The sequence below is a fragment of the Salmo salar genome, chromosome ssa15, assembly GCF_905237065.1.
Source record: "Salmo salar chromosome ssa15, Ssal_v3.1, whole genome shotgun sequence".
Lineage (NCBI taxonomy): Eukaryota > Metazoa > Chordata > Actinopteri > Salmoniformes > Salmonidae > Salmo > Salmo salar.
Window position 1 is genome coordinate 75,736,532 of NC_059456.1, and position 109,082 is coordinate 75,845,613.

At 42.4% G+C, this 109,082-nt stretch overlaps 1 protein-coding gene across 1 annotated transcript; it reads left to right on the forward strand.

Moving 5' to 3' along the window:
• The first annotated feature begins 23,303 nt into the window (after window positions 1-23,303).
• On the forward strand, window positions 23,304-79,877 carry LOC106572121 (neurotensin receptor type 1). The gene is made up of 4 exons (XM_014145977.2): window positions 23,304-24,134; window positions 63,348-63,549; window positions 77,235-77,316; window positions 78,562-79,877. The coding sequence occupies exons 1-4, from the start codon at window positions 23,442-23,444 to the stop codon at window positions 78,809-78,811; spliced, it is 1,227 nt and encodes a 408-aa protein (XP_014001452.1). The 5' UTR covers window positions 23,304-23,441; the 3' UTR covers window positions 78,812-79,877.
• The last annotated feature ends 29,205 nt before the right edge of the window (window positions 79,878-109,082 follow it).

Below are 109,082 nucleotides of genomic sequence, written 5' to 3' on the forward strand. Positions count from 1 at the left end.
TTGCTATCTCTCTCAGAATGACCTTCTTGATCCAAATCAGTCAGGTTTCAAGACTGGTCATTCAACTGAGACTGCTCTTCTCTGTGTCACGGAGGCTCTCCGCACTGCTAAAGCTCTCTCTCTCCTCTGCTCTCATCCTTCTAGACCTATCTGCTGCCTTTGATACTGTGAACCATCAGATCCTCCTCTCCACCCTCTCCGAGTTGGGCATCTCCGGCGCGGCTCACTCTTGGATTGCGTCCTACCTGACAGGTCGCTCCTACCAGGTGGCGTGGCGGGAATCCGTCTCCGCACCACGTGCTCTCACCACTGGTGTCCCCCAGGGCTCTGTTCTAGGCCCTCTCCTATTCTCGCTATACACCAAGTCACTTGGCTCTGTCATATCCTCACATGGTCTCTCCTATCATTGCTACGCAGACGACACACAATTAATCTTCTCCTATCCCCCTTCTGATAACCAGGTGGCGAATCGTATCTCTGCATGTCTGACAGACATATCAGTGTGGATGACGGATCACCACCTCAAGCTAAACCTCGGCAAGACGGATCTGCTCTTCCTCCCGGGGAAGGACTGCCCGTTCCATGATCTCACCATCACAGTTGACAACTCAATTGTGTCCTCCTCCCAGAGTGATAAGAGCCTTGGCGGGACCCTAGACAACACCCTGTCGTTCTCCGCTAACATCAAGGCGGTGACCCGATCCTGTAGGTTCATGCTCTACAACATTTGCAGAGTAGGACCCTGCCTTACACAGGAAGCGGCACAGGTCCTAATCCAGGCACTTGTCATCTCCCGTCTGGATTACTGCAACTCGCTGTTGGCGGGGCTCCCTGCCTGTGCCATTAAACCCCTACAACTCATCCAGAATGCTGCAGCCCGTCTGGTGTTCAACCTTCCCAAGTTCTTTCATGTCACCTCGCTCCTCCGCGCACTCCACTGGCTTCCAGTTGAAGCTCACATCTGCTACAAGACCATGGTGCTTGCCTACGGAGCTGTGAGGGGAACAGCACCTCCATACCTTCAGGCTCTGATCAGTCCCTACACCCAAAGAAGGGCACTGCGTTCATCCACCTCTGGCCTGCTCGCCTCCCTACCTCTGCGGAAGCACAGTTCCCGCACAGCCCAGTCAAAACTGTTCACTGCTCTGGCACCCCAATGGTGGAACAAGCTCCCTCACGACGCCAGGACAGCGGAGTCAATCACCACCTTCCGGAGACACCTGAAACCCCACCTCTTTAAGGAACACCTGGGATAGGATAAAGTAATCCTTCTAACCCACCCACCCCCCCACCCTCCCCCCAAAAAATATATAGATGTACTATTGTAAAGTGGTTGTTCCACTGGATATCATAAGGTGAATGCACCAATTTGTAAGTCGCTCTGGATAAGAGCGTCTGATAAATGACGTAAATGTAAGGTGGTCTATAACAAGCGGCAATGGTGAGAGACTTGTTCCTGGAAAGGTGGATTTTTAGAAGTAGAAGCTTGAATTGTTTGGCCACAGACCTGGATAGTATGACAGAACTCTGCTGGCTATCTCTGCAGTAGATTGCAACTCTGCCCCCTTTGGCAGTTCTATCTTGTCGGAAAGTGTTATAGTTAGGGATGGAAATTTCAGGATTTTTGGTGGCCTTCCTATGCCAGGATTCAGACATGGCTAGGACATCCGGGTTGGCAGAGTGTGCTAAAGCAATGAGTAAAACAAACTTAGGGAGGAGGCTTCTAATATTATGCATGAAATGTATGCATGAAACCAAGGCTTTTACGGTTACAGAATTCAACAAATGAGAGCGCCTGGGGAATGGGAGTGGAGCTAGGCACTGCAGGGCCTGGATTAACCTCTACATCACCAGAGGAATAGAGGAGGAGTAGAATAAGGGTGCGGCTAAAGGCTATAAGGACTGGTCGTCTAGTGCATTCGGAACAGAGAGTAAAAGGAACAGGTTTCTGGGCGTGGAAGAATAAATTCAAGGCATAATGTACAGACAAGGGTATGGTAGGATGTGAATACAATGGAGGTAAACCTAGGCATTGCGTGACGATGAGAGAGGTTTTGTCTCTAGAGACATCATTTAGACCAGATGCGGTCACCGCATGTGTGGGAGGTGAAACAAAAGGGCTAGCTAAGGCATAATGAGCAGGGCTGGAGTCTCTACAGGGAAAAAAGACAATCACAAACCAAAATAGCAATGGACCAGACATATTTACATTAGGGAGAGGCATGCGTAGCCGAGTGATCATAAGGACCAGTGGGAGGCTAGGCGAGCTGGAGACACGGCGATTCAGACAGCTAGCAGGCCGGTGCTAGCAGAAGGGGCTTAGGAGGGACATCGCGATGGAAGAAAGTCTGTTGTAGCTCCCTCGGACAGATACGTCGGCAGACCAGTCGTGTTGGATTGGCAGGGCTCTGTGTAGGCAGTAAAAGGGTCCAGGCCAATTGGCAAAATAGGTATTGTAGCCCAAGAAATTGGCTGATGGTCCTCTTCAGCTAGCAGTCCGATATGCTCTAGACAGCTAGCGGGCCGTGGCTAGCAGGCTAGCGGATGGGCTTTCAGGGGACGTCGTGACGGAGGAGCCTGTTGACACCCATCAGGTGGATTACCTCGGTAGACCAGTTGTGGTGGAATCGGCAGGGCTCCATGTCGGCAGTAAAAGGGGTCCAGGCCAATTGGCAAAATATGTACTGTACCCCAAGGAGTGGCTGCTGGAGCTCTTAAGCTAGCCGAGGGCTGGGCCTAGCACAAGGCTAGTTCCAGGCTCACTGGTGCTTGCTTCAGGACAGAGACGTTTGCCAGTGGGGTAGCCACTCGGATAGCAGCTAGCTAGCTGCGATGATCCAGGTGAAAAGGTTCAGAGCTTGTGGTAGGAAACCGGAGATGGAGAAAGAGCAGTTCAATAAGCTCTGGGTAGAAACGCGTTGTGCAGACTGGCAGGAGATGACCAAGGTTAGCTGATGACCGCTAGCTGTGGCTAACTGACTATTAGCTAGAAGCTAGTTAGCTGGCTAGCTTCTGTTGGGGGTTCCGGTTCTAAAGTATAGAAAATAGCAGATCCATACCACATTGGGTGAGGTGGGTTGCAGGAGAGTATGTTGAAACTGAGGTTAAAATATAAAAAAATATATATGAAGGAAAAAAAGAAACACACAGGACACGACAAGACAAAGACAAAGACGTCTGAACTGCTTCGCCATCTTGGTTCAACTAAATAACTGTTTCTACCGCAGTTTTTTTAAAGATATCATGAAGAACTGAAAAAGTGTTGCTACTGCTCTCAACTTTGCTGCCCTGAAGTTAACAAGTGCTATTGACAAAGATCAGTGGGAAAAATTGTGATGGACTACTTTCTGGATGATGATGTACACACACTCATGAATTCATATAGAAACTTTCCCTCACACGTTACAATATTACATGCTGACGACATCGCCCATGTCACGTGCGCGAGCATTGCAAAATAAATGTCTGAAGGAGGAGCGATTATTTGAAACAAACTCGGTTTACCCTTTTATCTGTGGATTAATTGTCAGAGTAGAGGACCTTGTGCATTTCCGGTAAAATAACAACCCAATGTTTATATCCCAGGACGAATTACATAGCAATAGCTAGCTAGCTAAATTGTCGCAAATGTTTAATGCTTTTCGACCTGTCCGGAAATTAATATAGTTTGTTTTGATATTTCAACCTGCGTGTCCTGATCGCGTCTTGTGTGGGTGGACAAAATCAATGGCGCACGCACGGTGTGGTCAGCATGTTATGCCCCTCATGCGTCATTATTGTCACCTCACCATTGGCCTTCCTCCTCTCTACCCATACCCGTTCCTGGACTCTGGATCTAAGTCTGACTGGATCAGTAGGCTTTGATCCAATTATCTGATCAAGCAGATAATCAATCTCATCTGTTCCCGTCTGGGTAAATCAAAGCCAGCGTGAAAGGGATCTTTCCTGAGCCACAGCGTACACACACATATGCACACTCACACATGCACACACACTCACTCACACATGCACACACACACACACACACACACACACACACATACACACACACACACAAATAAATGTTCATTGTTCTGTATCAAAATATGTCTGACAATGTCTACAACCCTGATCAGAATATACATTTTAAGATTACATTTTTGTGAATCAGCACTCACTATGTATCTGATATGAGATAATGAATGGGAAGCAGTTCTGGCTGCTCATGTAACCACAGGCAAATAAAGGCAGCCTTCACTCAACTGAACAATGAATGGCTCTAATAAACAGTGCAAATGATGTATGATTGTGAAGAGCTTTAGTTAGACCTGGACTGCAGTGAAGTTGATTACAATCAGTGAATTTCAAATGAATTTCTGTCAGAATGTATGCTATACATCGTTATTTATAGCACACTTCCTGACAGACCTTTTTGTGAATACATGTAAAACTCTAGCATTAAAGGGGCAATATGCAGTTGCTACATCAATTTTTTTTTACTTATAAATTAATGATGTACCCATTGATTCTTGAAGAACAGAACTTATAAATCCCTCATGAGCTTAGTTCAACTCTTGTACCCTGTCAAAACCCAAAATATAAGCTTGTTTTACACCAATGTTTGTAAACAAAGTAAATGTAAACAAACACTACACAGCCTCAAAACATGGTTAAAACTATACTTTTTATATCATGGATGGTCAGCTCTTTCTTTGAATTTGAGAGCGGTTGCATTTCTTCAGCCCCATCCCTCAGCTTTTTACCAAAACAAGAAGCTTTGTTATTGTTTCAACTGCTGATTGCTGGTTTAATGATCATAAGAATGTACAGGCTATTTTACATCATGTATTTTACTTGCTGTACATGTACAGCGTGTTTATTACTTACTTGATTCGATTTATATTGCACTTATCCAGCTGCTTATCCAACTGCTTAAAGCTCTTTCCATTGTAAGTGCATCTGTATGTCTACTTAGCCTATGTGTGACCATGTGTGCAGACAGCAGAAAGAGTCAACCCATGTGCCAAATCAGCTCAGTCATGACTCACGCCCCTGCGGCTACTAAAGGAGGGCCTTCGGACCGATGTAATGGATCCAGTGCCAAGCGGTGTGTGTTGTGGCTATCCCCTTGCCTGCTTGGTCTTGTCATACACTGCACACAGAGAGATAATGGAAGGCATGCAGTGAGTACCTTATTCAGCCGGACATAGTTCACTGTCTTGTTAGAACAGTATCGATCAAGCCTGAAATGCTAACACTGGCCTGGCCGTCGGCTATGGAAGTATGCAGCTTACTGAATGATCTGTAATATATCATTACATTCAGGGCTTTGATCAATCAGACATGCACTGCAGTGTTCACATGGTAGGAACCAAACCTTTTATCCTGTAGTCAAATCAATGCTTCAGGGTACTGTAAAGGGCAGGTTGGCTCATAGCATCTATGGGTTGACTTCTCTCACTGGTGCAGGTTCTAGTTTTCATATTAAGATACTCTATGTGTATGGACACCGGGCAGTCTGTGTAACAGTCTGTACACCAGCTCACCTGTACGTGACGTGGTTTCCTGGACATGAGTGGCATGGCCCCTTACTGCCATGGACAATGGATCATATCAGAACCGATAAACCACTAAACCCTGCCAGTCAACACATGGTCCATATTGTCCATAACAACTTTTCCTGCTCCTGACCTGAATCCTTTTCCATCATGCATTCAGCACTAAAGAAAGATGAACTGCATGTTCTTTACATATTTGAGAGAATACTATTCAGTATGTATGGTGTAAGTACTCATTTCCCAGTATATTGTCTTTGTACCTCTGGTTCATTGCCAAAGGTTGGGAAAACCTTTAAAGACAATGTATGAGCTATTCAGAGCATCCATCAAAATAATATACACTGAGTACAAAACATCATAATATTGAGTTGCACTCCCTTTTTCCCTGAGAACAGCCTCAATTTGTCAGAGCATGGACTCTACAAGGTGTCGAAAGTGTTCCACAGGGATGCTGCCCCATGTTGACTCCAATGCTTCCCACAGTTGTGTCAAGTTGTCTGGATGTCCTTTGGGTGGTGGTACATTATTGATACACACAGTAAACTGTTGAGCGTGAAAAACTCAGCAGCATTTCACAAACCGGTGCGCCTGGCTGCTACTACCATACCCCTTTCTAAGGCACTTAAATATTTTGTCTTGCCCAGTCACCCACTGAATGGCACACATACACAATTCATGTCTCAAGGCTTAAAAATCCTTCTTTAACCTGTCTCCTCCCCTTCATCTACACTGATTGAAGTGGATTTAACAAGTGACATCAATAAGGGATCATAGCTTTCATCTGGATTCACCTGGTCAGTCATGGAAAGAGCAGGTGTTCCTAATGTTTTGTGCAGTGACATGCGGTCAGGGTAGGCAGGGAAGGCAGTGCCTACCCTGTGAAAATGAATGAAAAAATAACTGCAATGAAAAATACTGCATGATCAAATCGATTTCTGAACTAGTACTTCCCAAATGTGCAGGAATCTGGTAGAAAATGTGCAAGGAGGCCAAGGGAAAGGCAGTCTGGCTGAGTACCTTTCTCCTGCTCTTCAAACTCCAAACTCAAGGCATTGACATGACTAGCACATGTGTGTTTCTACCTTATACTGCCAGCTAACAAAGGCAGAGCTATCTTTCATGTGTCAATATGTCCCATTAATTTCCATTGCATTCAAATAATAAAAGTTTGTGCGTATTGGCATGAAACAAATTATGGGATAGGCAGGAGCATAGACAGAGCCTGCCTATGGACATTACACATTTGTTTTACTGCTAGCTAAAGTAAGCTGATCAGCATGACTAACATATTGAGTCTGAAATAGTTTTAGAAGTTGGATTTTTTAGCAAAACAGAGGGTGATAAGGGATGGAAGACCCACACCTGAGCTTAAGGACCTACAGTACACCAAATGAAGATACAGAAAATAACACGATCATTTCACTCTGAGTGGTATCGTCGGAAAGACTGGCTCTGCGGCTGCGCTGCTAGCAGCCGACTCTACTGCTTCCCCTGCCTGCTGTTCTGCACCAGTGACAGTGTGTGGACAAGAGCCGGTTACTGCAACTTGAATAACTTGCCTATAGCACTCAACAAGCATGAGAAATCTGTGTCTCACATCCAATGCTTACGGATAGATCTGGCATTGAATGAACAACGGAGATTGCACATCAGCATGCACAATGCAAAGGTAAAAGAGAACTGTGAGATTTTGAAAGATCTAGCTACATCATGCATTTTGTTGGCATTTCATGGTAACAATGAGATTACCAGCTCAACAAACAGGCCCAAGGGCAACTATGTGGAACTATTACAGCCTTGCTGTAATTTTGGTGAACTTGACAAATCACATGGACAGCTCTTCAGCTTTTTGTTCCAGCATGACCTGACACAGACTGTCCCCAAGGCGACAAAGTTACTGCACCTGGTCCTCACTAAACCAGCCACAACAGTATCTGAAACAGATAAAGACATACTGTCGAATCGGGACTGATCAAGAACGACCCTCATCCCTTGCCAACATCTCCATCACATCGAAACCAAGAGACTTTTAAAACTGAGAGCCAACAGGGAAAGTGCTTACCCGGCCTCAGACCTCACCACACTTCACTGAGCCCTACCATGCTCTGATCTATAGGGATGTCTTCAGAGATCATGTCAGGAAGTAACTCCTTGTTAGTAACTCCGGTAATAACTCCGACATATGTCTGGGTTGATTAATTAACACTTGGCTCTATGTAAACACATTAGACTTGACTCCTTCAGTTCAGCTGTGGTAGTCCCCAGACATTCTCATTCCAGGAGCGAAAAACAGGTTAAATGTATCTTTCTTGTCTCTCGTGTCTCTGCATCCTCCCCTCCCACCTTCAGCATCATTGAGGACACGCTCTTCCCATATGCACCTGATGATAGATCATCTGTGCTAACGATGATCTATGTGCTAACTACCCTGCAGACGGGTGATAATTTGCAGAGCGCTACACTTGAACACCATCCACCACCTGCACATGGGCCACAAGTCACACGGATTAATGCCGGCACTGATGAAGGCACGGTGGAACAAATCCCAACGCAGAACACGACAAATGAAGCGTAAATCTAATTAACACACTGCCAGCAAACAAGAGAGAGAGACACAGGCAAACCACATGTGGAGCTACACAGTGACATGTCCACAGGTGGGTAGAGGACTGGGATATAATTCACCAATAATGTTTGTGGAAGGAGTAAGAGGGAGGGGTTGTTTTCCTACATTGATGAACATTAACTCAGCCTGATGAGGCTGCTGGGGTGGATGTTATGCTTATATACAATAATAATGAACAAAAAAAGCAAGGGTAAAATACTTTTTTTTTTAAATCAAGGGTTCAGTACAAGATCAATTATGATGTCAGATTTCAGATGCTGACAATCTACACATATTATACTCTAATTACTATCCAAGACCAAGTGACATCAATTTTCCAAATATAAAAGATGAACGTACCGAACTACAAATTATCTGTATTATTGAAAGTCTAAAGTGCTAAACCAGAAAATCCTGGATGGAGGATGGAAGAGTATCTTGATAAAAACAGTGTCATGACGTTGGCCTGTGGGTAAGGTTATTGACCCATCCATAAATACCTTTCTCCCTTCCCTCTCTCTCTGACTCTACTGAAGGACTCTTGAATAGCCTTTGTTAAACATAGAGAGTCTGGGAACATCAAACAAGTGGGGGGAAAGGAACCATATTTCGGTAATAGAACCAGTTGAAAATATGCGTTGGTACTTAATGAATATGATATCAGTTCGGTTGTCATCTGAGACATTATGACTGATGACAGGATGACATAAACTGTATCTGGGAAAGTCTACACATTCTAGTTATCAGATTCACATGGAATTGTTGTGCAATTTAAATGTTTGCATATGAAACTATTTGTGAAAAGATTAAATGTAATTTTAGCTTCCAAATGAGAGAATTGTGAAGAGACATTGGTTATGAAACACACCCTTCTCTCCCTCAACTATATAAGCCCTTGACGAAAATATAACTTTCGGTTCCGAGTACGCGAGACCTGCAGCCTCTGCGTTAAAAGGGCGAATAACTTTCTGTTCCGAGTACGCGAGGCCTGCAGCCTCTGCGTTAAAAGGGCGAATAACTTTCTGTTCCGAGTACGCGAGGCCTGCAGCCTCTGCGTTAAAAGGGCAAATAACTTTCTGTTCCGAGTACGCGAGGCCTGCAGCCTCTGCGTTAAAAGGGCAAATAACTTTCTGTTCCGGGTACATTAGGGCGACGGTCAGATGTCAGAAGGATTCAGATAACTACAGAACTAAGCCAACCTCAGCGTGAGCTTTGGTTGCGAATGGTATGAACTTTGAACTCTTATTCACTACAGAAATGATACCTCCTAGCCGTTGAGTTAGCAGCAGCCGCTGTAAACGTGGGCTAGGAAAGGACAGACGACGTATCCAGTCTAACACACAATGACGATACTACAACGTATACCATTTACCACTAGAGACATTCTTCCGAGGACAGCAAGAGCTCTGTTGGGTAACACAGCCAGCATCTACCGAAGCGCAGCTCAGAGTAAATATTTATTGCATTTCCCTTCTCCAAATGGGCGGTAATTTAGAATGCATAAGATACTGTATTTACGATAGCATAGCTTATCCCTTTGTTCTTCAGTCTTCCCGCTCTTTCACTCAAACCCAACCCCCTTTCCTTTGTGTAACCAACCGTCATGTCGGCTCCGTCCATCAGGGACATTTTCTGTATGACATCATTTGCATTCTGTGTATATCACAGAACATGGCCAAGATGTTCAAATGTTCATAGATGACCAGCAGGGTCAAATAATATTCATCGACCTGGCCAAGGCTTTCGACTCCGTCAATCCTCACATTCTTATCGGCAGACTCAACAGCCTTGGTTTCTCAAATGATTGCCTTGCCTGGTTCACCAACTACTTCTCTGACAGAGTTCAGTGTGTCAAATAGGAGGGCCTGTTGTCCGGACCTCTGGCAGTCTCTATGGGGGTGCCACAGGGTTCAATCCTCGGGCCGACTCTCTTCTCTGTATGCATCAATGATGTCGCTCTTGCTGCTGGTGATTCTCAGCCAGAAGAGGACTGGCCACCCCTCATAGCCTGGTTCCTCTCTAGGTTTCTCCCTAGGTTCTCGCCTTTCTAGGGAGTTTTTCCTAGCCACCGTGCTTCTACACCTGCATTGCTTGCTGTTTAGGGTTTTATGTGATATCAGCTGATGTAGGAAGGGCTTTATTGGCATTGATTAATTAATTAGCAGCACCCACCCGCAGCACGAGCTCCTGCAGGTATATTTTACTGGTCACCCCCAAAGCCAATTCCTCCTTCGGCCGCTTTTCCTTCCAGTTTTCTGCTGCCAATGACTGGAACGAACTGCAAAAATCACTGAAGCTGGAGACTCATATCTTCCTCACTAGCTTTAAGCACCAGCTGTCAGAGCAGCTCACAGATCACTGCACCTGTACATAGCCAATCTGTAAATAGCCCATCCAACTACCTCATCACCATATGCTACCCTCCAGTCCCTCAACTTCTTGGCGCTGACGGAAACATGGATTACCACAGATAACACTGCTGCTCCTACTGCTCTCTCCTCGTCTGACCACGTGTTCTCGCATACCCCGAGAGCATCTGGCCAGCGGGGTGGTGGCACTGGAAATCTCATCTCTCCCAAGTGGACATTCTCTCTTTCTCCCCTGACCCATCTGTTATCTCCTCCTTTGAATTCCATGCTGTCACAGTTACCAGCCCATTCAAGCTTAACATCCTTATCATTTATCGCCCTCCAGATTCCTTGGAGAGTTCATCAATGAGCTTGACGCCTTGATAAGTTCCTTTCCTGAGGATGGCTCACCTCTCACAGTTCTGGGTGACTTTAACCTCCCCACGTCTACCTTTGACTCATTCCTCTCTGCCTCCTTCTTTCCACTCCTCTCCTCTTTTGACCTCACCCTCTCACCTTCCCCCCCCTACTCAAAAGGCAGGCAATACGCTTGACCTCATCTTTACTAGATGCTGTTCTTCCACTAATCTCATTGCAACTCCCCTCCAAGTCTCCGACCACTACCTTGTATCCTTTTCCCTCTCGCTCTCCTCCAACACTTCTCACTCTGCCCCTACTCGGATGGTATTGCGCCGTCGCAACCTTCGCTCTCTCTCTCCCGCTACTCTCTCCTCTTCCATCCTATCATCTCTTCCCTCTGCTCAAACCTTCTCCAACTTATCTCCTGATTCTGCCTCCTCAACCCTCCTCTCCTCCCTTTCTGCATCCTTTGACTCTCTATGTCCCCTATCCTCCAGGTCGGCTCGGTCCTCCCCTCCTGCTCCGTGGCTCGACGACTCATTGCGAGCTCACAGAACAGGGCTCTGGGCAGCCGAGCGGAAATGGAGGAAAACTCGCCTCCCTGCAGACCTGGCATCCTTTCACTCCCTCCTCTCTACATTTTCCTCTTCTGTTTCTGCTGCTAAAGCCACTTTCTACCACTCTAAATTCCAAGCATCTGCCTCTAACCCTAGGAAGCTCTTTGCCACCTTCTCCTCCCTCCTGAATCCTCCTCCACCCCCCCCTCCTCCCTCTCTGCGGATGACTTCGTCAACCATTTTGAAAAGAAGGTTGACGACATCCGCTCCTCGTTTGTTAAGTCAAACGACACCGCTGGTCCACTTTCTACCACTGGTCCTGCTCACATTGCCCTACCCTATGCTTTGACCTCTTTCTCCCCTCTCTCTCCAGATGAAATCTTGCGACTTGTGACGGCCGGCCGCCCAACAACCTACCCGCTTGACCCTATCCCCTCCTCTCTCCTCCGGACCATTTCCGGAGACCTTCTCCCTTATCTCACCTCGTTCATCAACTCATCCTTGACCACTGGATATGTCCCTTCAATCCTCAAGAGAGCGAGAGTTGCACCCCTTCTCAAAAAACCTACACTCGATCCCTCCGATGTCAACAACTCCAGACCAGTTTCCCTTCTTTCTTTTCTCTCCAAAACTCTTGAGCGTGCCTTCCTTGGCCAGCTCTCTTGCTATCTCTCTCAGAATGACTTTCTTGATCCAAATCAGTCAGGTTTCAAGACTGGTCATTCAACTGAGACTGCTCTTCTGTGTCACGGAGGCTCTCCCCACTGCTAAAGCTAACTCTCTCTCCTCTGCTCTCATCCTTTTAGACCTATCTGCTGCCTTTGATACTGTGAACCACCAGATCCTCCTCTCCACCCTCTCCGAGTTGGGCATCTCCGGCGCGGCCCACGCTTGGATTGCGTCCTACCTGACAGGTCGCTCCTACCAGGTGGCGTGGCGAGAATCTGTCTCCGCACCACGTGCTCTCACCACTGGTGTCCCCCAGGGCTCTGTTCTAGGCCCTCTCCTATTCTCGCTATACACCAAGTCACTTGGCTCTGTCATATCCTCACATGGTCTCTCCTATCATTGCTATGTAGACGACACACAATTAATCTTCTCCTTTCCCCCTTCTGATAACCAGGTGGCGAATCGCATCTCTGCATGTCTGGCAGACATATCAGTGTGGATGACGGATCACCACCTCAAGCTGAACCTCGGCAAGACGGAGCTGCTTTTCCTCCCAGGGAAGGACTGCCCGTTCCATGATCTCGCCATCACGGTTGACAACTCCATTGTGTCCTCCTCCCAGAGTGCTAAGAACCTTGGCGTGACCCTGGACAACACCCTGTCGTTCTCCACTAACATCAAGGCGGTGACCCGATCCTGTAGGTTCATGCTCTACAACATTCGCAGAGTACGACCCTGCCTCACACAGAAGCGGCGCAGGTCCTAATCCAGGCACTTGTCATCTCCCGTCTGGATTACTGCAACTCGCTGTTGGCTGGGCTCCCTGCCTGTGCCATTAAACCCCTACAACTCATCCAGAACGCCGCAGCCCGTCTGGTGTTCAACCTTCCCAAGTTCTCTCACGTCACCCCGCTCCTCCGCTCTCTCCACTGGCTTCCAGTTGAAGCTCGCATCCGCTACAAGACCATGGTGCTTGCCTACGGAGCCGTGAGGGGAACGGCACTTCCGTACCTTCAGGCTCTGATCAGTCCCTACACCCAAACGAGGGCACTGCGCTCATCCACCTCTGGCCTGCTGGCCCCCCTACCTCTGAGGAAGCACAGTTCCCGCTCAGCCCAGTCAAAACTGTTCGCTGCTCTGGCACCCCAATGGTGGAACAAGCTCCCTCACGACGCCAGGACAGCGGAGTCAATCACCACCTTCCGGAGACACCTGAAACCCCCCTAAAAGATTTAGATGCACTATTGTAAAGTGGTTTTTCACTGGATATCATAAGGTGAATGCACCAATTTCTAAGTCGCTCTGGATAAGAGCGTCTGCTAAATGACTTAAATGTAAATGTAAATATTGTTATTATTTATTTATTTTGCTCCTTTGCACCCCAGTACCGCTACTTGTACACTCATCTTCTGCACATCTATCACCCAAGTGTTTAATTTGCCATAATGTAATAATTTCGCACCACTATGGTCTTTTTATTGCCTCACCCCACTTATCCTACCTCATTTGCACACACTGTATATAGACTTTCTCTATTGTTTTATTGACTGTATTTTTGTTTTTTCCATGTGTAACTGTGTTGTTTTTTGTGTCGCACTGCTTTGCTTTATCTTGGCCAGGTCGCAGTTGTAAATGAGAACTTGTTCTCAACTAGCCTACCTGGTTAAATAAAGGTGAAATAAAAATAAAATAAATCAAATGTTAGCTAGCTAACATTAGGCTATATCTAGCAAGGCAAATGGCTCTGAGATACGAATAATATTACTACACAGGTCATACACGTAATGTTAGCTAGCTAGCCAGCCAGCTAACATTAGCTAGATAGCTAACAGTACTCTTTAACTTGGGGCTCCGGGCGCAGCGGTCTAAAGCACTGCATCTCTTTGCTAGAGGCGTCACTACAGACCTGATTCGATTCCAGGCTTTAACGCCACCCGTGATTGGGAGTCCCATAGGGTGGCGCACAATTGGCCGAGCGTTGTCCAGATTAGGGCTTGGCCGGGGTAGGCAGTCATTGTAAATAAGAATTTGTTCTTAACTGGCTTGCCTAGTGAAATAAAGGTTCAATTAAAATAAAAAACTTGAAACTTTCTGACAAAAATTAGAAACGTGTAATATCTAAAAATTTAACTAGCTAGACTATCTTACCCATATACATGGATGGATGCATCTCCCTCTCTGTCACGGGTGCCAAGGTTACCCTTAGTTTGAAGATGTAATCCGGAGCCTTCTATCTGTTCTCTTTTCGACTCTGTCTGCATATTTGCAATCAAACGCTATAATTTTTTCCATCTCCTTAGCTATCATACTCTAATTCCACTGATTTCAAAACTCAGTCCTCCAGAAAGTGGAGAGCAACACTTACACAGTTCTACTATGTGATGTCTTTCAAAAAAGCATCATTAGAAAAGATTACCTACACATACTGACCAGCATATAGACAGAAAAGTGTTGCATGGTAGACCAATCCGAACTCACCTCTCGGCATCCATTATCTCAGCCAATCATGGCTAGCAGGATGGTTGCTGACTTTTTCCATGGCTAAACCAACTAGGCTCGTAATTTAACAATTGTATTCATATTTACAGATGGCATACAAGTTTGTTATTAAGGAACATGAAAGTTCACAGGCATTTCTGGCAAAAAAACACGTTTTAATTATTTTTTAAGTTTACATTCAAATGGCGCTCCTGTGAAGTACTGACGTGTGACATACGCCTAGTTTCCTGAAACGAGTCACAATTGTCATTGTTTTTGGTAAGAATTTTGTGAAGTTTTATGTGTTGTTATTGGAGGTGTGTCTTGGTCAGTTTAGCTCAGAAAATGCCCCCCTCGTCAATCTGGCGCCATAGGCGGCCGCCTAATCCTGCTTAATGAGCAGGCCGCCCGTGGATGGGACCATGTCAGGTCCTTGGTGATGTTTATGGCAAGGAACTTGAAGCTTTTTACCCTCCCTACTGCAGTCCTGTCAATATCGATGGGTGCGTGCTCTCCCTTCTGTCTCCTGTAGTCCATCATCAGCTCCTTGGTTTTGTTGACATTGAAGGAGAGGTTATTATCCTGGCACCACTCCGCCAGGGCACTAACCTCCTCCCTGTAGGCTGTCTCGTCATTGATGGTGATCAGGCCTACCACTAGCACGTCGTCAGCAAACTTGATGATTGAGTTGGAGTCATGCGTGGCCCACTGGATCGCTAAAACCCACCTACCGTACAATAATGCCTATCTGAATTATGAAAGACCTCATTCAGACCACACACCACAGGCTAAGGAAAATTCATCACAAAAGGAAAGGGCGCTTTGTGAAGACATATTTCCTTGAAGTGGGAACTGTGAAGGCATTCTCTAAAGAATCAGTTGTTTCTCTGCTAGTTACTTATTTAGACTCCTGGACGGTCAGCGTGGCTGTGGTTAATCATTGATGCTGCCTTGATGCCTTTGAGAAGGTGAAATGCCATGTAGCCATTGTTGGCTCCTATACAAAGAGTGTCAGACCACAGGCTCCAGTTGGTGTCCCACTGAGACGAGCAGACACAGGTCTTCAGACGAGACAACAGGCCTCCCCCTTTGCATCGCTCTCTTTCAGACTCCTGATACAGACAATGAAGAAGAATTGACTTATTAATAGTCCTGTTTCCTGGCATTTAGGAAAGAATGACAGTGAAAGACCAATGCTGAAAGAACCAGCTCAATATTGAAGCTTATGCAAACAAACACACTTAGTGTGTCCACAAACAAATAAATAGGGCCGGGACGATACCAGTATCACAAAACTCATTAGTATCGTGGCAAGGAAACAAAACACAAAGCAGATTAAACTTCTTTAGGAAAACAGCCCTATTGTTGGAAACAAACATCATTGTGTTGCCTAGTTAAATAAAGGTGAAATATATTTTTTTTAAATTAAATGTCATCCAGAGTTACATTTATTTATTTTACAATCTATAGCACACATTATTTTACAAACAGCATGTTTTTAAAGGATCAAAGAGTTTGGTCTGCTTTGGGGTTTCATTTTTGCCATGGAAAAAAAAGTGTAATATTGGTATTGTCCCGGCCCTACAAATAAGTGCAACGAAAGCTATTTAAATTACATGGAAAACAAAGTGAATGACCCTGAGGGTCAGAGTCCAATTTTGGTGGGGATCTCCTCACTGACACGATAGGAGAGACAAACTGGGGCAATGGATAAAAAAAATAAAAAACATAAAATATACGAATATGAAATGCCAAACAGAAATAGCATTCTCGTTGACTGATCAGATCAAATGATTGACATAAAGAGACGTTGTGTTGAACACTGTGCAATGTTTAACAGTGATAATGGCAGAATGGTGAACTTACTAAATGACTGAGAGGTTGACTGTGTGATATTAAGTTGCTTCTTGTGTAAATATTTTCTGTCTGGATTTTAATGATCATCTCTTAAATAATTATGAATAGATCCACCATTGAGCATAAAAACAACACTTGTTACAGAATCATTTTACATAGAAATAACATCAGTCAGACAAACCATGCCTGACAACATGAGGCACCAATACATGAAATTGTAGAGCATTTTAAGATTAGTCCACAAGTGAGGTGTACAAAAATGAAAAGCTTTTTTGGCTAACTCCGCAGCGACCAAAGGAATTCCTTGTGACCAGGTAATATGGACGTTTTTGTAAGAGCTTTATAAATTAAAAGAATACAATGTTTCGACCTATGCGACATCAGAGAGGGCCTACCTACTTTATGGTAGAGAATGCAGTGATGAGTACTAAACCTGTCACCCGTAATAAAAGTGTCCTATAAACTGCATCTAACGGCTTTAATAAAGTGGCAGTTGCATTCATATAGATGATGTCACCATAGTCTAGTACCGGTAGGAACGTCGACTGAATGATCTGCTTTCTACTATTCTACTATTATCATGTGGTGGATATGGTGGAGATCATGTGTTCAACTGCAAATCTCAAAAGTTTGAGTAAAGACTCTAGAGAAGGTTGATGGGATGGTGAGAGAAAACGGATGGCGGATATGGCCATGAAAATAACAAGATATTCCAGAAGGCTGAACACAATCAGAGAGGAGCAAAATAAAACATTGAAGCAACAGACAGATATAGATGAGGCCAGAGAATAGGCAGAGCAGATGCTCACAGGAGATTTTCTACAGGCTGTGGCGAGAAGAACATATACAAGGGGAGCAATTTCCTCTGTCCGTGTGTATGGTGGAAAGAGTGAGGGGCTGCGCGCAGATAGGTCAGGGAGGTGCAGCTCTACAATCAAACATAACCTAAATGTTAAAAGTGACTGCTCGAAGTGCCGTAATAGGAGCAGCGACATATGGGTGTGCTATCCTGACAAAACACAGAGAGACTTTGGTCAGACAGTTACTACCATCAGCAGTGATCAATTGTAGTAATTGTTAACCCTTTTCTTGTTACACTTTATGGTAGCTTCTTTGATCTGGCAAATCTGATCACCATAACTGTGTTCTCAAAATATGAAAACATGGGCTAAGATTGTAGTGGTGGAGTGTATAAAGCAAACATTTTACCCTATCAATGGCTCACTTTATGCAAGTTCTAGGCACATGTATTTCTGCACATATTTAAACTTATGTTATTTTCAACAAAATAAAATCTAAATCATGACCTTTTGGTGTTACTTCATTCTACAATAAAGTAAAACATTAAAGTGGCAATATGTAACTTTTTGGCCGACCTGACTAAATTCACATAGAAATGTGAGTTATAGATATATCATTCTAGTCTAAGAAGGAGTAGATCTGTTCTATATGCACTATTTCTATGCTTACCATGCTTAAGTTATGTTTTTGCATGTTTTACTTTTGGAAAAAAATATTTCACAGCGGTTTTGACAGTACAGTAATTCTCTACTATACTGAAGCCACTGTATGTAAGGGTGGGTGAGTGAGTGGGAGTCAGTGCAAAAAGTTTCTTCAGAGCAGATGTGAAGAGTCAGATGTGAAAATAGTCTCTAATGGGCAGGTGACTGTCTGTGTTCTATTGAACAATCAGATGTTCTGGGTAGAGCTGCAGTGGAGGTAGATGATTGCTCCGGTTTTTGTTCTGACTGCGCTTTTTCTGCCCATAAGCGTGCTTGGCCCTTCTGACCTAGTCAGGTCCTCAAACTCAGGGGAACACCAGGGTGGGGAGGTTATAAAAAATGCATCAGGGTCCTCTGGGTCATGACACCATGCCTTCAGTTGCTTCTCTTCAGCAGAGAGTTCTTTTGACCAACTGGCCAGAGCTTGTGAAATTAATCAACAAACTTGAATATCAAAGCTGAAAAAGCACACTCTAAAATCTGTGGAACAAGTGTCAACTTGGTACTTGTACAGTATTTAAAATGTATGGATTGGTTTACATTTATAAACATACCTGTCTCTGGTGAAGCTGCTTTCGTTTCTTTGCTGTCTGAGGTTTCTGATGACTTATGCCTCTGTCTATCAGTCCAATACCAATTTGTAGCTGCATTTGAGGAGTCAGTGTAGTTTATTAGCAGGGGCTATATGTATCAAAATCCTTGTGAAAATTGTAAGATGTAGAACTGTTAGTCAGTCCATGTCTTTATTGGACTACTCCCCTTCATAATATGCCATGCTCCACTCTCCATCTGTGTATCGTAATCTCAGTTGACTGACCAGCAGACCCAGTACACAGGTGTTGTGTGGACTCTTCTTCCTGAAACATGACATTCAGTTCATGCATGATATTCGCACCACTATTTCATGTAACATTTGAGAATGCTAAGATAACCATCATACTATAACATACCCTGATGGATAAAAAAAAATATATATATATATATATATACATACATACATACATACATACATACATACATACATGGGTATGGATGTATATGTACTGTATACAGTACCAGTCAAAGGTTTGGCCACACCTACTCATTCTGTCTCGCCTGCTCCCGCTCTCCCTAACTGGCACTCGAGGGCACCAGGCTGCCCAGCACTACGCACTCCTGCCACCATCATTATACGCACCTGTTTCCCTCGTCACGCACATCAGCGATTCATTGGACTCACCTGGACTCAATCACCTGCTTTCATTTCCTCCCCTATATCTGTCTGTTCCCGAGGTTGTACCGCTTCAACATAATTGCCGTTTGTCATTGTGTTATCCAGTTCTAACGCTGTTCTTGTCCTGTTCCTTGTCTGTGCAATATTAAATGTTCACTCTCCGTACCTGCTTCTCTACTCCAGCGTCGGTTCTTACACATTCCAAATATGTCATCAAGGCTCATCAACACTTTTTTGGTTACTACATGATTTTATGTGTTATTTCATAGTTTTGATGTCTTCACTATTACGCTACAATGTAGAAAATAGTAAAAATAAAGAAAAACCCTTGAATGAGTAGGTGTGTCCAAACTTTTGACTGGTAATGTAGATCAAATAGATATGCAATCAAGACATGTTACATTTTCACTTTGACTTAGACTGTATGATCTGTAATCCTAATTCTGTATATCTTGTTCTGCTTCTCCTTACAACAGAAATTCATTATTAGCCGTTAGCATTTGCCTTTCCACATGTAATTTGTCAGCTTTCCTTCATTTTTTTATGGAAAAGATAGAGAAAATATATGTTTTAATATCATCAACACCACCTTTCTCAGATATTAAAATGGAAGGCACTTCGGATTTTTAATCTTTCTCTGTTATTCGAGTGTCACTGTTGACAAATGCATGGAATTTCTTAAATATCTCCTGAGATCTCACCTATGGGATAATTCTAATATTTCAACCGCCCTTTTTGCAAGTAAACTAGCAAACGGATCGTGCCTCCATCTGGTGACCATTTAGGTAATAGAGTTCTCAGCTGAGGTACCAAATTTCATTCAGGAATATGAAGTATTGAATGAGAAAAGAGGTGGGGAAAAACTCACTTTAGCAAGCACTGGCCAATCAAAACCTAATATAGATGTGACTAACCATACAATTATTACATCTAGGCTAATTAGATCAAGTTCATCTGATGTGTCTTTCTCAAGCACAAAAGCCTTGAGCCATGGATAACTGCTAAGCAGGGCTCTTCTGGCTCTGAGGAGAGGCTATTCTGTAGATAAGTACACTGGTAAATATTAATATAGGTGGTTGTGTGACAGACTGGGACTGGAGCCTGCAGACAGAGCAGAGCAGCCCTCCAGCATTGCCAGGCCCTTTGATTAGCCTGGCCTGAGGACAGCAAGTGAGTCAGACAGACAAACAGAAAGACAGCCAGACCCCCATCTCCCTCAGCAGACAAATGTCAGTTTACAGGGGTGCCCTCAGGCACACAGAAAATAAGAATCCCTCATTGACAGATAGTGAGAACTTCTTTGTTAGACAAATGTGTCAATGTTAAAATTACGCCAAGCATCCATCCAGCTGAGAGCTAGCGCACAATGAATGCTACAGTGTTGAATGCTCACTTTGGCTGCTGAGAGCGTTGTCACAAACCGGCTCGAAGTCCGTAACAAAAAGGGAGACTGTGGACATAAGGAATAACCAAAATATATTTATTAACTGAAGTAACCTAAATACAATTAACAATGGTGTGTGTGTAGTCAGTAATCAGCAGTGTAAGTGAATGGTTGCGTGCATAGATGTGATAGTGAGGGGTGTGGAAAGGTGTCAAAGCAAACAAACAAACAAAAGGGCCACAACCAAACTCTAACAGTGTGTCTGCATGGAGAGAGTCTCCTCAATGAATGGGGAAGAGGTGTATTTATCCCGGGACACACCCGAGCCCAGGTGTGTCCCATTTTGCTGACGACCCTCCCGGCTCCGCCCACCGACATCCTATTAAGGAAAACAACAGCAAAGAGAGAGAATTCGGCAGATAGAGTGCGAGGGTCGTCACAGCGTGATCACACAGTCTTCTGGAACAGCTGGTGCTCTCATGCATGTTTCAGTGTTATTTGCCTCGAAGCGAGCATAGAAGTAGTTAGCTCTCGGCTGTGCTTCCCTTTGTAGTCTGTAATGGTTTGCAAGCCCTGCCACATCCAACGAGCGTCAGAGCCGGTGTAGTACGATTCGATCTTAGTCCTGTATTGATGCTTTGCCTGTTTGATGGTTCGCCGGAGGGCATAGCGGGATTTCTTATAAGTGTCTGGGTTAGTGTCCCGCTCCTTGAAAACGGCAGCTCTAGCCTTTAGCTCAGTGCAGATGTTGCCTGTAATCCATGGCTTCTGGTTGGGGTGTGTACGTACGGTCACTGTGGGGGGGCGTCATCGATGCACTTATTGTTGAAACCAATGACTGATGTGGTGTACTCCTCAATGCCATCGGAGGAATCCCGGAACATATTCCAGACTGTGCTAGCAAAACAGTCCTGTAGCTTAGCATCTGCTTCATCTGACCACTTTTTTTATTGATCTTGTCACTGGTGCATCCTGCTTTAATTTTTGCTTGTAAGCAGGAATCAGGAGGATGGAATTATGGTCAGATTTGCCAAATGGAGTGCGAGGGAGAGCTTTGTATGCGTCTCTGTGTGTGGAGTAATGGTGGTCCAGAGTTATTTTTCCTCTGGTTGTACATTTAACATGCTGATAGAAAATTGGTTAAAAGGATTTAAGTTTCCCTGCATTGAAGTCCCCGGCTACTAGGACCGCTGCCTCTGGGTGAGCATTTCTTGTTTGCCTATGGCGGAATACAGCTCATTCAATTCTGTCTTAGTGCCAGCCTCTGTCTGTGGTGGTATGTAAACAGCTATGAAAAATACAGATAAACTCTCTAGGTAGATAGTGTGGTCTACAGCTTATCATGAGATACTCTACCTCAGGCGAGCAATAGCTCAAGACTTCCTTGGATATCGTGCACCAGCTGTAATTTACAAAAATACATTGTACGCCGCCCCTTGTCTTGCCAGACGCCACTGTTCTATCTTGCCGGTACAGCAGTATGTTGTACCAGCCAGCTGTATGTTGATCGTGTCGTCGTTCAGCCACGATGCCGTGAAGCATAAGATATTACAGTTTTGAATGTCCCATTGGTAGTTTAATCTTCTGCGTAGGTCATCTATTTATTCTCCAAAGATTGCACGTTTGATAGCAGAATAGAAGGGAGGTTTATTTGATCGCCGACGAATTCTCAGAAGGTAGCCCGCCCTCTGGACCCTTTTGCTCCACCTCCTCTTCATGCAAATCACGGGGATCTGGGCCTGTTCCCGAGAAAGCAGTATATCATTCGCGTCGGGCTTGTCAGACTTGTTAAAGGAAAACAAGGATTCTGCCAGTCCGTGGGGAGTAATCGCAGTCCTGATGTCCAGAAGTTATTTTCAGTCATAAGAGACAGTAGCGGCAACATTATGTACAAAATAAGTAAAGAAATATGTTGCAAATAAACAAACAGAAAATACAGTCGGTTGGGGACACGTAAAAAGTCAGCCTTCTTCTCTGGCGCCATTGTTACCATAGACACTAAATTGACATCTGTCCCCAGTGGAAAGCTTCTAAGGATGTGGTAGCTTAAATCTTCTCCATGGGGCCCTGTGTAGAAAGATTTGGGAGGAGAGGGAGTCGGCACCTTCTCCAACACAAAATCCATAAAAAAAGATTTAGGGGCTTCTATATCCCATTAGCAATAAGGCTGTACAAACATCCCTCTATAAACTAATGTATGTAATCATTGTCTGCTTATTTGATTACATTTTTGTAAACATTTTTTTTTTGCTGCTGTATATTTCATATTGATTAGGCATTATCCTCTGCTCTGCTGCTCTCCATACAGATGTGAGTTACAGTAACCATTCATCATGAATCTTTCTCTTGGGTGTGCACACACAGTCTGGCTGTCTCTGATACAAAGAGTAGTTAAGCACACCCAAGCACTCTAGTTTTCTAGGCTAAGTGGTTCACAAATGACAGTAAAACTATTACATATCAAAATCCAGAGATCACTTCTTATTTTCATTCAGTCATTTCAATGTCCATTTTTTCCCCAAAAATATATTAGTCCAATAGCCAATACTATTTCAGTCAACATTTATAGACATAGATGTAGGCTATCTACTTTCTAAAGCCATTAAATGGCAAGATTCCGTTTCTAATGATCAAGTCTACTTTAGGTATTCAAGGTGAAATATCAATGCATATATCAACAACAATTTTTTTTTTTTACTGAATGCCACTGCGTCATCGTACAAGGTTTCGAGTCAAAGCACGCCTCCTCCTGTGCCAGATATAAAATCATCACAACTTGCCTCTTGGGCTCAAATCGGTACTCTCCATTTGCTGCTTTTACGCGCAAACTCACTTCCCTCACTAACGCTACATGTGTTTTCTCAACAGGATTTTTATATTTTGCAGTCTTTAACAAGTGATTCTAAGAGTCAATTATTTACATTACACAATATGGAGGTTAATTTTACGCTGACGGGGCGCGACTTTCTAGATTTACGCGCGTTGGCGCAGAAACTTCTGACTCAGGGAAACAACTACTCTCTGCGTCTGGTGAACTACTCTCTGTTTGACAACGGATCGGGGTTCGATGAGGAGGACTCATTGGACGTGAACACTAACATCTACTCGAAAGTCCTGGTCACTGTGATCTATATCGCGCTCTTTGCGGTCGGTTGCTTAGGAAACTCCGTCACGCTGTACACCCTGCTGACCAAGAAGTCACTACAAAATCTCCAAAGCACTGTCCACTACCACCTAGCGAGTCTCGCCGTCTCCGACCTGCTCATACTTGTCCTTAGTATGCCCGTCGAACTCTATAACTTCATCTGGGTCCATCACCCCTGGGCGTTCGGAGGTGTCGTTTGTAAAGGTTACTATTTCATTCGGGATGCTTGCTCTTATGCCACAGCATTCAACATCGCCAGCCTCAGCGTGGAGCGTTATATGGCAATTTGCCACCCTTTCAAGGCAAAGAGCATCATGTCGCGCAGCCGCACCAAGAAGCTGATCAGCGGGATGTGGGTGGCTTCGTTCCTCCTGGCCTCTCCGATGCTCTTCACCATGGGCCAGAAGTACCATGGGCCCCAAAGGGAGAAGATATGCACCACAATCGTGTCACCTGTCTTGTTGAAGATAGTGATTCAGGTGGGTTTGAAACTCCTCCTTATTTACATTTTACCAGATGCTCTTATCCAGACTTACAGTAGTGAATGCATACATTTCATACATTTTCTTTTTTTCGTACTGGCCCCCCGTGGGAATCAAACCCACAACCTTGGCATTGCAAACACCATGCTCTACCAACTGAGCCACACAATCAGTTGTGTAGTGCACAGGAGGTTGGTGGTACCTTAATTGGGGAGGACAGGCTTGTGGTAATGGCTGGAGTAGAATGAGTGGATAGGTATAAAATACATCAAACACATGGAAACCATGTGTTTGATGCCATTCCATTCACGCCGTTCCAGCCATTATAATGAGCCATCCTCCCCTCAGCAGCCTCCACTGGAGTAGTGGTATTTTACGCACCAGTTTAGTCACTGCACAGCACACACACACACACACACACACACACACACACACACACACACACACACACACAGAGAGAGAGGAGGAGAGAAATGGTGCAGGAGAGTAGGATGAGAGAGATACAGAAACAGAGATGAATACCCAATAATCAGAACATTTGAATTAATTTCCCCACTCATGAGAGACAACCTGGTGGTATATCTTGGAGATGCAATACGTAATACTGTTGAGGGGTCCTTGGATGGAAGTGGTCTGGTTGTCATGGTGATGGGCTGCCGCAGTTGTTTGTGGAAGTGTGTGACTGGTGATATTGTGGCATCAAGTAGCCTAGTGATTAAAAAAGCAGGCCAGCAACTGGAGGGTTGCTGGTTAGAATCCTAGCTCAGAAGATTTATTGCAGAGGGTTGCTGGCATTATCCTAAATACTATCGCCTGCTGTTGTGCACCTGAACTAGGCACTTAACCACCTGTAATTGCTGCACTGTGATTGATTCCCACCACTTGGCATATGTGTGTGTCTCGGGATGTTGGGTTGTGCATAAAGATATCTTTCCAATCTCTGTACATTAATGGACTATAAAGTACATATAATCTTATCTTGTCCCTCATTGCAATGTCCCCACACCCTCCACTTCCATCCTCACATATCATTGTCATATACAAAAACTGAGAGAACAGCAAGCAAATACAGGAAATCCTGTCTTCTAAGGGTGCTGTTGTTGCGCAACATATTTCTTCAGAATGTATGGTATAGCAAGGTCGAGCTCGGAGCTTGATGGAATGGCACCATAAATTGTATGAATTTTGCGCTTCCACGGAATTTACCATAATCTCCAAAATCATAAGAATTGCATTGCCAGAGCTGTCAGTTTTTTCTTTCCACTTCTCTTTTCCCTACAGACAACATGACCATTTCTTACATCATGTAATTTCACTTCTTCTCCTCCTCCTACGCATAGGGATGTCATTACACACGCTGCAGGAACACACACTCTCCTCCGCAACAAATCATGTGTAGCCTAGGATACCTGGAGGGAAGCCACAAATGTCTTCGCTTATTTTATTTTGTTGGGCATAAATACTGACATTGTCAAGCATCAGGACACGGGAGGCAGTTTATCAACCTAAGGCATGGTGATAAAAGGGGGGTCACCACTACTACACTAGTTGTGTGTGCATGTGGCAGAGATCTATTAGTGACTCCCATTTCAGAAGCAACTGAACTAATAAGTCTGTTTACCTTTCAGTTTAGTTTCCTGCTGTTTGGCAGTGCAGGGCCCTATAACACTTCATCCACCAGTTTGATCACTACAGAGAGAGAAAGAGAGTCAGATAGATGCTCCACTAGCTGCCCACAGATGTTTTTGGGTGTGGAGGAAACGTAGCCCTCTACGTTGATGTGGGTAGAGTGTGTGTGTCCGTTTGTGTTTGTCAGTGCGTACGTGTTTGTGTGGAGTGTGTGCGTGCACGTTTGTGTGTGTGTGTCAGTGTTTGTGTGTGTTTGTGTGCGTGTATCTGGGCGTGTGCAGTATTACTTAGTTTTTGGCATAGAGCACCACAGAATAATAGGGGAACTCCGGGATTAACATGAGTGGTGTCCCTCTGTGCAGGGAACTCTCTGGTTGTATTTCTGGAGAGTCCATGCTGTGTGAAACACTTGGGATTGTGGTCTTTCTCATTCCAACCACCTCAGCCTGCTGTGACACCACTGGGAAACAAACCAAACTTTAGCACTCATGACTGATGACAGAACCGTGGCACAGCTTTCTGTGCCTTCCAGGTAACACCTCACAAACTCAGCCAAGGCTTGACTTGAGTCCAAAAGTGTCTTGCTGCGTTTAGGCAGCCCAATTCTGATCTTTTGCCCAATTATTGGCAAAAGATCTGATCTGATAGCTCAAAAGACCAATTAGTGAAATTGGGCTGCCTGTGCACTGTATCAAAGTTATTGAGATTCAGTCAAAATGACTCGTTTAATCAAGCCAAGTCAACAAAATTAGGAAAATGTTAAGTTGACAAAAACAATGTGTTTACTCAACTTAGAAATACACAACCATGAAGTCAAAGAAAGTGCAGCAACATACATTTTGTTGACAAAAAATGTGACCGACTGGCTCAAATCAGTTTTATGTAGCAAAAATTGAAATTGTGTTTTTTACATTGGATAAAGTAGAGACTCAGAGCTACAAAATGGTATATCATACACTACAGTTGAGGAACAATGGGAAAGTGATTCTGCTTTGAAAGTTGATAAACCTGTGAACTCACTTTTGAGAAAATGGCCTTTGAATGTTTTGGTACTACTACTGGAGCGCCGTTCTTTATCTACACCCATTCAGCATCGTTCACACCCTCTTAAGCTTTAACCCCACCCATCTCTTTAAGGGTTGATCCGAGCATTCTGTACTAACAGCAGTCAAGCACCCAAGCTAACTTGCTAGCTACTTCCAAACACAAACGAGAGAACATCTCACTGAACATTACTCGCCCTAGCAGAGCTGGTTAGGCTGTTATATTATCCAGAGCGTTGGTTACTACAACTGTGCTGTCAGATTGTCCGTTTGTAAATTCAGAGCGCTTCGCTCTCGGAGCATTCAGAGCGCACACTGGATGCTCTGGTCGATGAGAAGGGCTGATCCGAACGGTTTGACCTCACAATCAATGAAATGTATTTATGAAGCCCTTTTTACATCAGCCAATGTCACAAAGTGCTATACAGAAACCCAGCCTAAAACCCCAAACATCATGCAATGCAGATGTAGAAGCACGGTGGCTAGGAAAAACTCCCTGGAAAGGCAGAAACCTAGGAAGAACTAGAGAGTGGCAGTCAAACACCCAAGCTAACTGGATAACATTGGCTGGCTAGCTTGCTAGCTACTTCCAGACACAAATGAGAAAACACCCCACTCTGACCATTTAATCACCCTAGCAGCGCTGGTTAGGCTGTTTTCATGTTATCCAGAGTGTTGGTGACTAACTGTGCTGCTGGCAACAATTTCATTATACTTTTTTGCCGACGTTTACTGACACCGGGCATATTAAACAGGTGCTGAGCGTTCGTAAATTCATCAGTTATTCTGCACTCTGGCACACTCAGACAAGAGTGCTCTGAAATTGGAGTAGCTGGCCAGACTGAATTTACAAACACACCCGAAATGGTTACTTGCATAGTGGAGTCTTTTGTTAACCTCTTGGGGCTATGTGGGACGCTAGCGTGCCACCCGTGGTGCACCCTATCAACAGCAGGTGCATTTCAAGAGCGGCAAATTTGAAACCAAATAAATGTCAAAATTCACATTTTTCAAACATACAACGATCTTACACCCTTTGAAAGATAAACATCTCCTTAATCTAACCACGTTGTCCGATTTCAAAAAGGTTTTACGGCGAAAGCATAAAGTTAGATTATGTTAGGAGAGTACATTGACAATAGCTGTGTGTAATGTTTTGTCAATTCAAAGACAGGTATCACCAAAACCATAAAACCAGCTAAAATGATGCACTAACCTTTGACAATCTCCATCAGATGACACTCCTAGGACATTATGTTAGACAATGCATGCATTTTTTGTTCTATCAAGTTCATATTTATATCCAAAAACAGCGTTTTACTATGGCGTTGATGTTCAGGAAATCGTTTCCCTTCAATAACCGGCAGTCAAGTCAGCACCACAAATTAAATAATTAAAATTAGAAAACATTGGTAAAATATTATTTTGTCATTTAATGAAAAATAAAAAACGGGTTTTTCGAAATGTTTGCATATATATATATATATATATATATATATATATACTGCTCAAAAAAATAAATGGAACACTTAAACAACACAATGTAACTCCAAGTCAATCACACTTCTGTGAAATCAAACTGTCCACTTAGGAAGCAACACTGATTGACAATACATGTCACATGCTGTTGTGCAAATGGAATAGACAACAGGTGGAAATTATAGGCAATTAGCAAGACACCCCCAATAAAGGAGTGGTTCTGCAGGTGGTGACCACAGACCACTTCTCAGTTCCTATGCTTCCTGGCTGATGTTTTGGTCACTTTTGAATGCTGGTGGTGCTTTCACTCTAGTGGTAGCATGAGACGGAGTCTACAACCCACACAAGTGGCTCAGGTAGTGCAGCTCATCCAGGATGGCACATCAATGCGAGCTGTGGCAAGAAGGTTTGCTGTGTCTGTTAGCGTAGTGTCCAGAGCGTGGAGGCGCTACCAGGAGACAGGCCAGTACATCAGGAGACGTGGAGGAGGCCGTAGGAGGGCAACAACCCAGCAGCAGGACCGCTACCTCCGCCTTTGTGCAAGGAGGAGCAGGAGGAGCACTGCCAGAGCCCTGCAAAATGACCTCCAGCAGGCCACAAATGTGCATGTCTGCTCAAACGGTCAGAAACAGACTCCATGAGGGTGGTATGAGGGCCCGACGTCCACAGGTGGGTGTTGTGCTTACAGCCCAACACCGTGCAGGACGTTTGGCATTTGCCAGAGAACACCAAGATTGGCAAATTCGCCACTGGCGCCCTGTGCTCTTCACAGATGAAAGCAGCTTCACACTGAGCACATGTGACAGACGTGACAGAGTCTGGAGACGCCGTGGAGAACGTTCTGCTGCCTGCAACATCCTCCAGCATGACCCGTTTGGCGGTGGGTCAGTCAGGGTGTGGGGTGGCATTTCTTTGGGGGGCCGCACAGCCCTCCATGTGCTCGCCAGACGTAGCCTGACTGCCATTAGGTACCGAGATGAGATCCTCAGACCCCTTGTGAGACCATATGCTGGTGCGGTTGGCCCTGGGTTCCTCCTAATGCAAGACAATGCTAGACCTCATGTGGCTGGAGTGTGTCAGCAGTTCCTGCAAGAGGAAGGCATTGATGCTATGGACTGGCCCACCCGTTCCCCAGACCTGAATCCAATTGAGCACATCTGGGACATCATGTCCCGCTCCATCCACCAACGCCACGTTGCACCACAGACTGTCCAGGAGTTGGCGGATGCTTTAGTCCAGGTCTGGGAGGAGATCCCTTAGGAGACCATCCGCCACCTCATCAGGAGCATGCCCAGGCATTGTAGGGAGGTCATACAGGCACGTGGAGGCCACACACACTACTGAGCCTCATTTTGACTTGTTTTAAGGACATTACATCAAAGTTGGATCAGCCTGTAGTGTGGTTTTCCACTTTAATTTTGAGTGTGACTCCAAATCCAGACCTCCATGGGTTGATAAATTGGATTTCCATTGATTATTTTTGTGTGATTTTGTGGTCAGCACATTCAACTATGTAAAGAAAAAAGTATTTAATAAGATTATTTCATTCATTCAGATCTAGGAAGTGTTATTTTAGTGTTCCCTTTATTTTTCTGAGCAGTGTATATATATATATATATATAACATTTACATACACTACCAGTCAAAAGTTTGGACAGACCTACTCATTCAAGGGATTTTCTTTATTTTTACTATGTTCTACACTGTAGAATAACAGTGAAGTCATCACAACAATAAAATAACGCATCTGCACTTGAAGAAACTTTCAAAGTTCTTGACATTTTCCGGATTGACTAAGCTCCATGTCTTACAGTAATGATGGACTGTCATTTCTCTTACTTGAGCTGGTCTTGCCATAAAATGGACTTGGTCTTTTACCAAATAAGGATATCTTCTGTATACCACCCCTACCTTGTCACAACATAACTAATTGGCTCAAACGGATTAAGAGGGAAAGAAGTTCAACAAATTAACTTTTAACCTGTTAGGGCTAGGGGGCATTATTGACACGGCCGGATAAAAAACGTACCCGATTTAATCTGGTTACTACTCCTGCCCAGTAACTAGAATATGCATATAATTATTGGCTTTGGATAGAAAACACCCTAAAGTTTCTAAAAGTGTTTGAATGGTGTCTGTGAGTATAACAGAACTCAAATGGCAGGCCAAAACCTGAGAAGATTCCATGCAGGAAGTGGCCTGTCTGACAAGTTGTGTTTCATCTTGGCTCTTTTTATTGAAGACTGAGGATCTTTGCTCTAACGTGACACTTCCTACGGCTCCCATAGGCTCTCAGAGCCCGGGAAAAAGCTGAACGATATCGAGGCAGCCTCTGGCTGAAACACATTATCGCTTTTGGAAAGTGGCCGATCAGAGTACTATGGGCTTAGGCGCGTGCCCAAGTCGACCCCATGCTTTATTTTCTTTCGTCTGTTTACCTAAACGCAGATTCCCGGTCGGAATATTATCGCTTTTTTATGAGAAAAATGGCATAAAAATTGATTTTAAACAGCGGTTGACATGCTTCGAAGTACGGTAATGGAATATTTCGAATTTTTTTGTCACGAATTGCGCCATGCTCGTCACCCTTATTTACCCTTTCGGATAGTGTCTTGAACGCACGAACAAAACGCCGCTGTTTGGATATAACTATGGATTATTTTGAACCAAACCAACATTTGTTATTGAAGTAGAAGTCCTGTGAGTGCATTTTGACGAAGACAGCAAAGGTAATAACATTTTTCTTATAGTAAATCTGACTTTGGTGAGTGCTAAACTTGCTGGGTGTCTAAATAGCTAGCCCTGTGATGCCGGGCTATCTACTGAGAATATTGCAAAATGTGCTTTCACCGAAAAGCTATTTTAAAATCGGACATATCGAGTGCATAGAGGAGTTCTGTATCTATAATTCTTAAAATAATTGTTATGCTTTTTGTGAACGTTTATCGTGAGTAATTTAGTAAATTCACCGGCAGTGTTCGGTGGAAATGCTAGTCACATGCTAGTCACATGCTAATGTAAAAAGCTGTTTTTTGATATAAATATGAACTTGATTGAACAAAACATGCATGTATTGTATAACATAATGTCCTAGGGTTGTCATCTGATGAAGATCATCAAAGGTTAGTGCTGCATTTAGCTGTGGTTTGGGTTTATGTGACATTATATGCTAGCTTGAAAAATGGGTGTCTGATTATATGTTTTGCTTTCGTTGTAAAGCCTTTTTGAAATCGGACAGTGTGGTTAGATTAACGAGAGTCTAGTCTTTAAAATGGTGTAAAATAGTCATATGTTTGAGAAATTGAAGTAATAGCATTTCTAAGGTATTTGAATAACGCGCCACGGGATTCCACTGGCTGTTACGTAGGTGGGACGAAATCGTCCCACTGGCCCTAGAGAAGTTAAACTGTGAAACTATGCAATACATACAAATAAGCAGGAATTTGTTCTGTTATACTCACAGACACCATTCAAACACTTTTAGAAACTTTAGGGTGTTTTCTATCCAAAGCCAATAATTATATGCATATTCTAGTTACTGGGCAGGAGTGGTAACCAGATTAAATCGGGTACGTTTTTTATCCGGCCGTGTCAATACTGCCCCCTAGCCCTAACAGGTTTTAATAAAGAAAATGTGGAACGATACACACGCTGCGCTTTGGTCCGCTCCATCATCCTACGACAACCGTGACAGTTTTGATGTTTCACTGTTATTCTACAATGTAAAAAAATACAAAAAATAAAGAAAAATCCTTAAATGAGTAGGTGTGTCCAAACTATTGACTGGTACTGTCAGCCTGACTAGCCGGTGTCTGTATGTAGCCTCACTGCTTTTATAGCCTCGCTACTGTATATAGCCTGCCTTTTTACTGTTTTATTTCTTTACCTACCTATTGTTCACCTAATACCTTTTTTGCACTATTGGTTAGAGCCTGTAAGTAAGCATTTCACTGTAAGGTCTACACCTGTTGTATTCGGCGCACGTGACAAATAAACTTTGATTTGATATAGTCTATTTACATTGATAGTAAATCAGATTAATTGAAAATGTGAAGTTCTCTACCAAAACTTTAATTGATTTTCAACTATAAATAGCAGGTTGTACTGAAACTGTAAAGTTGACTTGACTTTCTTTTATTAGTCAACGTAAATTTGGTGTTAGTTTGGAAAACTCTACATTTTAAAGTTATAACTAAAGTTGAAATTGATTCAACTAGGAAAAGTAGGTTATACTGACAAAAGGAACCAACAGACATGGTCGCCCTGCTTCTAGCTCCTAGCCAACTTTGCAGTATTATATTTTTTTTGTGTTATTTCTTACATTATTTGCTCAGAACATTTCTAGTACTATTACCTAAAGCTGAAAATAACTTTTGGATATTAGATCAACGGTCACTTACCTACATAAGGGATGCCGATGACAGCTCCCGTATGGTTGATGAGCAATTTTATAAGGCATGACTTCCCTTACTAGAAATTTCCCTTCCCGGACCTGGATCCTTTGTTTGAACTGCCCGAGGATACTCCAAAACGTCACCACCGGAGAAGTGGGGTCTTCGTCAGACTCGGGAAGCAGGCATACCACTCACCGCTTCTGAGTATATAACTCTCTAACGTTCAGTCCCTGGAAAATAAAAGAGATGAACTCAGGGTGAGGATCTCCTTCTAGAGCAACATAAAGGACTAACATACTCTGTTTTACGGAATTGTGTCGCTCTCTGGATATATTGTCCCATCCATACAACCAGCGGGGTTCTCCATTCATTGCGCGGCCAGGAACAAAGAACTCTCCGGGAAACACAGAGGTGGAGCAGTATGTCTCATGATAACTCATGGTGTGATTGGGGTAACGTACAGAAACTCATCCTTTTATTGTCCCGATCTGGAATACCTCACCATCAAATGCAGACCACATTACCCCTCTAGATAATTTTTTCCCGTTACAGTCACTGCCGTGCACATTCCCCCACAAGCCGACAGTGACCCGGCTCTCAGGGAACAACACTGTACTGGGCGGCAGGTAGCCTAATGGTTAACAGTGTTGGGCCAGTAACTGAAAGGTTGCTGGTATGAATGTCAAGCTGATGAAGGTGAAAAATCGGTCAATGTTCCCTTGAACAAGGCACTTAACCCTAATTGCTCACGTAAATCGCTCTGGATAAGAGCGTCTGCTAAATAACTGAAATGTAAAATGACTAGAAACCGCACTTATTGTAGCTAGGGACTTTTAATTAAGGAAACGCTCCCGAAATTCAACATATCTCCCTTGCTACACGACGCAAAAATTATTGACTAATATTACTCTCCATTCCAGGATGGCTACAATGGCCTCCCCCACTCTCCCTTTGGGAAATCTTACCACACCTCCATCCTGCTTATCCCTGCCAATCCCCGCCTTACCATGGGCCTTACCACGGGTGCAGGAAGCACCTATGGTAAGGACTGTTCAATGTTGGTCTGACCAATCAGAATCTATGCTTCAAAATTGTTTGATTACGAGGACTGGGATATGTTCCAGGCCACCTCTGGAAAACATTTACATTACATTTAAGTCATTTAGCAGACGCTCTTATCCAGAGCGACTTACAAATTGGTGCATTCACCTTATGATATCCAGTGGAACAACCACTTTACAATAGGTCATCTAAATCTTTTAAGGGGGGGGGTTAGAGGTATTACTTTATCCTATAGGATTACTTTATCCTATACATTTATACTGACTCGGTGACGAACGTGCAAAGGGGACGCTGTTCCTACTGTGACGATTAGAACTTATCCAAACCAGAAACCATGGATAGGTGGCAGAAAACCACCTCATTTAACCACTGCAAGGTGACTGGGAACATGGACGCATACAAACAGACCAACTAAACACCAAGCCGCCGACGTAGGCCCCTGCCGCTCACAAGGACTGTGTGCTCCCAACTGGTTAAGAACTCCTGACACCCTAGACCCACTACAATTTGCATAGCGCACCAACAGATCCACAGACGACACACTGCCCTATCCCACCTGGACAAGAGGAACACCTATGTAAGAATGCTGTTCATCGAGTACAGCTTAGCCTTCAACATCATAGTGCCGACAAATCGCATAACAAGCTCAGGGTGCTGGTTCTGAACCCCTCCCTGTGCAACTGGGTCCTGAACATTTCTGCCAAGCTGATCCTCAACACGGGGTCCCCGCAGAGGTGTGTGCTCAGCCCCCTCCTGTATTCCCATGCACATCTCCAACTCAAATATCAAGTTTGCTGACGACACAGTAGTGGGATGACTGATTACTATCAACGACGAGGCAGCCTACAGGGAGGAGGTGAGTGCCTTGGTGGAGTGGTGCCAGGGAAAATAACCTCTTCATCAACGTCAACAAAACAGAGGAGCTGATTGTGGACTACAGAAGACAGCAGAGGGAGCACGCCACCAGCATCCACATTGACGGGCTGCAGTGGAAAGGGTCAAAAGCTTCAAGTTGCTCGGCGTGCACATCATTGACGACCTGAAATGGTCCCTTCACACCGACAGTGTGGTGAAGAAGGCGCAACAGCGCCTCTTCAACCTCAGGATTTGGCTTGGCCCCTAAGGCCCTCACAAACATCTACAGATTGAGAGCAACCCGTCAGGTTGAGAGCAACCATTGAGAGCAACCTGTCAGGCTGTATCACCACCTGGTACAGCAATTTCACCGTCCGCAACCGCAGGCCTCCAGGACATCTACAGCAGCTGGTGTCACAGGAAGGCCAAGAAGATCATCAAGGACCTAAGCCACCTAAGCCACGGCCTGTTGACCCCCACTACCATCTAGAAGACGGAGACAGTACAGGTGCATCAAAGCTGGGACCGAGTGACCGATAAACAGCTTCTATCCCCAGGCCATCACACTGTTAAACAGCCACCACTAGACGGCCTCCGCCTATTACCCTGCCCTCTGCCCAGTACGCTGCTCCTCAGTCACTGTCACTAGCCGGCTACCACCGGGTACTCTACCCTGCACCTTAGGGACTGCTGTCCTACAGTATGTACATAGCCATTGGACACTAGTCATTTTAATATTGTTTACATACTATTGATATATCTGCTGCTGTACTAAACTTTTGATAATTTTTTTATTTTGTATTATTGTGTGCTTGTTGACATTTACTTTTTCACTTTATTGATTGATAGGAACTAGGAGCATAAGCATTTCGCTGCAGCCGCCACAACACCTGCTAAACTGTGTACGGGACCAATAAATATAATTATTTAATATTTTATTAGTACATTTTGTGTAAGCTTGGAATTTTAAGTTGATAGAGCTTGAAAGAGGCCATGCAACTTTATGACTGGAAATAATAAGTTGAAACAACAAATACTTTTTTTACAGTGGTCTAAACACAGCCTATTAGTGTGACTATTGCTGTGACTTGCAAACATACTCCATCTGCTTTATCACCAAAGCTTACATTCGGCAAACATATCCCTTACAATTTGGGTAAGATTCAGGGGTAAATTACCACTTAATAACATTTTAAAGCTAGCTGTGTCTCTTCACCCGCCGAACATATTAGACACACAAAGTGACACACAAACATTCAGAACCTAGCATTAGGGTTGGCCAATGCCTGTGCGATATTGACATGTTGCACAGAAACACTCTCACAGTTGGGAGGATGGACACTAACGCCTGTTTGGCTCTCTGGCCTGCTGGCATGTGCTCCTGGCACCACTCCCCTTGGAAAGAGAGCCTGTGCTGGGGTCTGGACACTGGTTGCTGGCCCGTCTGGTCCACTTAGTTGCTGGCTAGCTGGTGGTTGGATGACTCCTCTATCCCCACTCCTTCCCTCCTACACCCCCCCTCTCGCCCAACACTCAGGCTCAGAAAGAAGAAGATAATTGCTCATGGTTTGAGAATTTGAAAACCTACAATATAGCCAACAGGAACTAGTCCAAGCCTTGTGTAAAAAGTAGATACACTTTCTCAATGCAACCTAATCAACTTTTATGTTTTGTGATTATTCAGACCAAAGCATATTTTCTCCTGTGTGTCTGTACTGTAGGCTTCTGGCCTCAAACTCAGATACAATAACACATGATAGAAGTTAACAACACCGCAGGGAAGGCAGTACCCAGACTCCTGTTTCCACTGTTCCATCTCTGAGGCTGGAATTCAGCACAAACTTGGCTGACAGGCAAACATTGTTTTCAACCAAAGCAATTGAGAATAAACACAATAAACTGAGTTTAAACTGAGAGTAGTTTGGGTCTCATGTTGGTGATGCCTGTGGTTTTGTTTTGTTCATGCCAGTTTGGCGGTGCCAACAAGTTTATTTGGGTGTCTTTTCCAAACTAGCCAAAGCAAAATATGCCATTGTGGTAAGGTTGGCATGCTCATTTGTGAGGGGGAGGATATTTGGAAGGGTTGTGCAACCCGATGTATGGTCATCTCTGACTCTAGAATTACTTCAACAATGGATGATCAGTGAACTGCTGTTCAATGTGCCCTCCTAGGAGAGGGAGAGGACGCAATGTGATGTAAATGATAATATGGATTGAACCTTCGGGCTAAGAGTTCATTTCTTTATTACAAAGGTATTACATTTTTTGGAGTCCCATACCCAGGGCATAGGTATCAAAAACATTCATCATTTGTAATTTGCTCTCCATCACCCAGAGAGCTTCTAGACACCAGGTGAATTGAATCTCATTTCAGCTCCAGACTAAAAGCTATGTCAATAGCATGAGTTACACCATTCAGAGAACTGCTCAGCTTAGTGTGCCTACGTGACCCAGGGACCCAAGAGTGTTTTAGCACACTAAGGGCTATGCTGGCCATAAGATTAACAATACGGTAGTACCAAATAATCACAACCTACAGTAAATTAATATATTGATCTTCCATAGTGCAAACAGTAAGAGTTATTGCTTTTTTGGCATGTGTGTAATAGCCTGCTAAATCCTTGAATAAATATTCAATCTATCCTGGTGCCATTCTAGTGATTTAGTTTCAGATTAAAATAAGAAAATCTAACAGAATAGCAAATGACAGTTTTCTTGGCTCATCTATGTACAGTGTTATGGCTCAGAGAGCTGTCCAGTTGATTCCCTTGCTCTGTCCATCCACCAGGAAGAGACAGAGATCGTGAGCAAAGTATGTGAGCGGAGCATGCCCAATTTGACTTGAGTGCGGAGCGAGTTTCCCAAAGGCTGGAGCGTCGGCCTTCTCGCCCTCTCCAATTTCACTCCAGTAGTGCTCACTTCACTTTATGAGTTCAGGGCATGCCCAGCCCAGCATGTATTTGTAGGCTATGGTCCCGTGTGGCTCAGTTGGTAGAGCATGGTGTTTGCAACGCCAGGGTTGTGGGTTCGATTCCCACGGGGGACCAGTACGGAAAAAAATATATATTAAATGTATGCATTCACTTCTGTAAGTTGCTCTGGATAAGAGTGTCTGCTAAATGACTAAAATGTACTTGTGTGCTGCTGTAACCCCTTGCTTTAGCTACTGTCATGGAGTTCGCTAAATATTTCAATAAATAAACTGATAAAACACACAGGTGCAAAATCAAGGTGACTTACAAAGATGAGGTGGACCAAGAGCAAGAGAGGGAGTGCAATGATGTAGTGTCCACAACTAAAGAATCATTGTGGAATCTAGACGCGTATTCCTGAAAGCGTGATGCTATACTACATGTACGTGCTAACAGAAGGAACGAGATGGGTAGCCAACTAAGTGTGCCATTTGACACAAGTATTTTATAAGCAAACAATCAGATCTCTTAAAAGTTTTGTTAATTTTCGTTCTATTATCTATACAATAGGTTATCATTGATTTTGGCCCAATAGGTGTCACGCTCTGACCTAAGAGAGCTGTTTTTTCTCTGTTTAGTTAGGTCAGGGATGTGATATGGGTGGGCATTCTATGTTTTTTGTTTCTATGTTTAGTTCTATTATTCTGTTTCTATGTTGGAGATTTTTGGGATGATCTCCAATTAGAGGTAGCTGGTTCGCGTTGTCTCTAATTGGAGATCATATTTAAGTTGGGTTTTTTTCTATTGTGTTTTGTGGGTAGTTGTTTTCTGTTTCGTTCACGTAACCTGACAGAACTGTTGACTGTCGTTTTGTTTCTTTTGTATAAGTGTTCGTTTTCATTAAAATATAATTATGAGCACGAAACACGCTGCGCCTTGGTCCCCTCTCTATGACAGCCGTGACAATAGGCCTGACATATTACCTCTTTCAAGGAGCTTTCCGTTTCTATAGGGTTATTTTGCCTAAAAACCTTTAGGCCTACCTATATATAAAAAAAAAATCTGCATCCCTGCCCATCCTGGCAAGAGTGACCTGAAGGGTGTTAAGCATCTCCAGTGGCTCTGCAAGCGTGGAGAGGGTATTCTCTGCTGCTGGCCTGCTTTCCAGGCACCATCGCATGAGCCTGAAGCCACAGACTCTGGCCAAACTCCTCTTTCTAAAAGTTAATTCAAAGGAATTTTTATTTAATTGAGTCTAATATGGCATTTTTCGTTAAAAAAAAGTACATTCTAAGTCACAACCTATTTGCGCGATTTATAGACTCTAATAATTTAATACCACTAAATGTTGTTTAAATGCTGAGTGCTTAATGTTCCTGCCAGCCTAGTGTGTTGCACTCGCTTCACAATGTATTTCTTTGTAGGCTATAGCCTTGAAATATTAATAATATAGCCTAAATAATATATTTTTGTTCCTTCTTCTGATCTATTTAGTGTTTATATACTGTTTTAATATACGACATGTAGCCTATTTGAAATGATGAGCGCTTCTAACAGTCACCTTTTCATGTTGTTTATTGAAATGCTTTTTATTCAGATCATATGGTTTGGTTTCAGTACTTCAAAACCAAATGGTAGGTCCAGGTAATCACAAAAATAGATGGGTGTTGGTTAAATTGTGATTTTAATGAATGAAGCGAATTTGGATGAGCAGTGTTTTTTTCCTGTGAGCCAGGAGTGGTTTTTAATGGAGCGGTTGAAAAATAAGTAGAGCGCTGGAACGGTGGACTAGGATTGCTGACTGCTCAAGTCAGCTCACATACTCTGATCGTGAGAGATGAAAGAGGACCATCAAGATCTCCTTAGGTTGGGAATAAAGTGCTTTAGAGAGACGAGTCTAGACCTTAAAGGGATACTTTGTGATTTTGGCAGTGAGGTCCTTTATCTACTTCCCCATAGTCAGATGAACCTGTGGATGCTATTTTTACGTCTCTGTGTCCAGTATGAAGGAAGTTGGAGGTAGTTTTGCGAGCCAATGCTAACTAGCGTCAGCGCAATGGCTGGAAGTCTATGGGTATCTGCTAGCATGCTCATTTCCACAATCCTGAAGTATCCCTTTAAATGTATTTCAACCCTGAAAGACGAGGCAGAAAAGGAAAGATGAAGGAGAGTTCTGTGTTTGAAGATATATTGTCATTATCTGAGAGAAAGAAGGAAGAGGAAAAATAGAGACCTTTACAGCATGGCTGCAGGAAGATGTTTTGGTTTGGGGGTGCTGTCGACAGGGGATGCTGAGGAAAAATAGAAACCTTTACAGCATGGCTGCAGGAAGATGTTTTGGGGTGGGGGTGCTGTCAACGGGGGGTTCTAAGGAAAAATCTAGACCTTTACGAGTGGATCTAGACCTTTACGAGTGGAGGGAGATTTAATTTCACCCAATTTTCTTTCATTCCAGTGAAATTTGTTCAACATTTGCCCCTACTGTTTCTGAAAAGTGTAAATAAATTCCTGTGCATATTCAAGGTCCTTTTCATTATTACATCAACAGTAATATCAAATGCTTTCATTGCATGTACAAGTGGGTAACCTGAAAAAATGTGAGGTGTGTAATGGAAATGTATTTCTTGCTTATCCCAACTAGGGCTGTGGCGGTCGTGAAATTTCGTCAGCTGGTGACTGTCAAGCAAATAACTGTTAGTCTCATGGTAATTGACCGTTAATTAACATAAACACATTTAGCATCTCCTGATGCAGACCTTTGGAACATCTACATTTTAAAAGTCTAATAAATCCATGTAATATAGTATACACCTTCACAATAAATCCCTTATTTATTTTAGACAGGTCTAAAGAAGCATGATCTGAAGAAAATGTAGTCTATTTCAGAAGGACAGAATATCATACTCTGAGTGTCCTTATGTTAGGTCCTGATATGGCTATGCCAAATGGCTGTGGGCTACACTAGTTAATTTAGCAGACAAGATTTGCTTAGAATTCCTTGGCATTATTTTATATTATTTTATAGTATGAAGAATACAATTGAACTGTATAAAATACACTGGATATTTTCTCCAAACGATTTGAGGGAGTGCGCACATGCGGCTATTCTGTATTGAGCGGTTAACAAAGAAATAGGTACTCCTATATGCTTCATTTAGAGTTGTTAATGTAACTTTAGTTGTTCTACAAACGTTGGGCTATATGTTTTGATTTTAATACATTGTAAGGCTGCATGATGGGACACTAATGATGATTTGAAAAAACTTGCATGAAAGGCATGTGCTCTGCTTAGTTTTTTTGCACAGGCTGTACACACTTCAGTCTCTCATTCAACATTTGACAAGCACTTGATAATGCCTCAAATTTCACGGCGGCATCCCTTTTGGGTGGCCCTAATGCACCCCCAAAAAATCCATGCGTTTTGTGGCCATTGTGCCCCTGGCCCTGAGTGCTGCGTGCTCCGAAGCACCTCTCACTCACATGGCTCTCTGTCACGTGATCGGGTCTTTCTCACAGGCTACAAGTGAAGACAGACACATCGGGGAGGCAACTGCGTGCGTCCTTATCCAATTCCGAACTATTCACCAGCCAACAAGATGAGGAGGCCTAAAGAACAGCAAAAGCACTAGCCTATGTCAATCTAAGCTTTAGCCCACCCATCTCATTTCACTCTCGGAGCATTCAATGCGCACACTTGATGCTCTGGCCGATGACTTGTTTACCTCTGGATAACATGAAAACAGCCTAATCAGCTCTGCTGGCAACAATTTCATTAGCCTTTTTTGCCGAATTTTACTGACACTGAACATATTCAACAGGTGTTGTGCATTCGGAAATTCATCAGTTATTCTGCGCCCTGGCATACTCAAACTGAATTTACGAACGCACCCGAAATGGTTACTTGCATAGCGGAGTCTTTTGTTAAGACATGTAGCTAGCCAGCTAGGTAAACAATGAACCTAGCTAGGTAATGTGTAAGATCATCACTGGGGCCAAGCTTCCTGCCATACAGGACCTATATAATAGGCGGTGTCAGAGGAAAGCCCACACAATTATAGACTCCAGTCACCCAAGTTATAGACTGTTTTCTCTGCTACCGCACGCCATGCAATACCGGAGCGCCAAGTCTAGGACCAAAAGGCTCCTCAACAGCTTCTACCCCCAAGCCATTAGACTGCTGAACAATTCCTCAAAATGCACTGTTGGTTAAGGGCTTGTAAGTAAGCATTTCACGGTAAAGTCTACACTTGTATTCGGCGCATGTGGCAAATAAAGTTTGATTTGATTTCAACAACAAAAAATTCTATGTGATGACGTTGAATCAACGTGGAAAACTGACTTGGATTAGCAAAAATTCATCAACCTGAGGGAATTTAGTTTTGTTTTCTCTCAACTTTTAACCTAAATCCAATTACATGGTGACATTTTCTGTTGAATTCATGTTAGTTGACAACTCAACCAAACGTAAATCAAAACTAGATGTTGAAATTGGGTCACATCAACTTATGGTCACAGTAAGCAATCTGTATACCCTCCAATCTGTATGGTTGAAGTGTTACAGATTGCACACTAGAAATGTAAAGGTAATTTCCGATTGAGCCAACATATGCAGCGTTTACCGTGAAGCATTGTCTGCTAACGCCGGAACATTGCCTTAAATTTCAATCACGCTGTAACCCTGAACTTCTGTTTATGGATTGAATAGAGCCCAAGTCATAGTGACCAATAGGGCAGGAGGACCCCCTGTTTCTGTAGCGAGAGACAGCTTGGTGTACAAGTACACCCCCTGGATAGGACCCTAGACAGGATGCTAGTCTGTCACAGGGCTTTAACCCTAAAAAGTCAGACCCCCCCACTTACTGAGAACTGAATAATCACACATTTCATTAGGATCTTCAATAGACAAGTCTTCAAGACTTCAATAGACACATTTGATTATTTAATGAGTCAATTGGCAAAGAACATTTTTTTAATTAGTCAAGACATTGTCAAATGCAATGTACCTGGCTGTTACGAACACACATGTTTATAGAACACTGCTGAACTATAAATCAAATAAAATCCCCCAAAAATTATCACATACACATGGTTAGCAGATGTTAATGAGAGTGTATCGAAATGCTATAGATATATGGTTTACTGGTATTCATATCATAATTACATTATAGTATAGAGTGAGGATTTCAAGGGAATTCATAATTAATATTTTCTTATCATGAAGCCTTTATTCAGGTCTGTGGGCACAGAAAATCCAAATTGGCCTGGTCATAAAAGGGTGGTCAAAGCAGCCAAACTAAGAAAGGTTCACACAACACCCACAATAAGGGAATGGATGGAGAACAAAAGGGTAAAGAACTGTGAAATTATTTGCTACAGAAATTACGAAAAGAGTCTTACAAAAAACATCTGTTAATTAAAGAGAAACGCGGTCAGCAACGTTTGAGTTTGGATCAGGAGCAGGAGGGCTGACACAAAGGGACAGAATATGGCTACCCAGGACCAGTCATCATCAGAGCAACAGCCAATACTGCTGTTGGTAATCATGCAATTTCCCCACTTTGTATTTCCAAACAGAGCCAAAGTGTGTTTGATTAGTCCTGCTGGGTCCCTGTATGCGTAATGCCACAGAGCCAATAACCTGAAATTATTTTTCATTGAACTTAATGAGAATGGAGAGGAAAGAAACATGCCAGTACACATCAAGACACTTTCATCTACTTCTAAAAAAGCAATATCCTCTCCCCATCTGTACCTGCATAATTATATATATATATATATATATATACACTGCTCAAAAAAATAAAGGGAACACTAAAATAACACATCCTAGATCTGAATGAATGAAATGATCTTATTGGATTCAGGTCTGGGGAACGGGTGGGCCAGTCCATAGCATCAATGCCTTCCTCTTGCAGGAACTGCTGACACACTCCAGCCACATGAGGTCTAGCATTGTCTTGCATTAGGAGGAACCCAGGGCCAACCGCACCAGCATATGGTCTCACAAGGGATCTGAGGATCTCATCTCGGTACCTAATGGCAGTCAGGCTACTTCTGGCGAGCACATGGAGGGCTGTGCGGCCCCCAAAGAAATGCCAACCCACACCATGACTGACCCACCGCCAAACCGGTCATGCTGGAGGATGTTGCAGGCAGCAGAACGTTCTCCACGGCGTCTCCAGACTGTCACGTCTGTCACATGTGCTCAGTATGAACCTGCTTTCATCTGTGAAGAGCACAGGGCGCCAGTGGCGAATTTGCCAATCTTGGTGTTCTCTGGCAAATGCCAAATGTCCTGCACGGTGTTGGGCTGTAAGCACAACCCCCACCTGTGGACGTCGGGCCCTCATACCACCCTCATGGAGTCTGTTTCTGACCGTTTGAGCAGACACATGCACATTTGTGGCCTGCTGGAGGTCATTTTGCAGGGCTCTGGCAGTGCTCCTCCTGCTCCTCCTTGCACAAAGGCGGAGGTAGCGGTCCTGCTGCTGGGTTGTTGCCCTCCTACGGCCTCCTCCACGTCTCCTGATGCACTGGCCTGTCTCCTGGTAGCGCCTCCATGCTCTGGACACTACGCTGACAGACACAGCAAACCTTCTTGCCACAGCTCGCATTGATGTGCCATCCTGGATGAGCTGCACTACCTGAGCCACTTGTGTGGGTTGTAGACTCCGTCTCATGCTACCACTAGAGTGAAAGCACCGCCAGCATTCAAAAGTGACCAAAACATCAGCCAGGAAGCATAGGAACTGAGAAGTCGTCTGTGGTCACCACCTGCAGAACCACTCCTTTATTGGGGGTGTCTTGCTAATTGCCTATAATTTCCACCAGTTGTCTATTCCATTTGCACAACAGCATGTGAAATGTATTGTCAATCAGTGTTGCTTCCTAAGTGGACAGTTTGATTTCACAGAAGTGTGATTGACTTGGAGTTACACTGTGTTGTTTAAGTGTTCCCTTTATTTTTTTGAGCAGTATATATATATATATGAGAGCGAGAGAATTGAATGGAATGCCTGGGCATTCCCGGGAGGAGTGTTTTCATGGTGCTGAGGTTTCTGGGCAGGTATTCTTTGTTTTGTGTGTGAGACTGGCCTTGAGCCCAGAGCAGACAGCTCTCCCTGGGACAAAGTCAGAGACAGCACCGGGGTTAAACCCAGGGGCAAACCCAGAGCCAGCCTGCCAGATGTTCAATGGACTCGCACATTCCACAGACTGCTATACAAACAAAAAATGTGTGTGTGTGCGCATGAAAAGCTACAATCATCGCCCAGCATTGACAATACAATCTAACTCAACTGTATACCCACAAATGACAATTGGACGCCCACAGAGGAAGTTTCTGAAAGGTAGTGTTCATGACATTGCATTAAACAGTTAACATGGCACCAAAATAAAGCTGTTTTGGCCTTTCATCTTTTACTGGAGTCTAGGAGCTGCTGTGGCTGGAACATACTGTGTTGATCTTGGGGACAGACAGAGACACACAGTATGATTTAGAGGTGTTTTATAGTCTAGACGGGTGTCCTCAGATTCATGATCCTTCCCTTAATCCTGTCAGTTCCACTGAACAAATTGGGAATGCTTAACGAGTGATACAGTGTATGCTCTGAAGTTCAAAGGTCTGCTAAAGCTACGGAGTGCTAATAACATGGCATTCTCAAAGCATGCAACAGAGCATGCGAGCAAATTGTTAAAATCCTTATATAGCCTATTTTTCTCTCGCATAAAGTACAAGTTCACAGCAAAAAATATATAATTAGAAAGCTCTAATCATTGAAAGCTGTCATTGAAAGTGGCTCAGACTGGCTGCAGCTCGTTAGGGTTTTGTCTCTTCTAATTGCCTGTCCCAGCTTAGCCTCGTTAGGGCCATGCAATCAGACAGTTCATGTTTTCCCAAAGCATATTCTGCCCTGCCGTTTCTGACCTTGTTCATTACGCACACTAAGTCCTCTCAGGTTTTCAGAAGGGGGAGCTTTTACACCAATTTTCCTGGCAGACAGACCAACCACCTAATTTCCAGTCATCTGTCTAAAAGCAGGAGGGCAGAACAGGGCAAAGGGAAACCCCAAACTCCTAGGGACCAGTGCCAAGAAAACAAACAGACTTAGGCCATGTCCGAATACTTGCATTCTAAATAGTAGGCAGTTTGGGTACGCGAAAAAATGGTTTCATGAGAAATTTAGATTTATTTTTATCTTTTAAATGCCAAGATGTCATACTCATTTTGTCTTTTAATCTATCAGAATTCGCTGCACACTTGAGGAAGATAATCATCTTCAGAGACTCATGTGTGTCTGACAACATCTAATAATCAGCTGAGGAGACGCACTGTACCAAAATGAATGAATGGCGGGAATCAACGCAATCGCGCATTAGATGAGGCATTTTTACTAAACTGTACGTTCTAAACAGTTTGCAGTTTAAGGAAGTAGTAGTCAAGCCAGATTTTGGACACAACCTTTGGAGTGTAGGGGTAAAAAGAAATCTATCTACTGGCTGTTCCTTCTTTCAGTCATGTTAAATAGAAGTCACAGGCTCTCTGATTTGAAAGGTCACAGGTGTTTTGAGGGCCCATACTGCAGATAGTATTCTGTGTTTTCCAGTAAACATTACTTGGTCACATTTATCTGTTTAATTCGGTGGAGATACAGGAAACGATGCTAAAGTATGTTAGCTAAAACTAGATCCAGGAAGAAAAAAAATCCTCTTCTTATGGATATAGAATGAGTATGGGACCAAAGATTAGGGTTTGTTGGATCCACAGAGACACTCAGAAATCTTGTTACTGTAGCATCTCTTGACATGGCTGAATACTGTAATTCTGAAAGATGACTGTGATGAGGATAAGGGTAGGGAGTGGTGGGTGGAGAGGACTTCTGTCAAAGATTCAAGGCCTATCCAAGGCTCAAGGCATACAGTATACAGTACTTAAAAAGTTTAAACGAGCACTATAAACTCTCTCTTGAATTTGTTGGCCCAGTGCAGACCCATTGTGTCAGGGGTAGTAACGTAAGCAGATATTGAGTAGCTTCCATTCCTCATGTCTTTGTTGGATCATAAAGGGCACATGTAAATGGACAGTGTCAGTGCTTCGCACAGTCAGAGAGGCAAATGAATGGCTGTGAATGGCTTGCGTCATAAGTAAAGTAATTATATAACCTTCATTCATACCATGCTTTTGTTGTGCTCAACGCTCTAAATCGGCAGTATTCCTATGAATCATAATAATGTGACATGCTATACTTAGTCTGTATCAACAGGAACAGTACTGCTCATTCTTAATATAATTTGAGTAATTTAACATCTTATCCAGAGTGACTTACGGAAGCAATTAGGGTTATGTGCCTTGCTAGGGCACATCAACAGATTTTATACTTTGTCGGCTCGGGGATTGGAACAAGCAACCTTTTAATTACTGGCCCAACACTATAACCGCCAGGCTACCTGCCGCCCTATATCAGATAGCACTATGCATACCAGGCCCTGCGATAGACTAGCATCCTGCCCAAGGGGTGTACTTGTACATCAAGCTGCCTCACATTAGGGTGGACAGCACTCAAACGACAGCACTCAATTGTTGATCAATAAGGCTTTTTTCAATTCAGGTGCACTATCAAACATGTCAATAAAATTTTACGCACGGTCTTGACCCAGAAAATGCATTTATTTAAAAAAGCTTAAAAGTGGTCAAGTACTAAACAGTACATTATGAGTCGAGACGGCAGACTTTTATTGAAGTCTACACGGGACATTGTTTGTCTGAGAACGATGTAAGAGTGCTGTATTGATAACTATGATTCTAATATATCAAAGCGTAATAATCACTTTGTTCTCAGTCAGACATAATACCTGAAATATTGCATTTATAGCAAAATTATAGTTCATATACAATTATGTTTAGATATGAGACTATTGCTTTGGGTAGGAAATAGATACGGTCAAACCGTTAGCACAGGACGATAGCCTAGCTCCTTCTGTTTCAATAGAGCTATTGATTGAGCCAATAGACTGCTCCGTTCATGGCAGGCGAACAGGATTGTGTCCCACGTCACAGTTTACAGGAAACGTCACTGATGACTCGAGGGACCCGGACTATTTCTAATGTATTAATATACCAAGCCATGATTGACGTGTCTGAAACGTGAATCTGAACTGATCGTTTGGTTGGTTTTGTGTTGTTGTGGCTGCCAGTGTTTCTTTATTTTGTTGTAAGACTTTATTTGATATTTTATAAACAATACAAAACATACACATACAAGTGACCACATCATACAAACATCACTACATCACACCTGCCCAGACCCACTAGCACACACCTCTATCTCCAGCGGCCGTATTACTGTCCACCACATGGCCTCAAACTGCACCATTTTGTTTCTCTTTTAGATAGTAAGGAATTTGACCTTTCCATTGCATTAACGACAGAGGACTGGTTGATTTCCAGTTTTTAAGTATACCTTTAAGATGATTGACAGGGAAAGTATTGTCCAACCCATCGGGTATCTTACTGCTCATATGCCATGTCTTGAAATATACCGACAGACAGATTAAAAGTACATTTACATTGTAATACTTCTGACAGCCAACTTTTGAACTACACTCGTAACTTTTGGACTTCATAACATTCCCAGAAGGCATGGAATATTAAATCATTATTAGTTTTACACACAAATTCTACAGCCGTAGAATTTTGTCTCTTATATAATAAATACTATATATTAATTTATACTGGATTAAGCATCGATTCTCGTAACTGTAATCTCATTAGATATTGTATGTCCCAACATTCCCTAGATCTTGTGCCAATATCAGTTATTTTTAAGTCTTGGTTCCTATAGTTTATATATTTCTTTAGGAAAAGGCCATTCAAGACGGTCGAAAGCCTTTTCGGGATCAACAGCCATTATTGATAAATCTATATCTTTTTTTTTTGCGTATTGTATTAAACTGAACATGTTCTTGTATTTGTTTGTGTCTATTTTTAATAAACCCCGTGATTAATTTGTATTAAGTCTGGTAAGCTGTCCAACAGTTGTTTTATTTCTGATTCATATATATAAACGCAACATGCAACAATTTAAAAGTTTTTACTGAGTTACAGTTCATATAAGAAAATCAGTCAATTAAAATAAATTAATTAGGCCCTAATCTATGGATTTCACATGATGCGGTGATCAGTGGGCCTGGGAGGGTATACTGTAGGCCCACCCACTTGGGAGCCAGTCCCACCCACTGGGGAGCCAGGCCTAGTCAACCAGAATGAGTTTTTCCCCACAAAAGGGCTTTATTACAGACAGAAATACTCCTCAGTTTCATCAGCTGTCCAGGTGGCTGGTCTCAGACGATCCCGCAGGTGAAGAAGCCAGATGTGGAGGTCTTGGGCTGGCGTGGTTTCATGTGGTCTGCGGTTGTGAGGCTGGTTGGACGTACTACCAAACTCAAATTCTCAAAAACAACGTTGGAGGAGGCTTATGATAGAGAAATTATCTGGCAACAGCTCTGGTGGACATTCCTGCAGTCAGCATGCCAATTGCACACTCCCTCAAAACTTGTGTCATTGTGTTGTGTGACATAATTGCACATTTTAGAGTGGCCTTTTATTGTCTCCAGCACAAGGTCTGCCTCAGAGAACAACATCGACCTATACACTGACTCGGTGAGTGTGTTTATAAAGAAGTGCATTGGAGATGTTGTACCCACTGTGACTATTAAAACCTTCCCAAACCATGGCGGCATTCGTGCACAATTGAAAGTGCGAACCACCGCATTTAACCATGGAAAGAGGTCTGGGAATATGTCTGAATGTAAACAGTGTAGCTATTCCCTCCACAAGGAAATCAAATAAGCGAAATGCCAGTACAGGGACAAGGTGGAGTCGCAATTCAACGTCTCAGACACGAGACGTATGTGGCAGGGTCAACAGGAAATCACGGACTACAAAAAGAAATCCAGCCACATCACGGACACCGACGTCACACTTCCAGACAAACTAAACAACTTCTTTGCCCACTTTGAGGATAATGCAGTGCCACCATCGCGGCCCGCTAACAAGGACTGCGCCCCCCCTTTTCCATGGCTGATGTGAGTAAAACATTTTAACGTTTTAACCCTCGCAAGGCTGCTGGCCCAGACGGCATCCCAAGCCGCATCCTCAAAGCATGCGCAGACCAGCTGGCTAGTGTGTTTACAGACATATTCAATCACTCCCTATCCCAGTCTGTTGTCCCCACATGCTTCAAGATGGCTACCATTGTTCCTGTACCCAAGAAGGCAAAGATAACTGAATTAAATGACTATCACCCCGTAGCACTCACTTCTGTCATCATGAAGTGCTTTGAGAGACTAGTCAAGGATCATATCACCTCCACCTTACCTGCCACCCTAGACCAACTTCAGTTTGTATACCGCCCCAACAGGTCCAAAGACGATACAATCGCCAGCACACTGCACACTGCCCTATCCCATCTGGACAAAAGGAATACCTATGTAAGAATGCTGTTCATTGACTACAGCTCAGCATTCAACACCATAGTACCCTCTAAGCTCGTCATCAAGCTGGAGGCCCTGGGTCTCAACTCCGCCCTGTGCAATTGGGTCCTGGACTTTCTGACGGGCCGCCCCCAGGTGGTGAAGGTAGGAAACAACATCTCCACTTCGCTGACCCTCAACACTGGGGCCCCACAAGGGTGCGTGCTCAGTCCTCTCCTGTACTCCCTGTTCAGCCACGCCATGCACACCTCCAACTCAATCATCAAGTTTGCAGACGACACAACATAGTGGTCTTGATTACCAACAACAACGAGACACCCTACAGTGAAAAGGTGAAGGCACTCGGAGTGTGGTGTCAGGAAAACAACCTCTCACTCAGCATCAACAAAACAAAGGAGATGATCGTGGACTCCAGCAGAGGGAGCACCGCCCTATCCATATCGAAGGGACAGCAGTGGGTCTGGGTTAGGGGAGGGTTTGGCCAGCCAGGATGTCTTTGTCCCATCGCACTCTAGTGACTCCTCGTGGCGGGCCGGGTGCATGCACACTGCTCGTGGCGGGCCGGGTGCATGTACACTGACTTCGGTCACCAGTTGTATGGTGTTTCCTCCAACACATTGGTGCGGCTGGCTTCTGGGTTAAGCGAGCAGTGTGTCAAGAAGCAGTGCGGCTTGGCAGGGTTGTGTTTCGGAGGTCACGTGGCTCTTGATCTTCGCCTCACCCGAATCCATACGGAAGTTGCAGCGATGGGACAAGACTGTAACTACCAATTGGATATCACGAAATTGCAGTGAGAAAGGGGTAAAAAGTGTTTTTTAAATAATAAGAAATATATTATAACTGGTTTTAGCATGCACTTGTTTGTGAGGGCTGTGAGATATTTACCAGGTTTATTTGCCATTAAATAATATGCTTTATTTGAGTACGTTGTAATTTTGGGCTCTCTTCAAAAGTAAAAGATCGCATTCCTGTCACGTCCTGACCCTAGTAAGATGTCATTTTCTATAGTAGAGTAGGTCAGGGCGTGTTTGGTTGGTTTTCTTGTTTTCTATTTCTACGTTTTGTGTTCTAGGTTTTCTATTTCTATGTTGTTTTTTGGGGTTGATCTCCAATTGGAGGCAGCTGGTCCTCGTTGCCTCTGATTGGAGATCATATTTAAGTAGGAGGTTTTTCCTTCCTGGGTTTTGTGGGTAGTTGTTTTCTGTTTTGTCTATGTACCTGACAGAACTGTTGGCTGTTGTTTTTGTTATTTTGTTTAAGCGTTATCATTAAAAAGGAAATATGAGCACTTTACACGCTGTGCCTTGGTCCCCTTTATACGACCCACGTTACAGAACTACCCACCATGATTGGATCAAGCGGCGTGCCCAGGCAGAAATGGACACCTGGTCTCATAAGGAGTGGACGGACAGGAGAAACTGGACTTGGGGACAGGTAATCGAGCGATATCGGAGCCTACCTGGGAAGAACGAGAGGCAGCCCCAAAACATTTTTGGGGGGCACACGGGTAGTTTGGCTGGGCCAGGGGTGAGGCCTGAGTCAACTCCCCGTGCTTTTTGTGGTGAGCATGTGCCTGCCTCTCGCACTCTCTCTCCAGTGCGCCTCCATAGCACAGTACGTCCTGTGCCTGCTCCTCGCACTCTCTCTCCAGTGCGCCTCCATAGCACAGTACGTCCTGTGCCTGCTCCTCGCACTCTCTCTCCAGTGCGCCTCCATAGCACAGTACGTCCTGTGCCTGCTCCTCGCACTCTCTCTCCAGTGTGCTTCCATAGCACATGTCCTGTGCCTGCTCCTCGCACTCTCTCTCCAGTGCGCTTCCATAGCACAGTACGTCCTGTGCCTGCTCCTCGCACTCTCTCTCCAGTGTGCTTCCATAGCACAGTATGTCCTGTGCCTGCTCCTCGCACTCTCTCTCCAGTGCGCTTCCACAGCACAGTACGTCCTGTGCCTGCTCCTCGCGCTCTCCCTCCAGTGCGCCTCCAGAATCCAGTATGTCCTGTGCTTGTTCTTCGCACTCTCCCTCCAGTGCGCATCCATAACCCAGTACGGCCGGTGCATGCTTTGAGCACTCGGTCCTCAGTGCGTCTCCCCAGTCCGGTGAGACCGGTTCCTGCTCCACGTACAAAGTCTCCAGTGATAATCGATGGTCCGACGCCTGTAGCAGTGATCCATGGCACTAAGTCTCTAGTGATGATCCATGGCCCGGAGCCTGTAGGGATATTCCATGGCACGAAGCCTGAAGAGGTAATCCATGGCCCGGAACCTGAAGAAATAATCCTTGGCAAAAAGCCTGGAGGGATTATACATGGTCCAGAGCCTGTAGGGATAAACCATGGCATGAAGCCTGTAGAGATAATCCATGGTAAGAAGCCTCCAGTGATGATCCTTGGTGCGGAACCTGTAGAGATGATCCATGGCATGGAGCCAGCAGCAACGGTCATTAGTCTGGAACCTATGATGACGCCTCCCAGTCCGGAGCCAGCCTCCGGCGACGCACCCCGGTCCGGAGCCAGCCTCTGGCGACGCTCCCCGGTCCGGAGCCAGCCTCCGGCGACGCTCCCCGGTCCGGAGCCTCCTGCGGCGGTCCGCGGCCCGGAGCCTCCTGCGGCGGTCCGCGGCCCGGAGCCTCCTGCGGCGGTCCGCGGCCCGGAGCCTCCTGCGGCGGTCCGCGGCCCGGAGCCTCCAGCGGCGGTTTGCAGCCCGGAGTCTTCAGCGGCGGTCCGCAGCCCAGAGTCTTCAGCGGCGGTCCACAGCCCGTAGGGGGTCCGCAGCCCGTAGGGGGTTTTTCCTTTTGGTGTTTGTGGGTTGTTAATTTTGAGTAGTGTGTTTTCCTCTCTGCTTCACGGTTTGCTGTTTTTTGTATTTTCTAGTATTTGGTGTATTGCAACGTTTCACTATAAATAAAAAGATGTGGAACTACAACCATGCTGCGCGTTGGTCCGATCATTCTGACAGCCGTTAAAATGTCTGAACTTAAGGAGGAATTGGATCTTCTTCCTTACCTTGTAAAGATTTTTTTATGGGCTTTTTCTAAGATAATAATTTAAGAAAAATAAATCACTATTTCTAAATCAGATTTAGCTTTTTTTTATGAGATGATCTGTCACTAATGTATGCCTTAAACGCATCCCAGATTATATTGGGGGTTGGCTTTTCTCTGTCCTCTAAGCTTACATTTGTAATAAAGGTTTTTAGTTTATGTATTTAATGCATTTCGGGTCCAGATGTGTTCTGTTTATTGTCCAAATTCTATCACTAAGTGTATTTTCTATTGGTGTAATTAAGCTGATACTAGAGTACGATCCAATAGCACTATATCATGATTTTTTTAAATCCAGTACTTTGTTGAGTGCATTTTTGGAAATGTAGTCAATTTTTTAATAGCTTTTCTTACTTTAAGAGAAAAACGTATATTATTTTGTAATTGGGAGTAATCTCCAGGTGTCCTGTAAATTATTTGTAGAGATTAACATTTTCAGTCTCTTTGGAGGCTCCCTAAATGTGCCTTTTTTTATTACTACGTCTGTCAATCTTTTCTAATGCATGCCTTTGGTCACCTACCAAAATAATAGTTCCTATCTGGATTCGATCTAATATAGCTTGAATTATATCTAAGGACTCCAGATTTGCCCCTGATAGGACATACAATCAAATCAATGTGTAAGGTAAAATTCAACAGTAGAAAACACCCTTCCTGGTCCATGTGCTGGGATATGGGTAAATTGTGTATTCACACTTATCAGGATGCCAACACTGCTGTTATTACAGTAGGTGACAACATAGGCCTCTACAACCCAGATTCTCTTTAAATATTAAATGTAACCTTTTTTAATGTAACGCTTGCAAGAAAACCACAGCTGCTGACAATCTCTTTAAGTGTTCGAGAACCATGTTTTTTTCCCACAATGGAGCCTGTGCACATTCCATGTGATGAGTTGGATTTTGTTGGTCTTTACCTGTATAGAATCAAAGTAAACCTTCTGTGTCACGGTTGTCGTTGGGAAAGGAGGACCAAAATGCAGCAGGTATGTGGTTGCTCATCTTGAACTTTTATTAAACTCAAAATGAACACCAAAATAACAAAACGAACTCACGCTCAACGAACAGTCTTCTCAGGCTCACACACGCTAGACAAGAAACAATCTCCCACAAAACCTACACCAAACAATTACCCATATATAGGACTCTCAATCAGAGGCAACGAGGAAGCACCTGCCTCCAATTGAGAGTCCCAAACCCCCATTAACCTAACATAGAAATACACTCACTAGACTAAACATAGAAATACATAAACATAGAACATAAACCAAAACCCGGAAATAATAAATCAAACGCCCTTCTGCAAAAACATCACCCCGAACCACATAAAACAAATACCCTCTGCCACGTCCTAACCAAACTACCATAACAATTAACCCTTATACTGGTCAGGACGTGACATTCTGTTCCATCTATCATTGAAGAACCAAATAAAATATTTTAGTTGACATGATCTATGAGGGCAGTGGCATTACATAGAACGGGAGGATCATAGTATAAATGCATATTTATTGTGTACAATTGTATACAATGCATTCGGAAAGTATTCACACCCCTTGACTCATTTCACTACGTTACAGACTCATTCTAAAATGTATTTTTTTTTTAATCTCATCAAGCTACACACAATAACCCATAATGACAACGTGAAAACAAAAATGCCTTATTTACATAAGTATTCAGACCCTTTGCTATGAGACTCGAAATTGAGCTCAGGTGCATCCTGTTTCTATTGATCCTCCTTGAGATGTTTCTACAATTTGATTGGAGTCCAGCTGTGGTACATTCAATGAATTGGACATGATTTGGAAAGGCACACACCTGTCTATATAAGGTCACAAAGTTGACAGTGCATGTCAGAGCAAACACAAAAGGAAGTGTCCGTAGAGCTCCAAGACAGGATTGTGTCGAGGCACAGATCTGGGGAAGGGTATTAAAACATTATTGCAGCATTGAAGGTCCCCAAGAACACAGTGGCCTCCATTCTTAAATAGAAAGAGTTTGGAACTGCCTAGAGCTGGCCGCCCGGCCAAACTGAGCAATCGGGGGAGAAGGGCCTTGGTCAGGGAGGTCATCAAGAACCCAATTGTCATTCTGACAGAGCTACAGAGTTCCTCTGTGAAGATGGGGGAAGCTTCCAGAAAGACAACCATCTCTGTAGCACTCCACCAATCAGGCCTTTATGGTAGAGTGGCCTGACGAAAGCCACTCCTCAGTAAAAGGCACATGACAGCCCACTTGGAGTTTGCTAAAAAGCACCAAAAGTACTCTTGGGCCATGAGAAACAAAATTCTCTGGTCTGATGAAACCAAGATTGAACTCCTTGGCCTGAATGCCAAGCGTCACGTCTGGAAGAAACCTGGCACCATCCCTACGGTGAAGCATGGTGGTGACAGCATCATGCTGTGGGGATGTTTTTCAGTGGCAGGGACTGGGAGACTAGTCAGGATTGAGGGAAAGATGAACAGAGCCAGGTACAGAGAAATCCTTGATGAAAACCTGCTCCAGAGCGCTCAGGACCTCAGATTCACCTTCCAACAGGACAACGACCCTAAACACACAGCCAAGACAATACAAGAGTGGCTTCGGGACAATTCTCTGAATGTCCTTGAGTGGCCCAGCCAGAGCCCGGAATTGAACCCTATCGAATATCTCTGGAGAGACCTGAAAATAGCTGTGCAGCGACGCTCCCCATCCAATCTGATAGAGCTTGAGAGAATCTGCAGAGAAGAATGGGAGAAACTCACCAAATACAGGTGTGCCAAGCTCAAGATGACTTGAGGTTGTAATCGGTGCCAAAGGTGCTTCAACAAAGTATTGAGTAAAGGGTCTGAATATTTATGTAAATGTGGCTCGTTTCAGGAAACTAGGCGTAAGTCGCACGTCACTACTTCACAGGAGAGGCATTTGAAAGTAAAATATTTTTTGGATCAAAATGCATTTTTTGGCAGAAATGCCTTCTTGAACATGTGAACTTTCATATGCCTTAATAAAACTTGTATGCCATCTGTAAATACGAATACAATTGTTAAATTGCGAGCCTAGTTGGTTTAGCCATGGAAAAAGTCAGGAACCTTCCCGCTAGCCATGATTGGCTGAAAAAATTGATGGGCTGGACATGCCGAGAGATGAGTTCGGATTGGTCTGCCATGTAGCATGCTTCGGTCAATAACATAAACTGGTCAGAATGTGTAGGTAATCCTTTCTAACACAGCTTTTTTAAGATATCATGTAGTAGAACTGCAAAAGTGTTGTTGAAATCAGTGGAATGCCCGGTGGAATTAGAGTATGATAGCTAAGGAGATTTTGCCGTTTGATTGCAATTATGCAGAGGGATCAAAAAGAGAACACACAGAAGGCTGTTATAAAACACCCGTCTCTGGATTACATCTTCAAACTAAGGGTAACCATTGCATCTGTGACAGAGCGGGAGAAGTGTCCATCCATGTATATGGGTAAGAGTGTCAAGCTAGCTACATTTTCAGATATTATATGTTTCTAATTTTGTTAGAAAGTCGCTTTCATCTCAAGTTAAAGTGTACTGTTAGCTAGCTAACATTAGCTGGCTGGCTCGCTAACCAACGTTACGTGTATGATCTGTAGTAATATTACTTGATCTGTAGTAATATTACTTATCTCAAAGCCATTTGATTGCTAGCTATAGCCTAATGTTAGCTAGCTAGCTAACATTGAATCTGGTTGGTTAGCTACCTGCATATTCATGCAGGGTAGTAACATTATGAGTTTGGATTATGGTTCATTGTTTAGCTAGCTAGCTAACTACATGTCTGAATAAAAGACTCCACATTTTTATTTCATCTTTATTTAACTAGGAAAGTCAGTTAAGAACCAATTCTTATTTACAATGAAGGCCTACACCGGCCAAACCCGGACTACGCTGGGCCAATTGCGCGCTGCCCTATGAGACTCCCAATCACAGCCAGTTGTGATACAGCCTGAAATCTAACCAGGGTTTCTGTAGATGCAGTACCTTAGACTGCTGTGCCACTCGGGAGCCCCCAAACATTGATTTTAGTTGATATAGTGTGTGTTTACCAGAGACGGTAATGTGAAAAACAACATGACCTGCACCAAAGTCAAATTAGGATATAACGTTAGGCCAATGAGACAGTGTCCGAGTTGTAAAATTATCCGGTAGATTGCCCTGCTTTTATTTCGTCACACTCAAAACCGTAAGCTATTTTCTGTAATTGGCTCGCCATTCACTTGTAAACAATGATCTTGTTTTGAGTTTATTTCCTGTAATAATGAGTAGAAATGAGCTAAAGTAAAAACACTATATGTCAGCTATATGATATGGTAATTATTTGAAATGAATAATGTAACATTAGCTAGCTACCTAGCTAACAAGCTAGAAACGAACCAAAACAATGTTTAGAAAGTTGCTTTTAGTTGCCTGGTTTTCTAGAGTGACGGGTGGGTTTATTGGTGTTACAATATACCAGTTAACCTCTTGGCGTTCCCCTAGGATAGGGGGCGCTAAAAGCGATTTTTGAAAAAAAAATCGTGCCCATTTTAAACGGCCTCCTACTCAAACTCAGAAGCTAGGATATGCATATAATTAATACTTATGGATAGAAAACACCCTAAAGGTTCTAAAACTGTTTGAATGGTGTCTGTGAGTATAACAGAACTCATATGGCAGTCAAAACCCCGAGACAGATCGAAACAGGAAGTGGAATTCTGAATTGCGAACTCAACTTCATCACGTTGCCTATTAATCACACCGTGAGCTATGGTTCATTGAGCACGTCCTATTGCTTCCACTAGATGTCCCCAGTCTTTACAAAGTGATTTGAGACTCCTACTGTGAAAACTGAATGAATGAGACGCTGTGGAACGTGGTCACACGGAGAGGGCCATCACCATTATGACGCCGGCGCCCCTGGTTACCCTCCCCTTTCGAAACGTTTTGAAACACAATGCAATCGTCCCCCTCGAATCTTATTGGCTCTCTTGTTGAAAAACGCCCTGAAGATTTATGTTATACAACGTTTGACATGTTTGAACGAACCTAAATGGGAAAAAAATGCTTTTTGTCGAAATGGCTGTCCCGTGGCCGACGGAGGATTTGGATCAGCCTTCAGACGCGCTAACATGAACAAGCTAATGGAACATAATGGATGAACTTTTTCGAACGAAAATACATTTGTTGTGGACCTGGGATTCCTGGAAGTGCTTTCTGATGAAGACAACCAAAGGTAAGTGATTATTGACAATAGTATACAAGACTAGATGTGATATGCGATTGTTCCAAGATGGCGCTGACCTGTAACGTCAGCCAATTTTTCAGAGCATCGCATCCCCTTTCATTGCAAAGTATGATTACCCAGTAAAGTTAATTTTAAATATGGCATTACAGGTGCTTTCAAGAGATATTCATCTATAAATCTTAGAATGACAATATTACATTTTAAAAATGTTTTCGAATAGTAATTTAGTAAATTGTTGCTCTGTTTCATCGGATGCATTTGAGGGAAAATAGTTAGTCAACGTTACGCACCGATGTAAAATGCTGTTTTTATATATAAAAATGAACTTTATCGAACAAAAGAATGCATGTATTGTGTAACATGATGTCCTAGGTGTGTCATCTGATGAAGATTGTCAAAGGTTAGTGCTGCATTTAGCTGTTTTTTGGTTATTTGTGATGCATGTGGTTGGTCGGAAAATGGCTATGTGGCTACTTTTACGATATACTCCTCTAACATAATCTAATGTTTTGCTTTTGCTGTAAAGCCTTTTTGAAATCGGACAACGTGGTTCGATTCAGGAGAGGTGTATCTATAAAACGATATAATTTGAATTGTTTTTTGTTTTTTTTAATTATTACATTTTGTTATGCTAATGGCGATATGATTTTTCGCTGGATGTCCGCACAGGGGTTAAGCTATTTTGGACCACCAGGCTGTTGATGTCATGTAGCCTGTAGTTTTTGTATTTACACTTTTTCATAACGACAACGACAAGTTTGAAATCGGAAAACAATAGAATGTTTATGATGTTACTGGTTTATACTACTAGACGTAGTATAAACCAACTTTTGGTCTTGAAATCTTTGGTTGTGAATCCTTAAAGAGATTGGTGGGGTTTAAGAGGGTGTGAACGATGCTGAATGGGTGTGGACAAAGAAGAGCTATCCAGTAGGTTTACCAAAATTATTCAAGCCATTTTCTCAAAAGTGGGGTTACAAGTTTATCTATTTTCAAAGCAGAATTACTTTCCCATTTTTTTTCAACTTTAGTGTATAATATACCATTTTCTAGCTCTGAGTCCCTACTTTTACCCAATGTAAAAAACACAATTTCAAATGTTGCTACTTTAATCCGAATTGAGCTGGTCGGTCACATGATATCAGGGTTTTTCTTTCAATAAATTTGCAAACATTTCTAAAAACCTTTTTTTTGCTTTGCCATTATGGGGTATTGTGTGTAGCTTGATGAGGGGGAAAACAACACTTTTAATCCATTTTAGCATGAGGCAGTTACATAACAAAATGTGGAAAAAGTGAAGGGGTCTAAATGTATTTTTATTTAACCTTTCTTTAACTAGGCAAGTCAGTTAAGAACAAATTCATATTTACAATGACGGCCTACCCCGGCCAAACCCGGGACGACGCTGGGCCTATTGTGCGCCGCCCTATGGGACTCCCAATCATGGCCGAATGTGATGCAGCCTGGATTCGAACCAGGCACTGCAGTGACGCCTCTTGCACTGAGATGCAGTGTCTTACGAATGGCGCAGTAAATACTTTCCGATGCACTGTAAATTAGATTTTTCTGTATTTAATCTTCAATCAATTTGCAAACATTTCTAAAAACATGTTTTCCCTTTGTCATTATGTGTTATTGTGTGTAGATGGGTGAGCTGTTTTATTTATTTAATTAATTTGGAATTCAGACTGTAACACAACAAACTGTAGAATAAGTCAAGGGGTATGAATACTTTCTGAAGGCACTGTAAGAGCGAGGAGTGTAATTCGACCATATAAAATTCTCTGGGCCTGCTCTACCTAGCATTTTTCATTTCCTTTATAACTATTATTTTAATTGGGCAAGTTAATCACCACCTCCCATACATGTCCTCTCTTACCCACCCAGGGCAAGTTAATCACCCACTCCCATACATGTCCTCTCTTACCCACCCAGGGCAAGTTAATCACCACCTCCCATACATGTCCTCTCTTACCCACCCAGGGCAAGTTAATCACCACCTCCCTTACCCACCCAGGGCAAGTTAATCACCACCTCCCATATATGTCCTCTCTTACCGACCCAGGGCAAGTTAATCAAAAACCTCCATCTTTTCCACCCTCCCTTCTTCTCAGACACGTCTACACCCCTCTCTACAAGTCTAAATATTTAAGTTCCTTTGAACAGGGTTTGGTAGTAGGTGCCAGGCATACCGGTTTGTGTACAGAACTGCAACGCTGCTGGGTTTTTCATGTTCAACAGTTTCCCGTGTGTATCAAGAATGGTCCATCACCCAAACAACATCTAGCCAACTTGAAACAACGGTGGAAGCATTGGAGTCAACATGGGCCAACATGGGAATGCTTTTGACACCTTGTAGAGTCCATGCCCTGATGAATTGAGGCTATTCTGAGGGCAAAAGTGGGGGATGGGGGGGACTCAATATTCCTAATGTTTGGTATACTCAGTGTATACCCGTATGCACATACACACACACACCCACTCACACCCTCTCTCCCACACATCCACAGAACAATTATTGACAATTACTAACATACATTCTATATTTCCCATTTATATTGTGTTTCAGTGTCCATGTATCTCATTGGCCTAATTCCATCCCTACTTCCTAAAGAAGAACAGTTACTTGGGGACAATAGAGTCTAGATCGTATTGGGGGGAGGGGGAAAGAATATTGTCTGAACTTACAATATACTGGTCTTGGGCATCACTGTATGTAGCCTAGTATGCTTATCACTTTTTTCAGCTTCTTCCTTTCCTTAGGGCATTGGGCTCTCAACTGGAAAGGTTTCCTGCAACCTGTTCAGGGCTTCATTGGCGCTTGTGAACTCCATCCTCTGTGTTCCCTTCCATACCCACAGCACTGCCGGGAATCGGAATTGAGTCTTGATTCCTTTTTCCTCCAGTGACTGTTTGAGCGGAAGGAATTGCTTACATTTTTCCCTCAGTTTAGCAGACAGATCCTGGATGAATCAAATGGACTGGCCATAGATTTTAATCTCCTTTCCCCCGTGTCTTCAGAATATTGACTTTGGTCGCATGGTTTCACAGTTTATAGATTACCATGCAAGGGTATTTAGCAGCCTTCTGTTTCATGCCGTTCTGATAGCATCGCTCCAGATCCTCCAGGGATACATCCACGCCAAGCTCCTTCGATAGTTTGTGTTCCTTTTGGGTACTTTTGGTTTTGGGTTGCTTTGGGTACTTTTGGGTTGTTTTGGATACTTGTTTGGGGTCTTTTGGGCTACTTTTGGGTTGTTCTGCGTATCTGTTTTGGGTACCTGTTTTGGGTTGTTTAGTAGGACCCCTATCTCCCCCCATGAGCACAACAAAGTGCATGACAAAAATTATTATCCAAAGAATTAGCTTGGTCACACATTACAGCACCAGCTTTGCAAAAGCACTTGCCCAAATTATTATTTTGACAGCATACCATGGCATTATTCATTTTCTCCCCTTTCAAGCCTAATCAGCATGTAGTCTAGGCAAGCTGAGAGCCGCTAAAATTATGCAATTTGTTAATTAAGACGATTAACATCTTTCATCCTGTCACGGCTGTCAAAAGGAGCGGACCAAAGTGCAGCGTGGTTGTAGTACTACATTTTATTAAATCCGTGAAACACAAATAACTGAATATGACAAAACAAACCGTGACGCAGAGAGAAACAAACACTACTCAAAATATAATAACCCACCAAACCAGGAAGAAAAACCCCTACTTAAATATGATCTCAAATTGGAGATCAACCCCAAAAACAACATAGAAATAGAAAAACTAGAACTAAAACATAGAAATACGCACCGGAGACCAGGAACGCTGAGCAGGCATACTCCTTCCTGGCTGAATGCCAACTCTAGCACGGCACCTGTGAGGAGCTTGCACTGAGCGCACCGGGCTGTAGCTGCGCATTGGCGACACAGTGCGTATCTCAGCATAACATGGTGCTTGCTCAATCACTCGCCCCCCACAGTAAGCACGGGGAGTTGGCTCAGGTCTCCAACCTGACTCTGCCAATCTTGTGCTTGCCTTGTTGCCAAGCTAGTTCCTCATCTCGTCGCCACTCTGCTCTCGCTGCCTCCACCTGTTCCCATGGGAGGCGATCCCATCCAGCCTGGATCTCCTCCCATGTCCAGGATCCCTTGTCGTCCAGAACTTCCTCCCAGGTCCATTCATTTCCACGCTGCTTGGTCCTTTTGTGGTGGGTTATTCTGTCACGGCTGTCGAAAGGAGCGGACCAAAGTGCAGCGTGGTTGTAGTTCCACATTTTATTAAATCCGTGAAACTTTGCAATACACAAATAACTGAATATGACAAAACAACAAACCGTGACGCAGAGAGAAACAAACACTACTCAAAATATAATAACCCACCAAACCCAGGAAGAAAAACCCCTACTTAAATATGATCTCCAATTAGAGACAATGAGGACTCAAATTGGAGATCAACCCAAAAAACAACCTAGAAATAGAAAAACTAGAACTAAAACATAGAAATACATAACATAGAAAAACACAAAACACGCCCTGACCTACTCTACCATAGAAAATAACCTCTTACTATGGTCAGGACGTGACACATCCAAAATTATCGTTGCGCTTGAAAAAACAATGGGAGCGGTGCAAGGCGGGGACTGTGGAGGAACAGCAGGTAGGGCGGGGTGGGGATAGGGGTTCCCAGATTACTAATGATGAAATGCATCCATTCCAATGGAATGCATATTGTTTAAGCGCTACTGCTGATATTAAAAGGACAACAGCTAATAAGAGGGGGGAGAATGGCTGAAACCTCTGGTCTGTCTGGTGTAGCATTCAGATATCAGATAATATATAACTAATTATATCCAGACACAGGTAAGGGCCATCTTCCACATTGTCATCTCCTCTACTGTCTACTCTCTCTTTCAGACCAACTTTTAAACAGACTTAAAAGGAATCAATATGTCTATTGATCGTTGATGATTGCATTTCCAAAACTGTTTGAGGCAAATACTATATTGGCTCATTGGCAGAATTCCAGAAAGTACACAGTCTTACTAACTTTATCTCGCTGCCCCTCCCTTTCTCTGGACAGGTGAATGTGTTCCTGTCCTTTGTGGTTCCCATGGTAGCCATATCTGCTCTGAACGGGGTCATCGCCAGTCAGCTGCTGCGTATGTTCAGAGAGACGAAGCAGGACACCCGCATCTGCATTATTGAAGGCAACCCTACCATGCTGAGTATCGCTGTGGAGCCAAACCGCACACAGTCGCTGCGTCATGGAGTCATGGTTCTTCGTGAGTATACAATGCTCACTTGCGTACACATACAAGCACGCACGCACACACACACACAGCTATGAAGAGTTAAACACAAGACTATTCCTTTTAACTGGCAGAAATGCTTAAACAGGTATGTGCAGTTGAAGTCGGAAGTTTACATACAGTTAGGTTGGAGTCATTAAAACTCGTTTTTCAACTACTCCACAAATGTCTTGTTAACGAACTATAGTTATGGCAAGTCGGTTAGGACATCTACTTTGTGCATGACAAGTCATTTTTCCAACAATTGTTTACAGACAGATTTCACTTATAATTCACTGTATCACAATTCCAGTGGGTCAGAAGATTACATACACTAAGTTGACTGTGCCTTTATACAGCTTGGAAAATTCCAGAAAATGATGTCATGGCTTTAGAAGCTTCTGATAGACTAATTGACATCATTTGAGTCAATTGGAGATGTACCTGTGGATGTATTTCAAGGCCTACCTTCAAACTCAGTGCCTCTTTGCTTGACATCATGGGAAAATCAAAACATATCAGCCAAGACCTCAGAAATAAAATTGTAGGCCTCCACAAGTCTGGTTCATCCTTGGGAGCAATTTATAAACGTCTGAAGGTACCACGTTCATCTGTACAAACAATCGTACGCAAGTATAAACACCATGGGACCATGCAGCTGTCATACCGCACAGGAAGGAGAAACGTTCTGTCTCCTAGAGATGAACGTACTTTGGTGCAAAAAGTGCAAATCAATCCTAGAACAATAGCAAAGGACCTTGTGAAGATGCTGGAGGAAACAGGTAAGTAAAGTATCTATATTCACAGTAAAACAAATCCTATATCGACATAACCTGAAAGGCCTCTCAGCAAGGAAGAAGCCACTGCTCCAAAACCGTCATAAATAAGCCAGGCTACAGATTGCTTCTGCACGTGGGGACAAAGATCATACTTTTTGGAGAAATGTCCTCTGGTCTGATGAAACAAAAATAGAACTGTTTGGCCATAATGACCATCGTTGTGTTTGGCGGAAAAAGGGGGAGGTTTGCAAGTAGAAGAACACCATCCCGACCGTGAAGCACAGGGGTTACAGCATCATGTTGTGGGGGTGCTTTGCTGCAGGGGGGACTGGTGCACCTCACATAATAGATGGCATCATGAGGAGGGAAAATGATGTGGATATATTGAAGCAACATCTAAAGACATCAGTCAGGAAGTGAAAGCTTGGTCACAAATGGGTCTTCCAAAATGGACAATGACCCCAAGCATACTTCAAAAGTTGTGGCAAAATGGCTTAAGGACAACAAAGTCAAGGTATTGGAGTGGCGATCACAAAGCCCTGACCTCAATCCTATAGAAAATTTGTGGGCAGAACTGAAAAAGCGTGTGCGAGCAAGGAGGCCTACAAACCTGACTCAGTTACACCAGCTCTGTCAGGAGGAATGGGCCAAAATTCACCCAACTTATTGTGGGAAGCTTGTGGAAGGCTACCCAAAACTTTTGACCCAAGTTAAACAATTTAAAGTCAATGCTACGAAATACTAATTGAGTGAATGTAAACCTCTGACCCACTGGGAATGTGATGAAAGAAATGAAAGCTGAAATAAATCATTCTCGCTACTATTATGCTGACATTCCACATTCTTAAAATAAAGTGGTGATCCTAACTGAACTAAGACAGGGAATTTTTACTAGGATTAAATGTCAGGAATTGTGAAAAACTGAGTTTAAATGTATTTGGCTCAGGTATATGTAAACTTCCGACTTCAACTGTATGTATGTATGTATGTTTGTAAGAACTACTACATACCGAAGAACAGTCATTAGACATTAGGCGATTAGGTCTCAACTTTTGTGAGACCCCATCTCCAAGCCAATAGATAACATATTGGTAACTACTGAGATTAAGGTTGTTTATGTCCTGATAAAATTGTAAGTAGCCTTGCACAAGCAATAACAGCTCATTGGAACAGTAGTATGTCCTATTTCTGCAGTGTGAGGCAGCTTGATGTACAAGTACAACCCCTGGACAGGACGCTAGTCTTTCGCAGGGCCTTACCCCCTACCTATCTACATTGTAGAATAATAGTGAAGACATCAAAAGTATAAAATAACACATGGAATCATGCAATAACAAAAAAGTGTTAAACAAATTAAAATATATGATATAATTAAGATTCTTCAAAGTAGCCACCCTTTGCCTTGATGACAGCTTTGCAGACGCTTGGCATTCTCTCAACCATCTTCTTGAGGAATGCTTTTCCAACAGTCTTGAAGGAGTTCCCACATATGCCGAGCACTTGTTGGTTGCTTTTCCTTCACTCTGCGGTCCAACTCATCCCAAACCGTCTCAATTGGGTTGAGGTTGGGTGATTGTGGAGGCCAGATCATCTTCCTTTATTATTTTTCCCTAGCCCTCCACTAATTGGAGTAAACTAACAACAACACGTAGGCTTCTACTTCCAGCTTATACTGTACATGCTATGTACATTTTACGGACACAATGTATTTTACAATAGTTCTCTTTTGTTTTGTTTTTAATTCCATCCTTCAGCTACGTACAGTGCCTTGCAAAAGTATTCATCCCCTTTGCCGTTTTTCCTATTTTGTTACATTACAACCTGTATTTTAAATTGATTTTTATTTGGATTTCATATAATGAACATACACAAAATAGTCCAAATTTGTGAAGTGAAATAAAAAAACTTATTTCAATTTTTTCATTTTTTAATTAAAAATTTAAAAACGGAAAAGTGGTGCATGCATATGTACAGTGAGGGGGGAAAAGTATTTGATCCCCTGCTGATTTTGTATGTTTGCCCACTGACAAAGAAATTATCAGTCTATAATTTTAATGGTAGGTTTATTTGAACAGTGAGAGACAGAATAACAACAAAAATATCCAGAAAAACGCACGTATAAAATGTTATAAATTGATTTGCATTTTAATGAGGGAAATAAGTATTTGACCCCTCTGCAAAACATGACTTAGTACTTGGTGGCAAAACCCTTGTTGGCAATCACAGAGGTCAGACGTTTCTTGTAGTTGGCCACCAGATTTGCACACATCTCAGGAGGGATTTTGTCTCACTCCTCTTTGCAGATCTTCTCCAAGTCATTAAGGTTTCGAGGCTGACGTTTGGCAACTCGAACCTTCAGCTCCCTCCACAGATTTTCTATGGGATTAAGGTCTGGAGACTGGCTAGGCCACTCCAGGACCTTAATGTGCTTCTTCTTGAGCAACTCCTTTGTTGCCTTGGCCGTGTGTTTTGGGTCATTGTCATGCTGGAATACCCATCACAAACCATTTTCAATGCCCTGGCTGGGGGAAGGAGGTTCTCACCCAAGATTTGACGGTACATGGCCCCGTCCATCGTCCCTTTGATGCGGTGAAGTTGTCCTGTCCCCTTAGCAGAAAAACACCCCCAAAGCGTAATGTTTCCACCTCCATGTTTGACGGTGGGGATGGTGTTCTTGGGGTCATAGGCAGCATTCCTCCTCCTCCAAACACGGCGAGTTGAGTTGATGTCAAAGAGCTCCATTTTGGTCTCATCTGACCACAACACTTTCACCCAGTTGTCCTCTGAATCATTCAGATGTTCATTGGCAAACTTCAGACGGGCATGTATATGTGCTTTCTTGAGCAGGGGGACCTTGCGGGCGCTGCAGGATTTCAGTCCTTCATGGCATAGTGTGTTACCAATTGTTTTCTTGGTGACTATGGTACCAGCTGCCTTGAGATCATTGACAAGATCCTCCCATGTAGTTCTGGGCTGATTCCTCACCGTTCTCATGATCATTGCAACTCCACGAGGTGAGATCTTGCATGGAGCCCCAGGCCGAGGGAGATTGACAGTTCTTTTGTTTCTTCCATTTGCGAATAATCGCACCAACTGTTGTCACCTTCTCACCAAGCTGCTTGGCGATGGTCTTGTAGCCCATTCCAGCCTTGTGTAGGTCTACAATCTTGTCCCTGACATCCTTGGAGAGCTCTTTGGTCTTGGCCATGGTGGAGAGTTTGGAATCTGATTGATTGATTACTTCTGTGGACAGATGTCTTTTATACAGGTAACAAGCTGAGATTAGGAGCACTCCCTTTAAGAGTGTGCTCCTAATCTCAGCTCGTTACCTGTATAAAAGACACCTGGGAGCCAGAAATCTTTCTGATTGAGAGGGGGTCAAATACTTATTTCCCTCATTAAAATGCAAATCAATTTAAAATTTTTGACATGCGTTTTTCTGGATTTTTTTGTTGTTATTCTGTCTCTCACTGTTCAAATAAACCTACCATTAAAATTATAGACTGATCATTTCTTTGTCAGTGGGCAAACGTACTAAATCAGCAGGGGATCAAATACTTTATTCCCCTCACTGTATTCACCCTCTTTGCTATGAATACCCTAAATAAGATCTGGTGCAACCAATTACCTTCCGAAGACACATAATTAGTTAAATAAAGTCCACCTGCGTAAAATCTAAGTGTCACATGATCTGTCACATGATCTCAGTATATATACACCTGTTCTGAAATACCCCAGTGTCTGCAACACCACTAAGCAAGAGGCACCACCAAGCCAGCGGCACCATAAAGACCACCATTAAATCTATTATAAAGAAATTGAAAGAATATGGCACCACTACAAACCTGCCAAGAGAGGGCCGCCCACCAAAACTCCAAGGAGGGCATTAATTAGAGAGGCAACAAAGAGACCAAAGATAACCCTGAAGGAGCTGCAAAGCTCCCCAGCAGAGATTGGAGTATCTGTCCATAGGACCACTTTAAGCCATACACTGCACAGAGCTGGGCTTTACGAAAGAGTGGCCAGAAAAAGCCATTGCTTAAAAGAAAATAAGCAAACACGTTTGGTGTTCGCCAAAAGGCATGTGCGAGACTCCCCAAACATATGGAATAAGTTACTCTGGTCAGATGAGACTAAAATTGAGCTTTTTGGCCATCAAGGAAAATGTTGTCTGGCGCAAACCCAAAACCTCTCATCACCCCGAGAACCTCATCCCCACAATGAAGCATGGTGGTGGCAGCATCATGCTGTGGGGATGTTTTTCATCGGCAGGGGCTGGGAAACTGGTCAGAATTGAAGGAATGATGGATGGCGCTAAATACAGGGACTTTCTGTTTCAGTCTTCCACAGATTTGAGACTGGGACGGAGGTTCACCTTCCAGCAGGACAATGACCCTAAGCATACTGCTAAAGCAACACTTGAGTTGTTTAAGGGGAAACATTTAAATGTCTTGGAATGGCCTAGTCAAAGCCCAGACCTCATTCTAATTGAGAATCTGTGGTATAACGTGCTGTGCACCAACGGAACCCATCCAACTTGAAGGAGCTGGAGCAGTTTTGCCTTGAAGAATGGGCAAAAAACCCAGTGGCTAGATCTGCCAAGTTTATAGAGACATACCCCAAGAGGCTTGCAGCTGTAATTGCTGCAAAAGGTCGCTCTACAAAGTATTGACTCTTGGTTGGTGGATAGTAATGCACGCTCAAGTTTTCAGTATTTTTATGTTTGTATCTTCAAAGTGGTAGGCATGTTGTGTAAATCAAATGATACAACCCCCCCACCCCAAAAAAATCGATTTTTATAAAACTTCTGAACCTTTCTATTCTCATAGTATCGACAGTTTGTAAATTAAAGATAACATTTTTTGCTAAAAGTATTAATATATTATTGATCGATTGACTATGACTTTTCAAATCCCTCAGTATTAGCTCCAGATAAATGTTGCAATTCTTCAGCTATTCCTTGACCTGCGACCAAAAAAGTATCAAAACAAATGATCTAATGATTCTGTCGCTTCGCAAAATTGGAATAGTTGTGTCCTCCATATCTATATAACATTCTTTTGATTGCAAGAATTTTGTATAATCATTTTAATAAAAAAATGAAATGTTTTGAATCCGGTATCAGTTCATAAACCATGTGCCAAGGAATCGGTACATCGAAGATCTCTTCTCAACTATTTTGCAATCTATCTGGCAGAGGTGTCCATTTTTTGGTCCTTAAATGAAAATGGTATACTTTTTTATTTCTCACAACTGTCTTTACCCAGTTTTGGTCTGTAATGCAAGGACAACAGACAAGTTCCTTATTTTTCCCCTCTTCCAATTGCCTCTTTCATTTTTGCAGTAATGCTCCAATTAGTTGTTGTAATTTTGGGTAGAGCAGACATTTCCATATATTTTTGTTAGTTACATGTGTGACAACTCCACCAGTCCTATTTATGATATAATTTACAAAGATTATACCTTTTTATTAAAAACATTTATATATTTTTTGTTTGTTGATCAATTAGTATATTTGAGTTTAACCATAATATTTGCTGTATTATTTGTTCTGTCTTTTCTGGTGGATTGAACTGAAATTGCAACCAACTTTCTATCACTTGTTTTAAAAATAGTGATATTTTGGAGATGATTTCAAAAAATAAAACAAAAGTGAGATATTGTAATCTGAATAAAGGGAAAAGGCCATTCTTTAACATGGGGTGAGACATTCTTACTAATCTACTTGAGAACCAGTTCGGATTTAAGTATGACTGAAGTATTTAGTGAGAGGTCTAATGCTTTAATATTTAATAATTTCTTCCCTCAGAATTCATATTCATTATATAAATAGGCCTGTTTAATTTTGTCTTGCTTGCCGTTCCAAATAAAATGTTATTTTTTTGCTCATATAATAAAAGAACAAGTTGCTAGGTGTAGGCAAGGCCACAAGCAAATAGGTAAACTGGGATATGACTAAAGAGTTAATCAGGGTGATTTTTTTTCTTCTCACAAATACACAGGTATTTTTCTTTCCATGGTAGCAAGATCTTATCTATTTTTTGGAACTTTCTAATAAAATGTATTGTAGTGAGATAATTTATTTTGGGATATGAATACCGAGTATGTCCACATCACCATCAGACCATTTTATTGGTAAACTACACGGTAATGTAAAAGTTGTTTTTGTGATCCAATACGTAATATAGTACACTATAATACACTCTGAGGCTGTTCAGGGATCCAAATTGTGGATTTAAAATGAAACATGAACAATCAGCGTACAATGACACCTTTGTTTTTAAGCCCTGGATTTCTAGCCCCTTGATATTATTGTTGGTTCGGATTTTAATAGCTAAGATTTTGATGGCCATAATAAATAGATATGCCAATAGTGGACAACCTTGTTTTACTCCTCTTGACAGTTTAATACTTTCGGAGAAGTAGCGATTATTTACTATTTTACAACTTGAGTTACTATAGATAACTTTAACCCATTGTATAAGATATTCTCCAAAATGTATATATTCCAGGCATTTATATATAAATTCCAGTCGTACTTTATCAAAAGCCTTTTCAAAGTCCGCTATGAACACCAGGCCTGGTTTCCCAGATTTTTCATAGTGTTCTAATTGTTTCCAATACTTGTCTTACATTATCTCCAATGTAGAATAATTTTTTTGCGGGAATTCTTTTTTGTCAAACTGCAGTCAATTATGGATCATCATGTCACCAGAATCAGACCCTCGATATTTATTGGAAAGGAGCATCAAGATCACCGTGCACTTTCACCTCACTGTGAAGTTCATCATAAGTTATTTAATCTGTAGCCTAATAAACTGCATGGTTTCCCTAGTCGTAGTGGGAGGACCACACAACATATCATTGCGTGACTTCGATATGATGGTTATTATATCAATATTTGCGCATAAAGGCGTTTCCATTACAAATCTCGCATAGTTAATTTTACCGACACAAAAAGATCCCACCATGTCGAACGAAGGAATTATCTGTCGGCATTTATAAAATTGTACCGAAACGTCCTATTTCCATCCTAGGTGTCATTATTTATTTTTTCTAAGTTATGACTTTACTCACCTAAAAACTGTGGATGGAAATGTGGTTAATGAAGTACCAAAAAGGAGAATAGTATCTCACAGCTTTCTCCATCTGCTGTGGCTAGTTAGGTAGACACATGACCAAAGGCTTCAAAGGACAAGTTAACCTCCTTCAACTCCTGATTAACATAATAATAGGATGGAGTTGTTTCTTTATGCCTGGCGTCAGGCTGTCAGCATTATTAGCTCAATGCCTCCTCCTCCTAGAGGGGAAGACGGACGGACACCACTCAGTGATTACATGCACTTGAAACAGTAGTGGACAATAATCATCAGCCTCTGTCCTCTTAGTGAACTAGCTGCCCACTGATGAATACATGCAAAGGGAATCTTTCTGAAAAACTGCCGTATAGTAGTAGGACAAGGCCATTACTGTTGGCACTTAACCTCAGTGACAGCACTCAGAGTCCCACTCAGACTGATGCAACTGGCTTGTTTTGGTAACAGACATTAACCTCCCCTGCACACACTAGCTCATGCCTCTCACTCCTGCCTCTGATCACAATCATGACAAGAAAAATGGAAAAGGTCATTCTTAATTTAATGGCAATCATAGAGTGGACTTAATGTGAGTTAATGTGTGTGTATGAGGGAGTGAATGTGTGCGTTTAGAAATTAACTAACGCTGAAGTAAATCAGAGGGCTTAATCACTGTGACAGTATTATCCACTCTGTCCAAGCTGAGTCACTGAGAAATTGCTGTTTTACTCTTTCATGTTTATTTGCTCTGTGTTAATGTTTAAGTGTGTGTCTTTGCACGCCTGCTGCTTCATGTTGCTAACGGCTGGACGGTGGGGTTAAATTGACTTTGATCAGAGCCACAGTGGAGCTCCACATGGAGAACAGACAGCGCTCTGACTCACAAAACTACAGCGAGATGCCCTTTCTTCCCGCTCTATCATCTCTTTCATGTACTAATGAGCCAACATGATATCACATGCCATTTGTAAAGGTAAGACAATGAAACCTGCAGCTTTCATACACTAAAAGCACTCTTCGCTGAACTCTGTATTGTAGAATTTCCAGGGAAATATGTGTCTCGCATGGAATTCCACCACTGACCCAATGGATAAACTAATTGTCCATTGTGAAAGCATATGTGCAGACATGCAAGTTTGCTAATTAGACACAGTTTTGTTACCTTGACCATAAGATAAAGACCCACATACACAGAAACAGACTGGGAGCACACATCCATATCTGTATACTACTGTGTATTCTGTGAACTTGATAGCACTGCTAGCTGATAATCATAACAGTTATCACAATTTCATTCGTCCTCTGAGATTCAAGTTTTGCTATTAGATCATCAAGGACAATAAAACAAATATATGAATGAATTGGAAAGAAGACATGTTAATTGTGATTTACAGATACAATAAGCTTGACCATAATAAGGCTCCAGCATCTCTAATCATCCTTTATGGTCCATGACTAAAGCCAGGGCTCTGATTAAACCAGGGTAAGATGCAGCTTTTAGGGCGTGTCACTGACACTGCCTAATGGATACCCATCTGAGGTAACGTTTCAACCCTTGCAAATATCCAATTAAAATAGTTCAATTATTTTTTCATTTGGACCCCAGATCAGAGCTCGCTTAAACTAATCTTGGCACTCATGTGTGACATCACATCTGTCACAAGAGACTAGTAAAAGCAGCAAACTTGATTTTAAAATGTAAAGTCATTTCGTATAGGGACAAACTTTTCTGCTCTGTTTCACACACATTTTTAACTGCTTCCACGGACCACATCAGGGTGGTCATTGTGTGGGTGTCCAGACTGAGGAAGAGAGATTGGCGAGAGAGAGAGCAGGAGTGAAACCGCCAGCCTGTAATGTACTCATTTTGACAAAATGTGACCAACAAAAAAACAAATGTAAAGAAGGTAACAAAGGATGTCTCCATGCAACTGATGTACTCCCACAGCACAAAGACACATCTAAGACTATGAAAAAGGACAAATTCACACATCATGGTTGTCACGTCTACTCCCGCTCCTTCCCTCCGACGTCACCGGTATACTAACCCCCGGTCCTGGGATCCATCATTACGCACACCTGGCATCAATCATTACGCACACCTGCACGTCATCATCAGACACACCTGAACTCCATTACCTCACTTATTACCACCCCTATATCTGGCACTCCCTTAGGTTCTTTCCCCAGTCAGTATTGTTCCTGTGTTTATGCGTAGGCGCTACTGTTATGTTGTCTCGGTCCAAGTTTGTTGTTTTATTAAATGTTTCACCTGCTTCTTGACTCTCAGCATCTCCATTACAACGGTGGTGTTATCAATAAATATCATGGATCATGGAATCTTACATTTCTGAATTGACTGGTATCGATGTGGAATTGACTCAAATTCCAAGGGACAATGGTCTGATTATGCATTGAACATACTTGGTAATTTGTTACACCTTTGCTGCCTATCATCACATTAGAAAGAATGTTATGTTCAAAGAGACCGTTATAAAGTACACAGACGCTACACCTCCATTTTTAAAATTTGACAAATGTAGTCTTTGACCACACCACACACACCTACGTCAATGTCCCAGTTTAGGCCCATGTCCCACAGTAGCTGGATAGGGAAGATGGGGAAGGTGATCCCTATAGCCCTACAGTCCCTGACAAACCTGAGGAAGGGGTCGGTCTGGAAAAAGAGCTGGGTGATGATGAAGTCGGCCCCGGCGTCCACTTTCTCCTTCAGATGTCTCAGGTCCTCGTCGTAGCTCTCCGTGGCTGGTGAGTTAGCCTGCCACAATGAAAGGGTTTTAATGCTCAATTCGTGTGTGTTTGAGTTTATATAGATCACATTTGTGACCCGTTTCAAGAAACTAGGCATATGTCACACGTCACTACCTCACAGGAGAGGCATTTTAAGTGTTTTTTTTTCTTATCTAGAAAATGCCTTCTTGAACATGTGAACTTTCATGTGCCTTCATAACAAATGTGTATGCCATTTGAAAATATGAATTCAATTGTTAAATTACGAGCCTAGTTGGTTTAGACACGGAGAAAGGCAGGGACCTTCCCACTAGCCATTATTGGTTGAGATAATGGATGGGCTGGACATGCCGAGAGATGAGTTCGGATTGGCCTGCCATGTAGCACGCTTCTTTCTATAACATTTACATTTTAGTAATTTAGCAGAGCGACTTACAGTAGTGAATGCATACATTTCATACATTTGTTCTCCGTACTGGTCCCCCGTGGGAATCGAACCCACAACCCTGCCGTTGCAAACACCATGCTCTACCAACAGAGCCACACAGGACTAACATGAGCTGCTCAGTATTTGTAGATAATCCTTGCTACCGCAACTTTTTTGAAAGATATAACATTAGCCATGGAAAACTGCAAAAGTGTTGCTACAGCTCTCAACAACATTGCTGCGCCGAATTTAGCAGGCGCTATCGACAAAGATCCGTGGGAAAAGTTATGATGGACCACTTTCTGTAGACGGTCAGTGTGAACTGGAGCAACTTGACACAACAACAGGCCTAGTGGAGCGGCAGGTAGCCTAGTGGTTAGAGCATTGGGCCAGTAACCAAAAGGTTGCTTGATTGAATCCTCAAGGTAAACATCTGTCGTTCTGCCCCTGAACAAGACATTGTTCCCCGGTAGGCCGTCATTGTAAATAAGAGTTTGTTCTCAAACGACTTGCCTAGAAAGTAAAGGTGAAAAAAAAATCAAACAAAAACAGGCTGTAGCTATCTACAAGCCAAAACGGAAAAGATACGCTGCCGTGAAGCGTTCATCCATGTAAGAGTCTAGCTACATTTTCAGATATTTTATGTTTCTAATTTTGTCAGAAAGTCATTTCATTGCAAGTTAAAGCGTACTGTTCGCTAGCGTTCGCTAGCTAGTGAACGTTAGCTAGCTACATGTCTAAAGAAAAGACTCCACTTCGCCAGAGGATTATATGACCCATCAAGTTAGCCAGGTGTGTCTGGGGGTGGTTATGGCCATCTATTATATTTCATGAACATGTGTACAGTACCAGTCAATAGTTTGGACACACCTACTCATTCCAGAGTTTTTCTTTATTTTTACTATTTTCTACATTGAAGAATAATAGTGAAGACCTCAAAACTATGAAATAACACATATGGAATCATATGGGGCGGTAGGCTCACGTCACTAGGCAGCTCACGGATGGGTTTCCCTTTTGTACTGCATTATAATTTTCAAGCCCTGCCACATCCTACGAGCGTCAGAGCCGGCATACTAGAATGTGATCTTAGTCCTGTATTGAGGCTTTGCCTGTTTGATTCGTCGTCGAAGGTCATAGCGTTATTTTTCATAAGCGTCTGAATTAGTGTCCCGCTCCTTGAAAGCGGCAGCTCTAGCCTTTAGCTCAGTTGCCTGTAATCCATGGCTTCTGGTGTAGATATGTACGTACTGTCACTATGGGGACGACATCATCGATGCACTTATTAATGAAGCCGGTGACTGATGTGGTAAACTCCTCAATGTTTTCAGATTAATCCCGAACCTTTTCCAATCTGCTAGCGAAATAGTCCTGTAGCTTAGCATCTGCTTCATCAGACCACTTCCGTATTGAGCGCGTCACTGGTACTTCCTGCTAGAGTTTTTGCTTGTAAGCAGGAATCAGGAGGATAGAATTATGGTCAGATTTGCCAAAGGGAGGGCAAGGGAGAGTCTTGTAAGCGTTTCTGTGTGTGGAGATCTAGCATGGTGTCGTCTTTAGCTGCACAGGTGACATGTTGGTAAAAACATAGAATATTACAGTTCTTCAGGTCCCGTTGATAGAATAGCCTCGAACAGAGCTCATCCAGTTTGTTCTCTAGTGACTGTATGATAGAACGGAGAGTAGAGGCAGTTTATTTGCTTGCCAACATAGTCCCATCAGGATACCGTCTCCTCTGCCTCTCTTGCGCCGTCGCTTCCTCTTTCAAGACCTGGGATTAGGGGCTAGTCCGTAGTAAACACGTTGAAGTAGAAATTGTCATCCAAATCGAGGTCAGTGATCTCTTTTCTGATGTCCAGAAGCTGTTTTTGGTTGGCAGAGATTATGTACAAAAACAGTTAAGATCAGCGTAAAAAAAATACAGAAAATAGCAGAATTGGTCAGGAGTCTGTAAAACGGCTGCTATCCACTGCCTAACAATGGCACTAATTAGTCTTTGGTTTATTTAGTAGAATGTCAATTACCTACAGTGCGATTTCCCAACTGGCGGTCCGCGGCCTGTATTTGGCCCTTGTGTGGGGCCCCAAGTTTTCAGAGCCAATTATTTGATTTTTTTCAACCACCGGGAAATCAGCTTCAAGTGATTTTTATTTAAGAAATCTGTTCCCAAGTATTCCCACACATAATTTGAGAGAGGTGATCGTATACAAATGTGAGCAGGGTTTGAAATGATTATGTTTTAGTAAAACATATCTATTTGGGCTTCTTGCGGTCAATTTGCAGTCTACAAATTATTTGTAATTATGTTGCGACCTCCCGACCATTTGCTCAAGAAAAAATCGTCCTGCAGCTGAATCTATTTGATGATCCCTGACCTATATTATACTGGTAATATAATACTGTACTGCTATTGTAACTGTGAAAGCAATGTTTGTCTTAGACCCACTGCACCTAATTCAACTGTGCAGCCTTTGATCATGTGTTACCCTGATGACAAAAAGAGATTCACACTCTGATTTGGTCCCAAATGGCTTCCTATCACTACAGTGCACTATATAAGGGATAGGGTACCATTTCAGATGGAGCCTCTGTCTCTGCCTGAATAGTATAACATATCTTTACCTCTCTCTCTCTCTCTCTCGGCAGGGGCTGTGGTTGTTGCCTTTGTGGTGTGCTATCTACCGTATTATGTACGGCGCCTCATGTACTGTTACGCAGAGTTCACAGAGTGAGTAACATGCAGACATTTCAATGGGTACACATACCAGTAAATAAGTGAACATCCATCGATAAGTGTTTTATATACTTTATTTCATACATAGTACACACACATTGGTTGACTGGTCAGAGAGTCATCCATCAGAGCAGGGTGACAGAAGGGAGCTCAGCCACCCATTCAGAGTAAATAGATCTCCCTGATTAAATTAGCATCATTTAGCAAGCTTTATTTAGCTAAGTCTTTCTCTCGCCAATGTCCAAATGATCGCCTGACTACTCTCAATATATGTTTTTTTTTATTGAACCAAATGCACACCATTGGGTAAGTGATTGCAGAAGGGAGTTTAAAGCTAAGGAAGCACGTCCCAGAAACGATTAAAACAAAACTTCACAGATGGAGAAGGGGGTTGTATATATACTGAGTGTACAAAATATTAGGCACACCTTCCTAATATTGAGTTGCACCCCCTTTTGCCCTCAGAACAGCCTCAATTCGTTGGGCATGGACTCTACAAGGTGTCAAAAACGTTCCACGGGGATGCTGGCCTATGTTGACTCCAATGCTTCCAACAGTTGTATCAAGTTGGCTGGATCCGTCCTTTGGGTAGTGGACAAAATTTTGGTACACACGGGAAACTGTTGAGCGTGAAAAACCCAGCAGCGTTGCAGTTCTTCACACACTCAAACCGGTGCGCCTGCCACCTACTACCATGCCCAGTTCAAAGGCACTTAAATATTTTGTCTTGCCCGCTCACCCTCTGAATGGCACACATAAACAATCCATGTCTCAATTGTCTCAAGGCTTAAAAATCCTTCTTTAACCTGTCTTCTCTCCTTCATCTACACTGATTGGAGTGGATTTAACAGGTGACATCAATCAGGGATTATAGCTTTCACCTGATCAGTCTGTCATGGAAAGAGCAGGTGTTCCTTATGTTTTGTACACTCGGTGTATAAGCCTTCTGTAAACAAGGTTTCCCATCTGACATTCTTCAATGGTTTACTTCACCCCTCTATCATCTGAGACCTAATGCTCAATTCAAACACATTTGTCTTGGAGAGGACAGTAGAAGTACATTTGGTCAACAATTGTGGTTTATAAAGAGGAAAACTATGGGCAAACAATTATTTTAATTTACAATGACACATTAATTGGCATACATGTTGGTGATATGAAGCTTTTCAGTATTGTATCTGTCAATGAAAACCACTGATTGTTCCTCCCTGTGCTCCCCTCCCTCCACCTCCCCGACAGGGAAGGGTATGATTACTACCACTACTTCTTCATGGTGACCAACGTCCTCTTCTATGTGAGCTCAGCCATCAACCCAGTCCTCTACAACCTAGTCTCGGCCAACTACCGAGAGATCTTCTTCAACACGCTCCGCTGCCTCTGCCTACCGTGCCGTCGCAAGAAACAGAGACGTCCTCTGACCAGACACTCCATCAGCATCTGCAGTAACCACACCTTCTCCTCCAACATCATCAAGGAGACCGTCTACTGACGACGACAGAACCACACCCCTGATAACATTCCATTTCAGAACTGCAATGTATGTATTCTAGTACTCGGCGGGACTAAATATGGGCTTGATGGGGACTCTGGCACTTTGAATCACTGACACGTTACATAGGCTACACACACAGAACATATCCAAAATGTGATCACTAATAAAAAAAAGAAAGATTAAGTGTTCGATGTAATAGTCTAACGCTGTAAATATTGTAACATCTATGTACATTCAGATTTTCATAGAACTATCAATGATACTCGATTTTAACCACTTACAGTAGTTTATAACATTATATGATGACGATCAGAACATTCTGCACTTATCAGCCTACATATGGGTCTTTGAAATAGGAGGCAAAAAACTATACGCTGTGACAGTTACCAGGAAGTGACTTCCCCTCAGTTTTTTAACATTGTAGGCTTTTTAATTGGTCTTCAATGGTACACAACTAAGAGCAATGGTGTTTCAAGGGCAAAGACTTCATAAAAGGCATCTGGCAGAAGTAAATTCATCCACAAACACAAATATATGTGTATATATATATATATATATATATCTTTAATGCGTTTTCACGAATTTTATGAAATAATTGTAAAGCCAGTGCATGAGATTAGGGGACATGACGCGGCAGTAAAGTGGAAGGGGCGGTGACTTTCACAGGGTGTTATCCAACTCTTTTTTGGGATACAGAGAATGATGATCAAATTAACCACCATTTGTTATCTGCTGAGGAACAAATGCCTGGAAATGGTATTGATAAAAACAAAATGTCTTGTAATTAAAAAAATGCAATGGTCTGCTTGGACTGTGAATGTTAATGAAATGCTGAGAGAGGATGTACTATTATGAAGAGGAGCAACAGATGGCAGTTACAGTTAATGGATGATCTGCTGTGGGGTTGAGCCCTATAGGCTGTTCCATTATGCCAACTCCTGACCAATTACAGCAAGCACAGTCAGAAGTTTACATACACCTTAGCCAAATACTTTTCAACTCAGTTTTTCACAATTCCTGACATTTCATTCTAGTTAAAATTCCCTTTCTTAGGTCAGTTAGGATCACCACTTTATTTTAAGAATGTGAAATGTCAGAATAATAGTAGCGAGAATGATTTATTTCATATTTTATTTCTTTCATCACATTCCCAGTGGGTCAGAAGTTTACATACACTCAATTAGTATTTGGTAGCATTGTCTTTAAATGCGTATATTTTCAATAGGATGAGGTCAGGGCTTTGTGATGGCCACTCCAATACCTTGACTTTGTTGTCCTTAAGCCATTTTGCCACAACTTTGGAAATATGCTTGGGGTCATTGTCCATTTGGAAGACCCATTTGCAACCAAGCTTTAACTTCCTGACTGATGTCTTGAGATGTTGCTTCAATATATCCACATCATTTTCCCTCCTCATGATGACAATATTTTGTGAAGTGCACCAGTCCGTCCTGCAGCAAAGCAACCCCCACAACATGATGCTGCCACCCCCGTGCTTCACAGTTGGGATGGGGTTCTTCAGCTTGCAACCTTCCCCCTATTTCCTCCAAACATAACGATGGTCATTATGGCCAAATAGTTATATATTTGTTTCATCAGACCAGAGGACATTTCTCAAAAAAGTACGATCTTTGTCCCCATGTGCAGTTGCAAACCATAGTCTGGCGTTTATATGGAGGTTTTGGAGCAGTGGCTTCTTCCTTGCTGAGCGGCCTTTCAGGTTATGTCGATATAGGACTCGTTTTACTGTGGATAATAATACTTTTGTACCTGTTTTCTCCAGCATCTTCACAAGGTCCTTTGCTGTTGTTCTGGGATTGATTTTCACTTTTCGCACTGAATTTCATTCATCTCTAGGAGACAGAACGCGTCTCCTTCCTGAGCAGTATGACGGCTGCGTGGTCCCATGGTGTTTATTCTTGCGTACTATTGTTTGTACAGATGAACGTGGTACCTTCAGGCTTTTGGAAGTTGCTCCCAAGGATGAACCAGACTTGTGGAGGTCCACAATTTTTTTCTAAGGTCTTCGCTGATTTCTTTTGAAAAGAGGCACTGAGTTTGGAAATAGGCCTTGAAATACATCCACAAGTACACCGCCAATTGACTCAAATTATGTCAATTGGCCTATCAGAAGCTTCTAAAGCCATGACATCATTTTCTGGAATTTTCCAAGCTGTTTAAAGGCACAGTCAACTTAGTGTATGTAAACTTCTGACCAACTGGAATTGTGATACGGTGGATTATAAGTAGATGTCCTAACAGAGTAGGTGTCCTAACCGACTTGCCAAAACTATTGTTTGTTAACAAGAAATGTGTGGAGTGGTTGAAAAACGAGTTTTAATGACTCTAGCCTAAGTGTCAGTAAACGTCCAACTTCAACTGTATTTTGTAGGGCTGGTTTTGGAATAATTTGGATGTATCACACCACTACACACATGGCGTCAATTGGTCAAGTAACCAAAATCTTTCCTACCGAGGCTTTTATCTAACTGTGATTTAACTTACCTTTAACAGTGTTTTATTTGAAATAAGAATGTTTAAGAGGCTTGTATGAAATGAATGCTGCATTACAAAACAGAGAACTATGGACACAATATGGACTCTGGTCTTTGAAGCATGGAGAGAGCACTGTAGCTAACCTGGATGTAGTGTACACCATACTGTCATGACCACTGAGTGTCTATACAATATGTTGTGTACCATGGAGAATGGCGAACATTTGAGAAATGAAGACAGTGAGTCGGAATCTGATCACGCGGTTCCAATTAATCAAGCACATTGAAAGAAGAAAATTCGATTTAAAGTGGATGCAGGAAATCGACCAGATGTTCTTTTTTTAGGACAAAGGAGGGGAAATAAGTGCATTCTCCTGGACGGAGGGAAGGCCCACTCAAATCAAAATCAAATGTATTTGTCAGAGACTTGTCCCGATCCACAACTTGCGTTGTCTTGGCTTTGTGCTTAGGGTCATTGTAATTTTTGTCCTCATCAATCTACACACAATAACCCATAATGACAAAGCGAAAACAGGTTTTTAGACATTTTTGCAAATGTATTAAAAATAAAAAAAAACATACCTTATTTACATAAGTATTCAGAACCTTTGCTATCAGACTCAAAATTAAACTCAGGTGCATCCTGTTTCCATTGATCATACTTTATGTTTCTAAGACATGATTGGAGTCCACCTGTGGTAAATTCAATTGATTGCACATGATTTGGAAAGGCACACACCTGTCTATGTAAGGTCCCACAGTTGACAGTGCATGTCATAGCAAAAACCAAGCCATGATGTTGAAGGAACTGTCCGCAGAGGCCCCGAGACAGGATTGTGTCGAGGCACAGATTTGGGGAAGGATACCAAAACATTTCTGCACCATTGAAGGTCCCCCAAGAACACATCATTCTTAAATGGAAGAAGTTTGGAACCAGCAAGACTCTTCCTAGAGCTGGCAGCCAGGCCAAACTGAGCAATCAGAGGATGGTCACTTTGACAGAGCTCTAGAGTTCCTCTGTGGAGATGGGAGAACCTTCCAGTAAGACAACCATCTCTGTAGCACTCCACCAATCAGGCCTTTATGGTAGAGTGGCCAGACGGAAGCCACTCCTCAGTAAAAGGCACATGCCAGCCCACTTGGAGTTTGCCAAAAGGCACCCAATGGACTCTCAGACCATGAGAAACAAGCTTCTCTAGTCTGAACGAAAACCAAGATTGAACTCTTTGGCCTGAATGCCAAGCGTCACATCTGGAGGAAGCCTGGCACCATCCCTACAGTGAATCACGGTGGTGGCAGCATCATGGTGTGGGGATGTTTTTCAGCAGCATGGACTGGGAGACTAGCCAGGATCAAGGGAAAGATGAATAGAGCCAAGTACATAGAGATTCTTGATGAAAACCTGCTCCAGAGCGCTCAGGACCTCAGACTGGGGCAAAGGTTCACCTTCCAACAGTACAACGACCCTAAGCACACAACCAACACAACGCAGGAGTTGCTTCCGGACAAGTCTCTGAATGTCCTTGAGTGGCCCAGCCAGAGCCCGGACTTGAACCCAATCGAACATCTTTGGAGAGACCTGAAAATAGCTGTGCAGCGACGCTCTCATTTAACCTGACAGCGCTCAAGAGGATCTGCAGAAAAGAATGGGAGAAACTCCCCAAATACAGGTGTGCCAAACTTGTAGTGTCATACCCAAGAAGACTCGAGGCTGTAATCGGTGCCGAAGGTGCTTCAACAAAGTACAGAGTAAAGGGTCTGAATACTTATGTAAATGTGATATTTCAGTTGTTGTTTTTTGAATACATTTGCAAAAATTTCTAACAACCAGTTTTTAATATGTCATTATGGAGTATTGTGTGTAGATTGAGGGGAAAAAAACAATTTAATCAATTTTAGAATAAGGCTGTAACCTAACAAAATGTGGAAAAAGTAAAGGGGTCTGAATACTTTCCAATGGCACTGTATTAAGTGCAATAATGACAGAGTAACAGTTTGTACAAGGCTATGCTCAGGATATCTAGGCACAAATCTATTACCACTTTCCCAGCCATTGCCATGGTGATGGTTTGAATGTGATCCTAATAAGAAAACAACACTTTGAAAGTTATGATTTTCTCCTCAAAGATAGCTTGGATATGAGGTGAATGTAGTCAACAGTAGCACAGCGTAGCCTAAATGTTTCAGTCTGGAATCCTAAATCAAAATAATGAGTAATGATTTAATTCTATGAATGGTGATCATCAAATTCCTGAACTGAAAGTGGGTGCAGTATGAACAAGCATGCCCCTCTTCAACGCTGCTGGCAGGCTTTGATTAGTAACACTCAGGTGTGCAGGTTCCACAGCTTAGTATGCACCAACAAACGCCTTGTAGCATTCAATACAGTTTGGAGTTTCAAAGTTTATTCGCCACGTGCACAGGATACAACAGGTGTAAATAGTACAGTGAAATTCTTAGTGGCTAAGGAGGGTGTGTCACACCCCACAATACGCCACAGTACATTGAAATAGACCCCAACCCTGAACCTTGGTACCTACCTACTGGGCAAAAACTGGTTAAATCAACATTGTTTTCATGTAATTTCAACCCAATGTTAAATCAACGCGGAAAACTCATTGCATTTGCAAAAAGTCATCAATGTAAGGGCATTTAAAATATTTTTCACATAGCTTTTAACCTAAATCTAATGACATGGTGACATGTTTTGTTCATTTCACATTGAATTCACAATAGTTGACATTTCAACCAAATGTAAATCAAAACGTTGAAATGACATCTGTGTCCAGTGTGTAGCTTCTGACAGGTGCTGTTGTACGTATTCATACCGTTTATCTAAGTATTTGCTCATGGTGTACACCTGCTGCTTACTGTAACTACTGTGCTCTATGTCAATGGTGATGTCTTTGAGTTTTGTTTATGCTCTTTTTGTTAATGACAATGGAGGCTTATTTCTGCTTTATCTAAGAGTTATATACTGTATAGATGGCTCTGCTTTATATAATATATGTTTTGAAAATAAATAGTTCCATCTCATTTTGCTATACATGAATAAAAGAGTGAATATAGTGATATCAGTTTTCTTGCTCGGTGGTTCATGATCATCCATACACACAGGCACACCAAGTACACACACACACACAGGCACACCGTGCATTCATACTGCAGCACAGACAGGCACACACTCACCTAGTACATACACTCCCAGATGGATACACCAAGCACACACACAGAGGCAGGCACATCAAGCACATGCACCATTTAGCACAGATGTGTCTGACCTTTTCTAAAGTGTACCCAGGTGGCTTATCAGTTCGGCCTTTATAATGGAGCTGTCAATCACGGGGGTCATGGGACAAGCTGAGATAGTTTGTTCTTCATCCACCTAGCCCATTGAGTGTTTTGTGGTGGTGAAAGTCCTCAGCCATAACTACAGTTGAAGTCAGAAGTTTACATACACCTTAGCCAACTACATTTAAACTCAGTTTTTCACAATTCCTGACATTTAATCCCAGTAAAAATTCCCTGTTTTAGGTCAGTTAGGATCACCACTTTATTTTAAGAATGTGAAATGTCAGAATAATAGTAGAGAGAATGATTTATTTCAGCTTTAATTTCTTTCATCACATTCCCAGTGGGTATGAAGTTTAAATCCACTCAATTAGTATTTGGCAGCATTGCCTTTAAATTGTTTAACTTCTTGGTGACAGGGGGCAGTATTCGGAAATTCAGATGAATAACGTGCCCAAATTAAACTGCCTGCTACTCGGGCCCAGAAGGTAGGATTTGCATATTATTAGTAGATTTGGATAGAAGACACTCTGAAGTTTCTAAAACTGTTTGAATTATGTCTGTGAGTATAACAGAACTCATATGGCAGGCAAAAACCTGAGAAAAAAATCCAACCAGGAAGGGGTTTGTAGTTTTTCAAGTGATTTCCTTTCCAAACTACAGTGTCTGTGGGGTCATTTTGCACTTCCTAAGGCTTCCACTAGATGTGAACAGTCTTTAGAACCTTGTTTCATGCTTCTACTGTTACTGGGGAGAGAATAAGAGCTGACTCAAACCTGAGACCTATGAGTTGTTTACTGCGCAGTTCCTTCGTTTTCCTCTGTAATGAATATGCTATTGTACGGTTGGAATATTATTGAAGATTTATGTTAAAAAGACCCTAAGGATTGATTGTAAACATCGTTTGACATGTTTCTACGAACGGTAATGGAACTTTTCGTCTCGGGTTTTGCGCTCGCGCAGTTTGCCTTTGGATAGTGATCTGAACGCGCGAACAAAACGGAGGTATTGGACATAAATATGGAGTTTATCGAACAAAACAAACATTTCTTGTGGAAGTGGGAGTCCTGGGAGTGCATTCCAACAAAGATCAGCAAAGGTAAGTGAAGATTTATAATACTATTTCTGAGTTTTGTTGACCCCAGAACTTGGCGGGTAACTGTATAGCTTACTTTGATGGCTGAGCTCTGTACTCAGAATATTGAACAATGTGCTTTCGCCGTAAAGCTATTTTGAAATCTGACACCGCGGTTGCATTAAGGAGAAGTGTATCTATAATTCTTTCAATAACTGTTGTTAATTCTATCATCGTTTATGATGAGTATTTTTGTAAATTGATGTGCTCATTCACTGGAAGTTTTGGGAGGCAAAACATTTCTGAACATCACGTGCCAATGTAAAATGGGGTTTATGGATATAAATATGAACTTTATCGAACAAAACATGCATGTATTGTGTAACATTGAGTCCTGGGAGTGGCATCTGATGAAGATCATCAAAGGTTAGTGATTAATTTTAGCTGTATTTCTGGTTTTTGTGACGCCTCTCCTTGCTTGGAAAATGGCTGTGTGGTTTTTCTTGTGTCGGCCCTGTCCTGACATTATCTAATGTTATGCTTTCGTCGTAAAGCCTTTTTGAAATCTGACAATGTGGTTGGATTAACGAGAAGTGAATCTTTAAAATGGGATATAATTGTTGTATGTTTGAGAAATTTGAATTATGAGATTTTTGTTGTTTTGAATTTGCCGCTCTGCTATTTCACTGGCTGTTGAATAGTGTGTCGCTAGCGTCCCACATGTCCCAGAGAGGGTTAAGCCATTTTGCCACAACTTGTAAGTATGCTTGGGGTCATTGTTCATTTGGAAGACCCATTTGCAACCAAGCTTTAACTTCCTGACTGATGTCTTGAGATGTTGCTTCAATATATCCACATCATTTTCAATACTCATGATGACATCTATTTTGTGAAATGCACCAGTTCCTCCTGCAGCAAAGCACCCCCAAAACATGATGCTGCCACCCCTGTGCTTCACAGTTGGGATGGTGTTCTTCGGCTTGCAAGCATCCCCCTTTTTCCTCCAAACATAACGATGGTCATTATGGCCAAACAGTTTTACTTTTGTTTCATCAGACCAGAGGTCATTTCTCCAAAAGTACAAACTTTGTCCTCATGTGCAGTTGCAAACCGTAGTCTGGCTTTTTTATGGCAGTTTTGGAGCAGTGGCTTCTTCCTTGCTGAGCGTCGATATAGGACTCGTTTTACTATGGATATAGATACTTTGTACCTGTTTCCTCCAGCATCTTCACAAGGTCCTTTGCCGTTGTTCTGGGATTGATTTGCACTTTTCGCACCAAAGTACGTTCATCTCTAGGAGACAGAACGCGTCTCCTTCCTAAGCGGTATGACGGCTGCGTGGTCCCATGGTGTTTATACTTGCATACTATTGTTTGTACAGATGAACGTGGTATCTTCAGGCATTTGGAAATTGCTCCCAAGGATGAACCAGACTTGTGGAGGTTTACAATTACAACAAGGTCTTGGCTGATTTCTTTTGATTTTCTCATGATGTCAAGCAAAGAGGCACTGAGTTTGAAGGTAGGCCTTGAAATACATCCACAGGTACACCTCCAATTGACTCAAATTATGTCAATTAGCCTATCAGAAGTTTCTAAAGCCATGACATCATTTTCATGAATTTTCCAAGCTGTTTAAAGGCACAGTCAACTTAGTGTATGTAAACTTCTGACCCACTGGATTTATGATTCAGTGAAATAATCTGTCTGTAAACAATATTTGGAAAAATGACTTGTGTCCTGCACAAAGTAGATGTCCTAACAGACTTGCCAAAACTATAGTTTGTTAACAAAAGGCATTTACTTTTTTCACCAAACTTTTATCCTAAATCCAATGACATGGTGACATTTGTTGTTGATTTCACGTTGAATTCAAGGTTAGTTTTGACAACTCAACTAAATGTAAATCAAACCTAGAAGTTGAACTGACGTCTGTGCCCAGTGGGATGGCTCTGCCTTTCTCTCTCTGTCCAGAGGGCTGAGTCACCCCCCTCATGATTATGTCACGAAGGCAGGACTTGATTTACAGCAGGTGTTGGGGGATTGCACAAAATAGGAACATGTGGATTAAAACAACCGGCATGGCACACCGGGTAGAGTTCACCTCAGTGACCATCCTTCTCTTCTCAGGAAATCATGCAACATAAATCATAATCTCCTCTCATTTGTGCTCTGTCACCCGCTTGGCTACTCCCGTTCAGGGAGGGAGAGGAGCTTACAAGATTCCTGCCTGGCAGAGTGTAGAGAGAATACCTTGTAGCCTGCAAGGCAGACTGAATAATTCACTACGGCCAGGTTATGTTCGTTTTGTTTTAAAGCTGGAACCCAAGGGATTGTCTATTTCTGTAAGCTCCAAATCTCCTTACTCTCACTAACAATAAATGCAGTGATCAGATGACAGTCTGAGTTAAGGAATACATATAAGAGATGATTTTCTAAGACTTGCTTCATCTAAGACAGGTGCAGAAGATCTTTGATATTACCAGTGGCATGTATATATATATACACTGCTCAAAAAAATAACACTAAAATAACACATCCTAGATCTGAATGAATGAAATAATGTTATTAAATACTTTTATATTTACATAGTTAAATGTGCTGACAACAAAATTACACAAAAATAATCAATGGAAATCCAATTTATCAACCCATGGAGGTCTGGATTTGGAGTCACACTCAAAATTAAAGTGGAAGACCACACTACAGGCTGATCCAACTTTGATGTAATGTCCTCAAAACAAGTCAAAATGAGGCTCAGTAGTGTGTGTGGCCTCCACGTGCCTGTATGACCTCCCTACAACGCCTGGGCATGCTCCTGATGAGGTGGCGGATGGTCTCCTGAGGGATCTCCTCCCAGACCTGGACTAAAGCATCCGCCAACTCCTGGACAGTCTGTGGTGCAATGTGGCGTTAGTGGAGGGAGCGAGACATGATGTCCCAGATGTGCTCAATTGGATTCAGGTCTGGGGAACGGGCGGGCCAGTCCATAGCATCAATGCCTTCCTCTTGCAGAAACTGCTGACCCACTCCAGCCACATGAGGTCTAGCATTGTCTTGCATTAGGAGGAACCCAGGGCCAACCGCACCAGCATATGGTCTCACAAGGGGTCTGAGGATCTCATCTCGGTACCTAATGGCAGTCAGGCTACCTCTGGCGAGCACATGGAGGGCTGTGCGGCCCCCCAAAGAAATGCCACCCCACACCATGACTGACCCACCGCCAAACCGGTCATGCTGGAGGATGTTGCAGGCAGCAGAACGTTCTCCACGGCGTCTCCAGACTCTGTCACATGTGCTCAGTGTGAACCTGCTTTCATCTGTGAAGAGCACAGGGCGCCAGTGGTGAATTTGCCAATCTGGTGTTCTCTGGCAAATGCCAAACGTCCTGCACGGTGTTGGGCTGTAAGCACAACACCCACCTGTGGACGTCGGGCCCTCATACCACCCTCATGGAGTCTGTTTCTGACCGTTTGAGCAGACACATGCACATTTGTGGCCTGCTGGAGGTCATTTTGCAGGGCTCTGGCAGTGCTCCTCCTGCTCCTCCTTGCACAAAGGCGGAGGTAGCGGTCCTGTTGCTGGGTTGTTGCCCTCCTACGGCCTCCTTCACGTCTCCTGATGTACTGGCCTGTCTCCTGGTAGCGCCTCCATGCTCTGGACACTACGTTGACAGACACAGCAAACCTTCTTGCCACAGCTCGCATTGATGTGCCATCCTGGATGAGCTGCACTACCTGAACCACTTGTGTGGGTTGTAGACTCCGTCTCATGCTACCACTAGAGTGAAAGCACCGCCAGCATTCAAAAGTGACCAAATCATCAACCAGGAAGCATAGGAACTGAGAAGTAGTCTGTGGTCACCACCTGCAGAACCACTCCTTTATTGGGGGTGTCTTGCTAATTGCCTATAATTTCCACCTGTTGTCTATTCCATTTGCACAACAGCATGTGAAATTTATTGTCAATCAGTGTTGCTTCCTAAGTGGACAGTTTGATTTCACAGAAGTGTGATTGACTTGGAGTTACATTGTGTTGTTTAAGTGTTCCATTTATTTTTTTGAGCAGTATATATATATATATATATATATATATATACACACAAGGGCATGTGCTCCCTCTGATTTTTGTTTAGTTTTTTGTGTTCAACTAACTACTAAACTTCATTTTTAAGCCCACGTTTTATCAGAATTATTTATAAAAAAGATCTCTCAACAGTATTTTGCATAGGGGGCACACTGACTGGAACCCCCCTCCCCCCAATTCTCCCTTGTAAGCGGTTTCTTCCAAGGTGCACAAATGAGCAAAGATATGCTAGGCAGGATGCTAGATACTCTAGTGCGAGTAGAGAGTCTCGTCAGTGGAGGAGGACAGAGAGTGCAGCGTTTGATTGGGTTTTAGCTGCCGGTGATGGGAAGGACTCGCAAGATGTATGTTTTTTAATTAATTTGATCTAGCCTATTAATTCCTTTTTGATGAATAAAAATAAAACAATGTTCTGTTATTTCTCTGTAATACTAGCCACGTACTGTAGCAATTTTATGAAGTTGGCTTTAGCTAGCCAGCTATATAAGTTCCCAATCTCCCAAATTCATAACAAGCAACAAACCATTTCAGGCTATCAATCAAGTAGAGAACCTTGCCTAACTATCTTAGCCGGCATGCCTGTTGGCAAAGTTGCTACATTAGAAAAGTAAGCCATTACTAAATGTACTGAATAAGACTCACATTCCTTTCAATCTATTACCCAGATTTTAGCAGAGATACAGGGAAGCATATTTACAGTACCTTGCAAAAGTATTCACCCCCCTTTGCGTTTTTCCTATTTTGTTGCATTACAACCTGTAACTTAAATTGATTTTTATTTGGATTTCATTACATTTACATTTTAGTCATTTAGCAGACGCTCTTATCCAGAGTGACTTACAGTAGTGAATACATACATTTCATACCATGCATTTAAAAAAAAACTATTGTACTGGCCCCCCATGGGAATCGAACCCACAACCCTGGTGTTGCACACACCATGCTGGCATTGCAAACACCATGCTCTACCAACTGAGCCAAAGGGAAGATATGTAATGTACATACACAAAATAGTCCAAATTGGTGAGATGAAACGAAACAAATAACTTGTTTAAAAGAATTTAAAAAATAAAAAAGTGGTGCATGCATATGTATTCACCCCCTTTGCTATGAAGCCCCTAAATAAGATCTGGTGCAACCAATTACCTTCAGAAGTCACATAATTAGTTAAATAAAGTCCACCTGTGTGCAATCTAAGTGTCACATGATCTGTCACATGATCTCAGAATATATACACCTGTTCTGAAAGGCCCCAGAGTCTGCATCACCACTAAGCAAGGAGCACCACCAAGCAAGCAGCACCATGAAGACCAAGGTGCTCTCCAAACAGGTCAGGGACAATGTTGTGGAGAAGTACAGATCAGGAAAAGCCCAGTCCTCAGTCCATTTGAGAATCTGTGGTATGACTTAAAGATTGCTGTACACCAGTGGAACCCATCCAACTTGAAGAAGCTGGAGCAGTTTTGCCTTGAAGAATGGGCAAAAATCCTAGTGGCTAAATGTGTCAAGCTTATAGAGACATACCCCAAGAGACTTGCAGCTGTAATTGATGCAAAAGGTGGTTCTACAAAGTTTTGACTTTGGGGGGGGACAGTTATGCACGCTCAAGTTTTCTGTTTTTTTGTCTTATTTCTTGTTTGTTTCATAATAAAAAAAATATTTTGCATCTTCAAAGTGTGTAAATGTTGTGTAAATCAAATGATACAACCCCCCAAAATACATTTTAATTCCAGGTTGTAAGGCAACAACATAGGAAAAATGCCAAGGGGGTGAATACTTTCGCAAGCCACTGTAGTTTCTTAAAAAAAGAACCACCAGTCAGAAGGATACAGTTTAAGAGTTATGCTTAGATATGCAGAAAAATATTTGGTTTATATGTACAGTAGTCTGGCACTTTAAGATAATATCATGATATTTGTGCATTTATTATGACGCCATGACATGTGCCTGTATTGACGATGTGTGTTATGATATCATGTATGGTGTTGTCATTTGGATGTAATATTCTAGGCATGTTAGTGCAGTATATTGTGTGATTTAGAAACGGTCAGAATAACACCCTCATTAAAATGACAGTTGAACAGGTAAAGAGGTATGATTAGATAGCCTATGTAGAAAAATGTAAATTTTTTACATAAAATTAGGCATAATGATTATGGTTCTGGATTGCAGGTGTTTGAAAACAAAAATAATTCTCCAACTTCTTCATACTCAAGTACTTCATGGCCCCTCTAAAATAATGGTGCATGACACCCCTGGATATCCCGCATAGAAAAGTAGGTGAATGATTGTGCTATTCATGTTTATGGCAATGTACACTAGTCACAGTTGGGAACACAATGTACTGATATGTATATTGCATTTCCCTTTTCACTGTGCAGTGAGCATATAAGGGAATTCATGTGTAAAACTAAAACGATACATCAACACATATTTGGATGCAAACCAATCTGTTTGAAATGCAAGGTCATCTGGTCATAATGTGAAGTGTGTCTCTCATCTTGTCCCAGTCCATTGATGAAAGGTCATAGCCAAGTCCTGTTTGTTTCCCCAATGACATCTCTAAAATTAATACGAGTTTCCATTTCCTTACTCTAGAAATGGCACCATTGGTTTCATTCTGTGCTTTTCTCTCCTCATTGCTCTTTCACATTTCTTTTTCTGTCCTCAGTGTTGTCTGAAATTGGACTGGATTCATGGTTGTTTTTCTGTACACTGCAGGATGTGTCTCCTCTGAGCCAGTCTTTCTCTGGAGCCGGGAACACGGACCAGTCAGGCAGAAAATGCTCTCAATACACACCCAGAAGGAAAAGAGAAATAAAATACTGAGTGATATGAAGCGTATGAACCCCATGATATTATCCAACCACACGGGGCTGTCAAACTAATACAGGTGCAAATAGTTTCAGGTCTGGGAACCTGCTCTACAAATTATTTTTAATGAAACATTGGAGCACGAACCACACTGTAAACACTACATTTTTGGATCAACCAAGTAAATTTGTTTTCTCAATTGGAAAAAAATAAATAAAAATGTTAAAACCCAATATATGATTCTGCCACCTCGAAATTGCCCCCACTGCTATTCAAATAGCAAGTGTTGAAAGCAATTTAGAAACACATTGATCTGACAAATTTGTTATTGGATTTCAGACAGATTGAATAAAATAGGTTGAACGAACCAAAGCGTAATTTTCAATCATTCCAGTCAGTAAAAAGCACTTTAGATGAAAACCAGCGCTTTCCCACTTTTTACAGTGCAGCTTCCCACAGACTTTGGCAAAGCAACAGAGGCATGCCCAGGCAGTGGACTGGAAGAGTCAAGTTGGCAAGCCAAGAGGGCATTCCTCACTTTCTTCCCTTTCTTTTGCAGGATGATTCCTTTCTTTTACAGGGGTTTAAATGAAAGGGGCTAAACAGGGGCTTATTGGAATGCCACCTGGAGGGGCTAAGATATCCCTAGACGTGTCTGAAGATAGGTGACACAAGCAGCGCATCCATCAGGACCAATTGATGCCACTGCTTATTAGTGTCAAAGCATCGTAGATACCACTTTCATTAATGTAGACGAATAATTGGTCCCATCAATCAAGCAGGCGACAATGTCCATACAACACACACAGACAAGTTACAGTGTGTGTGTCTGTGTCTGTGTGCTGAATAAACAGTATTAGCAGGATGTGATTCAATTTATCTAGAGAAATGAGAAATAATAAAAGTGTGGAAAGTAGGTATGAGAGGAGGATGAGAGCAATACAAAGGAAGTGAAAGGAGAAGAGAATTTGGCTTCAAGATTTGAAAAAAAAGTTTAAAAAAGCTTATGCTTGCTTTGTTCATCACTTATTTGATGTCTTATCTCAGTGTCACACAAAGCCGCTGGGCAAGCCAAAATCAATACATTCAAGACAGTTGAGATAAATTGAACAAATTTGGTGTTCAATAGGGAGGCTGTTTTTGACTGTAGAGAAAAATGCAAAAAGCTATTGTAATAGACTTAACATTTACAAAAACATGATGAGCTGTTGCTTTCTCCTCTTTCTTACTGGATCTTTCTGAAATGTGATAATCAACACTAGGCAATCCTTGGCTAAACTTTAGGCCTCTGTGGGAATATCATTATTTAGATACGAGTCTTCATGTTGCTTGTGTTGTGACAGGGACAGTTAAACTGAATAACGCGTAATCATCTCTCATGGCCGCTCTTAATATTCATTTTTTCTCTATAGCCATTATTATTATCTCTCATACTGCTGTAAATAAATCATCTTCTCATTCCATATTTCCCCCTTGTTAGACATTTCGGCTCTTCTCACAAATTCCTCCATTCCTTCCCTCAAAACGTATTTCCTCTCCGAGTTGTTGTTGCCATGATTTCTGCTATGTAACAATTAGCTCATGATCTATTCTTTCTGAATGTGTCTTTCTGCCTGCATGTACAGTGCATTCGGAAAGTTTTCAGACCCCTTGACTTTTCCCATATGTTGTTACGTTACAGCCTTATTTAAAATGTATTAAATCGTTTTTTCCCTCATCAGTCGACACACAATACCCCATAATGACAATAATCTTGTTTCTCATGGTCTGAGAATCCTTAAGGTGCCATTTGGCAAAAGCCAAGCGGGCTGTCATGTGCCTTTTACTGAGGAGTGGCTTCCGTCTGGCCTCTTTACCATAAAGGCCTGATTGGTGGAGATCTGCAAAGATGGTTGTCCTTCTGGAAGGTTCTCCCATCGCCACAGGAACTCTGGAGCTCTGTCAGAGTGACCATCAGGTTCTTGGTCACCTCCCTGAATTTTTGTTTTTAATCAATTTTAGAATAAGGCTGTAACATAACAAAATGTGGAAAAAGGTCTGAATATTTCCGAATGCACTGTCGTTGCTTAAAATTTGCCAAAGTTTACAACCAGAGTTTCAGTGATGTAAAAGTATAATTTAGATTTTCAAAACAGGTGAAAAATAAGATTTTTTTACGAGCAGACTTCCTATGCCTGTGTAAAAGAAAGTGGGGGGGTGAAAAGCTTACAAACACCTCCTTGCAGATAATATACTTATACAGCAAGGCCATTATGGCCAAGGCAGCAACCGTGGTGACACAACTGACTGCAGAGGGATTACATGTGTCAAAATAATAGGCCAGAAGGTCCTATTATAAAAAACAATGTTTTTGTCTTAATTGATTGGCATTTCCATCTAAATGACCCTTAGGGAATCACTAAGGTGCCATGGTGGTTGTGACCATTCCATATTTGGCGGTACCGTTCAAAAGTTTGGGGTCACTTAGAAATGTCCTTGTTTTTGAGAGAAAAGCAATTTTTTTGTCCATTAAAATAACATCAAATTGACCAGAAATACAGTGTAGACATTGTTAATGTTGTAAATGACTATTGTAGCTGGAAACGGCAGATTTTTTTATGGAATATCTACATAGGCGTACAGAGGCCCATTATCAGCAACCATCACTCGTGTGTTCCAATGGCACGTTGTTAGCTAATCCAAGTTTATCATTTTAATAGGCTAATTGATTCTTAGAAAACCCATTTTCCAATTATGTTAACACAGCTGAAAACTGTTGTCCTGATTAAAGAAGCAGTAAAACTGGCCTTCTTTAGACTAGTTGAGTATCTTAGAGCATCAGCATTTGTGGGTTTGATTACAGGCTCAAAATGGCCAGAAACAAAGACCTTTCTTCTGAAACTCGTCAGTCTATTCTTGTTCTGAGAAATGAAGGCTCTTCCATGCAAGAAATTGCCAAGACACTGAAGATCTCGTACAACGCTGTGTACTACTCCCTTCACAGAACAGCACAAACTGGCTCTAACCAGAATAGAAAGAGGAGTGGGAGGCCCCGGTGCACAACTGAGCAAGAGGACAAGTACATTAGAGTGTCTAGTTTGAGAAACAGACACCTCACAAGTCCTCAACTGGCAGCTTCCTTAAATAGTACCCGCAAAACACCAGTCTCAACATCAACAGTGAAGAGGCGACTCCGGGATGCTGCCCTTCTAGGCAGAGTTCCTCTGTCCAGTGTCTGTGTTCTTTTGCCCATTTTAATCTTTTCTTTTTATTGGCCAGTCTGAGACATGGCTTTTTCTTTGCAACTCTGCCTAGAAGGCCAGCATCCCGGAGTCGCCTCTTCACTGTTGACATTGAGACTGGTGTTTTGCAGGTACTATTTAATGAAGCTGCCAGTTGAGGACTTGTGAGGCATCTGTTTCTCAAACTATACACTCTAATGGAGAAAGACATTTGCTTTTCTTTCAAAAACAAGGACATTTCTAAGTGAACCCAAACTTTTGATCAGTAGTGTATGTATATCACCTATATAGCAACACCGGGCCCTTCTATGGGGCGGCAGGTAGTCTAGTGGTTAGAGCGTTAGGACGGGCCCAAAAGGTTGCTGGATCGAGTCCCTGAGCTGGTAGATAGTTGGGTAGTTAACCCACTGTTCCCCTGTAGGCCGTCATTGTAAATAAGAATTTGTTCATAACTGACTTGCCTAGTTAAATAAAGGTTACATACACCTTAGCCAAATACATTTAAACTCAGTTTTTCACAATTCCTGACATTTAATCCGAGTAAAAATGTCCTGGTCACTTAGGTTCACCACTTTATTTTAAGAATGTGAAATGTCAGAATAATAGTACAGAGAATGATATATTTCAGCTTTTACTTATTTCATCACATTCCCAGTGGGTCAGAGGTTTACATACACTCAATTAGTATTTGGTAGCATTGCCTTTAAATTGTTTAACTTGGGTCAAACGTTTCGTCCTTCCACAAGCTTCCCACAATAAGTTGGGTGAATTTTGGCCCATTTCTCCTGACAGAGCTGGTGTAACTTAGTTTGTAGGCCTCCTTGCACACATTTTCAGTTCTGCCCACAATTTCTATAGGATTGAGGTCAGGGCTTTGTGATGGCCACTCCAATAACTTGACTTTGTAGTCTTTAAGCCATTTTGCCACAACTTGTAAGTATGCTTGGGGTCATTGTTCATTTGGAAGACCCATTTGCGACCAAGCTTTGACTTCCTGACTGATGTCTTGAGATGTTGCTTCAATATGTCCACATAATTTTCAATACTCATGATGACATCTATTTTGTGAAGTGCACCAGTCCCTCCTGCAGCAAAGCACCCCCAAAACATGATGCTGCCACCCCTGTGCTTCACAGTTGGGATGGTGTTCTTCGGCTTGCAAGCCTCCCCCTTTTTCCTCCAAACATAACGATGGTCATTATGGCCAAACAGTTATACTTTTGTTTCATCTGACCGAGGCATTTCTCCAAAAGTACAAACTTTGTCCCCATGTGCAGTTGCAAACCGTAGTCTGGCTTTTTTATGGCAGTTTTGGAGCAGTGGCTTCTTCCTTGCTGAGCAGCCTTTCAGGTTTCGATATAGGACTTGTTTTACTGTGGATATAGATACTTTTGTACCTGTTTCCTCCAGCGTCTTCACAAGGTCCTTTGCCGTTGTTCTGGGATTGATTTGCACTTTTCGCACCAAAGTACGTTCATCTCTAGGAGACAGAACGCGTCTCCTTCTTGAGCGGTATGACGGCTACGTGGTCCCATGGTGTTTATACTTGCATACTATTGTTTGTACAGATGAACGTGGTACCTTCAGGCATTTGGAAATTGCTCCCAAGGATGAACCAGACTTGTGGAGGTCTACAATTTACAACAAGGTCTTGGCTGATTTCTTTTGATTTTCCCATGATGTCAATCAAAGAGGCACTGAGTTTGAAGGTAGGCCTTGAAATACATCCACAGGTACACCTCCAATTGACTCAAATTATGTCAATTAGCCTATCAGAAGTTTCTAAAGCCATGACATCATTTTCATGAATTTTCCAAGCTGTTTAAAGGCACAGTCAACTTAGTGTATGTAAACTTCTGACCCACTGGATTTATGATTCAGTGAAATAATCTGTCTGTAAACAATATTTGGAAAATGACTTGTGTCCTGCACAAAGTAGATGTCCTAACAGACTTGCCAAAACTATAGTTTGTTAACAAAAGGCATTTACTTTTTTCACCAAACTTTTATCCTAAATCCAATGACATGGTGACATTTGTTGTTGATTTCACGTTGAATTCAAGGTTAGTTTTGACAACTCAACTAAATGTAAATCAAACCTAGAAGTTGAACTGACGTCTGTGCCCAGTGGGATGGCTCTGCCTTTCTCTCTCTGTCCAGAGGGCTGAGTCACCCCCCTCATGATTATGTCACGAAGGCAGGACTTGATTTACAGCAGGTGTTGGGGGATTGCACAAAATAGGAACATGTGGATTAAAACAACCGGCATGGCACACCGGGTAGAGTTCACCTCAGTGACCATCCTTCTCTTCTCAGGAAATCATGCAACATAAATCATAATCTCCTCTCATTTGTGCTCTGTCACCCGCTTGGCTACTCCCGTTCAGGGAGGGAGAGGAGCTTACAAGATTCCTGCCTGGCAGAGTGTAGAGAGAATACCTTGTAGCCTGCAAGGCAGACTGAATAATTCACTACGGCCAGGTTATGTTCGTTTTGTTTTAAAGCTGGAACCCAAGGGATTGTCTATTTCTGTAAGCTCCAAATCTCCTTACTCTCACTAACAATAAATGCAGTGATCAGATGACAGTCTGAGTTAAGGAATACATATAAGAGATGATTTTCTAAGACTTGCTTCATCTAAGACAGGTGCAGAAGATCTTTGATATTACCAGTGGCATGTATATATATATACACTGCTCAAAAAAATAACACTAAAATAACACATCCTAGATCTGAATGAATGAAATAATGTTATTAAATACTTTTATATTTACATAGTTAAATGTGCTGACAACAAAATTACACAAAAATAATCAATGGAAATCCAATTTATCAACCCATGGAGGTCTGGATTTGGAGTCACACTCAAAATTAAAGTGGAAGACCACACTACAGGCTGATCCAACTTTGATGTAATGTCCTCAAAACAAGTCAAAATGAGGCTCAGTAGTGTGTGTGGCCTCCACGTGCCTGTATGACCTCCCTACAACGCCTGGGCATGCTCCTGATGAGGTGGCGGATGGTCTCCTGAGGGATCTCCTCCCAGACCTGGACTAAAGCATCCGCCAACTCCTGGACAGTCTGTGGTGCAATGTGGCGTTAGTGGAGGGAGCGAGACATGATGTCCCAGATGTGCTCAATTGGATTCAGGTCTGGGGAACGGGCGGGCCAGTCCATAGCATCAATGCCTTCCTCTTGCAGAAACTGCTGACCCACTCCAGCCACATGAGGTCTAGCATTGTCTTGCATTAGGAGGAACCCAGGGCCAACCGCACCAGCATATGGTCTCACAAGGGGTCTGAGGATCTCATCTCGGTACCTAATGGCAGTCAGGCTACCTCTGGCGAGCACATGGAGGGCTGTGCGGCCCCCCAAAGAAATGCCACCCCACACCATGACTGACCCACCGCCAAACCGGTCATGCTGGAGGATGTTGCAGGCAGCAGAACGTTCTCCACGGCGTCTCCAGACTCTGTCACATGTGCTCAGTGTGAACCTGCTTTCATCTGTGAAGAGCACAGGGCGCCAGTGGTGAATTTGCCAATCTGGTGTTCTCTGGCAAATGCCAAACGTCCTGCACGGTGTTGGGCTGTAAGCACAACACCCACCTGTGGACGTCGGGCCCTCATACCACCCTCATGGAGTCTGTTTCTGACCGTTTGAGCAGACACATGCACATTTGTGGCCTGCTGGAGGTCATTTTGCAGGGCTCTGGCAGTGCTCCTCCTGCTCCTCCTTGCACAAAGGCGGAGGTAGCGGTCCTGTTGCTGGGTTGTTGCCCTCCTACGGCCTCCTTCACGTCTCCTGATGTACTGGCCTGTCTCCTGGTAGCGCCTCCATGCTCTGGACACTACGTTGACAGACACAGCAAACCTTCTTGCCACAGCTCGCATTGATGTGCCATCCTGGATGAGCTGCACTACCTGAACCACTTGTGTGGGTTGTAGACTCCGTCTCATGCTACCACTAGAGTGAAAGCACCGCCAGCATTCAAAAGTGACCAAATCATCAACCAGGAAGCATAGGAACTGAGAAGTAGTCTGTGGTCACCACCTGCAGAACCACTCCTTTATTGGGGGTGTCTTGCTAATTGCCTATAATTTCCACCTGTTGTCTATTCCATTTGCACAACAGCATGTGAAATTTATTGTCAATCAGTGTTGCTTCCTAAGTGGACAGTTTGATTTCACAGAAGTGTGATTGACTTGGAGTTACATTGTGTTGTTTAAGTGTTCCATTTATTTTTTTGAGCAGTATATATATATATATATATATATATATATACACACAAGGGCATGTGCTCCCTCTGATTTTTGTTTAGTTTTTTGTGTTCAACTAACTACTAAACTTCATTTTTAAGCCCACGTTTTATCAGAATTATTTATAAAAAAGATCTCTCAACAGTATTTTGCATAGGGGGCACACTGACTGGAACCCCCCTCCCCCCAATTCTCCCTTGTAAGCGGTTTCTTCCAAGGTGCACAAATGAGCAAAGATATGCTAGGCAGGATGCTAGATACTCTAGTGCGAGTAGAGAGTCTCGTCAGTGGAGGAGGACAGAGAGTGCAGCGTTTGATTGGGTTTTAGCTGCCGGTGATGGGAAGGACTCGCAAGATGTATGTTTTTTAATTAATTTGATCTAGCCTATTAATTCCTTTTTGATGAATAAAAATAAAACAATGTTCTGTTATTTCTCTGTAATACTAGCCACGTACTGTAGCAATTTTATGAAGTTGGCTTTAGCTAGCCAGCTATATAAGTTCCCAATCTCCCAAATTCATAACAAGCAACAAACCATTTCAGGCTATCAATCAAGTAGAGAACCTTGCCTAACTATCTTAGCCGGCATGCCTGTTGGCAAAGTTGCTACATTAGAAAAGTAAGCCATTACTAAATGTACTGAATAAGACTCACATTCCTTTCAATCTATTACCCAGATTTTAGCAGAGATACAGGGAAGCATATTTACAGTACCTTGCAAAAGTATTCACCCCCCTTTGCGTTTTTCCTATTTTGTTGCATTACAACCTGTAACTTAAATTGATTTTTATTTGGATTTCATTACATTTACATTTTAGTCATTTAGCAGACGCTCTTATCCAGAGTGACTTACAGTAGTGAATACATACATTTCATACCATGCATTTAAAAAAAACTATTGTACTGGCCCCCATGGGAATCGAACCCACAACCCTGGTGTTGCACACACCATGCTGGCATTGCAAACACCATGCTCTACCAACTGAGCCAAAGGGAAGATATGTAATGTACATACACAAAATAGTCCAAATTGGTGAGATGAAACGAAACAAATAACTTGTTTAAAAGAATTTAAAAAATAAAAAAGTGGTGCATGCATATGTATTCACCCCCTTTGCTATGAAGCCCCTAAATAAGATCTGGTGCAACCAATTACCTTCAGAAGTCACATAATTAGTTAAATAAAGTCCACCTGTGTGCAATCTAAGTGTCACATGATCTGTCACATGATCTCAGAATATATACACCTGTTCTGAAAGGCCCCAGAGTCTGCATCACCACTAAGCAAGGAGCACCACCAAGCAAGCAGCACCATGAAGACCAAGGTGCTCTCCAAACAGGTCAGGGACAATGTTGTGGAGAAGTACAGATCAGGAAAAGCCCAGTCCTCAGTCCATTTGAGAATCTGTGGTATGACTTAAAGATTGCTGTACACCAGTGGAACCCATCCAACTTGAAGAAGCTGGAGCAGTTTTGCCTTGAAGAATGGGCAAAAATCCTAGTGGCTAAATGTGTCAAGCTTATAGAGACATACCCCAAGAGACTTGCAGCTGTAATTGATGCAAAAGGTGGTTCTACAAAGTTTTGACTTTGGGGGGGGACAGTTATGCACGCTCAAGTTTTCTGTTTTTTTGTCTTATTTCTTGTTTGTTTCATAATAAAAAAAATATTTTGCATCTTCAAAGTGTGTAAATGTTGTGTAAATCAAATGATACAACCCCCCCAAAATACATTTTAATTCCAGGTTGTAAGGCAACAACATAGGAAAAATGCCAAGGGGGTGAATACTTTCGCAAGCCACTGTAGTTTCTTAAAAAAAGAACCACCAGTCAGAAGGATACAGTTTAAGAGTTATGCTTAGATATGCAGAAAAATATTTGGTTTATATGTACAGTAGTCTGGCACTTTAAGATAATATCATGATATTTGTGCATTTATTATGACGCCATGACATGTGCCTGTATTGACGATGTGTGTTATGATATCATGTATGGTGTTGTCATTTGGATGTAATATTCTAGGCATGTTAGTGCAGTATATTGTGTGATTTAGAAACGGTCAGAATAACACCCTCATTAAAATGACAGTTGAACAGGTAAAGAGGTATGATTAGATAGCCTATGTAGAAAAATGTAAATTTTTTACATAAAATTAGGCATAATGATTATGGTTCTGGATTGCAGGTGTTTGAAAACAAAAATAATTCTCCAACTTCTTCATACTCAAGTACTTCATGGCCCCTCTAAAATAATGGTGCATGACACCCCTGGATATCCCGCATAGAAAAGTAGGTGAATGATTGTGCTATTCATGTTTATGGCAATGTACACTAGTCACAGTTGGGAACACAATGTACTGATATGTATATTGCATTTCCCTTTTCACTGTGCAGTGAGCATATAAGGGAATTCATGTGTAAAACTAAAACGATACATCAACACATATTTGGATGCAAACCAATCTGTTTGAAATGCAAGGTCATCTGGTCATAATGTGAAGTGTGTCTCTCATCTTGTCCCAGTCCATTGATGAAAGGTCATAGCCAAGTCCTGTTTGTTTCCCCAATGACATCTCTAAAATTAATACGAGTTTCCATTTCCTTACTCTAGAAATGGCACCATTGGTTTCATTCTGTGCTTTTCTCTCCTCATTGCTCTTTCACATTTCTTTTTCTGTCCTCAGTGTTGTCTGAAATTGGACTGGATTCATGGTTGTTTTTCTGTACACTGCAGGATGTGTCTCCTCTGAGCCAGTCTTTCTCTGGAGCCGGGAACACGGACCAGTCAGGCAGAAAATGCTCTCAATACACACCCAGAAGGAAAAGAGAAATAAAATACTGAGTGATATGAAGCGTATGAACCCCATGATATTATCCAACCACACGGGGCTGTCAAACTAATACAGGTGCAAATAGTTTCAGGTCTGGGAACCTGCTCTACAAATTATTTTTAATGAAACATTGGAGCACGAACCACACTGTAAACACTACATTTTTGGATCAACCAAGTAAATTTGTTTTCTCAATTGGAAAAAAATAAATAAAAATGTTAAAACCCAATATATGATTCTGCCACCTCGAAATTGCCCCCACTGCTATTCAAATAGCAAGTGTTGAAAGCAATTTAGAAACACATTGATCTGACAAATTTGTTATTGGATTTCAGACAGATTGAATAAAATAGGTTGAACGAACCAAAGCGTAATTTTCAATCATTCCAGTCAGTAAAAAGCACTTTAGATGAAAACCAGCGCTTTCCCACTTTTTACAGTGCAGCTTCCCACAGACTTTGGCAAAGCAACAGAGGCATGCCCAGGCAGTGGACTGGAAGAGTCAAGTTGGCAAGCCAAGAGGGCATTCCTCACTTTCTTCCCTTTCTTTTGCAGGATGATTCCTTTCTTTTACAGGGGTTTAAATGAAAGGGGCTAAACAGGGGCTTATTGGAATGCCACCTGGAGGGGCTAAGATATCCCTAGACGTGTCTGAAGATAGGTGACACAAGCAGCGCATCCATCAGGACCAATTGATGCCACTGCTTATTAGTGTCAAAGCATCGTAGATACCACTTTCATTAATGTAGACGAATAATTGGTCCCATCAATCAAGCAGGCGACAATGTCCATACAACACACACAGACAAGTTACAGTGTGTGTGTCTGTGTCTGTGTGCTGAATAAACAGTATTAGCAGGATGTGATTCAATTTATCTAGAGAAATGAGAAATAATAAAAGTGTGGAAAGTAGGTATGAGAGGAGGATGAGAGCAATACAAAGGAAGTGAAAGGAGAAGAGAATTTGGCTTCAAGATTTGAAAAAAAAAGTTTAAAAAAAGCTTATGCTTGCTTTGTTCATCACTTATTTGATGTCTTATCTCAGTGTCACACAAAGCCGCTGGGCAAGCCAAAATCAATACATTCAAGACAGTTGAGATAAATTGAACAAATTTGGTGTTCAATAGGGAGGCTGTTTTTGACTGTAGAGAAAAATGCAAAAAGCTATTGTAATAGACTTAACATTTACAAAAACATGATGAGCTGTTGCTTTCTCCTCTTTCTTACTGGATCTTTCTGAAATGTGATAATCAACACTAGGCAATCCTTGGCTAAACTTTAGGCCTCTGTGGGAATATCATTATTTAGATACGAGTCTTCATGTTGCTTGTGTTGTGACAGGGACAGTTAAACTGAATAACGCGTAATCATCTCTCATGGCCGCTCTTAATATTCATTTTTTCTCTATAGCCATTATTATTATCTCTCATACTGCTGTAAATAAATCATCTTCTCATTCCATATTTCCCCCCTTGTTAGACATTTCGGCTCTTCTCACAAATTCCTCCATTCCTTCCCTCAAAACGTATTTCCTCTCCGAGTTGTTGTTGCCATGATTTCTGCTATGTAACAATTAGCTCATGATCTATTCTTTCTGAATGTGTCTTTCTGCCTGCATGTACAGTGCATTCGGAAAGTTTTCAGACCCCTTGACTTTTCCCATATGTTGTTACGTTACAGCCTTATTTAAAATGTATTAAATCGTTTTTTCCCTCATCAGTCGACACACAATACCCCATAATGACAATAATCTTGTTTCTCATGGTCTGAGAATCCTTAAGGTGCCATTTGGCAAAAGCCAAGCGGGCTGTCATGTGCCTTTTACTGAGGAGTGGCTTCCGTCTGGCCTCTTTACCATAAAGGCCTGATTGGTGGAGATCTGCAAAGATGGTTGTCCTTCTGGAAGGTTCTCCCATCGCCACAGGAACTCTGGAGCTCTGTCAGAGTGACCATCAGGTTCTTGGTCACCTCCCTGAATTTTTGTTTTTAATCAATTTTAGAATAAGGCTGTAACATAACAAAATGTGGAAAAAGGTCTGAATATTTCCGAATGCACTGTCGTTGCTTAAAATTTGCCAAAGTTTACAACCAGAGTTTCAGTGATGTAAAAGTATAATTTAGATTTTCAAAACAGGTGAAAAATATGATTTTTTTTACGAGCAGACTTCCTATGCCTGTGTAAAAGAAAGTGGGGGGGTGAAAAGCTTATAAACACCTCCTTGCAGATAATATACTTATACAGCAAGGCCATTATGGCCAAGGCAGCAACCGTGGTGACACAACTGACTGCAGAGGGATTACATGTGTCAAAATAATAGGCCAGAAGGTCCTATTATAAAAAACAATGTTTTTGTCTTAATTGATTGGCATTTCCATCTAAATGACCCTTAGGGAATCACTAAGGTGCCATGGTGGTTGTGACCATTCCATATTTGGCGGTACCGTTCAAAAGTTTGGGGTCACTTAGAAATGTCCTTGTTTTTGAGAGAAAAGCAATTTTTTTGTCCATTAAAATAACATCAAATTGACCAGAAATACAGTGTAGACATTGTTAATGTTGTAAATGACTATTGTAGCTGGAAACGGCAGATTTTTTTATGGAATATCTACATAGGCGTACAGAGGCCCATTATCAGCAACCATCACTCGTGTGTTCCAATGGCACGTTGTTAGCTAATCCAAGTTTATCATTTTAATAGGCTAATTGATTCTTAGAAAACCCATTTTCCAATTATGTTAACACAGCTGAAAACTGTTGTCCTGATTAAAGAAGCAGTAAAACTGGCCTTCTTTAGACTAGTTGAGTATCTTAGAGCATCAGCATTTGTGGGTTTGATTACAGGCTCAAAATGGCCAGAAACAAAGACCTTTCTTCTGAAACTCGTCAGTCTATTCTTGTTCTGAGAAATGAAGGCTCTTCCATGCAAGAAATTGCCAAGACACTGAAGATCTCGTACAACGCTGTGTACTACTCCCTTCACAGAACAGCACAAACTGGCTCTAACCAGAATAGAAAGAGGAGTGGGAGGCCCCGGTGCACAACTGAGCAAGAGGACAAGTACATTAGAGTGTCTAGTTTGAGAAACAGACACCTCACAAGTCCTCAACTGGCAGCTTCCTTAAATAGTACCCGCAAAACACCAGTCTCAACATCAACAGTGAAGAGGCGACTCCGGGATGCTGCCCTTCTAGGCAGAGTTCCTCTGTCCAGTGTCTGTGTTCTTTTGCCCATTTTAATCTTTTCTTTTTATTGGCCAGTCTGAGACATGGCTTTTTCTTTGCAACTCTGCCTAGAAGGCCAGCATCCCGGAGTCGCCTCTTCACTGTTGACATTGAGACTGGTGTTTTGCAGGTACTATTTAATGAAGCTGCCAGTTGAGGACTTGTGAGGCATCTGTTTCTCAAACTATACACTCTAATGGAGAAAGACATTTGCTTTTCTTTCAAAAACAAGGACATTTCTAAGTGAACCCAAACTTTTGATCAGTAGTGTATGTATATCACCTATATAGCAACACCGGGCCCTTCTATGGGGCGGCAGGTAGTCTAGTGGTTAGAGCGTTAGGACGGGCCCAAAAGGTTGCTGGATCGAGTCCCTGAGCTGGTAGATAGTTGGGTAGTTAACCCACTGTTCCCCTGTAGGCCGTCATTGTAAATAAGAATTTGTTCATAACTGACTTGCCTAGTTAAATAAAGGTTACATACACCTTAGCCAAATACATTTAAACTCAATTTTTCACAATTCCTGACATTTAATCAGAGTAAAAATGTCCTGGTCACTTAGGTTCACCACTTTATTTTAAGAATGTGAAATGTCAGAATAATAGTACAGAGAATGATATATTTCAGCTTTTACTTATTTCATCACATTCCCAGTGGGTCAGAGGTTTACATACACTCAATTAGTATTTGGTAGCATTGCCTTTAAATTGTTTAACTTGGGTCAAACGTTTCGGGTAGCCTTCCACAAGCTTCCCACAATAAGTTGGGTGAATTTTGGCCCATTTCTCCTGACAGAGCTGGTGTAACTGAGTCAGGTTTGTAGGCCTCCTTGCACACACTTTTTCAGTTCTGCCCACAATTTCTATAGGATTGAGGTCAGGGCTTTGTGATGGCCACTCCAATAACTTGACTTTGTAGTCTTTAAGCCATTTTGCCACAACTTGTAAGTATGCTTGGGGTCATTGTTCATTTGGAAGACCCATTTGCGACCAAGCTTTGACTTCCTGACTGATGTCTTGAGATGTTGCTTCAATATGTCCACATAATTTTCATTACTCATGATGACATTTATTTTGTGAAGTGCACCAGTCCCTCCTGCAGCAAAGCACCCCCACAACATGATGCTGCCACCCCTGTGCTTCACAGTTGGGATGGTGTTCTTCGGCTTGCAAGCCTCCCCCTTTTTCCTCCAAACATAACAATGGTCATTATGGCCAAATAGTTATATTTTTGTTTCATTTGGACATTTCTCCAAAAAGTACGATCTTTGTCTCCATGTGCAGTTGCAAACTGTAGTCTGGCTTTTTATGGTGGTTTTGGAGCAGTGGCTTCTTCCTTGCTGAGCAGCCTTTCAGGTTATGGCGATATAGGACTTGTTTTACTGTGGATATAGATACTTTTGTACCTTTTTCCTCCAGCGTCTTCACAAGGTCCTTTGCTGTTGTTCTGGGATTGATTTGCACTTTTCGCACCAAAGTATGTTCATCTCTAGGAGACAGAACGCATCTCCTTCTTGAGAGGTATGACGGCTACGTGGTCCCATGGTGTTTATACTTGCATACTATTGTTTGTACAGATGAACGTGGTACCTTCAGGCATTTGGAAATTGCTCCCAAGGATGAACCAGACTTGTGGAGGTCTACAATGTTTTTTCTGAGGTCTTGGCTGATTTCTTTTGATTTTCCCATGATGTCAATTAAAGAGGCACTGAGTTTGAAGGTAGGCCTTGAAATACATCTGTTGAAAAATTACTTGTGTCATGCACAAAGTAGATGTCCTAACTGACTTGCCAAAACTATAGTTTGTTAACAAGAACTTTGTGGAGTGGTTGAAAAACGAGTTTTAAGTGTATGTAAACTTCCGACTTCATCTGTATATTATCACAGAGTTTCTAAACCAAGAAGCACAACATCGCGAGGCTTCTGAGAATGCTTACCAAACAGACCAGGCCGGGGTTTGGGTAGTCAATTAGAGAAGTTAAAGATTCTTCCTTAGTTGCTAATTTCCTCGAAATCTAAAGGCACAACCTAGATTCGAGCCAATGTCTTTTCATAATTTTTTTTTGTTTAGGTCAGCTTTAATGTTGCAGATAGATTGTAATGTAATTGTATATATTTGTTAATATATGTCCCTTTATTATTTTCACCTAACCCTACCACCTCTCCCCTAATTGGAGTAAACTAATGGACAACAACACTTACGCTTCTACTTACAGCTTATGCATACTATATACATTTTACGGACAATGTATATTTTACAATAGTTATCTTTTGTTTGTTTTTATCCCTTCCTTCAGCTACCCTCAACCCATCCCATCTATCTCTGAAGACCATCCAGTTTTGATTTCTATTTGCCATATTATTTTCTTCATACTGGACACAGAGACATAAAATGGTATCCACAAGTTAATCTGACTCTGCTGAGGTAGATTAAGGGCCTCATTGCCAAAATCTCTAAGTATCCCTTTAAGAAGCAATTTTTTCCCTCTGTACCTCATGTCTGATTTATTATCTAAATTCAGAGGTGAATTATGGGGATGGGGGTATAGGAGACCTCAGGCTGGTGAGCCAGAGATCATTAATCAGGTTGGTACTACCCTATATCACCGCCATGAACGAGCATTCCCCATTGACCCACTCCCCTCACAGCTCCCACTCACTCGTTCATTCACTCACCTCTCTCTCTCTAACTCACATGCTCTTACTCAACTCACATTCTAAGAGTCTAAATCGTAACATAACATATACTGACAACACTGGGAGACTGGGGATTCTTGTCTTGAAAAAGAAAGACAAATACAGACCATGACCCTGACTGAAATGCAAAATAGAGAGGGACAGGAAGAAGATTAGAAAATGTAAAGCTATAAGTTAAAATAATTGGGAGGAAAGATATTGAGGCTGATATATAGAAATAACAACGAAGAAGATACCGAAGGCAGTATGTACAATATTAGGAAGCGGAGACAGAGGGTAG

Bases quoted from the DNA above. Each gene is read 5' to 3' on its own strand.
- LOC106572121 (XM_014145977.2), top strand. From the start codon at position 23,442: ATGGAGGTTAATTTTACGCTGACGGGGCGCGACTTTCTAGATTTACGC. The intron at 63,550-77,234 runs GTGAGTATACAA...CTCTCTCGGCAG, and splicing joins TCATGGAGTCATGGTTCTTC to GGGCTGTGGTTGTTGCCTTT. The intron at 77,317-78,561 runs GTGAGTAACATG...CCTCCCCGACAG, and splicing joins TGTTACGCAGAGTTCACAGA to GGAAGGGTATGATTACTACC.